Below are 118,802 nucleotides of genomic sequence, written 5' to 3'. Positions count from 1 at the left end.
GACAACCCTAATTTAAATATAACTGGAATGTTCTGTGTTATCTTTCCTTAGGTTTATCTGGCAGAATGGAGAGGTCATAAGGTGGCTCTGTCTGAGCTGGCCTCCCTGGAATACCGAGAAGATTTTCTCCATGGACTGTCGATGTTACTGGACCTTCAGGGCCCACATGTGGTGCAGTTGGTGGGGTTTTGCCTTGAAGACGACATCATAGTTACCCAGCACCATCCACACGGCTCGCTGCTAAACCTAGAAGATGTTCTAGCACAGCAGAAATACCAGCATCTAAATACTTGGCACCTCCGACTGAGACTGGCCACAGACTACGTCTCCATCCTCCACTACCTCCACAACAGCCCGGCTGGGCGGCGGGTGATGTGTGACTCCAACAGCCTGGAGAAAACCCTTTCCCAGGTCCTGCTGACAAATGACTTCCACCTGGTAGTGAACGACCTGGACGCTCTGCCTGAAGTAGACGCATCTAAGGGCGCCCTGGTGAAATGCGGCAGCCGAGAGCTCACTGGAGACTTCGTGGCCCCAGAGCAGCTTTGGCCTTTCAGAGACAGTGGGCAGCCATTTTCAGACGATCTAATGCCATCATACAATGAAAAGACCGATATCTGGAAGATTCCAGATTTGACACAGTTCATAATGGGAAGGACTCCAAGTGGAGATTTAGTTCATTTTCATCTTTTTCAGATCCATAAGCAATGCAAAGATGTGGACCCTAAACTCCGGCCTTCTGCTCTTGATGTTTTGAAGGCATACAAATCGGTCTACAGTGCAATCGTACGAGAAACATCTGGACACAGAGATATGCTGTAGGATCACTCTCTGAAATTGATGGTTACAAAGACTTCAGAACTGTGGTTGAAAGGTGTCTGTTTAGACCAGTGTTTCTCAACCCTGGTCCTCACCGCCCCCCTGCTCTGCATGTTTTAGATGTGCCTCTATTCCAGAACAGCTGATTCAAATGATTGCATGACCATCAAGTACTGCAGAAGCCTGTTAATCACCAGAGATACAATTCAGGTGAGTGAAAGGGAAATACCTAAAACATGCAGGACAGGGGGGCGGTGAGGACCAGGGTTGAGAAACACTGGTTTAGACTAAAGGTGTTTTCACAACTTATAGATTGCTTTTAGATTGAAAAACGTGTTCACCTCCTCGCCTGTGGGGGCGCTGCGCCAAGAACCACTGAAGAAGAACATGAGCGCAACTTCCTTCTTTACAAATTATAAACAAAAAGGGAGTGGCATCAAATTTTAGCAGTTTTTTTCTCTTCTTTTGTGTCGTTGCTTCAGTGGTTCTTGGTGCAGCAGAAAGGTGAGGGAGGAACAGGCTGAAACAAGTTGGAACAGGTTGCTGGATCATTTGGTACAATGCAGTGAGAAAGAGAACCACAGCAGCTGGAAATTTAACAAATGTTGCAATTTTTGTCCCGAACTGAACTGAGTCTATCGAACTATCAGGTCTGAAAACACTCTAAATTCAGATTGGGCCTGTGAGTTCAAAAAGTTCATTTTTCAATGTATTTTTATAGCCTGATTAAAGGCATCTGGTAAAAGATGTTCATGAATGTTCAGTGTTTGGGGGGGGAAGACGGTTCCAGACAGACCATCATTATAAAAATACTCAAGTCAGAGGATGTAGGAAACTGATTTGCTATTAAATGTAATGTTTGTATGTTTACTAAAATAAACTTAAGTAAAAATTATTTCATCTGGGTAGTCATTTTTAACATTCAGCAAGTCTCTGCCACTAAATGGGGCCTTATCTGATGTGGACAGAAGTGAGTTTGCAGAAATAGACATCAGTATGCATAACGGAGGAAGTTTCATAATTAGGCTGATTAGAGCTTCCAACAAAACTGCTTTAAGCTAAAAGAAAAAGAAAATTCAAACTTTCTTCTTACTTTGAAAACATCATATAGGCTGTGAATCTCTACATGTTTATTCCATTGCTTACTTTATTGCAGTTGTCTGAGCCAAAGAACCAAGTAATTTTATCAGCCTCATCAACTAAGAGTTATCATTCTATTATTTCAGACAACTAAAATTCAGTAATAGTTGTTGATTATTACTTCGTACACTACTTCATATGCTTCAGAAAAATCTGAATTAACACCAACTGTGCATTGTCAAATTGAAGATAAAATTAAAAGTATTTGAGAGCAAAACTGTTGTGAGTTCTAATGATGGAGACTACTGTCTCACTGACAGTTATCATTTCATTTCAAGGTCATTAAACCTGCAGTATGTAACTTTTAAAAAATATATTTGTTTTACATGTTTGTTGAAACTGTCACTATGTCGTGACAGTATTGCATGAGATAGATAATCTGTGGAAAAATCAAGGTCCTCTGTGTTCTCCTAGTGCTCCCAGCGGTAGCTGGAAATAACCAATCAGAGCCAGGAGGCGGGTCTTAGTGCTGCTCAGCATCACCACACCCTGCTCTCTACCACGCTACATCACCTTCCCGACAGCAGAGCCTGTCGTGAATGCAAAGATGTTTCTTCAACATTAGCACATTTAGCTAATACATGATTGACAACACTAGGACCCTCCTCCTGGCTCAGATTGGTTGTTTCTGACCAACAGCAATAGAAGCAGGGAGGAGATTATTTCACAGATTACTTGTTTCATACCACGCTATCACAACATGATGACAGTTTTAACAAATATTAAGAAAACATTTTATTTTGTAAACGTTACGTACTGCAGCTTTAAGTTTGTTTCACATTTGAAAAAAAAGCTTTAGATTCATGGCAAGAGATTCTTGCACTATGATCCAACGTACTAAACAAAACAGACATTTACGTGATAATGCTTTATTTTAAACATGGATTTAAAATAAGACCTTGGATAAAATTATCAGAGAATGAAAAGTTGGTCCTAAATGTTTAAAAGCTATAGACTATTTTTGAAATATCTTTATACATTTATTGTAAATGATTTAAAAATGTTGTAGTTATAACATTTTCATTTAATTAAGGCTACCAAGTATTTCCCCATGCAGAAAAGTTTACAGTAACATGAAATAATCAGGTCTACTAAATAATGCTAGTTTGTTCATTGTTTTTCTTTTTCTCTCAGCACTTCTATAGTATATTTACTTTCACCTCTTTTTAATTTTTTTTATTTTTTTCCTTAGATCATATATGTAGTTTTCACCCATATATTTACTGTGTAGTTATTATAAAACCAGCATATTTTTTCAGCATATTTTTCACTCCCAGGAGTCAGGAGGAAAATAAAAGAAGATACCTGACTTGGGCCCTTACATAACAAACTAAACTGGAAGCCAAAGATTGGAAATCTCTTCCAACACTATTAATTCCTTTACTTTCTTCATTCTTTTACCATTGCCAGACCACAGCAATGCCTCTGGAAGCCCATTACTGTTGTCCTGCTTTCTGTGAGCACAAAGGAACTAAACAGAGGCACTGAAGTGTTTTTCTTCAGGTCTGAGCTGCTCAGTGCTGCATGCTTGTGTCCGGAAGGGGATTGAAAAAACCCCAGAAGATGACCTCATTAGGAAATGTGTTTGGATTTTAACTGCAACAAAAAAGAAACAAACAAACATATGACCTTGCCTTTAATTGTACCTAGATAACATCAAACACCTGCATATGGAAAGTGTGAAGCATCAGTTTAGATTTTACTTGAAGATAACCAAAATGCATACTTTTCCATCTTATTTTCCCTCAGATGAAATTGCATTTGTACTGACTCTTGGAAAAGTACAGTTTGCATAAATATACAAGCAAAAATTAATTAGGAAATAGTGGAGTTATTTATTTTCCTTAACCATCATCTTAAAGTTCTAAGAATTTAAAAGCCTCTGCAATGGATAATTAAGAATGATGTATTCACTAATCTGTAAATCATTTAAAACTGTTGAACTTACATTGGGTTACACTAAAATAGATCAGTTAAAACATGTAAGCATGTATTAAAATCAGATTTTAGTTTGTCATTTTGCAGTATTGTTATTATTCTATTAATTTCAAATTGAAGGAGGACAGCATTTTTTGCTGTAATTCATAATAACAGATAAAAAGAAAGAGACTACTGGGTTGTATTTAAATATGTTTGAGAAGTGAACACGTGGTTCATGTTTTAGGATGTTGCTGACTGGCAGCGCGGCCGGGCAAAGTCTCTCTGTAAACATGTGGAGTGATGCTGAGGAACTGGCTTCGAGAGTGGTACGCCTGCTTCTGGCACAGCCCCATCCGACTGAACAGCATCAGGATGTCTCTGTGAAACGCCTTGGTCAAGATGGCGTAAAAAAACGGGTGTGCACAAGAGTTCAGCGGGTAGAAGAACACGAGCAGCACCTGCGGAGAAAATACAAATCGGTTATTATTTTAAAAAAGAAAAAAAATATATCTGAATTGAAACTATAGTAGATCCCCGTATTTAAGTGGGCTAGGAAACTCAAGTGTGCACAAATAGCTGTAGTCCATGAATGAACACTTGATACTTGAGATCTCCTCTAAAATCGTTCAAATATTGCATATATGGAGTGTGAGTATTCACCTCCTTGGGTGTTTTGTCCTTTTTATTGCTTTTACAAATCAATAATGAGTAATAGTGATGGGTCATGTTCAAGAGCATCTGCTCTGAAGGGGGTAAATACTTTTTATTAGCACTGTCTCTGCTTATTATAATTGTTCAAGCACCAAATATACCTCAACATACATTAACACACACCATAACACAAAAGTCTGTGGCAAGGTGGTTGACACTAGCCTGGCGCAAGCTAGGACTGTATAAATAAATCGATTCCGCGATATATTTTCCGCCCTCGGAAAGTATCGATTTTTCATCCGCGAGTATCGATCCATTAAACCATAACCATATAGCTCTTTTTAACATCTAGTTTGTTACGGCGTAGCAGCAAGACTCCGCCTCCCTCAGTCTCACTTTCAACTTGAGCTTAAAGTGCACATTATAAACTACACACCAGTTTTTAAATTGTGTTAATGGGCCAAGTATAACCGGAGTTATGCTAAAATTAGTAAACCATATTTTTCCGAATGTCAGAGAAATGTCAAAAGCGCCGCCATTCCCCGGCTTTTCCGATTATGTGAGAGGGAATGAGCTTCCAAACGTACAAAACGAAACGAAACATTAGATTCCTGTGTTTGGAAATGTAAAATCTTCAATAAATAACGATGGGCTGTATTTTGTTGCTGAGAAACGAAGTAAAGTTGCGCAAGTAACCGTGAAAGAGAAGCGGAAAGGAGTAGCGGCGCGAACGGAGGAGCTGCAAAATCAGTGAGATCGCGAAATTAATGCAAATTTTGACTGGTAGCATTCACTTCGTAATTAGTTTTTAGCTTAGGGGTTTCTGTTCTGTATATAAAGGATTACCTGAAGAATGAACATGGGTTGATAACATCCGAAGCGGGCGCGCAACGGCGCTGAGTTTTGAGCAGGAAGACGAAGAGGAAAACCCCCCAGCCGGAATCCGCGGCGCAGTGAGGATTTCCATGATAACAATGGCTGATCGATCATTCTTATTATCAACAGACAAAGAGTATCAGAGACTGAGAGTACTATGAGATCCTGGCAGTCTGAGAGGCAGCTACTCAGAGATCCAAGCAGGGTAATAGCGGCGCTGCGTAGCTGCAGGGAGTCGATCACTACGGGGTGAGGCGGAGCCACGACTTTAGCAGTTAGAAGAAAGCAGCTTACAGCCACGGCTAACTCCGGGAGCCAAGGTAGAAAAGCCTTTTTCCCCATAGTCCAAAAGACTGCATTTGTGGCTGCATTTTTACTCCAAAATGCAGCCACAGTGTCCAAAAGAAAAAACATAAGTGCAATCATTTGCATATTGAGAGTCTACAGAGGCTGATAATTTCCCCACTCTGCTCCTGGATTACCGTTTAAGCTTTTGAGTTTTATGTCAAATCCACATGAATTAAATGATAGAAACTAATTCTCTCACTCCATCTTTGATTCATTTTGTCCAGCTGCAGACTGTTAGACTGTCCAATCAGAGTCAGGTATTGTGTTGATGCTTTTAATCAGTTTTCAGTTAACTAAATTCAAGTCTATGGAACACAAAATGTCACTAAAATCACTCTGTCCTTCTAAAATCTTTCATAAAATTGTAAAAATGCACTGAATCGTAGTGAATTGTATCGCCCAACAATTATCATGATACATATCGTATGGTGACCAGAATATCGCATCGTATCGTGAAATTATTGTATCGCTACACCCCTAGCGCAAGCTAGTGTCAACCATTAGCTAGTGCTAGCAGAACTCCCAAGCTGCTCTTGGGGGTTCAGCCAATCAGTACTAATGAAAATAAATGGGTTTTTTGGATTGGATCCTTTGCAAAAGCCAGACAATAGCAGCATTGCTTCTATGTATTTCAGCTTCCCAAACTGCATTTTCTTTAGAATATTGCAGATATGATCTGTGGAAACATAATCAGTTGATATTTTCTGAATAGCTTGGAGTCACATTCCAGAGAAAAATGTGCAAATAAGTTGATCCATGAATACTGAACAGCCAACAGACAGGGGTCCACTGTCCAGAGAAAAATGCAAACCTTAGAATCTGTGATGGTCATCAGTGGCTGGTGGAACACTGCCACCAAACCATAGAAACAAATAGGAGCCAGACACAGGAAGTTGGTAAAGATAAGAACAGCCATTCGCTTGGCCATGCTGGTGTCATATCGGCTGGAATCATGCTGGGGATTGTGCACCATACAGTAGATGTGCAGGTAACACAGGCATACTACTATAAAAGCCATTATGTTTAGAATTAGAACAGAAACAATATAAAACTGGGCAACGAATGTCTCGGTGTCCATGGGCAGACAAATGCTCACTCTCTGGTAAGTGTTCACACCAAGCACTGGCAAAAAGGCTACTGTCCCACAAAGTAGCCATCCAATGAGCATCAGCATGGCCGCATGCCGCAGCCTCATCTGTCTGTCCGGCCTCATGGCGTTGAAGATCGCATGCCAGCGCTGGAAGCTGATTGCAGTCAACGTATACACAGATAATTCACTGGCAAACAGTGATAAAATCCCTGCCATCTGACAGCCAATTCCTGTTTGCCACGAAATAGCATAATGGTAGTAGTTAGAATGCGTGTAGTAATCGACTGTTGCTATCAGCAGCAAGTACATCCCCATACAGCCATCGGCAAAAGCCAGGTGACCCAAAAGGAAACGGGTGACAGACAGCTTCTGTTGAGATGTCAACAGGATGAAGAGCACCAACGAGTTAGCTGAAATGGCTAACAAGCTAACGACCCAGACCAACACCCGTAGGAAGCCCTGGCTCATTACGTCCTCACAGGGGTTCAGTGCATCAGGCAGAGGCGTGCACAACGGTCCGGTATCTTGGTGAAGATCATCACATAGAGCAAAGTCCAACTCTTCCCCTAGCTCCTCTGAAGATAAATCCACAACAGACAAGCCCTCATCCTTAGCCTGTTTGTCCAGACACCTAATGCCAGGGTTGTTTCGATGGTAAGTTGGGGTCTGGAAGTTGTTTTTCAGATGGTGGGGCAGATTGTTTCCCAGAACCGTAAAGGATTCCTGCAGTTGTGTGACAGCAGCCCTGGTTTGGTTGCAGAAATGTTCTTCTCTGTGTTTGGAGAGAAAAAACACAAGAATGTTTTAATTGTTGCAAACCAGCCCCAAGGTGTCACGATATGGTTCACTTTTAGTCACATCTTATGAAAATGTCTGTCTGTCGACATTCCTGGACACTTCAGGTCAGTCACTAGCTACGTTTCCATTAACTGTAAACTTACACAAATTGAAGTTATGAAAATAAATTAGCTTCATAGAAACGAGGCAATTTTGAAAAAACATGTTTTTAATTAGTATTTTTGCGCTAGAATGAGGTGGTTTTTCGGTCGTAACGAATCACAAGTCACGTTATAAACAACCGGATGTTGCTACTGGTGAAAATGACAAAGAAGACGACAGGAAGTAGTCGGAGGATGATGGTTTGTTTCAGCTTGTTTTTTTTTTTTTGGACAATGTGCAGCTGGCTCCACCAGAGCTCTCATAGCATCACAGTTCATAAAAAACTGAGTCATTCCAACGATCTGAATCCATAACTCTTCTGCAAAATGGCCGACTACAATTTATCCAAAATGCTGCATACAAAGCTGCTCCCAAGTAAGCAGGGCTTGTCATGCCAACCCCTGAATGAGACGCCAACTTCTCCTCTGATTGGCTGATAGATGATGAGTGCTAGCGCTAGCACCATGGATGAATTATGAATATATCTCATGCAACTGTTTGCATCTGTCATTGCCATTATTTTCAACGACTTATCATGTGAACAAGCTTTAATCTCAACTCTTATTTAATAGAAACACTGCAATGGTTTCATCAACACTGGCAAAATATAAACACAGATTTGTGCATATTTGTAATGGAAATGCAGCAATTGTTCCTATAAAATTTGATAATCATTAAAACATTTTACATCCTCAACTTAGCAAATAGGTCCTCAAACTCAAAAATCAGGGTTGGTTGGCCAATTTGATCAACCCTCACATCTCTTCAACCAATTTTAAACATCACTGTACCGTTTGCTTTTTAAACAGAAGGTAAAGTCATAAAGTATTTATCTATAACAAATAATATTCTAACGTTGCAGCCTGTGTCTTCACATGAACTTGTTGCATTGTGAGGACTGGAGTTGGTTGGAATGTGAGGAACGTGGGAACCATTTCCAGCACTTTTGTTTTCTTACTCACCTTCTCCATCTTTTGAGCATTTTAAGGCCACAGCAATGGCTTGCGAAGGTCATGTGAGCACTCTGCAAATGAAGAAAAGCACTTAAAGGAGGCAGAGCTTTGAGTGCCCATGTTTTACGAACTTGAAGGATCTCAATGCTGTTCATGCCTATTGAAGGCAGAGAGTGTACTTTGGTTTCTGAAAGGTCTCTGGAATGATAGAAGAAGAGATAAGAGTAAGGAATTCACTCACATTGGTATTTTGTATTTAACTTAGACTTAAAGCAGGTGCAGCCTGCAGCGCTTCAGATGTCACTCTTTAAATGACCTCAGTGAAAGTTCACCAGTGTTCCATGTTTTCTCTGTTTGTGGATAATGAGACTCGTTGTGGTTGGCTGGACTCACAAAGTTTTAGAAATTACTTTTCCAGATTAATAGATGTTTTCAACCTTGTAGCAATTTTATCATCTGTTATAATTCTTTACATCAGGACTTGATGATTTCCTATTTTAAGTATTTTATTTCTGTTTCAATGTTTTTTTTTAATCGGGCAGTAATCAAGCCTGAGTGTGGCTAAAGAAACCAAACCTTAAAATGTGGATAATCACATCAGTTCAACCAAATTAAAACTATTTTTAATTCATGATTGATCAAGGGTGCTTATGGTTCCAGCCTATTTTCAATTAATAAGTTAAATCATCGTTTGAAAATTACATTTTTAATTTACTCCATTGATCATGTGTTTGATTAAGGGGGCAAATGCTTTTTCACATAAAGATTCTGACAGCAAATCACTGCATGGTTTTAATAAAGCTCAGTGTTTATGATTCAACACAAAAAAGAGTGCCTGATGAAAAATCACACCCAAGGGAAAGTTCCAGGATAAAAAAAACTGTTGAACAAAAAAGAAAACAAATATTGACTTCACACCTGACTGACCCAAAACAGAGGCCTGCTTACAGTCTGGACTCAAACGCCATTGACATTCTGTGACATGACTGTAAACAGGTCAATGATCCCAGAAGAGACATCCAACCAGAAGCAGTTCTGGGTTGAATGAAATCATTTCAAATCTAAATCTGCTGGGGGAATTAATAATTTTGCCCTTGACTGTTATTTAAAAATGTTGGTACAATTTAAGGGTAAACACACATACTGTATGTTCTATAAGTAAGTTGTGACCACATGAATCAATGCACATTGAGTTAATAGACTTACAAGTGAGTGGGGCCATGAATCACCCCATAAAATGCATATTCGGCTATATGTTCCAAATCCATATTCCTGTGAAGGTATCTGGAATTACAAGGAGAGGATTTTTAAAAAGTGATCAATCTTTTTTTTTCTTTTTGAAACAATAATGCCAACAATTCAGAAAATATGTTTTTAGCAGAAAAAACAGGGAGCTAATTTTTAAGCATGTAACATGGGCTCCCTACCCCACGGACCCCCCCCAAAAAACTAAAATAGTGTGCTAATGTAACAGTAATGACTTCTTATTCTTTTGAGTTCTCAATATTTTTATATTTTTATATTATTAATTCAAAAGGCCTCACACTTCTTCCAGCTGGCTGCCATTGAAGGCGTAGTCCTGGATCTCCGTCAAACCATTTCCATTAAGCATGCTACGAGACAAAGAAGACAAGAATGCTGTAGACATGGTGTGACACGAAAACATCTCATAACTCTATGGTGTTACAGATAAATTATGAAGTGTTCAAAGTCTCATTTATAGGGCCAGCATGATGTAAACTTCACAGACAATGACTTCCAAGCTGTCCTATTTATGTCAATATGTGCTAAAAAGCAGCGCTAGCTGACAGCAAGCTGCAGCTAATTGGTTGGAGGAGATTGATTTCTTCACAGATTATTTGTCTCGGATTGCGCTGTCACAGCAGGGTGACAGTTTTGAGAAATATGAAGAAAATATAAATTTTTAGGAAAATTATATACTGTAGCTTCAATCTGTGTCATGTTTTTCACTTACTGAATGGAATCACTGAAATAAATGAACTTTTTCTAAAATACCCAAATTAATTGAATGTGACCGTTATGTTTGATGCTTAAAAGGGTCTGCTGTGCTCAAAGTGCCTAATTAGTTCAGGAAAATGATTACAAATTACTAATTTGCTATTTCTCAATTGGATTGCCTTAGCTTACTTCAACTAACTCCAACTTACACTGTCAAAGCGTTCTCAGATACTCCAGTGAAGGAGTTGGCAGGGATCACTTGTAGGAAGACATTTTCCACTATTTCCCTGAATAAACAGACAAAATGACTAAAATTATCCACACCAGTTAAAACACGCTGAGGTTTCTGTTGACTAGCAAAGTTTGCTTACACCTCTAGAATACATACAAAATGAAATCTTCCTGTCTTGACTGAATGTATTGTAAAACAGGAAATGATGTCAGACCCGTGTTGGTTATCCCACTGCAATGAGACAATCCAGGTCAGTAACTGCTGAATGAGAAAGTAATAAAACGTTTACAGTGGACCCTCACCTATTATAGGTTAAAATTTACAGATTTTTCTGTGGAACATTAACTCTAAATTGTTTTTGCCTATTGGTGAGTTTTTTTCAGAGGGCATATCTAAAGTATCTGAGAAAATGCAGCGAATCTGAAGTATGTTGCGTCTAAATCTACTTGACACTCTATTGGCTGGTGTTTTCAAAGCAGTCTAAAAAGGAGCATCATTAATTTTCCTTGCAACTGATTGGCTGTACCTCCAAGAGCAGAGATAAGTCTGTGGATGTTAGCTTCTGTGCTAATGCTAAAATGGTTTCCACTGTGTGTATTAGTGCATATTTAGTCTATTAGAGGAGATCCCAAGTGCTCAAGGATTCTAGTTATTTGCAGGAGGTTCTCGTCCCTAATCCTTTGAATTCCAGGGGTCCACTGTATTCACAGGATTGTCATTTACTCTCTTAAAAGAACAAAATACTCTTAAACACTAAACATATAAACAGAGACTTACAGATATTTTAAGTTTGGAAGTTCCTTGAATGCCTCTGGATCAATGTATGACAGTGTTTTGATGCTGTGCAGCTCTCTGTGGACACACAGACACAACCATCATGTGTACACACATCACATGCACACAAACAGATCTGACACACACTAAGAACAAATGCTGTTTTTGGTTTTCATGCATTTTATTTCTTGAAAACAATCATCTAATGTAGCTTATTTAACTGAATCCTGGTGCGATATATTAGGGTCCAATGAGAAATTATTAGTATTCAAACTAATTAACATTTATGCCCCAGAATGTGACAATAAAGGAAGACATCTCAAGCTGTTTAAAGTCGACAGCTCACCTACATGTGCATGACGCTGGACAGATTGTAAAAAGAATATCTCTCAAGAGATCTTATGGCACTGTCATCAGAGATGTATCTGTAAAAAAATACAATAAAATAAATAACACAAAACACAGAATCTTTATTATCCACACAGTATTTTAACTGACTGGAAAAACAATGCATTTATTTTTGCTTCTTGAAATAATAACTTGAGTGAACCAGAGCGGTGTCTTGAGTAAATCCTGGTACCAGAAGTTATTCACCAAAACACTCATGTATTGTTACTCTTGTTATTAACAGAAGTTAACTTTTGGTTCAGTGTCCTTCTGTCCAAGCTATATTAATTTTATCCTCTCATTTTTGCTCATATATGGTAAGGTAAACTTAACTTAAATGGCTCCTTCCACAGGATAAAACCACCAGGTGATTATGAAACACAATTATCACCGAAAAATAAAACATCCAAACATCAAATATATAATATCACCCATTTAATCCTGCCTCAAGATTTTCCAGGGAGGCATTAGCTGTTGCATCTGGCTCAGACACTGGATTGACATGGATGCTCTCTTTAGAATTCAGAACCAAATTAGTAACCATGAAAAGATGTAATCCTGTCTGATAGTCAGAGGTCTTGACAGTGTGGCAGACGCACAAAGGCAAAGCAAAACAAGATTAGATGGGGAACAAAATAAAATGTTCAACCAGAGGGTTCTCAAACTTTTCCATGCCATGGCCTCTCAAACGGTATTACCCTATTTGCAAATGCAAAGACAATGCTACAAAATATGGAAAAAACATTGAATTTTACTTTTTTTCCTTCAATTTCATTTACTTTTCCATAATTATTACATTCATTTGACATAAATGCTACTTCATACCTTATGATTTTAGCTGGCCATGAGTTCTATGATGGAAACTTTCTATCAGGCAACATGACTTTCTGAAGGCGCCCCCTGGTGGCCCCCACTTTCAAAAACACTGTTCAACTGTTCTCTTTCTTTAATGCTTTTGTCTTTACTTTTGTCTCTCCATCATTTTGTTGGTCAGACTGTCTTCACGCTGACTCACCACTGCAGCACACACACACCATCCCATCTTTGATGGCATCAGGCGTCCAGAAATCTTATTCTGTCAAATCTTTATATGTTTGTTTCACAGCAATGTTGGCCCTCAGGGTTACCAACATGCACTGAAACAATCCATGCCATGAACAGATAACATGTGCATTCAGTTTAACATTTCTAAATGTAAGAAAAAGATTTAGTTTAAAGAGCATGTATCTAACTCACACATCATAGTTTCACAGACATAAACACAGCATTTTTTAAAGGGTCAGGACAAATTTTGTGAGATAAAAGATTATTTTTAGCTCAACATAATGTCAGAATAAAGGCTGTTTAATCAGTCAAGGTCATGAAAAAATATGTGTGCAGCTGTGTTTGCAAATAAAAAGCCAGTTTTGCTGAACAGCTACACTGCAACTATAATAGAAAAACATAACAAACAGTTGTGTTTTAATTTAAATAGTTTATCTAATAAATAGGATCATTTACAGTTTCCTCAATGACATTAAAAGTTGCCTTGAGTTGTCTCACTGTAGTTACATTTTGCAGGCTAGTTTTACATATTTCACAGAAACATTAATGTTGATTAAAATAAAAATCTTACATGTGAGAAATGTTGGGCAAACTGGCAAAAGTATTTTGAGGAATAGAAGCAAGCTTTGTCCTCACGAGCCACCTGAAACACAAGTAAGAAATGCATCAGCCATCACCTCTTGCTAACTAACATTTGAGTCAAAAACGTAATTACTTACACCTCCTGCAAGGACAAGTGGAAAACAGGCACAAGTTCAACTCCAGTGCATGACACATGTTTGGTTTTCCAATCGCACTTGCAGCAGGGAGGACAAGCGTCCACAGGGACAGACAGTCCAACCAGGAGGAGGATCACAGACGGAGGCTTCAGGTTGGGCTTCATTGCGAATGTTGTGATGCAGCCAGAAGGCTTCAAACCACTGAACTCAGAGTCTTTACAAAACACAAGACTGCACTTCTAGTCAAGACCTTCAAAATAATATTTTCAAATCAGACCTTCAAAATAAAAACCATTATGTAATTTTAGTTCAATGTATTTGTCTCTAGAAAAGTTTTGCAAATACTTCTAGCACGTTATTTGAAGGGGTATGCATAGGACTGACATGACACTGTCATAAATATGACACAACAACATGAAGGAGTCTTCATGAATGTTTATGTCATTAAATGTCATTCTGCAAATTATGACACTTTTAATGCGAAATTGATTCTTTTAATGGACTTTTAATGCAAGTTTTAGTGCATTAAAAGTTCAGCTTTGCATTAAAATGTCTTTATTTACCGAATGACACTTTGTGATAACAGTCATAACTCCTCTGTGTTTATGACAGTGTCATGTCGGTCTCATGCACACCCTTCAAATAAAGTGTTACCCAAATACTCCATGAGAAATTAGAGGAAAACAAAAGACGGAGTTGGTCAGCTTTTATTTACATTTCTTAAATCTCATTTGACATCCTGTTGGATTAAGGACATATTTAATGGTTTGAACATTTACAAGCAATATTATTTTCATAACAGCAGCACAGTAGGAGCGGTGAAACCGTCATCATACTGGAAACTCGTCTCGGTCCTCAGGCTGCTAACATCTGAGTCCAGCTGTTCCTCACATCCTGGTTTCTTCTGGTGGGAGGCTCATGTAGTCCTGAAGGACCTGGTGAAATGGCCGCCACTTCTTTATGGAGGCTTTGATGGCTAAAATCCATCTGATAGAGCACAAACAAAACCGCCATAAAATCACTGAGGTTGCATGTCGAACATCGAAGCTGATCAGATACATTAATTCCTGTTTTGAAAACTTCTGGTTGGTTCTGTCAACACGGGTCAAGTTTTTCATCTTGAAATAAAATTATAAGATAAAACTACACCTTAGGACGTTTTGTGAGGAGATTTCTCATTCAGTTTGTTCTTCTGCAGAAGAGATCTGGCCTAAACAGCAGCAGCTCTACCGGTTTATCACAGACTGAGTTAATCTGACTGTCAGACTTGAGTCCTGCTGTTGTGATGCTTGCTGATGAAGCCTATGAAGTGCCTCAAAGAGCCAACTCCTTACCGTTTATTTTCAGCTGAATTGTCGGCACAGAAGTAAAACGTCTTGAACTCATCAGACGGAGGTTTCAGTTCAATTGTGGACTTTTTGGATCCATAGGCCTGCTCCCGCACCGCATAGCCCTGAAGGTAAATCCCACCTGAAGGCAGAGACAACATGGTGTTCTGATAAATGTATTAATAAATCATTTCAGAAATGAAAAAATTTAATCTTTCTGAGGAAACAAGTACTAACAACTGACTGCATATATCTTTATCAGATGTTTTGAGTTTTGTAGCTAGTCAGATGACTCAGTCAGTCACACACTGATCGGTTACTCCAGGAAGTTGTGATGCTGCAATTGCACCTAGTAACACAGATTCACTCACCATTCACAAAGTTTGCATGGACAGGCAACTTTCAGCAGTCATTTTCCACATCTGGTCACCTGGGTCAGATTATCTCATATCTCTGAAATAATCTTATCTGTGATACGTTTTCCTTCTTTTCTGACCAATCGCTGCAACTCAGATGCAACTTCTAATTAAAATTCCTGTTGTACAAACCTGCATGATGGAAGCATGAGTGAAACTGAAAAGTACATTTTTTTTTTTTTTTTTTAGCAAAAGTCATTCTGAGATGTTCTGTAGGATTTGCTTCTGGTGTGTCTACAGTTCATATTAACTTGAATGACCAATAAGGAATTCTTATTTTGCACTTTGACCCCTCCTGATTTGATTTGTATTATAGCTTACAAAAAAATGCAACTTTGACTGAAATGTTTTTGAAAAATGTGATCAGTCAAAATAATTAATTTTGAGCTGCAACAATCACAAAAAGAAAAAAAAACAAACATTGTAACATCCTGGAGAGACTGACTGAGGCTAATTCATGACAGCCCCAGACTTGGTGTAATGCACATTAATACATTAATTCTGCTTAAAGATATAGGAAACAAATGATAATGTATATGTATAATAAAACAATGAAAGATATGACCGCATTTATTAACACCAACACTACATCTGCTGACAAGGCTTCAACAGCTTCATCTTGCAGATTCCTACCATGTGCGTGGGTGGAGCGGATGCCGCTGTACAAGTAGAGACACGCGTCTTTCAGAATGCAGTAGTGTTGGACCCACGTGTCTTTACTCCTGTCCAGTTTGTTGAGCAGACCCAGACAGTCCGGGTTTTTCACAGCCAGCGGCGGCATGTTGGAGTTATGTCTTGTAGCGTCAACCCACACATGGTTCTGCAACAGAAAATAATCTGAGTTTATGTAAAATATGATATTGTGATAAGTATAAAAGTCAGAGAAATGTGTGGTTCAAAGGCTTTAATAATAAAAACCAGGTGATTTTTTGACAGATTTGGCTACCTGTGTAATGGGATGAACAGCTCTTTCCATAGCTTCACACCATCTGCAGTCACAAAGGGATCACAAAAAATTATTCATTAAAATATTGATGGAATATGAATGAAACTGAAATACGTCATCAACTTAAGTTCATGCTGCTTTAAATCAGAGTCTGAAGAACAGACTTTATAAAACTATTTGATTTATCTGGTCCTACGTTACCTTTTCATTTCCTGGTTGGAAGTGGCGCAGAGGGAGTACACCCGACTGCCAAACTGAGGGCGACACTTGAAAACAAACGGCTTTCCCAGGGAATCATCTGGCCCCACCTCAGCGCCTTCCAGCTTCACTGAGGATAATGGCTGCCGCTTGCCTTCATCCTGGATTACAAATGAAGTCATGTTCATTAGAGGCATAGACGTTTATTTTCAGAGCAAGCATCCCTCTGCCTATACTCACTCGTTTGTTTTTGAAGTAGTACAGGCAGCTGTCATGTGTGAGAACAAACCACCTCTTCCTCCAGCCTTTGATTAGACCAGACTGGGTGCGCTTATGGAGGTAACCACGGCATGGTGGTCTGGGTGTGTTAGGACCCCGAGCAATGTCTGATCCAATGGTCAATGTTAGAATATCTGGACCTACAATAAATATTATAACTTTGATCAGTGTCAAACTTCAGCTTAACAGCTGTGACTAAATAATAACTTTACTAGAGACACTGCAGATCAAGCAGATCAAGCATCTGTTTTGCCTTGCAGATGCTTGATCTGCATCTGCAAGCAGCCTTGCAGATGATACATAGATATTTAGACAGATATTTATTTTTCGGTCATTTTTGACCTGTTTATACACAAGTAAAAAAAAAAGAAAAAAACACATACTGCTGAATAAAAGTAAAACATAAGACAAAACAAAGACATTTCCTGTCAATGGCAAGAACACCAAGAGTAGTCTGAAAAAGTGTAAGTAGAAGCACAAGCTTATTACACCTTCACCTTCATCATCAAGCTCAAAGCAGCAGAATATTTTCAGAATGTCTCAAATGTTTAGTTTTGTTTCTGGTGTTTAACCTGACAGAACTTCATACCTTGTCTGGCTAAGTTAGCTGCCTCCGAATGAGGAATGCTGGTAACGTCAATTCCGTTAACAGCAAGAACGTAGTCGCCCACTATTAGTCCCGCTTCCTCCGCTGCTCCATCTGAAAGCAAACAGATCACATGTATGATCCTACAAAGAAAAATAAACACAGCCACCCTCTGGACAAGAAAACTACTATTCTGTCAATTGGTAAGTTTTTGATTTAGGAAATGAATGAGCCAATTTAATAACATTGATTTGGTTTAATTATCTCAAAACAAAACAACATGTTTGTTCATTTTTCCGCAGAAGAAATACACTCAACATTAGACTACCCAAAATCTGGCAAAGATTCAGTTTACATTTGACTAATCACTTCTCTATGAGTTGTTCTGCTGACTAAAAATAACTAAATCACTTTGAATTACTCATCACTTACTTGTGTCAACTTCAGTTACAACAATGGGTTTGGAAAACTGTATTCGAAAGCCCCAGGGATATTCTCCTGTCCCCTTGCTGATTTGAACAGTCCTCTCTCGAACTGGGGAGAGAATTTAGAGAAAACATTCAAACCCGTCCTGCATTTATGATACTCAGAGCATTTTGTTTCAACAAAGATCAATGTAAAAACTCCAGAATAAATAAGCTTTCTTATAGAGTTTCAACATTAGCTTACTTGAGACAGCTCGCGCTCTGACTGTGAGATTGGGACCGATGGCGCCTGAGTTTATGTCGTCTCCTTGGTAAATCCACGCTGAAGAGTGGAATGTCTCTACGTAAAACCCCCTGTCTTCGTTGTCTTGAACTGTCACATTTGTAGAAAGTGTATCCTCCGACACTAGAAAAAGACGTGTGAAATGTCAGCACTAAATACGGTAAGGAACACCTAGGAACAAACGATGATGGGCCTTTCTGCCCAACGGCCTCCTTCCTTGGGAACATGAACATAAAAACCTCAAAAATGAGGACCTTAGGAAGATCCTGATTAAATATATGAACCAGGTAAACGGTCAACTTTCAAAGTGGAGGAGAAGCTGCTTTACTCCAGGCTCTTCCTGGATGATGGAGGCCCTCACCCAGTTTCCATCCGCCTACATCTTGGATCTTGTTCTTTTCATCATGATCCATTTCTTTTTACCACAGGTGACAGTGAAACATCAATTGTTTGAAGACGTTAAATACTACACAAGAACATAGTTATGTGTGTTTTTACTAAGGTTGAAGGAGCATGAACAAAATTCCTTCCAGCCAAGACAGAAGAAACTGGTAAAGTTACTACACAAAACCTGCAGAAGTTTCCCTATAGGACCCTATAGGTCCCTTCTATTGCAGCATTTGTGTAGCGTAATGAGACCACAAGAAAAACCTTTTGCTTGGAAGATATTTCAAAAACATGCTGTATGAAATCCCAAACCAGCTCGCACTTGTAGAAGAGAAAACAAATGTCTCCATTCTTGCACAGTAAGTACAGACTTTTGACTTTTTAGCCCAACTCTTTCTTGAACATGACAGACCAAATGACTGCAGATGGAGTTTCAAACTACCTGTCCATCTCCCGTTTCATACTACTATCATGCGGGAACAAAATTCTTGAATTCCTCCATGTGATTCAAAGACTAATGCCCACTATGAAAGGAGCATGTTACCATTTTCTATTAGAAATCTACAACTTCAGACTTTGACACCCAGTTTAATCCAATGATAACTAATAGTTACCTGATTCCTCTGTGATGTCGCTGGTAATTGAACTTCCACCAGCAGAGCTCCACTGCTTGCTCTCCTTGAAGAGTTTTCTCTTCCTGGCCCAGTGGTCTGTGCTGTCTCTGTCTTTGTGAGATCCAGGCTTCAGATGCTCTCTAGCCTCAGAGTTAGCTGGAAATAGTCATAATGGGTCAGACCAGATCAGTTATATTCTGGACAGTTTTAGTCGACTGATAAAAAGAAATGAAATTACAACTTACATCTGTACACAGTGGGTTTCTCTGCCTTGCCGACTTTAACAGGCAGCTCCTTTGCATGGAGTACTACATCTGTAGATGGTTTTACAACACATAATAAACTGTTTGCTGCTTTGTTGCTGTCTTCTGAATGACTTTCTTTAGGCACCTCTTTATCATTCAGCTCATCAGTAACAAACAGAAGTGGAGGGCTACTAACTGACTTTTCAGTCAGGCTGGACTCGATTTCCATGGCAACATTGTGTTTTTTTAGGGAATCCATGTCTGTCTCCTCAGATGTTGACCTGGACAGGATGTTGTTTTGAACAACATCAACAGGTGCTGTCATGACTGAGCGTTCTGGTAAAGCGGAATCAGAATTACTTTGTGTGAAACTTCTGTCATCTTTGTCCTTGGCAAATAAAGTGGGAATCGTCTGCAGGATTTGTTCCTCTGAACCACTGCAGGATGGAGGGATGACTTGGATAGCCAGGCCTCCCTGAATAATCTCTTCCACATAAAGTTTTGGGCTCATTTCTCTGTCAGGCTCCATGCCTGTAAGTTCTCTGGTAGTTTCTGAACTGTCTGTTTTAGAAATCTCTCTACTTTGTGAAGAAACACATTTTTTTCTCACATATGTAGAAAATATGTCATCCAACTGCTTGTTTTTTTCCAGCCTCTCAGTTTGGAAAGGAAGAGAACACATGATGAACGAAGAGACTGATTCTTTGTAGGGGAGCAAAACATCCTCGTGAATCAGTTCTGAATCAAGCGACGTTCCAGGAAACGTCTGGCGTCTTTTCTTCATTAGCAGACACTCCTTGTGCTCCACCGTGGCGATGCTGTTGTTTCTGATCCAGGACTTCCTCTTCTGGCAGTAGATGAAATCTTTGACAAAGCTGGACCTATTGGTAGACATGGAGGGCCGAATGAACATAGGCTCGTAGTTATTCGATTCTGACAGCTGATCAAAGGAACGGGTCGTATCTTCTCTTTCCTTCTCCAGTGCAGAAAATGGGAATGCTAATTCTGCTGGACCTCCTATCCTAAAGGAAGCTAGGTTATTTGTCAGGTCTTCTAAAGTGCTGCTGCACTTAATGTCATCAAAGACTCTGGGTGTTGGGGTGTGGAAGAACCGATCCCTGTTCAAGGCGCCTGGCTCCTTCCCCTGAATATTACCATCTAACAGTAATGGTGGACCCAATAAATGTTTAGCCAGGTTTTGTTGGATGTAATCACTGCAACAACGACAGTAACTCGGATCATCACGTACGTTTGATGAGCAGACTGATCTTGACTCACTCTGTTCCTTTGTTTGTTCATTTATGCTGCCAAACTTAAACTTATAATTTATCTCCTGGTTGTGACTGGTCACACTTTTTGAGAGCTGCTCCAACGGCTGATGGTCAGGGATCTGCATCCCCTCATATTCCTGGTTAATAATGACCTCAGAAGCCTTGTTTTCATTCATAAAAACACAAGTGGTCTTAATGCCATAAGGATTCCCCTGTCGAATTTCTTGGATTTCCACTTTCACATGTGACCCAGTGCAGCTGACATTGAAGATGTTTGTTACGGGTGTAGGTGAGTTGGTTGGATCGTCATTTAAGGACTCATGTGACTGTTGGATTTGGACAGTTTGGGACTTTTCCATGTCATTTTTGGACACTGATGTTATTATCTTCACTCCTTGCTCTTCAAGCTCCATTGTTTTTGTGTACGCACTCCTTTGTTCCTGAAATGCAGCCATATTAAAGTCTTGTTTACATCTTTTTTGGCTGGGTGGAGCGTGCCCATGTTGTTGATCTTCAAATCCGGTCAGAACGTTTTCTTTTTGAAAAGAGTTTTCTTCATGCTTTCTAGGTAGGTCCTTCTTATAGCTGACAGTTGTACTGCTGCTCTGGTTTTGAAAGAGAACGGCAGAGGAACTTTCTGAAATAAAAGAAAAAATATGTTTGCTCATTTTATAAATTCCTCTGCCCGCTCCCATTGCTGACTAGAAACAACCAATCAGAGCCAGGAGGCAGGTCTCAACACTGTGAATCACAATCTCAAGTGGCACTGCTCTTAACACCTCCATCTCCCCCACTTGCTGTCTAATACGCTGCAGCAGGTCCTGTAGTGAATGTTAAAGCTAGTTGGAGGTGGATAAATGGTTTTCCTGTACCTGCAAGTCATTTTCTGCTATTAACACATCTAGCAGCAAGTACATGATCTTGATTAACAGCACTAAGCCCCTCCTCCTGGTTCTGAATGGTTATTTTTAGTTGGGAACTGTGCATTTCTTCAGACACCAATAGCAGCTCAGGAGGAGGAAGAGGAAGAGGATGAGGTCCATCTGCTCACAGATCTGTCTCATAACATACTGTCATGACACAGTGACAGTTTATATGTAAAAAACATATTCTTCATAGGAGTTACATACTGCAGCTTTAAACACTCAGACTAGCATGAACAGCTTCTTCAGAACAATGGGACGGACTACCTGCAGGAAATACAGATAATATGTAGGAAAATTCAATTCAGTTCAAAAATTCTAAATTACTTTACTGATCCCAAAGGGAAATTAGTAACTGACAAAAAAATATTTTCAAATAATTGTTGCAAAGGATCTCATATAGTGGTCTGTCTTACACCGAATTTGAAAAAGCCTCTGACTGAAGACAATGTTTTTTATGGCAGTATCATGAAGATGATGCTCAGGAATCGGATTGTCCATAATTTTCTTGATTTTATTTAAAATTCTTCTTGGAATCATCATCTCCAGAGGTTCCAGTTGATGTGTGAAGACATCGCCCAAAGTAAGCTACTGAAAACCTCTTATAGAGCTGTCACTGATTCAATGTTGGCTGAATAACCACTATGTTGGTCTCTGACGAAAAATTCTCATCTAATACATTGATACATTGCATTTAAATACAATGTATCTTCAAATACATTGACTAGAATCACAAGATTGGGGTTGTAACATAATAACATGTTAGAAAAGTTTAAGGGGTGTGAATACTTTTCCACTGTAAGTACATGACTTTTAAGTGTAAATGTACTTATTATTGTATTCTAAAAATCATTAAACTTTAAAAAATGTAAAGAGAAAATAGATTTGTGATCACATAGAGTCATTTCTAGAGAGTTGAGTTCATTGAATATGTATCAACATTATGAGGTTAATAGATGATAACTTTTCAATTTATGTCAATTTTATGGGTTTTATAACTGGGAATTTGGGAGTTAAAATGTCAAAAATTTGATCAATGTTTCATTATGCTACTATGAAATTGAACTGTGAATTTTCTTTGTTCAGAATTTGTTTGGTTAACATTCATTTAACACAGAAGAACCTTTGTATTTCTACAATGTCAGAAAATGTGTGTCTAAAGCATCTGGTTCATGATCTCACACATTTGCCTTAGTGTCTCTTTTTCTGTTCAGATTCACCTCAGAAAAACATTTAAATAAACGATTGGAACTACAGGCAAATTACAGCAAAACTCTGAACCTGCTGCTGAGCAGGATGTCCTGAGAGCCAATAAGAGCTTGTGTTACTCCTTTCCAAAATGGAGGAAGGCCAGGTATGAGACTTTTCTGCTCAATTCAAAGCTTGCAGGTGCACAGAAAACGTGAGCGAGTTAAGCACATGATTAATCTGATGGAGCTGCTCCCACTCACGTTTGCTGCTGCTGGAGCTCTTCCTCCTCCTGCTGCTCCGTCTCCTCCCCCTTTTGCTCATTCTTAAATCCAACAGCAACACGTCAGCTGGAAGATGAATCACAGAAAGCATCAAATTTTTCTATTTTCCCTAGGCTGTACATGTCTAAAATCCAAACACAAGTATTTTGTTGTGATTTGGCACAAAAATAAAAAGATAGAAATACAGTTTAGGCATGTTACAAAAGTTCTTGGATGTATTTTGTGCTGTGCTACAAGTTCTACTATCCTTGTGTTCCTCCCACAATATAAAGACATTTCCAGATTTTAAATGTCTTTCGAATAAAGGCTGAATCATTACAGTTCAAGAATAATTATATCTGAAGGACCTTGAATGTGTATGGAGATAATTAATATTCTGTCAAATGATTACAGCATTACTAGTAAAATGCTAAAAATGTATCGGCAACTGCATATTTTCTTCAACAGAAGTTAAAACATATAAAGTGAGTCTAATGCTGGGGAACCGATAGCAACCCAGCAGATAGGACACAGTGTTTCTAATAACGGCACTTTTAAATGTACGACATAAAGAAAAGAAAGACTTACATGTTGCTGTGAAGTCCTGCAGGAGTGAATTAACTGAGAAGGTAGGAGACGGTTCCAGACAGCATGGCAGCAGCCTCTCTGTCTGCAGCTCTCAGACTGCTCCACTTCTTATTGTTGCTATTCTCAACATAAAGCAGCTTACTACGTTTAATCTCATCAGTTGTGTGCGGGTGATGCTGCTGTGAACCTTGTTTATTCAGCCATTTTCCACTGGCCACTGGCCACTGAGGATGTGCACTTAATGCTCTCTCTCCTCCTCTGATGTGTATTTACTTGAACTCCTGTTCATGATGGGTAAATGGAGGTAGAGCCTTTGTTAGTTGTTGGGTTTTATGTGTCAGGACAAATCAACAACGGTCTGGTCACCATCTGTCAAGTGATCTGAATTTAAACTTTAATGTACGAAACCAAAGAACATTTTCAATACTGTTAGTGTTTTCATGTAAAATAGCAAAAAGCAAAAATAGGAACATTGTCTCAAAATTATATGTTCCAATCTCTTCTAAAACCAATTTTATTAACAATATCAAATTGATTTGAGTTTCTAGATGTTTCTGAACAACTCCCTGAAGGTCCAACCTCACATTCAGTTGGGTTGGGGTCTGTACTTTGTCTGGGCAGCTTATCTTTGTTCTTCGTTAGTCATTCTGTCACAGTAGATACAGCTCGTATGTTTGGGAACATCGTCCAATTGCCTGACCCATTTTGGCCCAGCTTCAGCTGTCGAACAGATGGCCTCATGTCTTCAAATATTTGTGCCAAGAGAATGAGATAAACCTAACACTCCCACAGAGACATAGCAAACCAAAGAAAGTAACATTCTGCCTACATCTAGGCACAAAAAACTCATGATACTTGTCAGGTGTTGCACTAAACTGTTTGACTCCAGACAAAAGAGAGTAGCCTAGAGTCAGACTATGCTCCTGTTACCATACAATGTAAAAAATAGTATTTATGTCTATACCTATACCTGAACAAAACTTTTTATCTTATTTTTTTTAGTATCCTTAAGTATGTAAGGAACAATGAAAAAAGACACGAGGAACTTTTGAACATATGGAAAGCTAACTGAGTCTGATGTATGTTCTGTTCATCATGCAAAAAAAAAAAAAAAAATCTATGTAATATTTTAATAGGTTATCATCTGTTGATGCAACAAACACTCATATGAATGGTTTAAATGGTACTAAGGACACATGGCCTCTCTCTGTCTGTAATACTATATATGTATACATCTATCTATCTATCTATCTATCTATCTATCTATCTATCTATCTATCTATCTATCTATCTATCTATCTATCTATCTATCTATCTATCTATCTATCTATCTATCTATCTATCTATCTATCTATCTATCTATCTATCTATCTATCTATCTATCTATCTATCTATCTATCTATCTATCTATCTATCATCTATATATATATATATATATATATATATTTGTGTGTGTGTATATACATATAAAGGAGTGGCTTCTAGGGGGAGTGAAAAGGAGAAGCTCACTGCGCCCCCCAGTGACTATAAAGAGTTCTACAAGAGAGATGAAAGGAAATGGAAATAATGGGGAATAATAATACAAAAAAGAATAATAATTTGCTCTCTTTTAAAAATTTTACTTTGCTAACATTTTCGGGACCTAATGTCCTGAGTTGCCACTTACTTCAGTGAGTTCACATTCATCTGAGTTGAACAACCTTACAACGGAAATATGATCAAACACATTGGTTTTAAGGCAGCATCACTGCTGACAAGTTTATTTGAGATTCCAGCACACATCTTTGCAAATGAGGAAGAAAAGGTTAAGAACTGATACAGTTCTGGACTTTTTCTGTGGAAAATTTGGGGAGTTTTACATTTTTACCTTAAAAAAATAATCAGTAAACTCTGTAGCAGCTAAAATCCTGTATCTTAGGCTACTGGTTGCTGTTGTTCCTGGTAGGCATTAGTTTTACATGCTCTCAATCAAGATTTGTTATGCCGATCTTCAATTTGACTTATAATCATAAAGGTTATAAAGTAATTTATTTTATGTACAATGTCCATTGTCTTGCCATTTCCATTTAGAGCCACATAAATCAGCCACAAATCCAAACCAAGCACAATAGAAAACTGTTTGCCGTTTCCCATTAGCAACACTTGACCTTAAATAACCCCATCCCCCTTCAGACATATCAGAGCACAAAATGAAATATGCCCACTTGTGGCGAGGAAAAGATAAATGGCTCCTACAAACACAAGAGGTGCTTCTGTGAAATCTGAGACTAAATAACGACTGAAACCATAAAATGTTTTTGGTAAAAAGTTGGTTGGATGGATGGATGGATGGATGATCCACGATTTGGATATGAATGTAGCCGACTGTGTTGTTCTGTATTAGAATAGTTTTGGTTGAATCAAACGGATTAGATTACTATAGGACGTGTTTGTCTTCTTTAGTGCATTAAAATGTATTTATTGTAAGTGAAAACTTTTAATTTGAAGGGCCAGGCCGGAGGCAGGTGTGTGATGAAACGCACAGGCCCGTCCCCGTCGCTGCGGCTCGGGCTGAGTTGGGTTACAGGGGTGTGGCGCCACCATCAGCCATCATTTCCTAATTCATCCGCATCGCTGAAGGAGGAAGCGCAGCCATGGCGCAGGGTCTCAAGGAGAGATTTGAGAAGTTCCTTCATGAGAAGAACCTCATGACAGATGCTCTAGCGAAAGTCGAAACCAGAACTGGAGTAAGCCGGACGTATATCGCTGCCGGTGAGTAATTTTAGGAGATGCAAGAGTGGAGGAAAAAGACAAAACGGAAACGGGACGTCATCGTGGTTTTGTTACATATTTCATGTCTTCTCGTGTATTTAGTACGATACAGTCGTTACAGTCGCGATACTTCTGTCCAATAGCGTTAATTTTATGAAGAAGAGTGTTCGTGGTGTGATGTCTTCTTTCTCCTCTTCCTCCCCTATAGGAGTCATAGCCGTGGTCGCAGTTTACCTCGTCATTGGTTACGGAGCCTCCCTGCTGTGTAACCTCATCGGCTTTCTTTATCCAGCCTACATATCGTAAGGGTTTGACTTTCTAACTACCGTTCTGGCCAGCAGCCCCTCCCAGTATAAACACACCCTGTAAACCCTGAATAAATAGTAGCACCATACGTCATCATATTTCCAGCGCGTTTCGAGACTTCTGGCTCCTCTTTGAGCCCGTTATTCTGAGCGTGACTCCACAAAAACAAAACAACGTATGTACGACGGATTATTCTGGCCATAATGGATAGAAAATGACAGAGCAAATTTCCGCCAATAAAATCTCGAAAATTACCGTAGATGGATATCTAGAGCATTTCTTTTATTAATCTCGTTTTTGTTGTTGTTTTTCAAGTATATTTTTGACTTTTCAAGCTCAGAAACGTCCTTGTTTCTAGAAAATGTCAGAGATTATTCTCAAAAGTTTTGAGTTTATTGGTGGAAAGTAACTCTTTTTTGTCCTGCTTAAAATCAGGCCGATATATTGGCCAGATTTTTATCACAAATATCCCACTATATGGGGTGTATCACACTACTTGTCTATTTGGCTGTTCTAAGAGGAGCAGAGATGGAGTGAAATTTGTGCAAAAAGTTATATTTCTTAGCATCTCCAATGCTACACCTGACAAAATGTTCAAACTCCAATGTATGTATGTAAGTTTTCTAAAAGTTGCCATACTTTTCAAGAAAGTATGTTATGTGCAACCTCATGTTGCAAAGTCTCCTAAACATGAAAAGTAGTGATGTCCAAACTTTGAATTTTTCACAATATTTCATTTTTTTTCTATACCACTATAAACAGAAAATATACAAACACAAAAGTCAAATTTCTATAGAAAAGAGAGCTGTGAGACACATTTCACATATACATGTGAAACATACAATATAAGATATTTTAATATATATCCTAAATGTTGATGGTTTTTCTATAGATTTTTTTTCTGTATTATCAGCAATGAAAACAGGATATGGGTCACACGTTCTGCAGAAACCTTTGTTTTATCTAGCTGAGTTTACTAAACGCATTCAACAAAGTCGGCCTTTTATGTAAAAGTCACCGAATATTTGTGGTCCCCTATAATATGAAGCTGAATTAAAGGGGCAGTATTATGTAAAATTGACTTTTTTTAGATATACGTCATGTTATGATATTATTCTCTCATCAAAACCATGCCTGGTCTGTTGCCTTAATTCTTTCATGCATGTTTGAGAAATCCTTTAATCTCTATGGCAACTGCATCAGTCTCTAACCTTGAGCAGGAAAATCAAGTTTGTGCCATTTTTGTGTTGCGGTCAAAGCTTGCACATCATTCTTTTTAGCGTCGCAAATGGTCCTCGGGTCACACTTTGGAGACCCCTGTTTTAAAATATTCCAAACAAAGTATCCTTTATTTTGAAATAGTGTAAGAAACAACAAAAAATCTGAAGAAAAGCATTGTGGCCAAGTATAGTCTTGAAAACACAAAAGGACCAAAAAATCTAAACAAGTTTCCTTTTGGTAGCTATTGCAAAAATTAGCTGAAGTGTTTCTTTTTTAAAGGCTGTGTAGCTTTTGTGTCTTTTTTGATTTGTTGGACTGAAGGAATAAACAAGATTGTAAAGGTCAAATCTATTTGTATAGAACATTTCAAAGAGATGTGCATCATATCAAAATTATACAGACATTAATTATGCAACAAGCAATTGCATTTTGTCAAATGCCATCATCAAAGTAATCAAGCAAATACACATAAAATATATTGATCAGTGTTTCACTTACCACTAATCAAAGGCAACTCTAAACAGGTGGGTTTTCAGCCCTGATTTACATGAACAGTGTTTCAGCTGAGAGGTCTGGAAGGTTGATGCAACAACAGCAAATCTTTAAGCCGTTCAGTGATTTATAAACTAACAGTATTTTAAAGTCTATTCTCTCGGTGAAGGACTGTAGAAATGGGTGATGTTCTCAATCTTCCTAGTTTTAGTCAGAACTCCAGCAGCAGCGTTCTGGATCAGCTGCAGCTGGAGGATTGATTTGTTAGTCAGACCTGTGAAGACACTGTTGCAATAATCAATTTAAGTAAAGATAAACGCCTAGATTGTTATTTATAATTATAATTATAGCTATAATTATAATTGTTTAATATTATTATTTGATTAATAAATTAATGAGTTTCTCTAGATCTTGCTGACACATTAGTCCTTTAATCCTAGAAATGCTCTTCGGGTGATAGGAGGCTGACTTTGTAATTGTCTTTATGTGACTCTGAAGGTTAAGGTCACTGACCTCTGTACTACATTGACCACAACTCTGTTATGAACAGAACGACTATCAAAAGGCTGCAGTTGAGGTGCAACTGACTGAGAGGTGTTAATATTATTAACATTAAAAGTTGTTCCCAATTTTTATCTGAGCTTTTCAGTATAATAATTGCTTCATCTAGCCGTAAAGATTCCAATAAATTCTTAGACGCATATATTTATGCTCATGAAATCTAGTAAATGTAGTCTCAGTTCTGTGATGTGGAAATACTACAAAGATTTAGCTTCTGTTTGTTAAGCCAAACACATTTCCAGTGACCTTTACCTGAAATATCAGGTGAATATGGATGTGTCAGGACTTGTTTCTGAGACATTCAGGTTCAATGTAGCAATGTCGTTTTTTTGAGGAAGGGCACAGGCCCTACTGGTCATACGAGTTCCTCAGTCCATGCTAGAACCAAATCACACTTGTTATCCTCATCCTATTTTAGTCACTTCAGTTCACTTCAGTTTTTATTCATATCCCAAGGGGAAATTGGTTTGCATCAAGCATTAGAAATACAAAAGACAGAGAAAAAAAACATCCACAAAAGACACCAAATTCATCCTGTTAGTACCTCACAACTACACATATTAGGAGCATTAACTCATGCCCTTGTGCATAAAAGTACATTGAGCTCTCAAGATAACATGAATATAAAATATGTATTTCCGAAACCTAATAAGTTGTCTGGGTATTGCATTCTAAACCAGGGAGATTAAGCTCAGTAATGGCTGCAGGAATGAAAGAAACCAGAGCGAGCCGGGTTCTGATCTTAGGCGTCCTAACGCGGTGGCCAGATGGAACAAGGTCAAACTCTCTGCAGAGTGTATGTTCAGAACGTTTGACAGTCAGTTTGGTCTAGGTCTGACATGCTTGAAGTTTATATTTTGGAGTTGGACTTGCTTCACTCCAACTACGTTGCTTGCCACATTAGCGAACCTCATTAACCTCTTTTAGCTTTACAAGATAAGGAAAGGGAACCAAACCACACAATTCCCTGGGATAATAAAAAGGCCTTACTGATGCTGTCAGCAGCTCAGTGCCTGGTAGACAGATCCTCTCACCAACCATCACGTTGTTTCACCACTGGGGATTGATGCACAAGCAGACGATCCTCTCCTGTAGTTTATGCAAACATTCACTTTCTGTTATGCAAACGTATAAACTCACCCTCCTAAACTGATAGACCAGGCAAGGAGAGCATTCATTCAGCATAGTGGCATACTAAAGTAGCCATGGAGGAACTGCAGAGATCCACTGCTGTCAGTTAATCTGGTTGTTATGGAAGAGTGTCGAGATTAAATCCATAAGTATTGCTCTTTGAGGTTTACAATGAGCCATGCAGGAGACACTGCAAGCAGGCTGAAGGAGTCCAATGTGTGGCCCAGTTAAAGTGCGGACCTGAATCCAAAGGACACTTGAAGATGAAATTTGAAAAATGATTATCACAGATGTTCTTTATCCAATCTTATGCAGGTTGAGCAATTTTGCAAAGAGGAATTGGGGTAAAAAATAAAAATAAAAAAAAATCCTGAATGTCCAAAACTGATAAAGAAATGTTCTGAAAGACGTCTAGCCGTAATTCCCACAATAAATTTCCCCATGAAGAGCTGACTCAACTGATGTTTTGTATAAATTTGTGCCACATTTTCCAAATTTTTATTTATTAAAAGAAAAATACAAATCACTTTCTGGCTGCTTTTATGTACAATTATGCACCATTTACTCTTGGTCTATCATTTAAAATCCTAAGAAAATTAAAGTTTGTGGTTGCACACTGAAAAAGTGTATAAAAGTTCAGTAGATCTGAATTATTTTTCAAGTCACTGCACCTATAGCATTTATATTTATATTTGTATATATATGCACATGTAGCAATTGCAGACACTGTGCTAAACAAACCTTGTTCAGGTTTCTTGTAAGTGATGCAGAACATGATGCTCCTGTGTAAAAAAGTAGTAAGAAAACAGAGTAATATGTTTTGATATGTAATGGAGGTTAACTGACCACAAATATCACTGGAGAGAAAGTACTAGAAGAATGTAGTCACAAGTTGTTGATCAGGCTTCCCACTGTAGCTAATGAACATTTCAAATGGAGCTCTAACAAATATAATACCAGGAATACTTTATTATTCAACATAATTATGCATGTAAGCATTTTGACAAATGACCGTCAGTTAGTTTGAAATGAAATGAAATGAAATTTTATTCGAACATGATACAAATATAAAAATAAAATAGTGTAGTTTAATATACACCAAAGGCTCTTTCAGATCATAGTTCTGCAGTAAGCATAAAACCATGAACCTCTCTTCACATGATACGAGATCCAGACCACTGTGTTCTTTCAGAGGGCGATGTCGACATTACGGAAGCAAAAAGGCGTGGCTTTACCAGAGCAGGGGTGGGAAATGTTAGGTACTAATTTCACCAAGGGTTTTTAAAGGTTTTTGTCAAAAACATTTCAAATAATTTCTTCTGTTCTACCTTGTTTCCTTGTTTCTTTTAAAATGTTGTGGATGAAAAGAAACAAAGTAATAATCAAACTGCACTTTAAAAAATGTGACTGTCCTCTTTGGACACAGCTGGTGTTTGTTATATTTGCGTAGTTGAAACTGTTTTAATAATGCAGGTTTTCAAATCCACTCAGTGCTTGAAATTGTAATTTTATGCAAGTCTGTTTACTGATCTAAAATCCAAAAAATAAATAAGGAGAATCAAACAGATGAGAGAACATTTTGATCTCAGGAATTGCTTGTTGACATCTCTTGGCAGGATCAAGGCGATTGAAAGTGCGACAAAAGAGGATGACACGAAGTGGCTGACCTACTGGGTGGTCTACGGACTCTTCAGTGTGGCAGAGTTCTTTGCTGATATCTTCCTCTCCTGGTTCCCTTTCTACTATATTGGAAAGGTCATTGAATGCCTCCCGTTCTTTTGTCTTTTTAGTTACCATCAATACATCCCGTCTACTGGTTGATAAGGCAGCCTCTGTCTCTGTTCACAGTGTGCCTTCCTGGTGTGGTGCATGGCTCCCACTCCTTCTAACGGCTCAATCCTGATCTACCAACGGGTCATTCGACCGCTCTTCCTCAAGAATGAGGCTAAGATTGACGACGCAGTGAAAAACATCAAGGACAAGGCATCAGAGGCAGCTGACAAATTCAGAGACGAGGGTAAGTATGGAATACTGTTGGTGCTTATTACACCCTAGATAACTCAATTGGCTTTTTACTTGTTCCTTCTGTTTTTTGCCATTCCTAATTCATGTTTGGCATAGAATTTTCTTAATTGCAGTATAAAAACACCATCTTCTCCAACACATATCAAACACTTAGATCTTATGCTATAGCTGACTGACCATAGTAACATCTGATAAACAGAGTTTTATGTACCTGGATGCTAATGTCACTAGGTGTTTGTTTGCTTGATGATCATGAGAACCAGCAGTACTTTAACTTCATTTTCTAAGATATTTATACAGTTCTCTGAAGTGTCTTAATACCCATTGAACTTTTGTGACGTTACAACCACACACTGAAATGTATTTGACTGGGACTCTATAGCTGCATTTCCATTACAAATGTATGAAAATCTTTGTCAATCTGCTAATGTGGGAAAAAAATTGCAATTGGAGTGTTTCAATTAAATAAGAAATAACATTAAAATTACATGTGAATAAGCTTGTTCACATAAGTAATTAAAATGTACACAGATGTAAACAGTTACATGAAATGTATTCATAATTCAGCCATGCTAGCATTTTTACAGATTATCTGTCTCATTCTGTCAGCATGGTGACAGTTTAACACATATGTAAAAAAAATTTATATATTTTTATTATTTAATTGAGCTGAAAATCATTATCAATATGAACTCCCTTGATAAGAACTGTGTTGCTTAAATAATTATATTTCCAATTCCTCCACAGCTAAGAAAGCCACAGCAAACCTCATCTTCGAGGAGAAGAAAAACTTCTAAGACTGATGCCTTCTCACACCGCCGGCTCCGGACCCGACCGTGGTACAGAAGCTAAATGTTTTTAGGTCATCACAACTTTTAGCTCGAGCTTCATGCTGGATGTCTCATTTAAATCAGTCTTGCATTTATTAAAGTTGTTTCACATATCTGTTGGCCTGTATATGTATTCATTGGCGTGTGCTTCATGACCCAAATAAAAGAGATAAAATGAAGTTGTTTTCTCATTCTTCAACCTTTTGGCTGATTTGTTGCGTAAAGCAGCAATAGATTAACAATAAACAGGCAGGTGTGTGTCTCCAGTCGTTACTGGATTCAGGTACACACTGGACAGACCACCAGTCTGTCACAGAGCAACACACACCTAATGAGTAATTTTAGAATGGCCATGCTTTTGATTATGGGAGGAAGTAAAAACCCAGAGAGAACACATGTATGTACTAGGAGAACACACCCTGCAGGGTGCAGGAGAACGTCTGCTCCACTCTGAATCCCCATCACTGCTTGATACATTATAGGATTATAAAGAGCATACTATAGCAAGCTTAAGACAGGCTGACGTTGCTGAAAAGTGATGTTGCCAAATTAAATACAACTAAAATTTTGGCATGATTTAGGTAGATGTAGTTTTGTTGCTGGTAACGAAACATTTACTCTGCTCACAAAAATGAGGAAGCTTACTGATGAGTCATGCTGTGTTTAGCAGTAGTAAATGGAAGCAGCTGAACGTTTCACTTTCCAGCCTATAACCGCCACGTATCTACACCACAGGACTGGAGCTGTCTAAGCGCTGAGGTAGAGATGCTTTAAAGAGACAGTGTTATGCAGAATCAGCTCTTTTTAAGCTTTACATCATGTTATAATATCATTCCTTCATCACAAACACACCTATTAGAGTGTTGCCTTTATTCTTTAATGCAAGTTTGAAAAAATAAAACATTTAATCTCCATGGCAACCATTCAACTGTGCAAAACACCTAAGTGGACGTATTTCCTCCTCAAAGCTGCAGTTTCCAAGCTTCCTCCTCACAGAGCAGACCTCACACACACAGCTCCTTCAGACTAGCCAGCAGCAATTAGCACCTGATAGAACTGCATCAGCTGAGCTCATATTTTACTAGAGCATCGCTGCTAAAGACGTTGCTAAAGGGTTAATAGAGGAGCCATGTGGTGATAACTTCCTGAAGGTGGAGTTTCAGAAAGAGCAGGAGTTTTTAAAGAGACAGAGGCCCAATTTCAAGTTGTTAAATAAGAAAGTAAAATTTCTTTTAGGTCATGTTTGATAGATATAGCATTTTTATCAAAACTGAAGTTAACATGGTTACTTGATTGTGCTATAAAACGGCTGTATGTGCATGGAAAACACATAATGCTGCCCTTTTAACGTGATAAAATGTTGCTCATATTTTATTGCAAAGTAGTGACAGTCTAACTTCTCTACACTTACAGACTGTGATGAAATGAGACTTAATGTTTGTACATAAGCCTTGTTGTTCCAATGTTTTCTATCTGGGTTCAGGTGAATGTACGATAAACAGTATTAATGTAAAAAGTATTCACCCTCCTTAGTTGTTTTGTCCTTCTGTTACTTTTATAAATGATCAACAAGATTGGGCCTTTTTGATAACAAACCAAAGTTCACAAAAAAACCTCTTAATGTTAAAATGAAAATTGATTTCTACAAAATAATAACAAATAATAATGAAACACAGAATAAGTGATTGCGTAATAAACCGTAAATTACCCTTGTGACTGACCTCATTCAACAGATCTGTTGACCCTAACCCATAACCTCTAGAGGTCTGGCCAGTTGGTGCTAGTTGAAGTTGGACTGTTGCTTTTACCAACATGAGATCTCACGTGTTTTACTTCAGGATAGCATGTTGATATTGTTAGCAGTTAAGAATGTAGTCATTCTAGTATAAACTTGATTTGGTCTCCTAAAGGAAGAAACTTCCTCTTCACTACTTCTATCCGGGTTGTGTGCCATCTCTCTGAGCTAATGGACTCTCACTGCTGTGAAAAAAACCATGTGATCGCTCTCCCTCATAGGGGAGCAGCTTTTATTTTTCCTCCTGAGGGAAGTGATCCTGTCTCATGACCCAGAATGATGGGATAAGAAAAGCTTGCAGCATTAAACCACCATATCAAAGGCTGAGTGGTGGGGCAGCATGCAGGCATGGAGCTGGATAAAACCTCTGCTTACTGTTAGTTTCTGTTTGGAAAATTTATTTCAACTGCATGTTTCTCAGAAGAAAATGACAAAATGTAAGGAATAAATCAAATTATTCAAAACACCAAACCTCAAAGCCTTCCTAACTCATAGCAAAACCGCAATAGCAATCTCCAACTAAAAGCTAATTTTCATTATAACAGTAGTAATATAATAGTATAATAGTATTATTATTATTATTATTATTATTATTATTATTATTATTATTATTATTATTATTATTTACAATTAAAGCCAACACAATTTTCTTTTTTATTCCTTTATTTAACCAGGTAAACCCCATTGAGATCCAGATCTCATTTTCAAGGGGGACCTGTCTGCCCAGGTCCCCTGGACAGACAGACAATTATAAACAGTAATGTTGCACAAGATTGTTCTTACATGAGCCAAAATCTTTAACTTAAAAAGGATTTGGGAGTCAAAATAAAACATATTTTTAAGAAACTGAAAAAAAACCCCCTGTATTTTAGTTTTGATAAACTAAAAATTAATAAGTCTTGTCTATTCCCCAACAACAGACAAGATTTATTATTTTTTATTAAACAAATACAGTAGTCCTTCGTTTTTATTATTATTGGAAGTGGATGTTGCAAATCCAAAGTTGAAAAGGGGTTTTGCACATTTGCAAACTGTTACATATACAAAATAATTTGCACCCAGTTCGCAAATTCTGCAGAAAACAAAACAAAAGTGGTTTTAAAAGACAAAAACTATATGTCGTACCTAAAGATGATCAACAACACATGTAAAGTTGCTCATGCTAATTTTGCACTAATTAAATGTAAAAAGCCTCCATTTGCATCACCTTGGTGTGCTGGTTGGCATTGGTGTGTTCCAAACAGGTGAGTTTGAGTTTGGATTTAAAGAAAGAGAGGGAGTCAGTGTTACAGAAAATAAAATGGTGAGACGTTCCAGATTTGGAGATCAGATCAGCTAAAAGTTTGGTTTCCATAGTGCTGAGGTATGAGGAAGATACAGTGACATGGGTGGAGGAGGAAGACCTGAGAGAGTGGGAGGAGGTGGTGATGTAGAGTTTGATACTGTAGATTTGGTGCCAACAAAGAGAACTTCAGTTTATCATCTTTAATTGAAGTGTGAGGTGAACCAGGATTTTAGAGAGACGGGGGTGGGAGAGAAGAGCTAGCTTTACTAGAGAGGCAGAGCTCGGTGTCATCGGCAAGACAGTGGAAAGGGATGTTAAAGTTAGGGAAAATACTGTCGAGGGTGTTGTAAGATGTAAGTGATAAAGAGGTGGAGCCCCAGGACAGATCCCTGGGGAACACCAGAGGCGATGGGAACGTTGAGATCTGAACGACTTGAATGAGAGATAAAACTGGAACCAGGTTACCGTGTTTCCCCGAAAGGAAGACAGTGTCTTACTTTCTTTTTATCCCCAAAAGCCCCACTATGTCTTACTTTCGGGGTATGTCTTATATTGGAAAAAATCTTTCGAATTTTTTGTTTTAACCATAAAATTAACATTTATTAACAACCTGAACAGTATTGTATTCACCACAAAACAGTTTTATAAAAGGCAGACGCGGCGACGTATGGAGAGGGGGACGGTGCGGACGTGGGCAGGAGGCGGCGCGCAGCTAGATGAGAGGTGTTTCCCCGAAAGTAAGACATATGTCTTACTTTCGGGGTACGGCTTATATTAGCCGACCCCCCTGAAGCCCCCAATACGTCTTACAATCGGGGACGTATTAGCACCACCTACCATTAGTAGGTGGTGCTAATGGAGATCAATAGAGGAGAATGGAGTGAGAAATATGTCAAAGGCTGCACTTAGATCGAGGAAGAAGAGAATAGAATAAACCGGAATCAGCTGCCAGGAGGTCATCTGTGATTTTTAGTAGAAGTTATTATGACGAGGACGAAAACGGGACTGGAACCTTTCATACATACTATTGTAACAGCAACTTCTTGTACACAGCGCCATCTGCTGGCCTTCCACCTTACCACAAGCACAAGACAAAAAGATATTTTTCACTATCTCTCTGTTTTTCTGAATCAAGTTTTTGCTTTTTACAGTAAAATTTGAAGGATTCAACAAAGAATAAAAAGAAACCAACAGATGGATAAAAATAGATGTTGAATCAGTTTTTTAAATTGACTTCAAGTCACTTTGATTAAACATTATTGCTTTATATTTATTATCTGTAATGTTACCATGACTCAGCGCAGAATTTCCAATTTATGATCCAAAAAAGAAAAAGTTCAGTTTTAAAACTCACATATGAGACAAATCCCCAGAAGGTTTAACCAGACCAGCAGATCTGGGTGTGAGATTTCCCAGCTCACTAATCTGAGGTCTGCTAACCTTCGTTCGCTATTCCTAGTATAAAAGTGATCTGTTCTAGCTTCCAATCTCTAAATGATAGGTTGGTTCAGATATAACTTCTGAACATTAAATTGGTTCTAAATGGGTACAGATGGTGAAATAAGAAATGAAACCCTGATAGAACTTTTCCATCTTTAATATAATTGCTGCATGCTTTTCATGTGATGCTTTGTTCCTCTCTGTTTAACCAGGAGTTACTGAGAGATGTAACTGAGTCAGAGACAAAGTATTAGTTTAATATTAGAGTTATTACACCTCTATTGCAGTTTTATCTGTAGTGAAGTCATTTTTATCAGAGGAGTGTACTCTTTTGGACGATGCACTAACTCCCCTCAGAGCGCTGCCATTACAACATTCTAAGAGTCACTTTTAGATTTTATTTAGAATCCACAAAATAGAAAATGATTTTATTTATTTTTTTTACAAAGTTGACAATATACAACAGCACAGGAAGTCTGACCTTTACAAGAAAATAATTCAAGTGAAAAACAAATATTCTCAGGTTCCTGCAGTGTTTTCTTGTTAAAAGACACTTGAAAATAAATACTCCCGAAAGACTGGGGAACGGTGGAAATTGAAAAACCAGAAGTCAGATCATACAGTTTGTTCTCCTCATATCTAAAAGTTCCAACAGCGCCATCTTGGGTTTGTGTTGTATCTATTTGTTCCAGAGCCCTGAGTGCTGTGTATCAAAGGTCGACAGGTGGACCGAAGAGTTCCATGGTCTCCACAACCAGCGACAGGTGGTCCAGAAAGGAATTGACGGACACTCTGAGGATCCGAGCTTCGTCTGCGCTCCACCTCCTGAAACACAGCCACAGATGGTCAGAGAGGCGGCGGCAGGCCGACCGGCAGCCGAATGCAGACACAAATGCTCTGATCGCTCACACAGACAGCGTGCTGCCAGACACACTCAGTTGCTTGCTGATACCGCCTCTTCTTGGCTCCCGGTCTGGGGACAGGGACCTCAGGGCCATGGTGGCCTCACGAGACGATGGGAAGGGGACGTCCAGAAAGCTGCAGGGCGGTCAAGGAAGACTGGCCAACTATGTCTGCATTGCTATTTGATAAAATTTAGAGCAAGTACTACAACATTTTTTGCACCCAGTCCTTACTTCTTCCTTCCACTCAACTTTCCATGAACACGCTCGGATACCACACTCTGTAACCAACCAACCTTCTTTAGCAAATACCGTTTGCAGGTTATTGCGGTATGTGATTAAAATGTGTCCAATATTTTACTTTTTTAGAAATATTTTTAAGAGAATATTTTTGTTATTCATTTCATATGAATAACAAAATTTTCATATGAATAACATTTATTTTTGTTATTCATTTCACTTTCTGAAATGAATAACAAAAATATATATTTTTAGATGTACCTCATCCCAGGTGTGTGTGCCTCGTGCCAACTAAAATGTTGTGAACTAACCAATCAGAAACCTACAAAGCAAAGACCGTGTCATGTCGGATTCCCCAGACAGTAATCACTGTATGTAAATAATACATACTGTCCACTCTATCATTGGGACATTTCGAAAATATAAATAACTTCGACAGTCCCAGACTCCTAACCGACCGAAACCAGGCATAGTTTAATGTCAGGCAGTGAGAAAAAGCTCCTCCACCCCTAAAAATGTCCAAAGAACCACCAACACCAGAACAGAACTCTAATAGAAACAGAACCGAACCAGAACCGAGCTACAAGCAAGCAGACCGGAAATCTAAATCCTGACATTTCAGTTGAAGTGCACCTCCACTATAGTCCACATGTGAAGTAAAAGGATACAACTCCAGCTTGCCTGTTTCTTGGTTTGTTTCAGTCGCCATTGCTGTTGTGTTGAAGGGACTGTACTGGAAGAAGAAGAAGAAGAAAAAGAAGAAGAAGAAGAAAAAGAAGAAGAAGAAGAAGAAGAAGAAGAAGAAGAAGAAGAAGAAGAAGAAGAAGAAGAAGAAGAAGAAGAAGAAGAAGAAGAAGAAGAAGAAGCGTTTTCCACGTGAATGGTGGTGTGCTCCTGCTCCCCAGCGGCGAGGCGCAGTAGCACAACAGCAAATGAAGAAAGAAAACCAATTTACAGCCGAAATATTTAAGCTGAAAACGTTTAAATTTATCCTTTGTGGGAAAAACTGTCAGATTAATAAAAAGCAGCTGTACCTGAAACCAATATTTCAGTCGATCCTTCATCCAGTCAGGGTACAGATATCACGACAAACTGTTAAATGCACCTATAAATACAGCTTGGCATTAAATTAATCCAGTTTTTAAATTTCTGGTGTGCACAAAACTACATATCGTGATCTATATATAAAATAAAATTTCAAATTTTCAGTTTAATATTAGCATTTGTATAAAAAATATATTATGTAAGTTTTTGTGTACAGCTCTGGATATCGGACTGGTCCTCCGCCACCCTCTAATAAATCAGAGTATCCTCTGATGGCTGATCGATGATGACTTTTTAATGACTTCACGTAAACATACTTACTCACATGTGATTTTAATTTTATTTATTAAGTTTTATTTAATTTAATGGAAACACGCGAAATTGCGTTTTTTCGGAATTATAGAATACAGACAAAGATTTGCGGACATTTGTAATGAAGACTCAGCTATTGTTATGCAAGTTGAACACTGACAACTTTACACAAAGTGTCACAATTCAGTACTTCCTATGAAAAGATTAAAAAATATATTTACAAAAATGTGATATATGCATGTCACACTTGTGAGATACTCTATGTAGTTAATCATAATTCATTATTCAACAAGGAAGGATTAATTTTTAAATTAAATTTACATATAAGATGAAGTTAGTTGGGACAGCTGTCATCCCTTAATAACTAAATTTATACTTTGAAAAATTGATTTTGTATTTACTCAGATCATCTGTGATGATACATCAAAGGTAACAAAAAGTGAAAACAACAGAACTTTTCCCAGCACTGAAAACTGGATTTATCTTGATTAAAAACAGAGCCAGTCTGAGGAAACGTAGTAGGCTCTGAACACGGGGGTGTTTTTCCATGGATCTGGCTGAGGAGATGGGAGCAGAGGGGGTGGATGTGGGTGATGCTTATCAGCGCCCGCTGACCTCCGGGCTCCCTAAGGCTCAGAACTTCCTGTGGTCAAACCAGGCTGCATGTGGAAACGTCAGCTCCTCTGCCAAATCTCACACTTCACTGATACCCGACCCTCAGATAAGACACACACTATTTTCCACATCTCACACACAAAAACAACAGTCCTGCATCAGTTCCTGAAGCAGATTACAGAAGAAGTCAGGGGGTCAAATACTGCCTGAGGGGTCCTGATCCTCACTTCCAAAATAAAAAAAAAGAAACTTTAGTAGTCTGAAAAACAGCAATTAAATATGAACCATTTTACAGACATGCAGGATTCATAAAGGTGAAAAACGTTCATAAAGATAAAGAACAGTCCTTCTACCATCATTAGATCTCTTTTACTGAGGATATGAATCAGGATGTCAAATTCCAGTTCACATTGCAGAAACCTGTGGACTCATTCAACACATAAAATCATTCAACTGATGAGGAAAATGTTTGTCTGTTTGTCCAAATGTCTCATGGATTTACATGTTTCTAAGTCAAGCCTGTGCTGATGAGGCTGGTGTCATGTTATGGATTCATGATTGTGTAAACTTCAAACAGACTGGTGAAGCCTATTCTATTACACCGTCTCAGCAAGAAAAAACATGGACTAAAAACAGCCAAAAAATAATTCACAATTTCTAAAATAAAAAAGCAAAATAAATGTCATATCAAGTGTTGTATGATGTTATATCAAACTTAAATATGTATTTACTTATCATTCATTCATTCAATGTCACACACCTCTAGTTTGCAGTGATATATATATTTTTTGGAGATTTATCTTTGTTAAAATGAACCAAACCATCATAAATAGTTCATATATAGCAAACTCAAAAAAATTCAGTAAGAGAACCATTGCAGTTTTGACCAAAAGAAAACTCCACCTCATTCTATGCCAAAACTTTCTTAGCAAAAAACTAGGGATTTTTTTGAAATCAGCGTTTCCTTTAAGAAAATTTATTTTTGCTTTGTGGTCCAAATGAAAACCTTTTCTGATTCCATCTTATATCTTACTATCTATTTTTTGATTGGGCAGCATTTGACAGTTATTGAGCGCAATAAACTATTATAACTAAATATCCCCATAAAAGCTGCAATGATGGAGTTTTCTATGAGTTGTGGCTCCTATAGTGCTGCTTCGAGAGTTGGGTACTACAGTTAGTTGAGTAACTTTTTGGAAAAAAAATACGTTTAGGTTTTTTACTCTGCTGTACTTTTTACTTTAACTTACATATGTATTATGAAGTATTCCTGATCTTATGTGAGAACATTTTCTGGATACCTTATCCACCTTATCCACTCTGAAACTTCACCAAATTACCAAAAAGGTACACTGTAAAAATTATTAGGGTGGTTAAACTTAAAAACTTGAGTTCAATTGCTGCCTTAAAAACATAAGTTAACACAACTTCAAATAATGTACTTTTCCAACTTAGGATGGCAAGCTGGAAAAGTCCCCCAATTCATGATAAGTTATTGTTTAAATATGATACCATAAGTTGAAATGACTAACTATAGAACATTATGCATTCTCAAAAACTTGAGTACTCTTGTCAAGTAAAATTACAATCATGTTCTATTTGAACTCAAATAAGTAAGTTATACCACTTGTCTAATTAATGACTACGTGTTGTATGAACTTCATACTCTGAGTTTAAACAACTTGCAAAGTTACATTATCCATTCATAAAAACTTGTTTTCTTTTGTTAAAGTAACAAACAATTATATATACTTTCAACTCTCATTTTAAAGTTAAACTGACCAACTTTATTCATACCAATTCCATTTTTGAGTCAAGTTAACTCAAGATTTTAAGGCAGCAAATGAACTTAAAATTGCAATTTAAGTAAACTAACATTTCCAAATACTGTTCACTTTCTCCACTAATAATGTCAAGTTCAGTTTCCTAAAAATAATTACACCAAATATGCTTCCATTTCAAATATCAAACATTTATTTTTATCTTTCTATCAAATACAGATGAGACAAGTCTTAAATCAAGTATAAATGAAAACATTTGTCCAAGAAGCAGAAGTGTTGACATTTATTGGAGGACCGAAACCAACAAAAACATAAATAATTTTTTTAGCAAATAACAGAAATAATTTATATACATCTCAATAAATAAATGCAATTAAAAGGCACCAATTAAGAACCTTACCTAATGTTTTATAAATTTAATTGACCATATTCATTTTTCCACCTTGGTTCCAACAAATTATAGATTTTAGCACAATTTAGTTTGTTTTAAAAAAATTTGTTTTATTTAGTGTATTTATTTATTGGTCAGTTTCAGTCCTCCATGGAAATTAGACCATTATTTTTAAAAATATTCTAACCACGTTCAAGAGTGGCAGTGTAAAGTCCATACAACTAGCTACCATATTTCAAAAACAGTCCAAAAAGTGCTAAACAATCAATCAGTGTTTAAAACTCAGGACAACCCTGTGAGGTTTTTCCACAAATTCAGCACAATGCTAAATGTTTTAGTGCAAAACCATTAGTATTAACATTTAGTGCATAGAACAAACTAAACAAATTTTTACAGGAACTCTTATGTAAGAAAATAAAACTAAAAACATACCAGATGTTACAGTTTGTACCTCAGGATTTTGTTTCTCAAACCATGTAGTCGAGCTGAGGCCTGGTCTGGTTTGATCTTCATCACCACTCTGAAGAAACTCAAACGAATACTTCATGTCCTCTGGATACTTCAGATTGACACAGTAGATGACAACCATAAGCGTAACAAATCCAAGTGTCACATCTTTAATGTTGTGAAGCACAATGGTCTCCTCCACATCGAAGACCTGGTGTGGGATGGCCCCCTGTTCACCACCTTCACAGGCAATCAGGAGATCAACCTGCATCCCCTTCATGGCATCATCCAGAAAATCAGCATGGGCCTTAAAAAGAAGAAATAATAATTAATGCAAAGAATTCAAACACTCTGGTATCTTTATACTGGAAGTTTTTATGCTATTGTGAGGATTAACAATCTGCATGTTTTGACACTTGTGGGGTTGTATGATGCACTTCTGTTCAGTCAGTGAATAACCTGACACACACTCCCAGTTTGTCAAAGCATAGAGTATAATGCCAATGAAACAGGCCACTGTTGTGGATGAGGCCAACATCAAGAAGTTTTAGACACTGAAAATAAGCCCCACCTGAAAAAAAAGCCAGTTTATGTATACACCATATTCAAAGTATTTTCAGCACTTTACTTTGTCAGATAGTCCTATTTGACAAACTTTTTTCATCCACAAAACTTATATTTTCATGCACATGAAAACATGCACACGTGTGTGGCAGATTAAAAACCACTATGGTGAAGCACCGAAATTATTCTAAAAATGTAGAACACTAGCAGTGTTTTCATTTTAATGCTTTTTTTTTTTAAATCAGCAAATTTTTAAAATGTCAAAAGAAATTTAAAAAGAAAATGCAAATCAGGCATGTTTCCATCAACTAGCTTTCAGCAAAATCAATCAGGATACACAAAGTAATTACATCAGAATTTGATGTTATGCATGGCTGTAGTAAACGGGAAGTAATGTCTCTTAACAAGGACTAGAAATAAGTTTTTGCACACACAAATGCTACAAAAAGATTTTTTTTAAAAATGATTGCAAGAAAGAGGAATAGGCAAATATGTAAACAGTTTTGTAATATTTGTTAGTCTTACATCACACATCCTGATGACAGTTGATGGATCTTCAGCCAGATATGTAGAGTGGCAAACCAAGCAGAGCAGCAGCCCTTCTCCTGTCATTTGTGTCCTGCAAGAGATGAGACATTCAGTAAGATGAATATATTTTAACAAAAATAACAAATTATGCCTTGTTTTCTAGCCATCTTCAGCTCCGCTTACATCTTTTGCAAGGCAGTCCAAAGTGTCTTTGAGTGGCTGCTTCTTTCCAGATTTGGTTGCTGCTTTGTAGACCTCCAGCAGTCTCGGGAACCAGGCCATCAAGTCCGTCAAGAAAAGATTCCAGAAGGTCTTTGGTGACGATTCTTGTAAATTCAGCCCTAATTTGAGGTGACTGAATATAAAACTTGTCTCAATAGGACACAGTTAACTCAGTCTTAAATCACTAAATCTCCTGGTGGAACTAATTCAGTTGTGCGATTACCTGTCTCTCATGGAACAGACCTGGCCATCGGGAGATGAGCTCTGTGATGTGTGGTTGAGCTCCTACAATCTCAAAACAAAAAAGTATTTTAATATTTAAGATAATCAGTAACAGCAGTGTGGGGCAAGGATACATGAAAAAAAGGACACGGCTAATTACTGACAAGGAACAAGACTAATTACTTGTTTACTTTACTGAAGCCGCTAACTCACCTGCAGTCAGCACGTCGATGCAAAACTTTGACCAAGCGCCACATATGTGCTTCTGGGGAAGTGTACAATACAAAAATCGTGGTAGCTGCTTGTATTTTCTCTTAAGAAAAGTTCTATAAGCGCAACCGAGTAGCATACTGCGTTTAGCTAGCTGCATTAACTAGCTCCTGCCCTCGACAGTTAGCAAGCTGTTGTTTTATGTCCTGTGTTTAAACATGTAACAGAGACACGAACTTTTAGCTCTTAACATATTTTAAAAATGGATGGCATTACCAAAAAACGACAAATGCAGCTTACCTTACTTCTATGGCTCCAGCTCACTTCGCGTTTAGAAAAAATGCACCGCCAAATTTGAACAGCCTTTGCGACAGATCCAGGTCTTGGAAGAAATGGTATTCATCCGCGACTTTGCTTTCGACGTCCTTAATCTGGTCAGGTGGTGTTCTTCTTCTTCATTTAATGTGCAATTCTAACTGGGATGGAGAACTTTATAAAGTCTTACTAAATCTTACATCATATTTAGTCCCTTATCAGATAAAGAGCGAATTTCCGGCACTATTTGGATCTCGCATTAATATTGCCAGTGGTGATCAGTTTTTATAAGATCCGGTTACCATTTTAAAACTGAGATTGTCGAGTTATGTTCACAAATTTAAATTTATGTTTCATTGAACTGACTCACATTCTTGAGTTGAAATGCCAATAACTCATGAAATTAAGTTGAAATTACATAACTCATTATGTTAATTGGAAGTAACTTATATAAAAACGTTATGTCAACTAATGGAGGGGATGACTTTTAACAGTGTATGCAGTTTTTCTTTAAAGTTTCAAATATAAATAAATTGCTTTAGAAAACTTATTTTGCCTGATTTTGTTTTGTAATTATGTCATCTATATGAATTATTTTCATGTTGGTCCTTAAAACACCTAAATTTCCACATTCATCTGATGTTGTTTTTAAATATTAAATGATTGATGTTTGGACCAGTTACTCAGTTCTTCCGTAACTTTTTACCAAAGCCTTGTTCAAGTAAGAATATGTCTAAGTAAAGTAATTCTTATTGGGTAAGAATTACTTTACCCAATAAAGTAAAAACCTCCGCCTGCTTCCATTCCTCAGAACGTCACGTCTTCTTGTGACGCACCTCACAGGAAAACGCGGAGAACGTGACAGGAATCAGATCCACCAACTTAAGTGAAAACACTGGTTTATGTGAATTAAGCTCCATGGCTCCTCAGGTGAGATTTATCTGTTTTAATTACTTCCTCATAGTGGATTTTTTTTAATGTTGAGAACATGTTTAAGTACTTTATGAAGCGCAAAGACCGAAGAAAGTTTACCGTAACTCGTGTGTAGCGGAAATATCCAATTAACCGCGGGGGTTAATTACACACATGAATAAACCACAAGCTGACCGCGGCGTGGAAACGGCGCGCTGTGATTGGTTCCCTCAGAACGGGCTCTGTATAAATACCCGCTGTGGAGTTAGAGGAGTCACGAAGACCGAGCATCTGGAATCAGCTGTGAACAACACACCGCCTCCTCATCCTCACCGTCATCACCAGCGTAGAAGAAGAAGAAGATGCTGCGCCGCTCCGCTCCGCTCCTCCTCCTCTGCTCCCTCTGCCTCGCTTCCGGCTTCCAGATGCCGCCGGAGGAGGCCGCTCCCCGCCGGGCACGCTTCTCCTCCAACAGCCCGAGTGAGTGTCTGCTCTGCCCGCTGCCTCTGGTTGTTCTTCCCGTTCTCCTATAGTTCACTCATAGTTTGACATTTGTGTTAAAGTTTATATCACAGCCTGGAGAAGTCCACCTTTTACTTGTAAAAAACATTAAGAGCATTATTTTCTAATTAGGAGGACGTCTCGGGTATGGGTCTAATAAGATATATCATAATATATCTTGTCTTATGATATTATAAGAAATCCACTGCATTATCTCTCTGTTATGCAGTGGAAATAATTTCAAGGTCTTATAAGATAAATAAAGACAAAATAGTTGTAACAACCATAATGTGCACTTTCAGAGTTTCTTGCACCTTTTGTTCATCCATCGCTTATTTTTAAACACTTCAGTGGTACTGAAATGAGCAAACTTTGAGTGTTCTGCTCAGTATTAACTTCCACATTGGATGATTTTGCAGTGTATCTTTACACAATTAAACATAAAAACACTGTTTTACTTTGCTTAATATTTAAGCTCATATGAAAAAAATTGTCATTTTGAGAATGTAACTCAAAGAAAAATATTGAATTTCAGTCATAACGTAATGTCTTGCTCATCTTGTCTTGTAATAAATGTAGCAGCAGTTGAAACAAAACATGAAGCCTGAAGTTCATCTATGTCTGGAAATGTTTTTCATTAAGTCCACCTTTACTTGATTAGCCTGCTTATTTAGAATATCCATAGTCGCTGTGGGACTACAAAGCAACCCACACATTTAAAGTGGAGTGTGTTTGTCATGTGGTTCTCCTGTAAAACGTCTCCTCTGAATGTGTCGCTGCAGCCGATGTGGCCAGATGTTTGAACGATGCCGTGGCAGTGGGCTGTGGATTCTTCTCCTGCCTTGAAAACTCCACCTGCGACACAGACGGGATGCACGAGATCTGCGAGCTGTTCCTTCATGCTGCGGCCACCTTCAACACGGAAGTGAGTCCCTCCACTCAGCCCCTGCCTGGGTTGGACCCCCATTCACCTGGCCGGGTCTCAGTCTGAATTCTGTTGCCGTTCTTCAGGGTAAGACCTTTGTGAAGAAGAGTCTGCAGTGCATTTCCCAGGGCATCTCTAACAAAGTCTTCCAGACCATCCGCCGCTGTAACATCTTCCAGACCATGATTGCTGAGGTTCGTAGGCCCAGAAATGTTAATGTAGATGTGAGATTGTCCTCTGAAGCATGACTCTGGTTTTTATCATCATGGGTAAATCACTGACAGTCATACAAAAGCTTATGTTTCTTTTCATTATGTTCCTTTTTTAATTAACTTTGCTTGTAAGCCACAGGCTGCTGGCTTTGCCACATTTGCAAGATATGTTGCCTGTTTGCTCGGCATGTTAGATTTAAACTAGATTTAAAGTTTGAGTGACATTGTGGTCAATTATGCAAACTAATGAAACTCTGTTGGTGTTGCGACTTCAGTCATGGAATCAGGCCCATTTTTATACTTCTGTACTACAGTGTTTTTTAATTTGTTTTTTTTTTTTCAATAACTCTGTTCCCACCTTGTCAAAGGTTCAAGAGGAGTGCTACACCAGTCTGGACATCTGCACTGTGGCTCGGACAAACCCTGATGCCATTGGAGAGGTGGTGCAGGTTCCCACTCACTTCCCCAACAGGTGAGCTCTGACATCGTCAGTAAGACGTAATGAAGCCACAACTGTAACTATACTGAGCAAAACTTAGTTATCTGATATCTTACCTCAGACTCATGAAGGTCAAACAGATTCCACGTGTTCATTTTTTAAAATCTTTTTTTTGTTTCATGACTGTCAGTTTTATTTACATTAAGAGTTAAAGGAGTTTACATAAGCAGACAGTTCTCTGACTATTCAAATGTGTGCCTGACAACAGAAAAAACTAAATCACAACAACACAAATCTTAGGAGCTCCATTTTGGTTTTAGCCAGTTGGGGTCACAGTTTGTATGAGCATCATAAACAACAGACAACAGAACAACTCAGAGAAATGTGGCAGGAGGGAATTAAAGTGTGCAAAATGTGATACAATGAACATGTTTTCTACTTGACATATTTACAAAGTACTTTCTGCTGTGTTTTGCTAGTGAAGCTCAACTACACAACATTTCAATCTTGTTAAAGACAACATTTAAAGTATAAAGCTTTTACAAAAAATATATTTTTACTGTATTTGTCAAAACAAGTACGGTGTGAGAGAGACATGTAAAAACATTGAGCTTCTAATTAGAAACAACCAATCAGAGCTAGGAGGCAGGTCTTAGCGCTGTCAATCATTATCTTGTATGGCGCTGCTCATCCCTCACCCCCTTGCTCTCTGCTATCCTGAAGCTAGCAGACAATGTTGTGAACAGTTAGGCTAGTTAGCATTACCAACGGTGATGGAAGATAAATGGTTTACCTTTAAGTTGTTTCTCTGTCATTACCACACTGAACAGCGAGTACACAAGGATGATTGACAGTGCTAAGCCTCTCATCAGGTCTAAATCCAGTTGAGTATTTTGGCGAGTGACGAAAGCTGATGTCTACAGATGCTTCTCTGTTCTACCAACTGAGCTTCTGCTGTTTTGTAAGGAACTTTGCGCAGAATTGTTGATCTTTAGATGAGCAAACACCAAAACACTTGCTACTGTATTTGTAGCAAACAGTGGCTCTGCAAAAATATTCATATTTTTAGTTCATTCAAAAAAAATTTAAAACCATGCATCGTTTTAGTTTCACTTCACAATTTTGCTCTACTTAATGTCGGTGTGACTAATAAAACGCTTGATAAACACAGTAAATTTGCAACCTGACAAACTGGAAGAGTTGAAGGGGCATGAAGATTTTTTGCAAACCACCTCATGACCCTGAGTCTGCATTTTCTGCTGAAACCACAGGTACTACAGTACGCTGCTGCAGACGCTGCAGGCCTGCGACGAGCAGACTGTGTCAACGGTGAGGACCGGGGTCATGACCCGCCTGGGGCCCGACATGGAGAGCTTCCTGCAGCTCGTCCAGAACAAGCCCTGCACCCCCAGCTCTGACTCCACAGCATTCAGCAACCCGGCCAGCTGGAGGAACATGCCCGTGTTCAACATCCAACCCGGCTTCAGGGGTCGCGACCCCACCCACTTGTTTGCCAAGAGATCTGTGGACACCCAGGGGAACAAGGGAGGGGCCCAAGCTGATGAGTAGATGACAAAGATCAGAAGTAAAAAGATTGTTGTGTTGTAAATTGGGGGATTTTTTAAATTCTTAGTTCATCCACCAGGTAACTGATGTGATCTTGTTACATCAGTATACTCTTATTACAATTTATATTTATTGTCCTAAATTAATTTCTTAGGCTGCATTGGTGGTATGTTTAAATTAGCCAGAGGATAAGAAGCAGGGTGAGGCGTTCATGCTGGTCATGGAGTGTTTCACTGCCTCGTTTTACTGCTCTACAAATCACTTTATAAGCTGTTATGTTGAAAAAATGTTTAAATGTCTGTCAAAATGTGGGATTCAAGTTGGTTTGTTGGGACATTAGAAATAAATGCGCTGATATAAACTCTTAAATTTGACTGGATTATTTCCACTGAATGTTTTTCGTAACATCCACACTGGCAAAAAAAGAAACTTATGTTTATAAGAGGTTTATTATTTTTCCATGTCAGCCATGTTTGGGCTAAAGCAGGTCAATAAGAGCACAGCTTCCACACATTTACCTGCATTTTCTAATCATACAGAATTCAAACTTAAAAACATTGCAACTCAGTTTTACCAGAGACTGTGCAGAAATATTTCAGAATCCAGTTTATTCTGTTACAGATAAAGATGCAGCTTTATGCTCCAACAACATTCTCAGTTATTGTTTAAACACTTTTCTTTTACTGTCAAAGAAGCTGAGGCGAGGCGGATATCTGCCACCAGATGGCGTACAAACTGTTTCACTGTCAATCACTGCACATCCTAACACTGTTTTCTCCTTTAAAATGAGGTTTTAACGGACGTGCTGAGTTTGCAGATCTTAGTATTCCCCGAAAAAGAAGAAAAAATCCCAGGGTTTAAGGCCCTGGTTGTTGAGTATAAATTATCTCTAACATCTAGAACAATATTAGCCTCTTGTATTAATAAAGCAAAAGTTGTCAAACAATTTCCATCTTCAGGAAGGACTGATGTACAAACACATCATATCTCTTCTGATTTTATGCTTTTAACATTGAGTCAACTTCCTCTGTAGAAAATTCTAAAAAGATTTAATTAGAAATCACTATATAAAAAAAGATATAGGACAAAGATTAAGCCAAAGAAAAAATTGATTCACTGCTGGAATCCCTTTACGTAGAAATGCCTCAGCAACTTTTTGCTGTCTGACTTTATCAGTCACATCACTGCACATGAATTTTTGCTCAGACTTTTAATTTTCATCTCTGTTAAAACCTGTGGAGGTTCTTATGTAAGGACATCTGTACATCACAGACTCTGTTAGCCTTTTATTTAAACAGAACTGCTTTAGAAGTGTCTCTCCAGCCTGCTGGGAACACCAGAACATCGAAAAGAAATGAAAATATTTTCTAAAAGTGCAACATTTTTTGCCAGTCATTTCAGATAGTGAAAATGTCATTTAATAGAGATTCATTAAAGAGTAAAATATTCCTTTTTTTCCATGTTAGTGATTATGGCCTACAGGTAAAGAAAACCCAAAATTCAGTGTCTCTGAAACTAAGAATATCGCATCAGACACAGAAAAAAATATATTTAGATGAACATTTATAACATTTCTCACAAATTAATTTAACTGAATCTATGAAGAAATGCAGCTGCCCTGACAGTGACATGTGTAAAGAAGAAATATGTGACACCTCTGTCTGGGCAGGTTTGGTGGCTCACACCTGAAGGTGCAAAGAGGCCTCACGCCGGTGCTCACTCAGCCATGGGTCGCCATAGGCAACAACTGACCCATGATGTTATGGCCCATTACCCTCTGCTCTTCCCTGGGGGGGCGTCCATCTTTTCTTCCATCCCTTAGGCCAGGGCTTGCTGACAGGAAGGTGGGCAGCCGCGTTTCCAGGAATCCCATCAGTGTAACAGCAGGCTGCTCTGCGTGTTCACTGAAGTGATGGGAGCCACAGCATCACTAATGAAGCAGAGTTCAGGCTGTGGGGACGCTGAGCTGTTCCAGTTAAAGTGTAACTCAGCTCAGTAGCATCATGGAGCCAGTCAAAGCTTCCTGATTTCACTGGAAACATAGTCCGGATGAGACATCTCCCATTTTACTCTGACGTCCTCAGGGCAGCAGGCAGGTACAGCAACTTTAAACCTGCAGTATGTAACTTTCATAAAAATATGTTGTTTTTTTCACATACTGTATCTGTCAAATGTGTCACCACGTCCTCAGCATTTGATAAGAGATGAACAATCTGTGAAAAGATCAATGTCCTCCACCTCCTCCCTGAGCTGCTACTGCTACTACAAAAGCCACCAATCGGAGCCAGGAGGAGGGTCTTAGTGTTGTCAATCAATCTCATGTAGTTGCTGCTAAATGTGCTAATAGTGGAGAAACAACTTAGTGTTACAGAAAAACTGTGGGTCTCCAAGCTAACTAGCCTGACCTCTGGGGGAAGGCAGAGGAGCTTTATTGTTAGCTTTAGTCCTCATCTTTGTTCAGGTACCACTTGGGCTCTGCCATACATGGAAACTTCATTGCTGTGAAACGTATTTGCCCACTACTGATTTTTTTGGTTTTGTTTTCGGGTTTTTTGTCACTGACTGTGTTTCCATTCACCATAAAATTGCGCAAAGTCTAGACCTGAATTCAGTTGACAAGTGCCAGTGAAATGTTGAAAAACCAAACAACAAAATCTACTCAGCTTGCAATGTGATGAAATGTGAAAAAGTTCAAAACTTTTTCAAGGGACAAAACTATAAAACACTGTGATATTTAACAAAAATGAAATATTTATCTTGTAGAGATAAAACTAACTAGAAGTTCCCATGAATAAACATGATCTTCCAAGTTAATTCTAAGACACCTTGCTGTTGCTGTCCTAGTATTAAAACACATGAACACTGCACAAACTTCAGTTGTTAATTTTGCTATTTTTACTATTTTACTTCGGACGTTTTTTACTCTGAATTCCTCAAAACACGTCTCAGTTTTATAGTTTGCTGAGGTTCCTGCCACAGCACTTCCTCTGGTAGTAAGTCAGCCTTTCATGGCAGTCTGAGAGCTCTAAGGGATGAAATGGATGCCAGGACTGCAGCAAACAGGAAGAAGAGCTCAGCATGAGGCTGCAGCTTAATACACACAGCAGTGGACTGTCAGGCTGGGAGCTGGAGCACATGATGGACGATCTCCCACGTTCCTCTTTATGGGAGAAAAGAAAGTATGGAGCTACAAAAAGGCTACTTAACAATCTTCAGGGAGAAGACGCAGAGCAGTTAGATGAAAAACGGACTGTGTGACACGAGTCCTAAGTGGAACTCTGCTTCTTGCAATTCACCTTCTTGGGGCCGACACACACATTGAGAGAGTTTCTGCTGAAGGTAAAAAGTCCTCAAAGTTTATTCCACATCCACACCACAAACAGCAGCTTGTACAACAATCATCAGTGTTTCCATCACAAACGTACCGTCTATGTTCTTACAAAACACACACACACACACACACATGCACGTACACGCGCACACACGCGCACACACACACACACCCACACACACACACACACACACACACACACACAACTGCCAATTCTCTATTAAATAGGAAATGAAATTAAAATCTTAAATGAATAAGCTTTTACACGTCACTAAAACTCATAGCAGCAATGGATGTAAACAGTTACTTGAAGTATCTTCATTATTCATCTATGGTGCCAGCACTGGAGCGACAAGGCCAGGCTCCTTGGGAGCTGCTACGTATGCGGCACTTTGGGGAAATTGTGGACTGTGATTTTACAGAAGAATTATGGATCCAACAAGGTTAGAGTGACACATAACTTTTTATAAACAATGAGATGCTGTGAGAGCTCTGGTGGAACCAGCTGCACATTATCTGAATAAATAAATAAACTATCACTTTCCTGCCATTCCTTTTTATAGTTTTCGCCAGTAGTAACATCCGGCTGTTGATCACATAACTCCTATAATGCAAAAAAAAAAAGTTCCCTAAGTACATCTACTTTAATAAGGCTACAAAAACCATCTCCTCCTACTATAAAATCTGTTATGAAAAAATGTGAGTTCTTTTTAAATTGTTCTGTTTTCATTAAGGAAACTGATTTTTGTAAAGTCAATTTGTGCAATTCTATGTTTGCTTTCTGCTTGCAGGAGACACTATAATCATGGAAACTGGCAAGATGATAAAGTTGGTCCAAGAAGAAGACAAAACTTCTTTTGTCCTCTTTTATTTCCTTTTATCAATTTCCTTTTACTGATAAAAGAAAATTTAAGCCACAACTTACAAAAATATTCAGATGATATTCAGTCCTTATGAAAGATGGACAAGAGGCAGAGATCTGGTGGAACGCTTTGTGTCATAGTGTGGGATCAATTATCTCATCCTCAATGTGAAGACATCAAGAGATGCTTGTAGACTTCAAGAGAAATATAAGGAATATAAATACTGCGGTGTTCATCTGGACAACAGACTGGACTGGATAACTTTGAAGCATCAATAAGAAGGACAGAGTAGGTTGTACTTCTGGGGAAACTTTAGGTGCTTCAGTGTTTGCAGCAGTTTGTGTAGCATTATCAAGCAGGGATGTTAGGTGTATCAACACCAGCTCTGCTTGAATCCAACTCCAGTCCGTTTGTCTAGATTCTACACACCACCCTGAACTCTGGTGTGGTTCGAATGCGTATGTGAACACCGTGTGGTTGATAGAGGTGGGCAAATTGATCCAAAATATCGACAATACCGATACCAAGTTGGTATGAGTATCGGATCGATACTTGCGAGGTGAGATTGATACTTCAGTTCCAGGTTACTAATTTGACATTTACTTCACTTTTAGTACTTTTTATCAACTTGACCTAACAAAAAAAAAAAAGTTTTGTTTTGATTTATTCTCACATTATACTTTTTTTTACTTTGTTTATTCCAGAAAAGACACACACACATATGTTTATTATTGTTTCTTGTTGTTTATTGTTATCATTAATAAAAGTATTTTGTGGATGCCTGTAAATATTGTCCAAATTCTGTCCCAGGATTTTACAAAGCATTTTAAAAGCAAAAACCACTAAAACACCTAACGGTCAGAAGTTTGCTTTTATACCAAACTTAACAAAAAGTATCGATATTCATGTTATTGGTGAATGGTGGCTCTGTATTTACTTGGTATCAGATCGATACCAAACTATGAAGAACCGCCCCCCCGCGCCCCCTCCCCCGCCTAGTGATCGGAGACCGCTCAAAAGGCGGGGAGACGAGCAGGGCATTCCGGGTAAAAACAACCAAAACAAACAAACAGCCTAGCACTGACACGAGAAATGGCTCATGATCTTTTATCAAAGACAAAAGAGAAATCCTACAACCGCTAAAGTCTGACACCACTCCATTGTTGTTTACATTTTGCGATGGAAGTTGGGGTGAGGGTCTTCTTCAGATTGTTCTTTTGTGTTGTTTCCTTCGGTGGTGTTGGTGCAGCGCCACCACAGCCTGGGAGGGGGGTAACATATTTTCAAAGGTTTTGGTTTGTTTCATACAGGAAAGAGAACCAGAGCTGGAAATGGAACAAATGTTGCACATTTAGTCTCCAGTTGAGCACAGTCTACATAAACCAGCTCAATAGAAAGAAATTAAATGAAATTAAAGAAAAATGTTTTTTGGTATTTGAAAGGAAATGACTCCAATGACTCTTATTTAGCTTTAGGTTAAACGAAGAAAAATGAAAACAAGACATGCTTTTCAACATCAGTTTGAAGTCTTTTTAATATTGTTTTTAATACTGTTCTTTAGTTATTTTACATTAAACTTAAAGCTCATTGTCTAACAGTAGCAGCCCATGGAGAATAAGTGCAATATGTATTTTTTTTTTACAGATAAACAGAATAAATCAAAAAGTATGTTTCTGAGAGTATTTTATGTGTGATGAGTTATTCTGCTGAGGAGCAGGAATCCAACTGTACAAATAAAGAATAATAACTACACAGATTTATCAAAACATGTTGCTGTCCCATTTTCTATCCATTCCACTTCATGTCACTGTAACACAACCAGACAGATACTCAACATGAAACAGACTAATGTGTACAATATTAACACGGAGTACATTATTATAGACACACGAGACACATGTCCTCCTTCAGTGTCTGAGGTACGTCTTGTCCTTCTGTCCTAGCAAGACACTGCGTTTCCTGTCCGAGGGAGTCCAGTTCAGTCCAGCTGGTCTTTACATCACACAGCAGTGAAACAGTTAATCTGAGCTCAGTCTGTTGCTCTGCCTGGCGGCCTCATCTGAGGCTGCACCGGGTTGTACAGGAAACAGGAAGTAAACATTCCCAGGATGATGCCGTCGAGGTACGGTGAGCCTAGGCAGAGCCACAGACCGATGTGTACTGGACCAGAGGGACGGCCAGGTCCAGGTACTCCTGCGAGGGTACGGACAAAGAGTTAGAGCTGATTTTCAACTTTAATAAGGTGACACATTAAAACGCATTAGCATCATGCAAGAGGCTGGTTTAAAAACCTTTAAACTGAAACAAAATGAGCTGCATTACATTCTGCCTTGTCTGACAGATAAACTGGCCAATCAGAACAGGCTGCGTTGTAATGGATGAAGTAAAGGTGAAGAAACTGAAAGTAAATATTTTAAGTTATTGTCACCACTTTGTGACAATAAAGTCACAAAGTGAAAAGTGTTCTTCTGTAAGTTTTCTATAATACCTACAGAAAAACAGTCCCACAGCATCATGCTAACACCACCATATGCAACAGTTGGTAAAGAGTTCTTATGTTTGAAAGCTTAATCTTGATTCCAGAACTGTCCACCTGACTCTGGAGTTTTCTCCCAACTTTTGTTGTCACCATTTTGTGGACTAACATCAGCGCCACCATGAGGAGGATGGAGAACTGTGATTTATCGACAGATGATGTAAACTGCTTGTATGGGGAAAAAAATCTATCAGTTCAAAAAGCTAACAAATAGATTCATAAACACAAAAACACAGGACATTATAAATATCATTTCAGTTTGTTTTTGTTTGCTTTATAAATGCACAATATAATTCCAGTTATTATTTAATTAATTATATAATAATAATAATAATAATAATAATATTATTATTATTATTATTATTATTATTATTATTATTATTATTATTAATTAATTAATTAATTAATTAATTAATAGTTTTTCCCCCATTAATTACTGTTCTTACTTAGTTCACTTATTGAAAATGTTTTTTCAATTTTAGTTGTTATTTTGTTAGCTACGATCAACTTTTCTAATTCTAAAAAAATCTACAGATCTTTGATCTTTGACAAGTTATTATAACATTCCTATCTATGGGCCATTGGTCGACCTGGTGACCAATGGCCAGACAGCTCCTGTTGTGTTTGTGAAGAGAAACGACCAGTCGCATCCGATCATGATTATCAACCCCAAAGTTAAAATATCTTTTCCCTCATTAAATACACCCTAAAACCTTCAGTGCACTTCACAAAACAATCTAGGTGAATATGTGTTTGTATTTGAGGCTGCATATGTAATTTTGACCAAGTGTGGATTCAATAAAGAAAACTTTTACACCCAAGTGTTACATTTAGAAATCATTGAAACTATATGCTGTGTAATCATTCTCATCCCGGAAAAAAAACATTCAGATAAATCCGACTGGTTCTGGTCTGCTCTGCATGCCCAGAACCAGAACCAAACGAGGAGAAGCAGCATTCAGTTTCTATGCACCACAGATTTGGAATAAACTTCCAGAAAACTGTAAAACAGCTGAAACACTGGGTGCCTTTAAATCTCAACTTAAAACCCACCTGTTTAGAGTTGCTTATGGCTAAATTAGGATTAGAGTGTGGGCTTTGATGTCTTCAATGTTTTTGATGTTTTTAATGTTTTTATCTTTACTTTTTATCTTTTTTTAAAATCTCTTTATGTAAAGAAGTTTAAAAGGTTTGAGTCCTTGTCAAATGGTGGTTTGACTAAGGTCCTACAGAAGGAAAGGCTTGTAGAGCCTCTTATTTTCGAGGAGACCCCATAAGGGCAAGTCCTCATGTGGATAATGTTTTTATTTATTCATTTATTTATTTTTGTATTTTTAAAAAAATCTCTTCATCTTTACTTTAATTTCTTTTTATTTATCTTTCTCACTGTTTCTTTTTCTTAAAATCTCTCTCTTTCTCATTGTTTATTCACTGTCACATGCTGTTTTTATTTTAATTATGTAAAGCACATTGAAATGCCTTGCTGCTGAAATGTGCTATACAAATAAAATTTGATTGATTGATTGATTGATTGATTGATTGATTGATTGATTGATTGATTGATTGATTGATTGATTGATTGATTGATTGACTGCAGATGAATATAAACAACAATTCCTCCAAAGTTGTAAGTTTGTTACCTGGTTGGCCATATTGGAAAGCGTTCGATCCAAGTCTTCTACAAGCTGCTGGAAGGTGGGCCTCCGTGCTGGAACAGCATGCCAGCATTCCCTCATCATCAGATACCTGAAATATTAAAAATTATAAAGACAGCTGTTTTAGGACATCTGCAGATGGAGTTAAGGAGGAGGAAAGCCAATGTGTGCATGCACTCACAGCTCCTGAGTGCATGCGGAGGGTTTTTCCATGCGGTGTCCCTCCTTCAGCAGCTTAAAGAGCTCCTCTACGGGGACCCCGGGGTAAGGAGAGCCTCCCAGGGTAAAAATCTCCCACAGCAGGACGCCAAAGGACCACCTGCAGCAGCAGCAACAGCAGCACATAGGATCAATGCGTGGAATGTGGTGGAGATTGAACTGCAAACTGAAGTTCAGGTTTAGAAAAGTGTAACTCTGCAGAGAAATTATCTGATGGAAAAGTAATGCTGGGCAAACATAGATGACTGAATGCAATTTTAGGCATTAACTGATAAAATAAGCTAAATTTTAAATTCAAAAACTCTTTATAGTGCAAAATTATTGAATAAACATATGAACTGAACAACAAAGATATTTATTGTGTTATTCATTCAGTTTTCCAGAGTTTCAGGAAGCTCTGATCATTCATGGAGCTTCTTTAGAAATGTAGACTGTGGTCACTGACATCACCATTAGCTGCTACATGTTTAGCATCAATATGCTGTTTTAGGCTTGAATAGCTTTGCTGATAAGCTAGCTTTTTTTTTTTACCAAAACTTGAACACAGCAATATTCTTTTCCAGCTTCCAATCAGATCGTTTTTCGAAGAAAAAAATTAACCCCTAGTGGCCCAAGAGCAGCGGCTTTGCTTGTCCATCACTGCTGTTTGCGGATGTCGCTTGTGTAGCAGATTTATGGCGTACCAGAAACAAGTATACAAAGGTTCCAGCTCTGGATGTTTGTAGGTATTTATTTATTTTTTTAAGTGATTATTTGTGTTCAGTTTTTAATGGGTTACAATCCAAGTAATGAATTAACTTAAGTTCCAACCCCAACTTTCACACAACAATCATGCCTTGCATAGATTTGCGTCAGTCTCCTGCTCCAATTTTTGAGCTTTAAAAAGCTTGAAAGCACTGATACTTAAGAGAAATTTCAAAGATGGTATAAAATAGAAAAACTACTGTACGTAGTAGATAACTCACACATCACTTTGGTGTGTGTATATCCGATCGAACAGCGCTTCAGGAGCCATCCATTTCACGGGTAGCCGGCCCTGCAGGCACATTAGCACATTAACATCTGGTCATACTGTTAATAAATCTACAACAAGCTTCCTTTAAACAGTCAGGCTTACATTAGTGGTCTTCTTGTAGTAGTCAATGTGATGGATGTCTCGAGCCAGGCCGAAGTCAGCAATCTTCATCACATTGTCCTCAGTGACCAGCACATTCCTGGCAGCTAAGTCTCTGTGAATACACTAAAACAAAACAGAACCAGTGAGTGACTGCTGAAATCACAAGTTTTTTTTTATTATTTAAAACAATCATTCCAGAATATGACTGGAGGGAAGGAGAGTCATCCTTCAAAACCCGGCTTTATAGGCTAAGCTCACAGGTTTGTTAGCCAGATAAGCTAACTGAAGTACAAAAAACCAGACAACTGACAGGAAGTCGGTTCTGTCTGACTCTAGGTTGATGCCATTGTCGATGCTCCATTTTATTCTTTACTTTATCTCACCAGGTTGGATGTTTTTTATGTAATGCAATTGTAAAAACTTGTAGGACAAAACCAAATGATAAAATATAACAGCCTACAGATTAAAGCAAAAACTGAACTGAGGTTATTTTATTTGTTTGTTTGTCAAATTTTATACAAATAAAATTGTATAATTTGCCAGTATAGCTTTTTAGAGGTTAGACATGTACAATATGTAACACTGTTTTTTTTTTCAGACCTTTTTTGAAGCAAGGTAAGACATTCCTCGAGCCACTTGGTAAGCAGCAGACACCAGCTCCCTGATCTCCAGACTGCCCAGGCTAGCCTGCCGCAGGCCGCTCCAGTACTCCAGCCCGACGGGCCGACGAGCGCGCAGATACTCCCTCAGATTCCCCTGAGACGCGTACTCCACCACCACATACAGAGGGCCTGATCCAGGGAACAGTGACACATCCGGGGGAGAACACGCTGGTTAATGAGCAGAACTCTCCCCACACAACCCAGCCGTTTAAAGACTTCAGCACTTACCGCCCTGAGTGCAGGCGCCCAGGAGGTTGATGATGTTTTTGTGTTTCCCGATCATCTTCATCATCTCCATTTCAGAGATAAGGTCAGACAAGTCCTTCTCCGTGGCGTCCGCTGAACACAACAACATGTCAAAGATTAGAAGATCTGCAGCAGCAGGGAGCAGAACAGATCAGCTGCAGGACATAACTTTTATTAAAAAAAGTTTTTTTTGTTTTTACATATTTGTTAAAATTATAATTATGTTTTGACGATATATGACAGACAATCTGTGGAAGAAAAAAAATCGATCTCCTCTGCCTTTTCCCAGTGCTCCCAGTACTAACTACACCAGTAACTACTGCAGTAACGACCAATCAGAGCCAGGAGGAGGGTCTTACAGCTGTCAATCACTCCCATTCTCACCCCCATCCACTTTGCTCTCTGATAGGCTACATCTGCTTCACTACAGCATACTCTGTCATAAATGCTAAGGCTAGTTAGCATGGCCAACGATGAAGGTGGCCATGCTAACTCCTTTAACAGTGAGCACTGATTGGTTGTTTTTGGTCGGGAGCGGTGCATTTCTTCAGACAACAAATGGAGCTCAGGGAGAAGGTGGAGGAGATTACAGATTATCTGTCTCATATCATATTGTCACCACACTGTGACAATTTTAATAAATATAAAAAAAACATATTTTCGTAAAAAATATGAACAAAAAATTAAAAAAGAATAGCTTCTGTCATCTCTCACCTTTGAGCATCTTTACAGCCACTTTGGTTAGACGTGTGGGTTTGTTCTTGTCGATCCCGATAGCTTCAGCCAGCACCACCTGACCAAAGCAGCCCTCTCCCAACGGCTTCCCCAGGGTAAGCCTGAAACAAATGCAGAGGTGTAAAATTATGCTGGACTAAAACACAAAACACAACCTAGAAATGAAAGCATAAATCAGACACTCAACCCTCTGTAGACAACGGGATGTACACCAATAAGACCAGTTAACACTGCAGTGACTTTAGACTTTTCACCATAGAGGATCAATGATGAATCTTCTCTAAGGTGGAGGATGTTTCTTAAGGTTTAGGGTTTTAAGGTCTAGTTCTTAAGGACATTGGCTTTATTAATTACATCATGTTCCTCCTCCATAAGTGGCTCTCCAGCCCATGTCAGTACAAGACTGGATAATGGTCACTAAACAACCACATTTTCCAACCACAAAACCTCAATATATTTATAGTTTTTTGTTTTTAACAGACCGTCAGGAAGCAGAGCATAACTGTGAGTGGGAGGAAGATGATATAATAATTTTGAATTTGGTTTTGTAAGATTGCTCAGATTCAGGTTGGAACACCTGGACATCAAATTTTCCAAGTCTTGCCAAAGATCCTCAAATAGATTTATGTCTGGACCAGCAGCAGATCACCTCCTTCCACCTTTTTGCTTGGTCGCATAAATGTGACATGGTAAACTGCCAATGCTCTTTGTAAAATGAAACTTTTGTGGGGTATGACTACTTTTGAAGACATTGGGTAAAGACATACCGTTCACGTGGCAGCTCCCATCCAGGATCGTATGGAAGTTCGTATTCCGACACTCCAGCCAGGATGGTGGTGGCAGCACTGGAGAGACGCGACGGATGCATCAAACACATCCCTGACTGCTGGGAGGTCGAGGATTCAACTGAAACCTACAGATATAGACTTAGTATCAAAACAGGAAGACAATGAAGAGGTGATCTGAACGCTCACTGCCAGCCAGCCTCACCTGTCTCCTCAGAGGAATGCTCTTGGCTAACTTCTGCACTGCCAGCTGGCTGTTAAAGTCCCTTTTCTTCTGGGCGCAGCAGAGCCTACACATGACTGCGGAGACCGTCAGAATGATGATGACGAAAAACCCCAGGCAGTAGATGAAGATCTCCAAGTATGTCTGCGAGGGCACCGGTGAGGGCAGTAACTCTGAGGAGAGGGAAGTCATGGTGAACATAGAGGAGAGAGTCTGAATTATGGTGTGCATGGGTTCCATGTAAACATACCATCGACCACAGTGAGCCACGCCGAGTGGTAAGACACTCCGATGGAGTTCTCTGCCAGGCAGGTGTACTCTCCAGCATCATCCAGGGAGACATTCTTCAGAGTCAAAACCTCCATGTCTTTTTCTGTGGTATTCAAACCTGCAGTCTGACAGCAACATAGATATTAACTCCAGATCAGAAACAAACAGAGAACGTTCACAGCTGGAACCTGAAACAGACATACAAACAGCAGCATTCACAGGGAACGCAGGTGGATGTAAAGTCTTTAAATAAAAACCTACAGTTTACTCAGTAACACAGAAACATTTCTCAGAGTTGGTATAGTTAACACTACTATACTAAAAGAATAGTACAAATCTCAATTTTCAACTTGAATGGTAAATAAATCTTCTGTAATTGAGAAAGAGGCTGAAGTGTTTCTCCTCATTATCCCACCACTTCCTACAAACCCAATCTGACTGTCTGCTGACCAGAGAAAGAAAAATGAGACCAGTGCCATGCAGCAGAAACCAGCTCAGCCACCACTATAGTAAATCATTACAGCCCACTGGCATGCATCAGCCACAGGGCCTAAAGATCCTCTTCTGCATACTGACTGTAACAACTGTGTTATGCTCAGCTTCCACAGAGCGGTACGTCATGGGCCGGTGCAGTTCGGTGCTCTATTTTATGGTCCAGAGTATTCAGGAGAGCGGCTCCAGCAGCAGTTGGACTCTCACTGGACAGGCGGGGTCAAACCCAAACCCTTTAATTTGGCGTCATTCTAATGCAACGACAAACGTGATGCATTTGTATGCCTCATGTCTGTCGAAAGCTGTAACATTTTTCCATCCCCCAGTCGATAGAATGTGTTGTGTGACATCAGTGGCTCCACCTTAACCATACAATTATCTTATAGACCTGTAGTCAGTGCTGCCAAGTCTTCTTATCATCAGCGACTGTGGGCTTGTTTTTTTTTTTTTCTAAAGTCATTTGCAAATTTAATGAGGTTGCTGGTTTTTATTTTTTGAGGACTAGAATGTTGCAGTTAATTGAGGGACCCGGGGGGCAGTGGGGCCATATCACTCAATGTAGACTCAATGGAAGACTGAAAGCTCCATCTAACGGCTCGATTCTGTCTTTACCTCAAGAGACCAGTACACCAAATCCAACAAACACTTTCATTGATACAGTTAGGGTATCAATGTCTTTGCTAAGCTACAGATAAAGCTCAGACTGATATTTGCTTAATTTCAATGCATTGAAACTAAATTTACAAAGAACACCACCTGTGTGCTTTGCGTACCTTGAGAATCATGACGAATGGGTGTCCGTCTGGTCCCTGTTTGCTGCCATTGACGGTTATATGTTTGAACCACCGGATGTGAGGCTGTGGGTCACTGAACACTTTGCATACAAACTCCACATCGGTTCCAACAACAGCCGTCTGATTGGCCGGCAGGCCCGCCTGCAGTATGGGTCTGTGAGGAGAACGCTCTGCAGCAGAGATGTTTGGACAAACGTCAGATGAAGGTCAAAAGCTGCATTTAGTAACACATTTCAAAACGTCCAGTACACTAAAGCGTAAAAACTCTATTTGATATACAGTAAATATACTAGGATCAGGAATGTCCTGTGTTGTGTTTCCCAAAACTTTTGGAAAGGAAGGCTATTTTCAACCCTAAGGTTGAAACCCTAAGGTGTTGGAGGAAGAAAAGTGGAAGATCAGAAGAGATTGGACGAAGGACAATCTCTTCTGATGCAGAAAATTGGTGAGACACAGGAGGGCGCTCGGTACAGAAGGGTCATTCTGATGCCCAGAACATCAACATTTCTCACCGATTACGTCCAGAAGGAAGGTGTGTTTCAGGCTGCCATGTACATTCTCCACCACACAGGTGTAGTTCCCTCTATCAGAAGGAACCACTGACTCCATTATGAGCGTCCCCATGTGTTCTCTGAACTGATAAAGAGCAGAAGATTTAATACATCTCTTTAAAACCAGATATACTGTTCCTACTCTAGTTGCGTTTCCATTGACCGTATAATTGCACAATTTGACATTTTGCAAATAGGTTTGCTTAGTTTTTTTGAAACATGCCAATTTAAAAAAAAATTATATATATATATATATATATATATATGAAGGTTGAACGCCCCTTCACAACACACGAGTCACATGATTAACAACCGGATGTTGGGACTGACTCAAAAAGAAGAAGACAGGAAGTAGTTGGTGGGATAATGGCACGGCATGTTTTTTTAATGACTTACCACATGAATAAACTTATATTGACAAAGTTTTGCGCACATTTGTAATGGAAACGCAGCAACTGATGTCAGACAGACCTTGAACCCTCCGATTCGTTGGTCTTTCCTGAACTCCATCCCGTTCTTGTACCAGCGCAGGCTGGGTAGTGGATTCCCGGTTGCTTGACAGCGGAACTTGACGGTCCTGCTGGCAGGCACAGCATGGAGCTGCTTTTCCATCTTCTCTGGCATCACCCACTGCGGCGCCAGCGCTAACGAGGAGGCACCACAACATAAACACGATAAAATCAGCCATTCACAGCTCAACTGCTTTCAGGCAAAACCTAACAGGATTGAGGGAATTACGTTGGAGCTTTTCGTTGCTTGTTGACATTTCATTGGACAGTTTATTTTCCTCTGAGGATGACTCTTCATCTTCTTCGTCTTCAGAAGACTTTGCTGCATCTGTTTTAAAAGAGATTTAGAATAGATTTCTTTAATAGGAGAAACAGCCATAAAGGTGTTTTAAGAGAAATAAAAACAGCTTGAGGATCCACCTCTGACCTCAGTGCAAAGAAGCTTTCAGTGTTTCTGCTCAGGCTGCTGCAGCAGACGTACGGGCGCTATTGCCAAGCACAGTTACACCCCAACCACTTCACAGACATCCTCCCCATTAATCTGGACCATAACCAACAAGCTTAAAACACACACATCCTTTCAGCCGGGGGAGATGGGCGATGTTTTATGTTTAAGATGGTGTCAGTACTCCTTTAAATCACCTAGATGATGTTGCATATCAGAAGAAAAAGCAAAAATTGAAGATGGAAGAAGTGTGCAAGTTGATTGGTTACCAAGCAGACTGGAGAACATTACTGCCGAGTTCTGTTTTTATTCATTACAGCAATGTCTTCATCATTCATGGTATATTTTTAATACAAATTAAGCATAATATTATGATGTGCATGGAGTCCCTTACACAACAGACTGTGCTGTGTGTATCCTGACACCTTTCAGTTACCTTTTCAGTCATTTGGGCTGCAGCTATGTTAGGTTGAACGCCCCTGTTTTCCTCAAGACACCTCGGCTCCCATCCTGCAACTGGTTGTTCCTTACGTGGGACATTTCTGAATCACTTCTGATAGGTAACTGCAGCAGTAGTAACTGCTGTAATTAGGTTATAATGTATGGTCTGCAGTCATACTGGATCGTTAGGTCTGAGTAGAAACTGACTTTTTCAATTGCTTTGCCATTGATTTTCTTCAAAGGGGGAAGCTTTATGTATTTTCTAGACACATAGTAAAGGTTTTTGTAAAGGTGTATAGCACATCTTCAGCAACAAGGTAATACAAAGTGCTTTACAAGAATTAAAAGGAAACACAAACAAAATAACAAACCAAAGAAAAGAGCAAAAGAAGAAAACTAATCTAATGTTGATCTAAAGTATGTAAACTAGGTGCTCCTGTTCAGGGTTGCTAAGTATTCTCTGGTCTAATTCCATTTCTGGGTTAGGAGAGCAGAAGTCTGAAAAATAGTCTGACAACGTTGATCCAAAAGTTTCCTCTTGGCTTCTGGTCGCTGCATCTAAATAGTGAGTACTTTACAGTTTCTAATAAAATAGACTAAAGAGTGACTAATGTAATTCATTTTCTGGATTAAAAGTGAGTCTGTATAATATTGATCTAAATAGTGCGTACTAAACAGTTTCTGATATTATTAATAGACTAAAATAATCCTTTTCTGGGTTAAATAGGGAATACTCCACAGTTTCTAACAGGTAAACTAACAAAAAAGAGGAAAGGACACATTAGGGCAGATGGAAGCATTCAGACGAAACAAAGGGAAAAACAAAGACATGAGTGAAGGTGGTGACGTCACAGGGCCATGAAACCACGTTGCTCAGCCTCCCGGCAGAAGTCCAATAAAGGTGTTGTTATCAAGGAATGTCCTTGGGAGCACTCAGGTCCACAGCTGCTTGGATAACAGAAGGTGGTGAGGTGGGAAGGAGCATTATGTTTAAATATCTTCAAGAAGATTGGAAATATGCAGCCCTTGTAAGGCAACATGGGGAAAGCCAATTCATAAACAGATTGTCTTAGGTCGGGTAGATTATAAATTTCAATCTTCCCTAAAGTCTCTCCGATACATCTCAGTTCCCAATTATTCAAATTAGTTTGGTTGTTCCACTGAGCCGAAACTGGCAACTTCTCTAAGATCGATTCCATCCCATTAGAGAGTTTTAGAGTCCTCAGCTGGCCTGAGAGTCTCAGCAAGACTCACATCCAACTTGCGTCTCTGTCCACACCAACAGTCTGAGTGTTTGCTAGTTCAGCCAAGTCTTTCATAGATTTGTCGATAAGCCAGGAATCCACAAGCTCCAAACAGCAGAAATCCTGTTATCATGAATAAATCCAGGGTGAATCCCGCCGGGTGTGTCCCCGCAGAACGAGAGGGACAAGATTGTGCCATTTTATAGCACAATCAAGTAACTTTGTTACCTTCAGTTGTAATAAAAATCTTATTTATATCAAATATGACTTAAAAGAAAATTGTCTTTGCAATTTAACGCCTTGAAATTGTGTCTATTTAAAAACTCCTTCTCTTTCTGAAACTCCGCCTCCAGAAACATGGCTCCTCTATTAATCTTTAACAACGTTTTTACCAGCGTTTATACTTCTCAGAGTGTTGCTCTGAGAAGTAGCTCCTATAATGAGCTCAGCAGAGGCTCAGTTCCACCAGGTGTTTGCTAATTGCTGCTGGCTAGTCTGAAGGAGCTCTGTGAGGCAGAAACTTGGAAGCTCCAGCTCCTGAGGAGGAGCTTTGACCTTGAAGGCAGGGCTAGGTTAACACAGATGTTTGGACAGCTGAATGGTTGCCATGGGAGATTCAGGGATTTCGTAAACACTCATGAAAGAATCAAAGCAACACTCCAGGTGTGTTTTTGATGAGGGCTATCATTATAACATGATGTAAAGCTCCAAAAAGTATATTTTCCACAATACTGCCCTTATAATAGAAACTCTCTTTCTGAGGCCAATGTGGTCAATCTGACTCTGAAAGTTTGTCCAAAGTCAGTGACTATGGTCACCAACACTGACCACAGTCACAAATGTGCAGCTATGGTTCAAACACTGACCACTTTCTAGGCATGATCAGAACTTCTGTTTCCCTCTGAATTCGGAGGAGTGGTGTGATTTCAGAAAGCACGCAGCAGAGCGGAGGGAGCAGGGAAATTGAAAGCAGGCTTTGTTTATAAAAGGGGGCTGGAGCAGAGAGACGAGATCTGATGGATTCTTGACTGAGATGAAAACAAGAGTTTACAATGGTGCTACAGACAGTCAGCTGGAGCCCAGATGGTTGGTGAAACACAACCAAATACACACAGGCATGCTAGATGTATACATGCATATTCATAAACAGACGGAGAGAGGAAGGAGCATAAATGGTGCCTGAAAGTGCAGCTTTATGCTGAGCCGGTTGGCTCAGTGAGCCCATAACAGAGAGCGACAGGGTGCATGTGTTCCTGTGTTCCTGTGTCTGGACGGAATCTACAGACCATAGCCAGCACCCACAGAGCCAAACCATGGTTACACCACAAAAAAAAGAGAAGAAAAAAAAAAGAAAGAAAAAATCCCTTTAACCGTTTTCAGACGCCTCTGAGCCAAAATCAGCCGAACCTAGAAAAAATCGCCATCCTGTTAAAGAATTCATTCTTTTGGAAAGTTTTATAGCCCTTTATATAAGAGCACAAACTGAAAAACACACAACCACAGCTGAGATCAGAGACGAAAACAAAGGAGAGCAGGAGGGACCTATGAATGAGAACCAAACAGTTCAAAAAGAGCTGACTTCATTGAGCATTGCTGCAAAGGAGCATGGGAAATCAGTTTGAATGATGTGAATCCAGAACATGAGGAGATGATTACATTCAATTTGAATTTTATTTTGTCAGACAGCAGAAAGCCGATTCAGATTTTGTCTCAGATTAATTTAATTAATTACTGTCTGTCTCTTCCTACATACAGTTTGAGCGGTCAGGAATGTAGCTGAGTAGTTGGTCCCTGAAATGATTATATGTACTGGTAAGTTTTGAAAATCATTTATCTTGTGACACTAATCAGTTCCTTCAGGCAGCTGTGATGTCAACTATTAATCCAAATTCACTCATCATTCGCAAATTTTGCGCAAACTTGCAATTTTCATCTGTCATGACAACTTTTTTGTAAATCTGACCAATCACTGTAACATTTTCTGTATTTCCCTATTTTCTGACCAATCACAGAAACTCAGCTGAATTTTGACCAATCCCCTTCACCCCCTTCTAATTTAACTTCCTGTTTCACAACATCTCTTGAAAACCTGTGAGATGAAAGCATGAGTGACGCTAAAGAGCAAATTAATCTTAATCTAATTAATCTGAGATGTTCTGAAGGATTTGCTTCTACTGTGTCTACAGTTCATATTAACCTGAATGAGACAATATGGAATTATTCTTTTGCACTTTGACCTCTCCTCAAGACAGCATTTGATTTGTATCAAGCTGCTATTTCAAGAAGAATTCTGAAAATGTTCACTGTAAACATGAACCATGCTTAAATTCTGTCTTTTTTGGGAAGGTTATGTGCAGCAATTTCACCTTTTTTGAAAGACGGCGAAAATAAGACTTTAAAAGAATTCATAACTTTGACAAATCTGTAGTTTTAGGCAACAACAATCACAAAAAACCATCATGACATCCTGGAGGGACTGAGTAAGCCTAACTGTTACTCAGCTCTGAGCCTTTATGGAGAACAGTGAAGCCAAGCAAAACAACTCAATTGGGACTGAATGGTTCATAAAAAACACCAACCATGAATGGTTTACTGGTCAAGGTTTGGGACACAGTGAGCTCTGTAATGTTATGCATTTCGGCACCATAGTGAGAGCAGAGCAGCAGGCAGGCCGGTCATGGGAATGCTGAGCAGTAAACACAAAGTGACCTCAGCAGCAGCCTGCTTCAGTATGCTGTCTGCCAGCGTTCCAGATGCTCTAGTACCGATGTGTGTCTTCAAACAGATTTCCTCTCCTGTTGCTTTTTATGTTGCGCTGAAATGTCTCAGAGCTTTAAACACGTGTTAAATCAGACAAAGATAACCTGAGTAAATGCAAAATTTAGTTCAAAAATGCTGAATTCTCTTAAGAAGAACTGAAGCTATCCCAGCCAGCTTAGCCCTGTGCTTCTAGCTGAACAGTTTTAATTCATTCACACTGTGCAGAACAGCATGTCCGAGGTCATGGGAGAGCATTTATACCAGATTTAATTCCAGACTTTGACTAGGCCAATCCATAACCTCCATTTTAGCTTTTGAGCCATTCACAGGTTTATTTGGGATTCAGGTTGCTGATGTCCTTTTTCTGAAATGCTGTGTTGGTTTTGCACCGTCTATGCATATAACAGGATGCACAACTGAAAAGAGTTCCTCTTTTGTCTCGCCAGTTAACAGAATATTTTCCTAACATATAATTTTTTGGAGAATATGAAATAAGCATTTTTGTTCTTTTTGGTCTGCAGAAATCTTCAGCCTTGGAACCCTTCTATGACTCATAAACATGAACCTTAGCAGAAGCAGTGAGGCCTGCAGAGCTGTAGTTATTCTGAGTTTCTTTGTGTAGAATCATACCTTCAATATGAGACTCCTGTCTGTGCTTGGGTCCATTTTTTACACAAAGTATCACACAGACAGAGTGTGATTTTTTCTTTTTCACAGAGGTTCTAGTTGGATAGCTTTGTTTCTTTAATAAACGAGGTCATCATTTGAAAACAGCTTTTGTTTGTTGCCATGGTTATCTTTATCTTTTTATCTGACATAAATGTTGAAGATTTCAAAACTAACTTTTCTGTGTGAAGTAGAAGAAATCTGTTAGGGGAAAGCTGCAATAGGTAACATTTCTAAAAGTATTTATTTATTTTATATATTTGTTCAAACTGTCCCTGTATGTCCTGACAGAACGGAGCTCCTCTGCCTCCTCCCTGTGGTCCTCCGGCTCAGAAACAACCAGAAACAATCAGAAGGTCACGGCACAGTGACAGTTTGAACAAATATGTAAAACAAATATATATATTTCTGTAAAAGTGACCTACTGTGGCTGTAACAATAGTAAGAAAGAGCTGAATGAGACTGTGACCATGTGCAAACACATGTGGTACACATGTGGTTTATGCTAGCAGCAACGCATCCAACGTGTTGTCTCATCTATCAAAACATCCCTGCAAAACTGTTCAACAGCCTGTTAGAAAAATAAGCAGGACCTCCCAGTTACTGTTGTTTACAGAGCAGAACAAAACCAAAAACCACAAGCCTGGAACTAGGAACCAAACAGAACTGTGTTTTTTATGGCCAACTTTGCATTTCTATGAGTTTTACCCTCAATCTTTAACTAAACTCGATCACATGGCAGACAGCTGAATTACTTTATCAGTTGTTGTTTCTGTGCGATAAAACACACGAAGGCTCTGACCTGTGTCTGTGTCTTCTGTGGCTGGTCTGGACTGGACCTGAACCAGCAGCAGCACCAGGACGCACGGAAGCAGGAAGCAGCGCCGGGAATCCATCACATTTGACTGCATCAACTCACTGGGACTTTTGCGCTGCAGAGAGAAGAAAAAGACAATGAAATTAGACTCACAATGTGATTAAATGTTCCTACTTCCTTTAGATTTTTCCAATCTTGAGGCGCATTGGAGTTTTGAAAAACATTAGGAACTCCCTTCGTTTTATGGAACAATGAAAATCTCATTTAGGTTGAGCAACACATGGAGTTCTTCTGATTCTTTCAAGAAATGTACAGATGCACAGAGTCAATTCCCAGTAAAGCCATTAAAACCAGAAGGTCTGGTTTCCCTTGACCAGCTGGTTCTGGTCAAGTATAAACTAATTCTGCATCAGCTGGTCATTTAATTTAAGTGTGAATGTTTAATGTCATTATTTATCTGGAGGAACTGTGACCACAGTCAGTGGTTTTTGTCACTATGGAGAAAATGTTAGTTATAATTTAGTCAGTTAGAGTTTATCTGTTTGGTGTCAGTCAACGTAAAAGCTGCCCAGACCCAGTGGACTTATGGGACACAAACACATCAATAACATCCTTCACATATAAAGTGTCCTCTGTGGAAGAGCTTCTGAAAAATACTGATCTAACTGAAACACACAATCCTTAAATAAACACTGCAGTTTGACTTCATCACCAAAATAAAAGAATCTGAATAAACATCAATAACTTTACCAAGCAATTATTTCACTAAATATCTCTGTTATGGAAGTCCCAACAGAAAATGTATGTGAATCTGTGATCCGACATTTTAATAAACCTGTTCCATAATCCCATCATATCTCCAATATATCTGACGGTTACATCAATATATGGCCGGTTTAGAATGTTTCTGGTCAGACTTAGGAAATAGCTCAGGACCCTATACTGGACTTTCTCCCTACAGGGTTGGTGACAATAGCCCCAGACTCTAGAACTGGACAGACAAGATCTGTCCAGGTTTATAATCCAGGTCACAACAGAATTTTACTTCATTTATAATCTAATTCTTCACCCGCTGAATCTAACTGGATTTTTACTCATTCTTCAAATTTAAGATGTTCATCTACAATAAATCCCAAATATTGATGTTTTTAAAATCAATAAGCAAAATAATAGGCCCAAATCAAAAGGTAAATGTCAGTGTGTGACTCAGCTTTCAAAAATGAACTTCAGTTTTATCACAATTTGTCTTTAGCCTCATTTTGTTACACCAAAAATAAACAGCACTTAGCACTTTCTGAAGATCAGGTTCATTCTCAGTACTCAGCACATTGTCATCTGCATGCAGTCACATACAGACCTTCATATCACCCACAATGTAAAAGATACATCTCTAATTTATGGTGAAATATCAGAAGCTGTGGTTGCCAGAATTTACCATATTTTGTCATATTTAGTGAGATTTACTCTCACTCCCACATCCACTTCTTTACCGTTACCAGATAATTTATGTATAATGCAAATAGTAGGAGACAGGACATCACATTGTTTAACACCTTATGTGAGCCAGCCTGTCCTGAAGTCATTCACATGAACACAAAACCCATACATGTATTAATAATTAACTAAACTGAATGAAAATGAAATGGAGTTGAATATTTGAAAATTTGACAGGTAGAAATGGATTATTACTGGATTTTTTTGGGCTCTCTTAGTCAAAATGACAGACAATAAAAAGTCCAGATCAACCTGAGTTCTCAGCATACATCTGAACCAACAGCAGAATGATTTGATAAGAAAAAAATGCATCCTGGGATGTCCAGAGTCCAGAACTAAATCTAACAGGAAACTCTGTTGAGGCCACCTCTTCAGATGACCTTCATAATCTAAAAGATTATGAGACCCGGGAGTTTCTGTTCTGGCTGGCAAGTGGAGAGTCCTACAGGATATATTGAGACAAGACGTCATGATGCTCAGCTCTCCACGATGTTTTTTAAGGAGCCACTTTTCCTCAGGATGTCATTCTGGCATTTATGTTTTCAAAATAAATTGTGAAAAATTCTAAAAACATCCAAACAGATATGTGTTTTTTTTTACTTTATTACTTTGACAGATGTCATTTCAGCGTCATGAAACAAATCCCAGCCTTCACAGATTTTGTTCAGACCTGAAGAAATCCCAGCAGGAAACAGACAGAGTGAAGAAAGCTGTTTACGCCGTGAACAGAGCTGGTAGAGGCTGCAGAAGGGGGACAGTAAATGACATTCATCATCTTATGAGGCTCATAAACAAAATGAGGACTGTTTGGCCGCCCTCGCCCGAGCGTCTCATTACAGCGTCTGCGCCCGGCGCACTGCTGCGTGCATGCAGAGCACATGCATGTGGTTGAGGGTGGAGTGTGATGAGCAGAGCAGCGGAGGATGCCAGCTTCATGCAGACATAATTAATGCGCTCAACACACACATACACACAGACAGACGCCTGTTTAATTACTGTTGAGTCTTTGTTGTTTTATACAGAAGATTCACAAGTGATCAGGCACCACAGCAGACGCCTTCATTCACATATTCAGTAAATGCAACTTGCTGCACCCAAATGAAAGCTGGAGCTGTTTGGATCAAACTCCATGCTAACTAGAACACTACTGTTGTTGTCGTCTGTTTTACATCCCTTGTTAGTTACTTAGTTAATGTCAGGAATAAACCCAATTATTTTTCACTTCTGTACAGAACTTGTGCTCACTGTTGCTTTCCACATGGTTAAAAGAAATCTTTATTGCCATAGCAGAAAGAGCAAAGAGTCAGGGAGAAGACATTATACAACCACACTATAAAAAACAAAACAACTGGTAAACGTACTGTAGAAATGCAAAGGAATTTTCCGTTATGATTTTAACAGGGTTATTTTCTATAATTTGTCCTTTACACTTTGCATCATGGGAACAAGAACCTTTAGACAACGTTAGCAGCTCTTGCTAACCAAAACCAGGAGCATCGACCATTTGGAGCTAGATTTAAGAGTTGGATTAACCTTTTTGGCACATTTTTGGTAATATAAAATAAATTAAAAATTTGTTTCTGAGTAAAATATTTTGAAATACTAGTAGTTAGTTGACTTTGGGAGACTCATGCCAGGAAGAATATTATAGAAAACCTATTTTCTAATCTTATTCTAACAGAGGTTTATGGCTCTAGTTTTGGTCTTTACTTCATGGGTCACTCACTTTTCCACAGAACCCATTTTTTTGTTTTTAGTTTCAGTTTTACTCAAAAAACAGAAGAGCTCAACATATCATTTTAAAATGCTATGTATGCTCGTGGTTATAAAAGTAAGACGCGGTAACCGCAGGATTTGTTTTTCAAACTCCAAACACCATCCACCGTCGTCTCATGATGAGTTACACTTGCTAGCTAGACTTTACTTGTTCACCTTAAGAACAATATTTGCCACGTAACTCTCAAAAATAAGAGGACTGTGTTATGGCAAAAATAAATAAATAAATAAATAAAAGTGTTAAACTGTGACCACAACTTTTTGGAAAAGCTGCTGCAAAATCAGTAATTTTATGCCACAAAAATCATAAAGAAACATTGAAGCATCCTGGAGGGACCGATTAGCTATACCAGCAGAAGAAGATTAAATAAAAGGTCCTGTTAAAAATGCCGGATCTTGGTAGTGTATTAAAACCTAGACGATGATAAATCATTTCATTCTTTTTTTGCACCTTTTCCATCACCAATAACCTGAACATCCCAGCTTAAAACAAGCTTCAGTGTTTTATAGAAACATTTAAAAAACCCAGTCCAAATAAAAGCCAGCAGATCTAGTTGATATTTTTCAAGCTCCACCTTTGACCAAAAAGCCACGGTCCTCCGCATTCTACAGCATCAGAGGGATTTAAATTTAAAGCAACACACATATTACCAGAACTGGATGTCCTTCCAAAACTGACAAAAAGGTATAGGAAGTGTGTAACACACACACACACACACACACACACACACACACACACACACACACACACACACACACACACACACACACACACACACACACACACCCTACCCCACATCATGTTTGGGATGTGGAGCAGAGTGGCAAGATGGAGGCGTTTCCTCACGATAAAAACATCCAAACCCCATTAAGCTTGACAGACTGTTATTTTGAAGTAAAAAGGGAAGTATCTCCCACATTATACTGATGTTGTATGTATGGCAATCTTGGAGGAAAACGTGTTAGGAGCTGAAATATTCTGAAGACTGGGGTTGGGTTCTGTTTATAGAACAATGGTTTCTACATGCGTTCCAGTTCAGACTTCTATAGCTTTCAAGTCTCTAATGGGATTTTCTGCTGGTTTTATTGACATTCTAGTACCTAACATTTGCCTTGTTGAGTTTTATTGTTCTTTATAAAGCAACAACTGAAACACTGATAGAGATGGCTTGTGGTTTTGGTATTGGACATCTGAACCAATGTGGATTAATTCAAAACTTGGACTGCCTTCTCCTGGATTACATAGAGATCATTCAAATCCTAGTTTATGAACAGAGATGATTAGATGCTTTTTGGTAATCTAAATCAAATTCAGTTCATGAACCTTTGGTCCAATAGTTCAAATCTAAACATATATGTATTTGTGGGTAAAAACAAGCTCATTAAAATGGATGTGATCTTTAAGTGTGTTAACTGAAAAAGCCTAATTGATTGATGAGCTGGACAGAAACTCGAGCCTAGATGAGGCAAACTAAAGATAGTCATAATATACTTTTAAATCAATGTAAAAAGTTCATATTTCACATTATGGAAAAGTTTGATAAGCATGTATGCTGCACAGCGCAACACTTCACAATAAGACATTACGTTGTGTTTGTATTATACAGGACTGCAAATCTCCAGGAGAATGAATACCTTTGCACTGTATTAACGCTTCGATTTCCTGTGTGTCAGACCAAGCACAGTGACACAGCTGTCAGAGCTGCTGCCTCAGAGCCAGAAGGTCCTGGGTTGAAATGTGGGCCGGGCCGAGGCCGTTCTGGTGGACCTGATCCAACTCTCCAGACAAGCACATGAAAAGATCTGGAGCGGAACGAAGCAATTGGACTGAAAAGAACTTCCCCGGCTGCACAGCGCAACAAAAACCTGCATGGAAAACCTTCTGAGGACTCAGGAGCATTACACAGGCCTAAAAATCTGACGGAGGTAAACAGAAGTCTGACCCAGTTGGTGTGTGTAGGTCCTTGTGTTTTCTCATCTGGGTCTTAAAAGTCTATGTCCTGGTCTAACTCAGTCTGAGCTGGAGCCCTCACCTACACACCAGATTCTGCAGCCGGCTGGCAGCTCCTCATAGCTCTCATACATACCAGCTGCTCATGGCTCCCATCCATCCAGGCTGGAAAATATACACACAAGTGCCAAACAGGAAGTGAGGCAGAAGGCTGTAAACCTTCCACAGACTTTGTTTAAACCATCACAGAGAAGAGAGCAAGTCAAGTTTAAAGGGGAAAATGGTCCAGGTTTGTTTTGCTTCAGACCCAAAATTCTTGAGGGTTTTAGAGGAAAAGTGACTCACCTGTATCATACAAACTCCACATATTACAGTTCAGCATGAAAAGTGATGATTTACCATCCTGAAATATGGTGTTGGCTTTAAAAAAATCAGTTATATTTATCTATGTTTAGGAACAAAGCCAGTGTTATAAATAATCAGCTGCAGTTCTGAAGCAGTAAAGCAGGACTGTTCAAAATGTTGGAACATGCACCAAAAAAAAAAAAAAAACTTTTAAAAATTTTTTTTCCTGCTCAACAATAAACTAAGCATGAAATATTTTGATTAAACAAATAAAGTAGATTTCTCTTTGTAGGAAAGGAATTTGTAAAACATTGTAGATCCAAAATTCAAAAGGTTTTCACGTTTTCCTTAAAGAAGAAAAGGCAAAACTTACATTCATTTATTTTAAGATTTAGTCCTCTCAGCAACAAAAGCAATATTTAGATCAGCCTTTATTTAGAAAGTTTTAACATAATTAAAACCAGATTTTGGAGCTCTAAAGTCTGCTTCAGTGTAGAAATCAATGAATAGATGTGATCCAGTCTACCAAGAAATTAAAGGGATAGCAGAATGTTTGGCTATTAAAGGGGAAGTATTATGTAAAATCTGCTTTTTTGAGTTTTACACAATATTATAATGTTATTTCATCATCAAAAATTTACCTGGAGCATTGTCTTGATACTTTCATGCATATTTAAGAAATCCTTTAATCTCCATGGCAACCATTCAGCTGTGCAAAACACCTGGGTGAACCTAACCCCGCCTTCGAGATGCAGCTCCTCCTTTGTGTTGCAGCTATAAGCTTCTGAGCTTCTGCCTCACAGAGCACCCCTTCCCAGTGACTGCCCCACTCAGCTCCTTCAGACTAGCCAGCAGTAATTAGCAAACACCTGCTGGAACTGTGGATCTGCTGAGTTCATTATAGGAGCAACGCAGCTAAAAATGTTACTAAAGGGTTAATAGAGGAGCCATTTTGTGATGACTTCCTGAAGGCAGAGCTTCAGAAAGAGCAGGAGTTTTTAAAGAGACCCAATTTAAAGACGTTAAATTATAAAGTCCATTTTTAAAGTAATATTTGATAAATACAGCATCTTACCTTCAGCAGAAACTGAAGGTAAGATAATTACTTGATTGTGCTATAAAATTGCACAAGATGCCTGCAGAATACATGATACTGCTCCTGTAAAAGACAAATACTTTGTGTTGCATCTAACATTTTTGTAAGAACATTTTAATTTCTGGGTCATTGTTTTGTTCTAATTGGAAAAAAAACATTTCCATGTGCATCAACCACCTTCACTGCTGGGATAAATTTAAGTCATTCAGGGGCCGCACAAAATCAGTCATGGAACGACAAATGGCCCCTGGCCTGCACTTTGGACACCTCTGTTCTAGAGTCAAATATAACATATCAAAATATTCATGTTAAATAAGAAGAACACGACAGTAACATTACCACAATGCTTCACATGTTTAACAGATTGACACAAAGTAGCAGAGCAGGGAAGTGGAAGAGCTTAATAATAAACAAAAATAAAAACCTAAAGAGTGTGGAAGACATTTGTAGCCATCTCCCTTTACTCTGATGCTAGAAAAAAAAATCCAGTGCAACTCAATACCTGGCCAAGGCATGGCTGACCAAGTAGAGCATTTCCATACAGAAGCAGCTGTGGTAACCATGGAGGAGCTGCAGAGATTCACAGCTCTTTGAAGCCAGCTCACAGACACAGATCTGAGCTTTATGGGACAAACTTCAGCAGAATAAGAGCAACAAGGAAGATATGGTTGAAAAAACAAGCAAGAATACAGCTAAGGAAATGCAGAAGAAATATAATGGAGGCAGCATCATGCTGCGGGTGGGATTTTCTGATTTTCTGATTGGAGGTGATGAGACGGATGATACCAGAAGAAAAGCTGCTGGAGGAAGCCAAAGAACAGAGCCTGGGGCAGATCTGTCACTTCCAGCAGGACAACACAAACACAGAGCCAGGGCTGCAGTGGAAGAGTTCAGATCAAAACATAAACAACTGCTGAAATGGCATAATCAAAGTCCAGACATAAACCCAACTGAGTCTGTCACAATACAGGTCTCCATCCAATCTGACTGAGCTGCTCTGAAAAGAGGACTGACCAACTGTCAGTTTGATGTGTGAAGCTGATGGAGTCATTCCAGGGAAGACTTGAGCTGCAGTGGAGCTGGGTTTTATCCTGATTTATAAAAATATATTTATATACATGGAAAAGCAAAGCATGCACACTTTGCACTTCAGGATTCTGCACTACTTTGTTGATCTGTAAGATAAAATCCAAGAGAGCACACAAAGGTCTCTGTATATGACTAGAGATGATTATTTCATATGTAATACAGCTTCATTACCGCCTCTTCCATTTATACTGCGGGACGTTTACTGAAACGAATCTGTCGGTTTTGAGCTGATAAAGTTATTCCCTGAACATCTGGACACTTTTCTGCTCCAGTGGCTCAGATCCATCCGCTCCACCGCGGCCCGCCTGCAGCTGACAGTCAGAACCCACTGAGGTCCAAAGATCTCCGGACTGACAGAGGAAGTGATCCGGTCCGGCGAGGCAGACCTACCTGTACGACACGGTCCAGTTGGCAGGATCCGGAGCCCAACACCGAGTTCGTCCGTCCGTACAACCATGAAGTATGAACTTTCCAGAACTACTGCGAAAGTCCTGCGGCGGTCCGGACGGGCTTTATGACCTCCAGCTGGCGGTAAATCCCGGCGGGGTGAGTCCGAGCCAGCCGCTCTTCTTCCTCTGGAGAAAAACGTGGGAAAGGCGCCACTGGTAGACAGAGTTGTCTCAATAAATAATGGAACCCAGAAGAGACGCCCACAGTGGGAGTTTCCTCTGGTCAGAGCCCCCCACCCCGCCTCCCAACACACACACACACACACACACACACACACACACATACACACACACACACACACACACACATCTCCATTATTTTTACCGGGGCCTCCCTACCAGGAGCCCCTCGCTTCGGGTTTCCTGCTGTTGTGGGGACACACACTGTGTGTTTCTTCAGCGACTTCATAAGATTTAGCGACATGAGGACAGCGACTCCCATTCCACCCAACACACACAAACACACAATACTGAGGTACACAGAGCAGAGTGTAAGAACTGAGACTAAATTACTAAAATATTTCAACATTTGTTCCAATTTCAATGACTTGTTGAAGAACAAAAAGAAAAAAAAACCTGAAATAATAACCTAGATTATAGATTCTTCTTCTTCTTATTATTATTATTATTATTATTCTTATTATTACATCTGTGGCTCACTTTGAATTTGATCATTTGTAAAAACAAATCATCTGTAACTTTTTGCTACTAAACCAGAGCTAAATCTACAGGGTCACCTGAAGAGAACTGTGCACCAGATCCTCACATTGTCAGATCTGGAGATTTTTGTTCTTTGCAAGACAAAGTGAGCAAGGCATTGTGCTGCAGTGCTGAAATAAGCAGGAGGCAAAGACAATTTAAAGCTAAAATCGAGTCAAATGTGTCAACAAAGTTTTAGTTTAACTAAGATCCAACTTCCTGATGGTTGTGTTGTCTTGCAATCGATTCCAGATTCCTCCTGTCAGATGTCAACGTGCCCTTGAGCAAAGCACTTGAACCCAAGGTTATGATGGATCTGCAGATCGGTGTATTAACATGTCCATGAATGGATGAATATGGCTGTAGTGTCACATGCTTTGAGCAGGCTGGAACAACTCCATTTAAAATTCTCAGATTAAACTTATGCTCTTAAAGATTTATTTAAACCTTTTTTGTTTTCAAAATAAATCAACAAAAAACTTAAATAAAAAAAAAAAAACAATCCAAAAAACTTTTTATATATAAATTACATGAACTAGATTTTAGCTTTTATTTAAGAAAAAGCTGCAGAACTACTGCATTAATAGTTTTTTGTGATGGATTGTTTTGGATTGGAAAAAAAAGAAAAAAGCTCATTTAAATTATTTATTCTTCTCATTTTCCTCAAAGTTGAAACAAAAAGTCTAGATGTATAATGATGCTGATGTTTGGAGGAGACGAGGTTTAACCCAGAGAGCAGATCCAGCCTGGTGGAGGCTGCATGATGCTGTGGGTCACTAGGAAATAGAATAAAAAAATTCAGACTTCCACAGCATTAGGTGTTTCCAAACACACATCCAAACATAACACACCCCAATCGAACATGAAGCCAAGTTAAAGCTCCTCACACAGGCTCTGATCAGATGACCTCTGCTGGACATTTCTAATGTTTAGCTTCAACAGAAGCATTTTTCTCTGGAATCTGAAGATGCAGAGCTAAACCAAATAATCGTCAACATACTATATCTGATTTCTCACACTTATATCAGAACATATTACATAAAAACATCTTTGCTCAGTCTAACCAAACAGCAGTCCTTTGTTTCCCACAATGTTATCAACAAAAATGTTAAATGAAAGCCATATAAGAAAGAAGCTATCTTTTGTCCTTTTGTTCAACACTACCCCAGCCTTTCTGACAGAGGGTGCTAGTTAAAGTGTTGGAGAAGTGAGTAAAATTTACTCATATGTGCCAAAAATCAATTCCTCTTTGTTAGACTTTTTTACTATTTTGCAGACAGGTAAAAACCATTTTTCATGTCTGAAAGTTGTTGCTATCAGTTTCATTGAGAAATTAAATTTAATAAAAAAAAGTGTCTGCTCTGTAGCGTTGAGCATTAGCACCCTCAGAAACATTGTGCATTTGTGTGTGTGTGTGTGTGTGTGTGTGTGTGTGTGTGTGTTTTGGTTTAGTTGAGAGAGACTGCCACACCTCTTATTCTTGAAAGCAGCAGGGAGGGAAAGGATTTCCTCCTCTTTAGATTCCTGCTGTTTCTTTTATGAGCTTGATCTGAGAACGTTTCCAGAGCGTATTGGATCATTTCATGAAGTCAGTTTTCACTGTTATCATTTCGGTTGCAAAAAGAAATTAGCCTCCAAAAAATCCTGAGCACAACATTCAGGTCATCACATGCGTGACTGTGTTCACAGGCTAATTCCTGACTATGCCTAAACTTGCCTTGAACAAGATCCATGAATCCAGATGCCTCCTCTGGTTAACATCGTGTGGATCTAAGGGATTCCAGGCAGATAAACTCATGTGTTTTCTGTATCTACTGAGTTTGGAACGTAATGATACATAAAACTCACAAAACCAGATGAGACTTGATATTTAGCTCACAAAATGTGACGGGATAAGATTTTAATATTAATTTAATAATTTAAAGAAGACTTCAAAGATCAAACTTATCCTGCAAAAAGACCTCTACTGTACATTTTAATATATTTTCTATAAAAACTCAAACAAATGTCCTTTTCTGATTTCCCAAAGCTCTTCGAACTTAAGGACAATGCTTCTACTGCAGATCATTTCCAATTCCCAGTTATTATTGCTAACATGTGCTGTGATTGTGCTAGTAGTTGTGTTAGATGCAGCTCCACTAAGTTTTTGAATAACTTTTTTGTCACTGTGCTGCCATGTATCATTCCCACTAGAAACCCAAAACACTGGAAAACAATTAATTTAACAGTAGTTGGGACATCTTCAGTTACAGCTTCATCAGGCACAACCACAGCCTGACTATTGCATTCATATGCTCTTCTGCTCGATTCAAATCTTACTTGTAGCTCAGTCTGAAATTTCTTCCATTCACTTGGATTCCTCCAGTAGACTTTCTACTGAGTCTATCAGCAAACAGAAGGAGAAGTTCTCCCTTTTTTTTAAATCAAAACTCCTGCTGGCACAATTATTTTAACATGAATGTAACTCAAAATCTTTTACATTTCTCCTTTTCTTATAAGTTTCTATAAAGTTTTCTGTTATTGTAATCAATGACTTTGAGGTTCCTTGGTGTCAGTTCTTCCTCCCAAGAAACATTAAAAATGTCATTGTCCATATAGATCAGGAGATCTATATGGTTCAAACAAATATGGCAGCAGTAGAACCAGCTCCCTCTTCATCATTACTCCATATTGATTATTCCTCCAAAACTGCAAATAAATTGCTCAAATCATTCTCTTCTGTGTATTCAGCATTAGTTGTTTGCAGTTTGACTGACCCTCATTGTGTCACAAGATGGCGCCGGCATTTGACCATGTTACTAAAGACGTAAACATCGACACTCTGCAACGCCATAGAATTTATAGCAGACCTTTATCATTACACAGATGGAAACACAGTAGCTCATATTTTAAAATGAACTAGAAATATATATAGTTCATTTTAAAATTAACTTTATATATATATATATATATATATATATATATATATATATATATATATATATATATATATATATATATATATATATATATAATATCAGTGACACTTTTAGCAGAGTTTTCCCACATATCCATCTATGTGTGAACTCGACCTAAATGTGGAGATCAGCAGAGGACTCCTGAGATGCTTAATGAGTAACTCCAGCATGTGATCTGTGGATTTCAGACGTGCCTGACTCATTTATAACACACTGTGTGCGGTTTGCGGTATGTTCCAGGTCACACACTGGAACTGAAGAGCTGCAGATTTTAGCATTAATAAGAAGCCTGTGATGACTCAACTGATATATTAATGAAAATGAACTTGTGTGTGATTTGCTAATCTGATGTTGCAGGTTGTTTAAATGATGAGGGAAACTGGAATTCTCTCATCAGGTTATAAAATGTAAAAATAATGGTTATTCTGGTTTATAAGAGTTGTAGAGAAAACCTTTGTGGAATCATGAATCAGTTCATATTCTGGCCAGAGTGAGACATGCACAGGAAGTTTCTGTTTGAGTTTTCTGTATGACTTTCCTGTGATCGCAATCAGCTGTTTAGACTGCCATCTTTTAGCGCTCCATGCAGCTCACACACAGCCCACACACACAGTCCACACACAGAACACACACAATCCCTTTTCATTATCATAGGACAAAAATCACATTGGCTTCCACTTTGCAGATCCTGACCTGCATCAACCTTCAACCAGTCAACTGTCTGTTTTGGCTTAGCTTGTCATGATTAAATGTTTCAGTTAATCAAACAAGTTTTAATATCACCCAGAGATAAATCCAAATAACAAAAAGCTGTTTTCAAAGGACAGCTACATTTATTAGTGCAACAAGCTATCCATGTTACGATGTGTGGGTTTAAAGTGGACCCAAATTCAAAATCCTCACTTTTGCATTTGTGGATGTCTCTAGACTGATCTACTGGAGGCATTGAGTAGATTAGTCAGAACTCTAGCAGCAGCGTTCTGGATCAGCTGCAGCTGGAGGATTGATTTGTTAGTCAGACCTGTAGAGACACTGTTGCAGTAATCAATGCAACTAAACATGGATGAGTTTCTCTAGATCATGCTGAAACATTCGTCCTTTAATCCTGGAAATGTTCTTCAGGTGATAGAAAGCCGACTTGGTAACTGTCTCTATGTGACTCTGAAGGTTCAGGTCAGAGTTCATCATTGCTGCCAAGTTTTAGAACAATCTATAATTTCCAGCTGTAATAACTGAATGTTTTTTTCTGCTCTGCTGGAGAAAGTTATGGCACATTCACACATGGATTTGTTTTAAGCTTCTGTTCAGTGATTGAATGGGTTCTTAGGAGCACTGGCCTGAGAAGTAGTGTGTGGGGGGAAGATGAGAACAGATAAGAAACAAAGTAATTGAAATCTATCAGTCATGAAAGACATTTCCAAAGCCTTATTCATGCCCCCATGTCTACTTGACCTCAAGGGCCGTGTGACTTCATTTTCATTACCTACACACTCATTACCATCCACTACCAGCCTCCTGAAGACATCCAACAGATATTTTTACTATGGTTGTTCATCTGAGCTCACCAGCATGAAAAGGTGATTATCTGTGAAGTCCAAGGTGGTCAAATAGAGAGATGGCTAGAGCAATGTCAAGGCCTTAAGGCTTTTGGACTCTACAGAATCACAGTGATCTACAAATGGAGAAAATTAACAAATGAGGGGACACTGACAGCTCATAACCAACATAACCAGAACATCTAAAGAACTGAAGAGCTCAAGCTCTTGATTCATCAATCACAAAGAGAGACTGGATAAAATTGCCTTAAAAAGCCACAAACCCTGCTGACCAGAAAGAACACAACATGTCTTCTGTTTGACAAAAACACACAAACAAAGAAACATATTAATCATCCCTCCGGCTGCTTTGCTTCTGATTAATCTGATCAGTTTGATGGATCAAGTAGATTGTGCAGCAGGAGACTGGCTCAAAACATATGGTCAATTTAAACCGAAATTATGGTTGTCGAGTGGCCTAGTTAAAGTTCAAACTTCAAATTTATTGGAAAAAAATTTAATTTGCGTTTGAAAATCCAACCATGAAGTGGGATTAAAACAATTCCAGAAAGAAGACAGGTGCAAAATTGCTCCACATTGATGTAAAAGACTCGCTGCAAAAGACCAGTTGTGTGAACACTTGTTGTTGTCAAAGGGAGCAAAACTAGTTATTAGATTATTAGATGTACTGTATTCCCTCAGGTCATCTCATATTAAAATTAGTTTTTATCTTCTGGGGCATTTAGGCAGAACATTAAAGTAAAATCTCTGAGGGACAAATGGTGTTTTGTGATGCTGCGTACTGCTCAGTTAGGTGAGTCTCCATTGACTCATCGCAGATGACCCTGCAGCATTAATAACACCAGCTCACACACACAAATGTGTGTGAGCATGGTACATCTGCTGAACACAACATATGTACCCTGTTGTGAATTCATCTGCAGACTGGAATAATGTGTGTTTGAGTGTGTCAGGCTGTGAACAATGCATGTGAGTGTTTCCCTCCGGCTGAGTGTTAGTGTACAACAGAGTACAAAGACCATATTGTGAGAGACATCCCACCAAACAAAGGAAGAGCAGCGTCTTCTGTCAGACATTCATGCGAGTGGGTGAGATGGGCGCAGGCCCCACATCATTTTCAGGAAGGGGATCGTCATCGACTGAAATTACAAAGTCAGCTACAGTAGAAAAGAGATTTCACAAATTGAGGAGAAACAATTCAAGGTAAAATGATGAAGACCTGGATTTAATACCACACGGCCATTTTCCAGTGTGTCTTACCTTTGGACTGCCATTATCAGCTGGGTTTCCATCATAAATGTGCACAAAACTTTGTCAATGTTAAGCTAATGTCAAAACAACACAATTTCGCAAGTGCAGTGTTTCCATTAAATAAGAGGCGCAATAAAAATCATATGTGAAAAGTTTGTTCATGCAATAAGTCATTACAAAATGTGGCACACCATCATCCTCCAGCTACTTCCTGTTGTCTTCTTCTTCATAGGTTTGTGCCATGAAGAAACCCACACAGCTGTTGATCATGTGACTCATGTGATGTTTTGCAAAATAACAAAAAGTTTTATGCAGCCAAAAAAAACCACCTCAGCCTAACGCAAAGGGTTTTTCAAAATGACCTTGTTTCCATTAAATGAATTTATTTTGGAAATGTCAAATTACATGATTACATGATGAATGCAAACCCATCTACATTCATCAGACACATTGTACAGACATCGCTGCCCTGGAAGTCCCAACAAAAGTGAATGTTATCATATCTTGTCATGTTATCATCACAAATTTCCATTTATTTTAGCATAATTTCCATCACATTTTAAGATGAAAAAACAAAAACAATCTTCAAGATATCTAACTAAAGAAACTGCATATCTCTTATTGACAAGACGCATCTATTCATCCATCTGCCTTCTCCCTTGCACTGAGATTGGGTCTCAGATTTAACAGACCCAAATAAATTAGATCTGTCCAGCCCTTCCTGGACGTCCCCCACATATTCCCAGGTAAGGAGTGATGGATGCTCCTTCCCATGGGATGTTTCTGCCCGGAAACCTTGAAAGATGAGTTTGCTGGAAAGTCTCCTTATCAGCTTCCTCCTCCTCCAACCTTCCTATCTTCACCTTTCAGGTCAACTCCTTCTTCACTGCAACATTCTCATATCTGCAGATTAAACCCTGATCCCTTTATGCACTCTTAAAGGAGCATTATTATGTGAAATCCACTTTTTTGAGCTTTACATCATGTTATAATGTTATACCCTCATCACAACCATGCATGGAATGTTGCTTTGATTCTTTCATGCATGTTTGAGAAATTCTTTAATCTCCCATGGCAACCGTCTGGGGATTCCTAAAGGCTTGGTCTCATTGAGTGCTGCCTTTTCCTCACAGCTCCTCCTCTGAGCTGCAGTCTCCAGACTGAGCCCCCGCCTCACAGAGCAGCCCTTCCCCACAACTCCCCCCCTCAGCTCCTTCAGACTAGCCAGCAGTGATTAGCAAGCAAGTGGTTAGAACTACACATCTCATCACAGGAACTACTTGTTAGTGAAACACTGGTACAAACGTTGTTAAAGGGATAACAGAGAGATGTTTATGTGATGACTTCCTGCAGGCAGTGTCTCAGAAAGATCAGGTGCATCTTAAAGAGACAGAAGCCCAATTACAATGCATTAAATTACAAAGTCAAATTTCTTTTAAGTCATGTTTGATATGTACAGCATTTTATGAGAACTGAAGGTAACATAGTTACTTGTTTGTTCTATAAAATGACACCATGTGCCGGGAAAGACCATAATACTGAAGAGGCACTTCCAGTGAATTTATCAGGGGAAAGAAGCAAAACAAACAGGATACCTAATGGCTCTTATGTCTGTCATTGTCTCATTCTTATTTTTGAGATTTTATGGCAATTCATAAATTGCCATAATTTATGAATTGCCATAAATTATGAATTGCCATAAATTATGGCAATTTGCTTAACTAACTAACATGGTGTGGGTATCTGGTCAGCCAAAGACTGAGTCAGGGATCCATCTGTTACCCAGTCAGGATTGTTTGGATCCTTCTCAGTCCAACCAGAGGATAGTTCTGAAAGCTGGTGAGGAAAACCCACATAAGTGCTATTCCCAGTCCAGCTCATACTTCTGATCCAGTTCTACCACACATTTAGACCATTTAATGGGCCCACCCAGTCCTGGGGGCAGAGCCAAAGTCCCAGACTCTGGAGAACCAGAGCATTTCCCGGGAATGCCAAGAGAATTTTAAAAACAGATCTGGTCACAAAACTCTGCTCCAACAAACAGGCAAAGAGTTATTGACGATTAAATCTTTCATGTCCCCATTCAGCTTTAGATGATGTTATTTAAAAAGTCTGGCTTTGGCTATAATCAACCTACTCTGATTGGTAAAAGTTGGCCATTTCTTTGGGAGCCAAGAAACAAGGAAACCTCAGAGAATCTGAAATATGTCAAAACACTGAACTAAACAATACAGACACGTGTCTGTGCCAAGAGAAAAAAAACAACATATTTTTAAAATTCAGTCTAATTTCCAGGAAGATTTATTGACAAACTGTACTGTTACAATTTTATAGATAACTTTGGGTAAATTAATAAGTATCACTTGCCTTACCCAGTTTGTCAAAATTAATTTTACAGCGTCTTAACCCAACCTGACAGAATCTGTGGGAAGAGGCATTCTGTTAAAACCAGCAGCTTGTTCTGCTCTTCACTTTGTCCAGAGAGTTTAGAAGAATCAGCTGTTAAGAAATGAATGCCTCTTGAGGCGTGGGCTCTGCTTAAGTTTTAGAGTTTACTCTAAATATCTAACATTTTTAGAGTAAAAATTTTTAGAGTTTTTAGTAACTGCCACTCAAGTGCAGTTACTAACATTCAGACATGACAAATGTAAATCACCAGTTCGACATTGTGACGCTTATCGGAAGTTGCCTGTGCTGTAAACAACCATCTGCCACTGTGAAGAGAGAGGAGCTGACTGAAGGAGGCTGCTGATGTTAGCTCGTTTTTTAAAAGTGTGGTCAGCATGGACTGAACAGCTTCATTCACTTCCTCTGCTGCCATCGCTAAAACTACAGAGCAGAAAATCAACGTCATCGTTCACAACTTCTCCTTCTGTTCACTGGTTGGCCCGGTCGAAATCCTACCGGAGAAATCCAAGTCAATGGGAGAAAGCCCAGACTGAGCACTGAAGAGTGATGAGAACCAAGCAGAATGGTAATGCCCTGGCCACGCATGCTGTAGTTTAAACAGAACTTATTTAACTCACCAGCTACTCTAATCCATTCACCTTAAAGCAAATATTTTTGCTTCCTATTCTGGAAATAATCTGTCAACATTTTATCTGGGCTTCAAATCAAAAATGTTGGGATAACAATGTTGCTACAATGTTGGGGTTCAGCTTCCTGACCCAAAGCAGAATCACACTCAGGAGACGAGTCACTAAAGGTGATGAATTTATTACCATGTTCATCACAGAATGTGGAAAATGCAATCATGAGACACTTTTCCTTTCAGTCTGTGGTTGAGATCACGTCTGGGGGAGAAGAACGTTACTACACTTTAGTTTCCCATTTTGTCAATGGAAGTCCACCATCATGCCTCAGTCATAAGCGCGTTAAGTCCCTGCCGGGTCAGACCGTCTGTCTGGTCCGACCAATACCAGTGATGTCATCAGAACAATTCAGGGAATTGACAGCCAAGACAAGAGGAGTGGAGAGGGAACACAACTCTGAGGGGCACCAGATGCTGCTGCCTCTTGTTTAAGAGAAGAAGCTCCCCACCCCCACCTGTTGCTGCCGGTCAGTCAGGAAGCTGGGGTCCACTGCTGGGAGCTGAGGGCCACCGCTGGGGGCCACTGCTAGGAGATGGCGGGTTAGCTTCTGGTATATGCTTAATTAATTTATTTATTCTTTGTTCTGGCATGTTCCTTGTTGTGTTTTCTCTCTTTTTCCCACTCCTACCCAAAATATCTCTGTGACCATAGATTAATTAAAACAAGCAATATTAGAGAAAATTAAAAATAATAATAACAAATGATCAAAAGAAAAATATCATAACCCACATAAACAATTCCTTTTTTGCTGTGACGGCACTTGGTTGTGTTCTGTGTTTTGTCTTTGTCCAAAATGTATCCATTTAATGTGTACATACCTCCTTTTTTGTTAATTTCCATTTATTTTTTGTTCATTCTTTTATCTAAATGGTTATTTCTTGTTTTGTAGTTCTATACCTCTGTTTGTTAGTCTGTAATGTTAAAGGTCGAGTTCAAGTCCACAAACAACATCTTGAATTAAGTGGTGCAGGAGGAAGTATCTTAGGTCTACGTCTTTGGTTTGCATGACTGTTACCTTTTATCCCTACAGATGCATGCGTTTCTGTCTGTGTGTTTTATTTTTAATACTTAACATGCAGTCCTTTTTTATGAACAGAGGCAATGGATCATTTAGCAACTTTCTCTCTTGTGTTAAGCTAAGAGTGTGTGAAACTCAGTGCCACTCAAGTGCAGATCTCTCAATGTCTTTCAGCCAAAAAACACACAAACACATGCAGTCTCCTCCCTTCATAAAAGCAGAACTTTGAGACAGTCACACCGCAAAGTCAGGAATGTGGAGTTTACATGGGCAGCTTTATTTGGCCTGACGAAAATGTTCCCTCTTTGAGTTCAGAAAGCCACATCACCTTCTCTCTCTCTTTGAGAGAGAGAGAGAAAAAGACTTTAGCTGCAAAAACAGACACACATGAAGTAGATGTCCAAAAAAAGCTCCATATGTTATTAACATTTAATACTGTTGGTTCTGTCTGTGGTGGGTCAGAGCTGAACACAGGATCTGTGACTAACAGAACCAACAGATTGACTAGAACAGAAATAGTGTATTTTAGCTAATATGGCTCAATCAAACAGTGGAGTCAAATCCAACAAGGAAGAAAACACAACTACGAACAACCAGTAGGTTAAAGCTAGAGATAAATGAATGGAAGTGATTGTTTTTTTGGAAAGTGAGTTGACATGTTGTGAATTGTTTCAATACAAATAAAGTGAATTGAATTGAATTCTGTTACTGGAGCGAATAAAAGGAACTGGGAGTTACACATGGTTCCAGTTCAGAAGTACAGAAAGAAAATACAAGAGTGAGACGCTGGTCTAGTCTGAGCAGCTTTGAGCTTATTGCTGGACCAGCTGATGTTTATGCAGGTGGGATTTCTGGAACATGAACAGTTGTGTGTCTTGACTTAAAAGGATAAATCTTCACTAAACAGATCACCAGACTAATGCAGTGGGATATCAAATATTCAAGCCTTATCTATAAAGCACTTTAAAACTGCACATAGAACCAACGTGTTAATTTTCCTCTGGGATTAGTAAAGTGCATTAATTCATTCATTCATTCAAGGTGTCATCCATACTTAAGATACTTTTTAATGTGTCTTAAGTAATTTAAGTCATTTTTATTTGTAAATAATGTCTGAAAATAATGAGACACACATGATACTGAAGTATTATGTCACAGTGTAAGGAGCAGGAAGGTGCAGTAATACTGGAGTTATTAAGACCTAATTGCCACCAAGATACAGGAGAGAAAAAAAGGTTCATTTTTTTTGTTTGTTTTTGTTTTTTAAAACACAGATAGGAGAGATTTATGTGGATAATTTAACTGTTAGGAACAAGAAAAACTGGATTAATATTCTAGTGAGAAATCAAAATAATTCTATGTTTTCAAGAGTTTTATTCTTTAAAATCCCCCTATGAGTATAAAAAGAAGCGTTTCATTCCCTGTTAAAGGTTCATATCTCTGAGTGGGAGGCGGTTGTTCAGCTGAGCTAAAAACACTAAAAATAGTGTGCATATGTGTGTGTGTGTGTGCGTGTGTGTGTGTGCGCGCGCATCACGGCCTCCTGAGTCAATGGAGCATAAAGCAGGCAATTGACAGAGTTTGAAATTGTGACATTGCACCAAATATAACTCAACAAAAAAACAGCCACACACTTAAAACCCAAGGATAAAGAGACAAACCAGCACACAAAAATCACTGTGATGAATTCAATAAATCAGCTCTAACAGACTAAAGAATCCGATTTTTTCGATGGTCACTGTGTAAAAGAGCTGCTGCTCATGATTCTGTGTGGCAGACGGACTTTGTTCCATGACTGTGACCCACTTCTGCATGTGACCTCACATATGAAAGGGCAGCTGTCATTACAGCACCAGTTAACTTTTAATCCTGTTAAAGTATAATTAAAGCATAAATCCGTTCTGTGTGAGGATGAACCAGAGAACAACAAACACAGAAGCTCGTCTAACTGCAGTCAAAACATCTGAGAACAACTCATACATCACTGGCTGCGTTTCCATTACTAATGTGCAAAACCCTTTGTCAGTATTCCACTAATGTTAAAAAAATACAATAACGCAATCGCAGTGTTTCCATTAAATAAGAAACAATTAAATAATGAATAAGTTTGTTCAAGTGATAAACCATTAAATAAATATGCACCAAGATCATCCAGCTACTTCCTGTCATCTTCTCCGTTGTTTGAGCTCATGTTTCTGAGCTCAACATCATGAGTCGTTTGATGCAAAAGAAGAATTTTTGTTGCAGTTTTACAAGATAAGCCAATTTTGACATAATCAAAAACAAAAAACACACAGACCTTGTCCTTGTCCCATGGAGATTACAGGGTTTCTCTAACATTTATTTGTATCTATTTATTTATTTTGGACAAAAGTAAAAGCAAGAAAGAAGAAAAAAAATTAAAACAAATTATCATGCCCAAGTGACATGAAATTTTATATTATCTGTTCAAAAAGGAGCAGGTAGAAGATAGAAGATCTTATGATTTCCTGCCCCTTTCATACTCATCAGCTTATAAACAATTAAATGTCCAAACACCAGATAAACATAAATTATTTCCATCTTATTTAAATATCATATTCTTTAGCTGTTCAACTATTTAAACACTTTTTATATCAACAGCATTTATGGTCTTTGAAACACTCAACTTATATAACATATTTTCCAGTAAGCTCCTTTTTAAACAGTTTTTAAAGTTGGTTTATATTTGTACTCTTTTTGAACTCATCATTCGATCCATTACATACATCTACTCCACACACCGATAAGCAAAACTCTTCTTGGTTGTTCTTATAACCACGCCTCTCTCAAAACATTTTTTGTATGTTGTGTGGAAGTTGGTTTCTGTGTCTGTTTTTCAGTACCAAATAAGTTCAGTTCCTCAAGAAGCATGTGCAGCTACTGGAACCCCATTCATGCAGAGTCAGGCCCAGTTTGTAAATGACCATTTTCAAATAAACAGAGCTGGTCCTTTGATTTAAACAAGCCATGTATACAGTGGAGCGTTTACATCGCCTCTGACAGTCTGCCCACCAGCTTCCTATAGCGCTCAGCCTGCCAAGCCAGATCAGTGTTGGTGTTGGCAGGAAGCACTGCGCTCAGCTGACTGTTTGGCTCCATGTGACACCAGCCAGCTGCTCAAATGTTCTGCTAGCAAAGAACAGAACTCAGCAAAAACCGTTTAGTTTGGATTTTTGTTTCCAGTTTCAAATTTTTTGGTTCCACAGTTGCACTGCAAAAACACAAAGTCTGTTTGGTCCAGTTTTTTGTTCACTTTTAGTAGACTTGAAATAAAACTAACAAGTAACTTTTCAACATATAGGAGCTTAATTCCTTAAAATTGATGGAAAAGTACTTTTTCTACTTGAAGATTATTTCACTTACAACATTGGGAGATGTTTTCTTATAAGTGAAATGATCATACAGTAGAACTAGTACTTTTTCATCAATATTAAGGAATTAAGTTCCTATGTCTGGCTGAAAAGTTATGTGGCGTTCAGTGGTTTGGACTATACAATGTGGTTTGTTACCAACAACGCCACCTGGGGTTTTCACCCAGGAATTAATGAAAGGACACAGGTCCGGTTTTGCAAAAAGCGAGAGACAGGCTTCAAGACAATAATAATTTATTATGACAGAATAAAAATACCTGTGTCTGAACAAAAAGAAAATTCACAAAATAAATCCAACTAGGCTTACCGGTGGATACGGCCAGGTCCTGGATGGTAGGCTCCAAAGCAAAGAAATCAAAACAAACACCCGTGAGGTCACTCACTCCTTGTAATTCCCTCCACCTATTGGTATTAATCACTGCACAGTGACACCAAAAAGGGACGCCGCATCCAGGCCCGAGCGTACCACCGGTGGTCTAGAAAATAAAAATAAGAAAAGACAATTTGTTAAAAATACAATTTTTTTGTATTTTGTAAAAATACAAAAAAAATTTTGTTAAAATCTTTTTAACAAAAATATTTGTTAAAAATATTTTTATTTCTATTATTTAGAAATAAAAATATTTCTAAATATTTTTATTTAGAAATAAAAATATCTAAATAAAACCATAAAAATCCCTGTGCTCAACAGGCACAGCAACATGAGCAACCCAGTCCAATCCAATCCGAAATGAATGCGATCAGCCGCTCCTTGTTTCGATTTCGGAAGCTGGGAGGGCGTGTCCCAGGCAGCCGGTCTCTCTCTCGCAACCGCTAAGTAAGCAGTGACTTGGTGCAGGCAAAGCAGCAGCGTTATGTGTGGCAATCAGTCGAGATTCCTAAATAATAAAACAGTTTAAAATAAAGGAATAAAAAACAAGATTTGTCACTCATTCCACCTACCGATTAGGCCAAGCTCTCCACACTTGCACCCAAATAGGAAATGCTCAAATGTTGGCACTTTTTACAGGAACCACCTCACCCACGATCAACGTGGAGGTAAATACGCCCGTCTGTTTCTGTACATAAAAGGCTCTACATGACTACAATGTAAGCAGCTGTAAATACGCAGGTAGCCAACCTCACCTGTACTCGGCGCACAGACAGCTCAACCGGAAGCGCGGTGCGCGATGTGTCAACAGCAAACAACGTCAGACTGGAGCTCACCTCTGCTTTTATACTGAGCGCCCTCTGGCGCTATTGGCCCACTTGCAATCACCCTGCCAGCAGGTGCAGTCTCCACCTCTTCCTGCCACAGTTACTTCTTAGTTAGTTAGTTAGTTCTTATTTCAAGTGTACTAAGAAATTAGACCACAAATACTTGATAAGATTTTGGATGTTTGCAGTGTGCTATCCAGAGTCTGGGTTGAGTTTTTGCTAGGCTAACTTATTCTAATCTTAGGTAAATGTTCATAGTTTATGCATTATTATTATTCTGTACTGAACTTTCACTTTCAGACAAACTGTAGCCTAATATCAGCCCACATAGGTATGGTGTGTAATGTGGTTCATATGATGAGGACGTAAACCAAAAATCCTCTGAGGAAGTCAAGTGAATTTGAGAACTTTAGATATCGTTAACCTGTATCTTGGAGTAACTTCAGTTCAGACATTTTGGTTTTAAAATACTTTGAACTGTCTTGTTGCTGAAATGTTCTATAGTTTATTTGTATGATACAAATAAACTTGATTGAATAAATGATGTTCTGTCAAACAGTGAACATGGCAAGTTTGACTGACAGAAAAGCAAAATGCAATAAAACTGTAAAACTGGCAACAGAAAAACAACTCAATTAAATAAAAACAGAAAAAAAACATCATTTAATATTGTAGTAATCATTATTATTTGGAGAGCATAGTGGTCTGATACATAACGGCATGTTTGCTTATGCGTCTGTAAAAATGAAACCCAGCATAGTAATTACACCTTGACCTTGTTGCAGGCCTCTCTGGTGTTGCATCTTCACCACAAACCACCAATCAGGGCCTTCCACCTCCAGCCTTGTAAACACAGAGCCACAACAGGACGCTGTGGTTTCCTAGGAGAGAACAGAAACAGCGGAACTAGTGGTGCGTCCCTCCACCATGTTTCTGTTATGGTGTACTCGGGCTAACTGTTGAATCCTGGTTCTGTTTATGAAGGGGCAACCTGTTTACCAGTTCCTGGGGTTACTCTCCAATAATGAACCTGAATGCACCACAGATGTAAACAGTGGCTGGGGCCAAATCACCTCTTGCAAACATGGAACTGGAGGCTTTGACACAAAACAGGAAGGTCCTTTTTTTTTTTTTTACTAATTTTAAACAAACACCACAGAAGGAACTGATTATAGCATCTTTGTTGCCAATAACACACAAAACCTAAACCAGTTAAATCAATATTGTTTTCAACAGACACAGGAGTTTCTCTTGTGGAAGTAATATTTTTATAACCTTCTTTCTAAACCTTGTTTAAGAATTTGAATTTAAAATATTGTGTATAATCCATAAATTAGATACATTAAGTTCACAGTTGATTTTGTCAGGTGCAGGATGGTTTTGATTTATTGATTCTAGTTTCATTATCATTCTGTGTTCCCTCGTCTCTTCCTTTGATCAGATAGCTTTGTTTCTGTTCAGTTTCTGAACAGTTTCTGTTTCTTAGTGATTCTAATTTACTATGTTTCTGTCTGTCTTGTGTCTCATTATTCTTTGTTAGTCTTAGATTCATTCAGCCTACAACCCGTTAGCTAATCAGCCCTGGTCTTTAGTTCCAGCATTCACCGTCACAGTGTTTAAACACAGGTCCCTCTCTCAGTCCTCGCTGGTTCCTCCTGCTTCTTCCCCAAGTCATCCTGTTGTTGTTTTTTTTTCTTCCTCTGTTTTTATTCTGCTCTGGCTCCTTGTGTTCTCTGTGATATTTGTAAGTTTTTGTTCATCGTTTCTATTAAACGTTTATCATCTGCTTGCTGCCTCTGTCTCTCTGCATTTGGGTTACCATTAAAAACCAACAAACCATGACTGATTTCAAGTCAAGTTTATTTACATGTTATATTTTCAGCAACAAGCCAGTTCAAAGTGTTTTACACAAAGAAGACATATTGCTGTAATCGATAATGAAACAGTAAACATTACATTTTGTCAAATGCCATAATCAAAATCATCAATGAGAGATACATCTTTTAATTCTTGCTCTTGGTTTATAGGAAGTCAGTGTTTCAAATGTTTTGCTGTATTTTAAAGTCTATTCTCTCAGTGAAGAACTGTAAAACTGGCTGATGGTCTCTATCTTCCTGGTTTTAGTCAGAACTCCAGCAGCAGTGTTCTGGGTCAGCTGCGATAAATTCCAGTCCTTTTTAACTAGTTGAAATGTTTGACAAACCAGTAAATGACCCAGCCTCTAGGGATGGACTAACAGGTTTTTGTAGAGCTGTGGAGAGTCAAAACAAGTTGTTAAAGAAATATGAGAGATCATTCCTGCAGCAAACAGACTCTGCAGCCTTTATGCCCACATTGTTTCTTCATCATGGGATTGTACTTAGAGGACAAAGGTTTGAAGCAAAGTCTCATTAGCGCTAATTATTAACCAGCATGAAGCATCTAAATGGTTTGTCACTTCCTCCTCTCAGAGAAACTAGTTCTGGTTCCAAAGCCCACCAGCTCCCTGGATCCCAGAGGAAAACATCATCAGTCAAAGCCAGAACACGTCACATTGCTGCCTCCTTGTGGTTCTTTGTCATCTCATATGGGTTTAGTAGCTCACGTGAATCTTTTATTTGATAAATTTAATCATCTTAAATAAGCAGCAATACATAGTAGAAAATTCTTGTTTACCCTTTAAAGATAAGATTGATGGTGCAGTCAGTCTTTCTTATCTGCTCCAAAGTTTAAACTGTTTAGTTTGAACTTTCCTATAAATAAACTGTAACCTTTTCTATAACGTGAAGATTTTCCAGAGCTTTATAGAGAAGGTTCCAGATTATAATCCTTCTACAGAAGGGTAACAGTGGAATAAACCAACAAAATTAATAGGTTACTCGAAGCATTATAATAATTTATCATTTGAAAAAAATAGGAAATTTACATCAACCATTTATTTCAATATATTTTAAAGCTACAGTTCGATCACCGTTTCTACTGTAGTGCTAAAACAACATCAAAGTTTTAACTGCTGGTTGCACTAAGTTTTATTTCAGGCTGCTGCTTATAAGTTGAAATTTAAAGGGGTGTATGTGTATTGCAGTCACACAGTATCATTGTAAAACTGACTTTATGAGACGATTAACTGGTCGTCGGATCCTCAGTTAGCAGCCGACAGAAACATTTGATTTGAGCAAACCAAGTTTAACCAACGCCAACAAGGGAAGGCTGAGCCAATCAGCAGCTTTCATACCGCACCGCACTGTCTGGCACAACGTTGTGAAACGTTTGGAAGATGAAATGATGAGAGACAGATTCACTCTCGTAGTGGAAGACAAAAGATGTTACAACAATTACAAATGGAACCCAAACGACGCATAAAGCTTACCGAAAACTCACCTGACAAAGTGAGATTGAAAAGAAGCAACCAGAGATGCTAAACACTGACCATGGGGACAGACATGGGGGTGCATGTCCTGGACATCTAACAACAACCACACAAACTAACCGCTGCACAAAAACCACTAGACAAAAAGAACATGAAGATGTGGAGGCATCAAAAGGGCATTGTCTGCAACAATGCTCAGCGGAGGAGGCTGCATGGCATTACTGGAATAAAACGGGACAGTTTGTCAGAAATAAAAAGCTGCGTAAAGTCATTCACTACTGCAACAGACTCCGATAACAAAGATGCAGATCAGGACAGTTCATGGGTGACAGACATAAATGTTGAATCTAACTCAGTTAATCACATCAGAACATCTACAGGTGGCAACAATTTGGCAGATTGGATTCATGTTTCTTGATCTTGTAATATAAGGTATTGTGGGTAAAATAACTTATTTTAGTATATTTTTGAAATAACTGGATAGCATTTTATTGCTTTTGATTCATTCAGATTTCAACACGTGTTTATGAAAATGTACTTCACAGGTGCATGCGCCCATTCTCTCTAATCCAGAATTTTCATGTGAGTTCCTGCTTTTCACTGATGCTTCAAATGTGGTCATTGGTTTTACACTATAGCAGATGAATGATACAAATTTTGAAAATGTCATTGTCATTGCCATGTCCTCAAAAAAAGAGAAAAATGTTGGTCCATGACAATAACCATGACAGGGAGTCATGGTTATTGTCTGGTCTATAAAGTGGTTTTGTCAGTATTTTACTGGACACTGTTTTCAGATCATCACTGACCTCAGTGGCTTCAAAGCCTGTGGACATTACCGCATCTGTCCAGCAGGTGGCTCAAGGTCAAACTATTGACCTCTCGTTCCTGAACACAGTCACTGATTACCTTAGACAGGCCCAGAACAACGATCCATGTTAAAAACTGTTTTGAAATGGCTGCTCACAAGTAACAGGCCTCACTTTGCACAGTAAAGAAGTGATTCTCTGAGCAGAGGAACGTTTGGAGGGAGTTTCCAAAACTCGTTGTTGGTGACTCTCGTCTCTGTCAGCAGGTGATCCTGTTATACAGACTTTCCCAAGTGATCTGAAAAAGGAACTGCATGGCCATTCTGTTGCTGGACATTCTGATGCAGTAAAGACAATGAACTGAAGACAAGACCTGACTATAATAGTCCTCAGGCCAGATGCTACTGGCCATACATGTCTCCAGATATAACTGAATGGTGTTTACAATATGGTGTGTGCACCTGTTGGTTCTGATACCTGACTACTCACGATGGGCTCCATTTCCAGGGACTCCTCAGACTGTTTAACACCAGGCTCTGGTTTAACACCAGGCCCTGGTTTAACACCAGGCCCTGGTTTAACACCAGGCCCTGGTTTAACACCAGGCCCTGGTTTAACACCAGGCCCTGACAGAACATGAATTCCCTGAATGGATCTTAGAAACTTGTGTCCTTAAAATAGTTTTTTTTTTTTTTTTTTTTTTTTTACAGGATATAAGTCAGTGATTCTTGAGAATAGGGACAAAATGGGTTTTAATTTTGCCATTTTTTTATTTTTTATTTCTCAATGTATGCAAATATGACAAATAGTGTTTTGGACATGTAAAGATGCTAAGGTGCAGGCTCCCAGTTGCAACATTTTTTTAAAAATTACATTTTTAATCAACCTGACCCAGAACTTTGTCATCACCATCTGACAAAAATAAATATAAAATTATTTTTGAAATATCCTATTAGTGATATTCTTATTTGTATAGCACATTTCAGCAGCAAGGCATTTCAAAGTGCTTTACATAATTAAAATAAAAACTGCATGTGAGAAAGAGATTTAAAAAACATAATTAAAACGTAAACAGTGAGAAAGAGAAATAAAAAGCTGTAGAACTTTAGTTGAGACGCCGTCAACTGGGACTCCAACCTTTTGGACTTTAGTCAAAACGCCGTTTGACAAGGACTCTAACCTCTCGGATTTTTTTTTTTTAAGTTAAAAACATTAAACAGTGAGAGAAAGACATTTTGAAAAAGATTTAAAAAAGATAAAAACAGTAAAACCCGCACCCCTTTGAGGACCTCAGTTAAAAGTCGTTTTTCATTTTACTAGTGTGTAAAATGAAAAACTTGACAAATGTGAAGTAATGCAATGTATGTAAAATACATTAAAATGAATTAATTGCACATTTAAGTGAGATTTGACAAAACATTTCACTGAAAGAGTCACAAAAACTCTGATGGAGTTGACATCTCACAGTTGACAAAAAGCCAAACTACCTCAATTTATATGATGTTATTCTGAAGGAGGCCATATTGTAGCTCATCACTTCCATGAAATCTTTACATTATACCAAAATTAAGCTTTTATTTCACAAAATTTCATCAAAGTTTTGAAAATTGTCAGTTATGGAGTTGACACATCATGGTTGTGACAAGCAACTTAGGAATAAAACAGAAGAAAAAAACTAAAGAATAACTTAAGCTAACTGGAGCTAACTAGCCCTCTTAGCAAAGGAAAAGAAAAGACAACGTCATGGGGTCCTCAGAAGTTCGGGTGCCCCCCAATAATGCCTGATTTTTTTTTTTTTTTACATTGTTTTCATGTCTGACGGTGTTGACAAAAACTAGGGACAAATTTCAACGGTGTTGGAAAATATCTAAACATTATTTTTAATTCAATTTATCGATACTTTTATAATTATTTATATGACTACTTATACTTAATTGTCATAATATATAATTTTAGTATTTCTTTAATTGTTTTAAACCATTATAATGTATTGAGTTCTGCTCCGGGACAAGGGATTTTACAGGCACCATCCACCTACTACAATGTTTAAAATAAAAAAATATTCCGCAAACACAAGGAAAATATACATTGTTGTGCTCACATGACCCAGGTTAATTTAGTCAGATATTTGAAAAAATTATATTTTGTGTATATTTTATTCAGATTTTGTGCTTTATCCATAGGACCTGTTTTGTCCCTATTCTCAAGAATCACTGAAATACAGACCAGCCCATAGGGTAAAGACATTGAGCATAGTAAACATTAAAACTGCTGCAGTACAGTAGTTCATTAATCATTAACCTGCATGTGTCTGTGTAATAGATACCAGCAAAGAATACACGTTTCACATTTTTAAATACAAAAAAGTGTGGCGTGCATTTGTATTCCTATTCAGTATTCTCAATGGATATTTTGTAGAACCACCATTTGCTGCTGCAGTTGTTTGTGCTTCTGGAGTGAAATGTTTGAAACGTTGAAATGAATGGATTTATTCAGAGACTTATAAACAACAAAAAACACACTACATGTACAGGTAAGCTCTTCAGCATCTTTATTTGGCAAAAATTAAATAGTATTTAAAGCATCTGGGATAAAAACAATGAGGTGGGAATATAGCAGGCAGTGCTTTTTGTTTTCCTCATTTACAGCTATTTGAATCCAGCAATAAACACATTCAAATGCATGACTGCCTCTGTGATCAAACATGAATGACACAAAAAGAGGAGGCATGATGAGAACCAGGAGAATAGAGGTCAGCATAAAATCCATTGATCATGTTAACATTGTGTATATTATATTCAATCAGGAAAAAAACGAATGACTTTCCCTTTGTGGCCTCAGGGCCGTGTAGGCATTGGTTTTATCATCAGAAATAAAGGTATTTTGAATTTATTGCAGATCTACTGTAGACAGGTTTAAATGTATTCTTTTTTCCCCTTAATCTGGGAAAAAAAACAAGAACAAAAGAATGTGATGGTAGTAATTATTTATGGGCAACAATGTAAAAGAATGCAGAACTGTTTTCAAGTTTATCATCTTCAGAGTGGCAACAGCATATGAGCCTCATCTGGAGACAGACCAATCAGAACGAAGGAGGGTAGGACGTCGTTTATTGGCAAAGTTCAATAAGCACCAATGGAAACAAGGTCAGGGGAACAAAAATAGTTCGTTTTGCATAGAACATGTCATTCAGCTGGTTCTAGACAAGGGAAAATAATACAACTACAGAAGTTCATCATCTACAGCTTTTCATTGTCATGACAACAGATCAGGTCAGAGCTGATCTGTTCAGGCACTGCTTCAGTTCATTATGGAGAATTTAAGGCAACAAAGAATCACCTGTGATTATGATTCAGTCCAGGACCCACACCCTGCATCTCTCTGTCCTCATCCTCCAGGGGACAGGAGGTCAGTTGTTCCCGCCGACCTCTAAGGGGACAGGCGGTCACTCGTTCCCGCTGTCCTCTGTGTTGACCTCTCCCTCGTCCCCCTGTCGGTTTGTGTAACTCTCCGGATAGTTCACGATGTGTCTGTTGGCCTGCATGACGTACTGCTGCTGTTTGAAATACACTTTCAGTACGCCTTTGATCAGTACGAACGCAATGCCCCCCTGTGGAGACAGATGGCAGGACATGTAGAAAACACAAACCTTGAGAGAAAATTTCATATGAGGGCTGAAACACAACCAGGTGTTAGGGCCATACTGAGAAAAAATAAAATTACAAATATAAAGTCATAATATCATGAGAATAAAGTTGTAGTTATGGCAACAAAGTCAATATTACAAGAACAAAGTTGTACAAAAATAAAGTAACCAATCTGACTGAGGTTGAATTAATTTGCAAAGATGGCAAATTGAAACATTTTTAATGTCTAGATGTTCTAAAAGTTTTTATTCTTTTTTATTCTTTTCAAATTCCCATTTTTCCTTCTAAATTTTTTCTGAATTCCATTTTAACCATACCGATTAACCCACAAAGTGGGTAATAATGGTGTAAATGACAAATATTTAACAAATCAATATCCAGAAGTCAACATTTACTTCTGCTCTATTTCACAAATGAAGCAACCAGCTGTGGTTCAGTAGAACATTGCTGACTGGCTGCAGCTAACTACCTTCATCTCTGTTTAGTAGTCTTATCTTCGTCCCTCCTGTCAACCATGTGCTGACAAAACATACTGAATTTTTCTCCTGTTTCATAAAACTCACTGACCCTGAACCTTGTGCTAGACTTTGAATTATTTTTTAACAGTGTTTTAGAGATGTTTCTTTTCCATGGCTGGCTGGTTTATTCTGTCTGTGTGGAGAGCAGAGCTGCTCCTCACCGGGTAACAGCGAGTACAGGAGAATAAACCAAAATGACAGAAATTACTGCATGTCCTTCCCTTCTTGCAGATATCAGCTAATTCTGTAAAATTCTGAATTTTATTGTGGATTTCATTTTGTTTATTGAATTCCGCGATTCTATCCTTGCTCTAACATCCCATGCTGCATTAAGATGAAACGCAATGCGCTGGGAATTCCCCAGCTTCCAGGCAGACTCACCAGTATGGTGCGCTGCAGGTTGGAGGTAACCCGTCTGAACAGCAGCTGTCCCACTAGACTGGCAATGGAGGGAAAGATGAGCGCCCCACACAGAGTCCTGGACACAGACAGGTGGTCTCCAGCGCCGGGCCCCTCGGCACGCAGGGGCGGCAGATAACCACCACCCCCTGACGAGAAGCGCACACGCACACTATGTTAACTGAGAATGTGCTGTTAAAGAGCTAACCAGTAGAACTGAGGCTCCCACTGAGTGAAATGCCATTTAGGAAGCTGCTATTGAATCAAAGAATGATTTTAAAAGGGGAAGTATTATGTACAATTTTTTTTTTAGCTTTACATCATGTTAGAATTTTATTCCTTATTCAAAAATACACCAAGAGTGTTGCCTTGATTCTTTCACACATGTTTGAGAAATCTTTGAATCTCGAAGCTGCAGCTTCCAAGCTTCTGCCTCACAGAGCAGAAAGCAGTCCTCTCCCACTCAGCTCCTTCAGACTAGCCAACAGCAACTAGCAAACACCTGGTGGAACTGTGGATCTGCTAGTTCATTATAGAAGCTACCTCTCAGAGCACTGCTGTTAAAAATGATGTTAAAGGGTTAATAGAGGAGCCATGTTGTGAGTTTCAGAAAGAGCAGAGCCCAATTTCAAGGCATTAAATTGCAAATTATAATTTATTTTATGTCATTTTCTGGCATTTTCTAACAACTGAAGGTAGCAATTACTTGATTATGCTATAAAATGACACTATATGCCTGGAAAATACATAATACTGCCTTTTAAGTAGGACCTTCAAAACAAAGCCAGGGTCAGCATGTCACAGGGGGCTGAGTGAGGAAGATGATGTGTTACACACCTGATGAAGGGCCGTGTTTATAGGAGTATCTCAGCCACAGCCTCACTAAGTAATCCTCCCAGCGGATCATCTTCCCCAGGACCAGCAGAACGGGGATGGTCGGCAGGCCCATGAGCAGGAACAGAGGGTCAGCCCGCTCCATCACAAACAGACCCTTCTTATGCCCCACCACCTGCAGGGGGAGCCAGAAAGGTAAGGCTACTGCAGAAGGCTCAGTGGTTCCTCCATGCACCTGACAGCACCTGCATGACGGTCACGGCTCCGTAGGTGACTGCTGACCAGTACACCGTCCCAACAACCACTCCGACTGCAGCGAAGGGGCTGGCACGGGACAGGGCTCTGTCCGCCTGCTGCAGGAAGTACACCAGGGGGCCTGGGGGACCAGAACAGAACCGGATCAGTCACGTCAGCACGACACAAAGGATAAATTGTTGTCTTCTCTTATTTTCATGTCGGTGTCTAAAAACTGAGAAATGTGCATCATAGCTGAGTGATTTGAACAACAGTCATTTACATGTAGGGTTATGGCTAACGTCAGAATTATTCTGAATAATCGTCAGAATAATTCTGACGATTATTCTGAGAAAAAAAATTAGCACATTCTGCAGATTTTTCATTTAACCCAGGGGTGTCGAAAGTGTGGCGGGGGGCCAACTGCTGTCTTTGGACAGATTTATTTTTACCATTTTGGCTTAATTACGTCTCTAAATGTGTTGTTAACTGGAGTCTGTACTCCAGTTAGCAATTATTCAATTACGAAATTAGTTGACAATTATTTCAATAATCAATTCATCAAGATTAAGGTAATCTTTTCAACACTAGTTTTACATAATAATGAGTCAAACAGAATGAATATTTTTTTAAAATAAAGTGTGAGATACAAATTCTAAAACTTTCTTCAGCTCTTGTAGTTGCATTTCTCTGCCTGTAGGGGGCTAGAGGAAACAGCTGGGCTGCTTAGAGTAAAGCTCTGCTAGGCCTGCATATAGTTTCTGACTCTCTTTAGATAAAAGCCACAAGAGAGAATCCTGGTATGTGGTACGGTCCAGTCAAAGGTTGCTCCAGTCCTCACCCATCTTGGGGAAAATGATGCAGTACTCGGTGCCACACTGCGGACAGTTAACGGCGCCGCCGCCGTTTCCTTTCTGTTTCTCGTCCAGCCAACGCTGCAGACACGACTGGTGGATCCATTTGGTGCAGCCTTTACACCTGCAGGGGCTCACCCACTCTGCACCATGGTCGTCCCGCTCAGTGGCGAAACACACCCAGCAGTGTCTACAAACACACACACACACACACACACACACACACACACACACACACACACACACACACACACACACACACACACACACACACACACACACACCACAGTTTCATACAGAGGTCAGCTGTGTTCAAAGGATTGTAGGGAGAACATTTGTAAATTTATAAGCATGATAAACACATTAAGCTGAGCAACCTGAACATGAGCTGACCAACTGAAGATGAAAGAAAAAAACTAATTCTGCATGTGGGCATTTTAACACACAAAGTCAGATCAATACCCGTTAAATACTTTGGAAATATCCCACAAAGATTCTTAAAACTACTGAGAAAGTATAAAAAATATTTTACATATCTGACAACATTTTAACTACCCACTGACAACATTTATATTTCAGAGTATGTTTACGTATTAGTACAATAATTTAGTCATGGATAATCCGTTTACAGCTAATAAAGAGGCAGTATTATTATTATGCATTTTCCAGGCCCATAGTGCCAATTATACAACAATCAGGCAAATATGTTACCTTCAGCTGTAATAAAAATGCCGTTTATGTTAAACGTTACTTAAAAGAAATTTCACTTTGTAATTTAACACTTTGAGATTGGGCCTCTGTCTCTTTAAGAAGCTCCTGCTCTTTCACACAATCCACCTTCAGCAATGTTACGTTTCTCCTGTACAAGCGTTCATAGGACCATGGGAAAAATAAAAAATAAAAAAATCACAGAATCACTCCAGATATGGATTTTAATGAGGAAATAACATTATATAAAGCTCGCATAATACTCCCTTTTAAAGTGTCAAGAGTCTTTCAAATGCTTTAAGTAAGTAAAAAAACATCAACAATGTTCAAATATTCACTTAGAAAACATTTTTAAATAATCAAAAATATGCTAAGAGAGAATGGCTGATCAGTTCGGAGGAAATTGATTAAAAGGCAGGGATGTTTTTAAGCACAAGATAAAGAAGTGGTATATGCATTTTCAAGATACAAGTAAAACAACTTTCTCAAAGTGGGATGATAAAATTTAACATTAGAAATGATTTAAATAAACTAGAAGTCTGTAGATATATAATGTATTGTGAGGGTTTGCTCAGATTTTACAAAATATTCAAATGAAGAATGAAAAGTAACATTACTTCTCAGACTGCTCCTCTGTCAGGGCCATGACGTTACTGAACAGGTTCTGATGGACCCATCTGACTCCAGCAAGAACCTGGGAAACAAAAGTGGAACAACTTCCACTAGCTGTTCAACTTAAAGCTGCTCCACTAGCTTTAAGTTGATCTTAAAGCTAGTGGAACAGGGCAGGTCAGATTTTTAGATTTAAATTTACTGCATAAAATGAATCTTTTCTTCATGAAGGAAAGAAAAAAATTAAAATCAACATTAGTGACGGACAATAGCTGAATTATCTCAGTCGCTGGGAATGGTAATTCTGGCTCTTCCACACACAGTAATCTGAACGTCAAAACCTGAAATATTGCTCCAAAAATAACTTGTAATTTATTTTTTATAGTCTCCTTTCGTTTGTCTTGTTTTTTTTATTCTGTTTGTTGAAGCAGATTGTAATTTTCATCTCGAAACGTGCTAAATAAATAAAGTTTTACATCCGTACTTTGGAGCATTGGCATTTGTTGTGCTTTCTACAGCATAAAAAGTTCTCAGATCTTGCTATGATTTAACAAGTCTGTCACCAACATAGGATCATTTCTCGAAGGTTTAACCATTTCAAGTCTTTTAAATTTTGATTTCGAGTTAATCAAAGGTACTCCAGAATTCCTAGAAACAGTGAACAGCCCTTTTTAATCAAGTGACAGATCGGAAGCTAACTTCAGCGCTGTCATGCTACAGCTAAGAATGTTAGCAACGTAGGCTACTACAACTTTACCCAATTATAATTAACAAACCGCGAACGTCACAAGGAGAGAATACAGTAAACAAATATCTCTAAAAATGACCCATCGAACCATTTTTCCGACACTGTTAAACCGCTGCCTACCTGACATACAGAAAACCTTTCCACTGTTACAGCCGACGTGATATGTTTTGCTGCTTCTCTGGTTTCACCTTTAGCTGCTGCCTGATTGGTCATGGGTATGTGACGTTTGTTGATGCGTTCACGTTAGTTATAAAACGTAGAAAAAATTGGCGTAAAGAGTAGCGTCATAATCTATTTGCAGAGGCGAATTTAGTGTGGACCTAGTGGAGTCAAGACGTGTTTTGACTCCTTAGCTATTTTACAGCCAAATTTTACCTAAAACCTAGTTGTCTGCAATTGATCCTGAAAATTTCGAAAACATCTTTGATTTGTCTCAAGAGTAAGTTAACTTAATTCAAAGGAGTTCAAGTTTTCTCGTTGTTTTGGTCTAGGTACCGATAATATTTTGTGATGATGAGTTATAACAACCTATTTCCAAAAAATATTTTATTTTTAATTTCCCGTTTTTGAGGTAATGAAGATATTTCGAATATCTTAATTGAGAACGAAGAGGAAAGAAAGTCAAATTTGAAGGCAAAAAGTTGGTAAATAAAGCTAATTCTGATTTACTATGGAAAAAAACTTTCCCTAAAAAGCTGGGTTTCAGATGGCTTTCTTCCTATCAACTTCACAAAACTTTGCTTCTTGCATTTAAAAACTTATGTCCTTCAGTGTCTGCAACAAAATGCTGCAGACCTTCGGTAAGTCTGATGTGGAGTGTAATATTTTCATCAGCATAATTAGAGCCAATAACTTAATCAGGCTGAACGACCTGATAAAGAAGGCTGGTTCTTGATTTTATTTTTCATAAAATCAAGAACATTATAGACAATCCAGGGGATCATCTTACTGACACACAATCACAGAATATCTTCAGTCAGAGGCTTATTCAGGACCACTGTTACTCAGACCCATTAGCATCTCCAAAAATTCAAGAAGATTCAATATGAGTTACAACATTTGATTTCCTTTTGGGAATAAAATAAAAATTTGGATTTAATTGGAACATATAAGATGTAAAAAGGTCCCTGTTCACTAACTTTCCTCATTCACGTTCCTATCCACAAGTACATTTTCACCTAGAATATATATATCCACGGACAGGCAACAGTAGCAGTAATACAACACTAGATTCCACTGGTTCATAAAAGCCACTGCTCCGCTGATGGACAGCCGTCAAATTAAGCATTGTTATTGGCTACATTTGCTGTCAGTCAAAGGCTTTCGCCAACCTGATTGGCTGTCTTCACGGTCAGTCACGCGGACGCCGTGGTGTTGCATTTGTTGTTGTGGGGAAGCAGCAGGCAGAAACAGCGGCGGCGGTGGTGGACTGCACAGTGACAGGGCGTTATTTTTTACATGCTTACAACACTAAACGAAGACGGTGACACTCGCGGATCGCTAGGAACGTGTCTGAAAAACCCTGTCTGTCATGGAGTCCTATGACATTTTAGCTAACCAGCCGGTGGTTATTGATAATGTAAGTATGATGATGTCATTCATCCACACCCAAACCAAGGCCGCTTGGTAATGGCCGTTAGCCTACATTACCTTTGTGTTACAGCTGCGAATATACAGGGGAAAATCCACGGGCGGACGTTTTTTCCTGAGCACCAGTTCCATTCACAACTTCCCAATGTTCCTATGGGAATGCTACCAGTAGAAGCTTCAGTTAAGAGTAACTGGAGATTCATGTAGCAGCGACGGGAGCTAAAGCTGCTAACCGGTTAGCTGTAGCGGTGTGTTAGACTCATTGTAAAAGGCTTCATTCAGCTCTGCAAGATACAGGAACATATGAATAACTTAATGAGGAACTCAGTGATCCAGAGGTTTCAACGGTAGCAAAAATCTAACGCTGTTTTAGGAAACACCCTGTGTACACATATTAGACCAACAATAGTCAGATTTTACTGGGTGGGAATGAAAATGAGACATTTCATCAAACCCTTAGGTGTTTTCTTTTAACAGTATTGGAATATTAAAGATTTCATAGAAAATATTCTTCAAAACAATAAAAGTTTATTATCCAGACTTTTTACTCATACATCTGTGAAGACTAGAACGTTTCTAATAGAGTGTCAGGACTCTGCTGCAGTGCATGGTCTGAGCTGTTCCTGCTGTTTCCCCACCAGGAACAGGGGCATCCTGAGGACACGCTGCGTTTATGATAATTAGGACCTGATTCCATACTGTCATCCAGTCAGAAGCAGATGTGTTTGATTCAGCATCAGACAGTATTTCTGAATGCTAGAGTTACCTGTACAGAGCTGGACCCAGACAACAATGCTCACACACTGAGACTGTTGAGATGATTTACTTCATAAGCCCAGTTCAACCTCCTTGATCAGTAGTAGCATATAATTGTCAAAATTATTTTCTTTTCAAAGCAGTTAATTTATCAGTCATTTTATTGATGTATAGCCTGTACTTTTATTTGCATTTTTTTGGTAACCAGCTGCCTTTTTTGTAGAACTTATTTAGTAGTCACTGTCTTTTGTTTTACAGACTTTGTTGTAGTTCAATTCTTGAAAAATAAATCACTTTGCTGCAGAATCGTTTTACTCCTAACAGACTGCATGTTTTACATTTTAGTTTAGAGACATAAGAAGATGATCATTTATACTTGGTTTATCTCAAATCACAAATGAGTCCAACTGAAGCAGTCGGTAAAGGACAAAGTGTTTCCTGTAAAGCTCAGTGTTTCTTCAGGCTGAGTGTGTGACTGTTGGTGGCTGAGTCTCATGATCTCTCTCTTTCTGAAGCGTAGAGGAGTGCAGAACTGTGGTGAAATATCCCTTTTCTTCTCTTTAGGGGTCGGGGGTCATCAAGGCTGGTTTTGCTGGTGACCAGATCCCCAAATACTGCTTCCCTAACTAGTAAGTGTCCTCCTGTGGATCTCCTCACAGATTTCGTTTCCAGAGTTGAGCTTGAACACGGTGTTGTATGTTCAGCTGACAGATTTGGGCATGTAGATGTAGAATCACACCACCAACTTATTTTGTAATTTCATGTGCTCTCAGGCCTTTTTGTATCTGGTTGGCATGCGCAGTATTTTTAATAGCGTTACTGTGTGTGTTCAGTGTGGGACGTCCCAAGCATGTGCGCGTGATGGCTGGAGCCTTGGAGGGAGATCTGTTCATCGGACCCAAGGCAGAGGTACGGCACACAGGGCAGGAACGACGGGAACCAGCAGAGAAAAAGAAATCTGGAGTGTGGAGAGATTCAGTATTTCCAGACTGTGTTCCATATCCACTGTCTAAACATCGTCTATCCATCTGTCTGCTCTTTCTGTCTTTTCATCTTTTCCTTTCTTTCTTGCTGACTTTCTGCCTTTCTTTCTTTTCTTCTATCTTTGTCTTTTTTCCCCCTTCTTTTACTATTCTGTTGTCTAAACATTATGTGTCCATCCGTCTGCTTTTTCTTTTTCATCCATCTCTTTTCCTTCTTTCCTTCATTTGTTCTTTCATTCTTCATTTCTTTCCTTCTTTCTGCCTTTCTTTCTTTCTTTCTCATGTTGTTTTTCTTCCTTTTTTTGGAGAGCTCTTTTGGTAACACTTTATTTGAAGGGGTGTGGCTAAGACTGACACACCACCTGTCATGAACATGAATGTTTATGACTGTTGTCATAAAGTGTCATTTGGCAAATAGTGTCATTTTTAATGTAAAGTTGTATTTAAAGTTGCATTAAAAGTCCATTAAAGTGGCCAACTTTACAGTATTCGGTAAGTAATAACACGTTTAATGTAAAGTTGTACTAAAACTTCCATTAAAAGTGCGTTAAAGGAGTCAGCTTTGCAAAAATGAAGACTGTTTGGTTCATCCCGTCACCTGTGTTGTGTGTGTGTGTGTGTGTGTGTGTGTGTGTGTGTGTGTGTGTGTGTGTGTGTGTGTGTGTGTGTGTGTGTGTGTGTGTGTGTGTGTGTGTGTGTGTGTGTGTGTGTGTGTGTGTGTGTGTGTCCCTCTTGATGCGTCAGGAGCACAGGGGTCTGCTGTCGGTGCGCTACCCGATGGAGCATGGGATAGTGAACGACTGGAACGACATGGAGAGGATCTGGCAGTACGTTTACTCCAAGGAGCAGCTGCAGACCTTCTCAGAGGAGGTGAGCTTCACTCTGGGGTGTGTGTGTTTTCACACAGCGTGCTTCCTGAGCAGCAGCTGATCCTGTTGTGTTTGGTTTGTTTGCCAGCATCCTGTGCTGCTGACTGAGGCTCCTCTAAACCCCAGTAAGAACAGAGAGAAGGCCGCAGAGATCTTCTTTGAGACCTTCAACGTTCCTGCTCTCTTCATCTCCATGCAGGCCGTGTTGAGCTTGTAAGAACTGCTGCGTCTCCAGTCCATTTTGTTTCATGTCTTACCGTTCAGTAATCTACAGTGGAGTATTAAGGCCAGAATAAGAGATTATTTATTTATTTACTTATTTATTTTAAATGACCAGAATAAAGTTATAAAAATTAATAGAATAAAACACGATATTACCAGAGGAAAGTTGTAAAATTACTGGAAAAAAGTGGATTTACTGGCAGCAGGTGTTTGATGGTTATCCAGATCTGACGTGATTGGCTCATCTGGTTCGTGGTTCTTCCTTCTAAATGGACTCAGTCGTTTCCACAGTCACTTCAGAGTCCTGAAGTTTAAGTTCACAAGATGCTCAACATTTCTCATTTTAGTTTTTTTTCTTTCTCGTGAGGCAGGGATCATAAAATTACTACTTCATTCTATCAATATTACAACTTTTTTCTAGTAATATTACTTTATTCTTGTATCATAATAATGTTTGTGCCATATTATGACTTTTGTTTTTGTATCATTTCAATTTATTTTTTCTCATATTTTTATTAATTAATTAACATAATGGTATGACTTTTTTTCATAAGACTTTTTTTCTGATATAATTATGACTATTATTATAACTTTATTCTTATTATATGACTACTTTATTGTCATATTACAGCATTTTATTGTACGACTATTGTATTATTTCATTTTTGTATGACTTTTTTTTCTCGCAATTTTTTTTTCTTAGCCTGGCTGTAATAATCCCTCCTGATAAATTTGTGTTTTGACTTTTAAAGTTCCCATCCATACAGTTGATGTACAGTGGATGGTGATTTATCAGTTTAGCCATATACAGTCAGCTGGGGCACTGATACTAATACTTGTCATATCCAATCTTTTTTATCTTTATTTTTGAAGGAAGTAGAAGCTTGACAGAATAAATTTACTTTAGCATAAAAGTTACTGAACAATAACATCTTTACTGTTAATATGTTTAGATCCTCAGACTGTGAGGTCCAAGGTTCCCTGTCCTTTAATTTAATGTAACATTTACCTGCCATACTCAGCCCTGCATGTAGAGGGCAGTGTAACCAGCTGCTGTCTGTCGCGACAGATTCACATTGTATCCGTGTTTAATGACGTAGATATGCCACCGGCCGCACCACTGGGGTGGTGTTGGACTCTGGTGACGGTGTGACCCATGTGGTGCCCATCTACGAGGGCTTCGCCATCCCACACTCAATCATGCGTGTGGACATCGCTGGCAGAGACGTCTCCCGATACCTCCGTCTGCTGCTGCGCAAGGAAGGCTACAACTTCAACACATCAGCCGAGTTCGAGGTGGTGCGCACCATAAAAGAGGTGGGGGACGGCTGCCGAGACGCTCCGTTACACAAACACTTCTCCTCTAGGCTGAAAAAGCGTCTAATCTGGTGTTTCTCCTGCTGCTCAGAGAGCCTGCTACCTGTCCCTGAACCCGCAGAAGGATGAGACTTTAGAAACGGAGAAGGCTCAGTATGTCCTTCCTGATGGAAGCACTTTAAATGTAAGTCCAGCAGACTCTGTGATGGTTCTGAGGGATGTTGAAGGAGCGGTTCTGAAATCAGCCGTCCCGTCCTCAGATCGGACCGGCCAGATTCCGGGCCCCAGAGCTGCTGTTCAGACCCGACCTGATCGGAGACGAGAGCTCGGGAATCCATGAGGTCCTGGCCTACGCCATCCAGAAGTCTGACATGGACCTGCGGCGCACGCTCTTTTCCACCATCGTACTATGCGGCGGGTCAACACTGATCAAAGGTTAGTAAAGCTCTCATTATCACTGGGAAAACAAACATGGAAGCACATGTACATTAATGCTGCACAATATATCATACATATGATAAAATCCACAGATCTACTGGCTTTTGAACAAAGACATTGTGAGACTGAGTTTCTTCCAAACTTCTGGACTGTTGTCTGATTCACTGGCTCTGTGGCTCTTCTCAGGGTTTGGAGAGAGGCTACTAACTGAGGTCAAAAAACTCGCACCAAAAGACGTGAAGATCAAGGTAGGTCCACCTCCTGCTGTCCTGAATGAGCTCATCCTTCATTCTCTTTGCTGAAACACCAAGCTGCCCCTAAATGGGTCATGCATTGAGTAAAGCAGCAGCTCTGTCTTGAAAAGACTCCTCCAGACCAGATGGGGGCAGAGGACCCACAAATTGTACTCATGTAAGAGTAGCAGTACTTCAACATATTTTTACTCAAGTAAAAGTAGAAAGTAGCCGTCCAAGAAACGAGTCAAGGAAGAGTAAAAAAGCATTTAGTAAAAGCTCAGCTCAAAAATACTGAGTAACTGATCAAATTATTTAATATTTTAAAATGACACCATCAGATGGTCCAAAATATAAGTGGAAATTTTGGTATTTTAAGAAAATGACAATAATTCATACAAGTAACCAAATGTAACAAAAGTAAAACTTTAACAGAAACTGCAGGTCTGTGTTTGTGTCTGCTGAATTTTATTTTAACATGTTTGTTCTTCATTTAGTGGGTGAAGACTCCAGAAATTTTTCTTTAGTAATAGTAGTGATAATAATAAAATTACTCAAGTAAAAGTAAAAAGTACAATGTAGTAAAAATACTCCTAAAAGTGGACTTCTTCTTTTTTCTTTCAAAAACAGTTACTCAAGTAAATGTAATTGAGTAAATGTAACTAGTTACTGTCCAACTCTGCTTCAGGCTGTTATTGATGTATGTTACATCATGGAGTAACTGAATGACTCCCAGCTCTATACAGGCTGTTTCCTCCCTGGGAGAGAATGAGATCGTTCAGTGTAGACCCCAAAATGACCAGTATGTCCTTCTGAATCAAAGAAGGATTTGTGAGAGCCAACAGGGAGTTGGTTGTTCCTCATTATCCATACCAGGCCACTTAACCGGGTCCAGTGGAAATGTGAATTTTATTTCTGTTTTTTTCTGATTGTTTTTTCTTCTTCTGCCTTGTAGATCTCCGCTCCCCAGGAACGGCTGTACTCCACATGGATCGGGTAAGACCTCTGACGTTATTGCATCCTCTAACCCTTCCCAGATTAATGGGCAGAAATGAATCTGCCCATTAATCTCGGGCCATATGAAATCCATTTTATTATTGTCCAAATTCCGTTTTTTTTTTTTTTTTTTTACACTTTTTCCTTTTAAATTTTTGTTAATTTCTTTTTTTTTATTTATTTATTTATTTCATTTTAACCATGTCTATTAACCTAAACAGTGGGTAGTAAGATGAAGTCAACATTTACTTCTGCTCTGTTTCACAAATGAAGCAACCAGCTGTGGTTCAGTAGAACATTGCTGACTGGCTGCAGCTAACTACCTTCATCTCTGTTTAGTAGTCTTATCTTCGTCCCTCCTGTCAACCATGTGCTGACAAAACATACTGAATTTTTCTCCTGTTTCATAAAACTCACTGACCCTGAACCTTGTGCTAGACTTTGACTTATTTATTTTATTGGGATGTCATCGGTGTTTCAGAGTTTTTTTCCATGGCTGGCTGGTTTATTCTGTCTGTGTGGAGAGCAGAGCTGCTCCTCACCGGGTAACAGCGAGTACAGGAGAATAAACCAAAACACTACAGAAACTGCTGAATGTCCTTCCTTCTGACAGATATCAGCTAATTGTGTAAAATTCACTCTAAAGCTGAAAAATCACTCTAAAGCTCAATCTCCTGCTTTTCTTAAAGTGCTTGCACTGACTCCTCTGTGGGACAATAAGGGCTATTTCTATTCTATTCCTCTAAATGCTATTTAGATGGCTGATAGGATGGACTTTTTTCACACTGTTTTACCATTTAGCTTCATTTTGTATCAGAAATAATGACTGTTTGGAATAATTAGTGTGTATTTTAAGTCAGACCCTGGTAAAGATGGTGGATGGTTTTGTTGCTGACTCTGCCACCCCCCCCTCTCTCTCTCTCCTCTGGCAGCGGCTCCATCTTGGCATCATTGGACACCTTTAAGAAGATGTGGGTGTCCAAGCGGGAATATGAAGAAGACAGAGCGCGTGCCATCCACAGGAAGACCTTCTAGATTTGGATCGGCGCCATGCGTACGCCAGCCCCTCCCCATCAGAACTGCCCTCAGAACCCCTCCTTGCCCACACCCCCCCCCCACCAATCACCCTGCAGCTGAACATCCCCTGACATCCTGCAGCAATTTGTCCATCATCCTTTCTGAACCCCGCCCCAGATCTGAACCACTGCGGGCCCCCAGAATCAAGGCTTTTGTGTATGCTGGGGGCCCCATGTTGACCCCAGGGTTGCTCCTGCTGTTGGGTGGCGGTGGCAGCACCCTCCACACTTACCAAACAGTCACACCTGGAGGGCCGTCAGGGACCCTCAAAGGACACCTCAGAGGGCGGAAGGGTCAACACTGTGGACTCCTGTTGCCGAGTTTCCATTGAAGTATTGGGGTGCTCTCTTGCCTCCGCAGCCCTGTGAGGTGTAAGATATCATCAAATCTAAATCAACTTAAATATTATTTACTGTTGAAGTTTCCATTCCAGACCGAAGATTAGATTTTTTTTATTTGTCTGTTTGTTTAGACTTTTTCTCTCTGACAGTTAGCTTTTACACAGCAAACATCTGAAATACTGCAGCAGCGCTTTATCATTTTATATATATATATACACAGTTGTAGTCAGTTAAAGATCACCACTGTATTATAGATCAGAACTGCAGTCCAAATGACTTGTTTCTGTCATTATGACATGTTTCTGTTTATGGAAAGGTTCTTATCCGAGCTGACGGATTAAAAACTTGTGGGAAATGCCTTGATTTATTTATTGCTTGTTGTTTTTTATAACCCAATTGAAAAGGTGTTTTCAGCCTGAGTGTCACATTCAGGGCTGTTCTGTTTTCTGCTAACTTGGAGAAGCTGATTTTTGTGGCTAGATAAGCACAAAGTTTATTCCGACATCATCATATTCAGTCAGATAATTATTTGGGAAAGATCTTAAGCTGGATATCAGTGCTTTTGTGAACTTGTGCATGCACCTATACTTCTAAAATCAACCCCAGGACTTAGTCAAGATGGAGATATTAGCTGGAAGCATTGATGTTTCATGTAAATGTTGGATTTAACCTTCCATCCATCTCATGTGACCATAAGAAAATGTTTGGATTTTGAATTTGTTAATCAAGCTGCAGAAACCCCAACGATTGGCTGATATTCCCTCTCCTCCACCCCTCAGTATATCCCAGTAAAACCACTGCTCCCACCATTTCCCTGAACCTACATGGCAGTGAAGGGGTCGTCCACCATCATGTCCGCCTTACTTCGGTGTGTTTGTGCCGGAGCGTCCACGTCGTCTGCTTTTGGGTGTTTTTAAAAACAAGTCAAAAGGTGGGAATTTAAAGAGGTTGTAATGTCATCAGCCTTGTGTACAGTGGAGTACTTTTTCAAAAACCACCAACCATCTGGTTACAGACTAAACATGTACAATACTGTTTACTTTTACTTTTCGTAAATTCAGTATAATAAATAAGTTAATGGCTGCTGCTTGGATGTCTCGCCATTTTTTTTCTCTCTTTTCAGATCCTGTAGTTTCCATCATAGTTTTTCCACACTTGATCGAACATCATTCCCTTATAGATATGACGTAAAACTATTCCTCATAAAAGTACTTCATAATTACGATTGAAAGCTGTCTAGACAGAGATGTTGCCAATGGGAACAGGTGTCAGGCAGAGACGCGCTGCTTCACCAGAGCGTCTGCACACCCTTAAAAAGTCTTAAATTCATGCATCTAAAATTAAGGCCCTCAGATGTCTTATAAAGTAAGTTGGTCTTCAATTTGCTAACCACAGGACTTAAATTTTGTCGTGGAGGAAGTATTTGATCTTAGTATTTTTATTTTTTTTGTTCACGGACGGACATCGCTGCACGTGACGACTCGACTTTGCTGTTACCCACCGAATGCTATTGCTGCCACGGAGGAAAATACATTTTTAATATCACGTTACAGAGTTACACTGTACTAATGTTATATTGTACAAACATTATTTTGTTTAAACATAATTTCATCCAGAAGGTGGCAGTAGTATGCTTGCATGTACGGTGTCTGTGTGGAACAAAGTCAAAAGAGGTGGCTGAAGCGACGTGTTTCCTGGACCTCATTTCATGTGGCACGTTGAGACTTCCTGTCTGTGTTTAGGAGGTTTTTTGTTTTTGTTTTTGTTTTTGCACCAATGCGACCAGAGATTTTTTTTTTCAGGTGCACTATTGAGAAATCTGGTCATATTTGTAACTAAATAGGTCGCACTCTAGAGGCCTGTGTGCAGACATCTCAAAAGGCAAGATGTCATTCAATATTAAAATAACACAGAACAGATTACCTTTTTCATATAAATGGAGACAACATTTAAGTGTGCGAATCTTCCCATAGGTGACCAACCTACCAAATCTACTCACACAAGAACTCCCCATCTGACCTAATTTGAAGCTGATCTTAAAGGGAGTGTAAGTCTGAAGGCCAGTAGGTGGCAGTCTAACATCACTGATGAGCTGAATTGCAGTCAGTTTGCTGCCTTCACAGCAGCAGCAGTAATCACCATTATAAACATAACTCCTGCTGCATCTATTCCACATCCTCCCTGAGGTTTTGGCTGCAGTTATTTCCATCTCACCCTGGAAGATGTTTTGACAGCTGCTCCCTCTGCTGCGCACCTCCTGTTTATTAGTAACACAATTCATTTCTTGGCATTGGTTTTTGTACCTCAGTTCAGGATTAAAAAATGTTACTGTTCTAATGAGATTACTTTGCATGTAGATGTCTTAATTCGGTCATTTTCACAAACTCCAGTCCATGACTGTTGGATCCTGCAGCTCGTAGTCAGGACAGAAGTTCTACACAGTATTCCAAAACCTTAGTTATGGTGTTTCATGTACGTACTCTTTCCCTGCCACCATCGTCTCTGTGGTATTATGGTATTAGTCCAGTGTTTCCCAACTCTGATCCTCAAGGCTCACTGCCCCATTTTA

General features: G+C 38.9%; 9 protein-coding genes, 1 long non-coding RNA gene and 1 pseudogene across 12 annotated transcripts in view; 4 read left to right on the top strand and 7 right to left on the bottom strand.

Annotated features, from left to right (window-relative positions):
- Positions 1 to 1,714, top strand: part of pomk (protein O-mannose kinase) — a 3,664-nt gene extending 1,950 nt beyond the window's left edge. The window contains exon 3 of the mRNA XM_014994955.2: positions 52 to 1,714. Coding sequence (XP_014850441.1) covers positions 52 to 822 — 771 coding nt within the window. The 3' untranslated portion in view covers positions 823 to 1,714. The remainder of the gene's footprint in view (positions 1 to 51) is intronic.
- Positions 1,715 to 3,578: 1,864 nt separating this feature from the next.
- On the bottom strand, positions 3,579 to 14,038 carry LOC106922491 (thyrotropin receptor-like). The gene is made up of 11 exons (XM_014994953.2): positions 13,852 to 14,038; positions 13,704 to 13,775; positions 12,052 to 12,126; positions 11,705 to 11,779; positions 11,084 to 11,158; positions 10,905 to 10,982; positions 10,281 to 10,349; positions 9,943 to 10,020; positions 8,746 to 8,934; positions 6,566 to 7,616; positions 3,579 to 4,337 (listed from the first exon to the last, which is right to left on the bottom strand). The coding sequence occupies exons 1-11, from the start codon at positions 14,013 to 14,015 to the stop codon at positions 4,113 to 4,115; spliced, it is 2,151 nt and encodes a 716-aa protein (XP_014850439.2). The 5' UTR covers positions 14,016 to 14,038; the 3' UTR covers positions 3,579 to 4,112.
- Positions 14,039 to 14,542: 504 nt separating this feature from the next.
- pdzph1 (PDZ and pleckstrin homology domains 1) lies at positions 14,543 to 23,315 on the bottom strand. Its single transcript, XM_014994952.2, has 12 exons — positions 23,204 to 23,315; positions 19,559 to 21,466; positions 19,314 to 19,469; positions 18,274 to 18,435; positions 18,037 to 18,138; positions 17,608 to 17,718; positions 16,980 to 17,158; positions 16,743 to 16,900; positions 16,542 to 16,584; positions 16,229 to 16,415; positions 15,186 to 15,321; positions 14,543 to 14,838 (listed from the first exon to the last, which is right to left on the bottom strand). The coding sequence occupies exons 1-12, from the start codon at positions 23,313 to 23,315 to the stop codon at positions 14,739 to 14,741; spliced, it is 3,354 nt and encodes a 1,117-aa protein (XP_014850438.2). The 3' UTR covers positions 14,543 to 14,738.
- Positions 23,316 to 26,351: 3,036 nt separating this feature from the next.
- On the top strand, positions 26,352 to 33,287 carry reep5 (receptor accessory protein 5). Its single transcript, XM_014994956.2, has 5 exons — positions 26,352 to 26,542; positions 26,751 to 26,844; positions 31,870 to 32,008; positions 32,102 to 32,270; positions 33,026 to 33,287. Exons 1-5 carry the CDS (start codon positions 26,425 to 26,427, stop codon positions 33,073 to 33,075), a joined length of 570 nt encoding a protein of 189 aa, XP_014850442.2. The 5' UTR covers positions 26,352 to 26,424; the 3' UTR covers positions 33,076 to 33,287.
- Positions 33,288 to 38,016: 4,729 nt separating this feature from the next.
- lage3 (L antigen family member 3) lies at positions 38,017 to 39,555 on the bottom strand. The gene is made up of 3 exons (XM_014994957.2): positions 39,439 to 39,555; positions 38,538 to 38,666; positions 38,017 to 38,453 (listed from the first exon to the last, which is right to left on the bottom strand). Exons 1-3 carry the CDS (start codon positions 39,477 to 39,479, stop codon positions 38,339 to 38,341), a joined length of 285 nt encoding a protein of 94 aa, XP_014850443.1. The 5' UTR covers positions 39,480 to 39,555; the 3' UTR covers positions 38,017 to 38,338.
- Positions 39,556 to 42,820: 3,265 nt separating this feature from the next.
- On the bottom strand, positions 42,821 to 44,925 carry LOC148155935 (uncharacterized; annotated as a pseudogene). The gene is made up of 4 exons (XR_015764951.1): positions 44,918 to 44,925; positions 44,636 to 44,793; positions 44,450 to 44,543; positions 42,821 to 43,667 (listed from the first exon to the last, which is right to left on the bottom strand). The product of XR_015764951.1 is annotated as an uncharacterized LOC148155935 (transcript).
- A 1,644-nt stretch (positions 44,926 to 46,569) lies between these two features.
- stc1l (stanniocalcin 1, like) lies at positions 46,570 to 50,345 on the top strand. The gene is made up of 5 exons (XM_014994958.2): positions 46,570 to 46,813; positions 47,617 to 47,759; positions 47,846 to 47,953; positions 48,340 to 48,443; positions 49,682 to 50,345. Exons 1-5 carry the CDS (start codon positions 46,696 to 46,698, stop codon positions 49,977 to 49,979), a joined length of 771 nt encoding a protein of 256 aa, XP_014850444.1. The 5' UTR covers positions 46,570 to 46,695; the 3' UTR covers positions 49,980 to 50,345.
- Positions 50,346 to 55,686: 5,341 nt separating this feature from the next.
- fgfr1b (fibroblast growth factor receptor 1b) lies at positions 55,687 to 79,708 on the bottom strand. Its single transcript, XM_014994959.2, has 17 exons — positions 79,479 to 79,708; positions 71,323 to 71,452; positions 65,194 to 65,292; positions 64,927 to 65,099; positions 64,417 to 64,540; positions 63,884 to 64,074; positions 62,599 to 62,743; positions 62,331 to 62,521; positions 62,108 to 62,253; positions 61,320 to 61,441; positions 60,588 to 60,698; positions 60,298 to 60,488; positions 59,698 to 59,820; positions 59,546 to 59,616; positions 58,543 to 58,680; positions 58,347 to 58,452; positions 55,687 to 56,363 (listed from the first exon to the last, which is right to left on the bottom strand). Exons 2-17 carry the CDS (start codon positions 71,429 to 71,431, stop codon positions 56,304 to 56,306), a joined length of 2,100 nt encoding a protein of 699 aa, XP_014850445.2. The 5' UTR covers positions 71,432 to 71,452; positions 79,479 to 79,708; the 3' UTR covers positions 55,687 to 56,303.
- Positions 79,709 to 93,719: 14,011 nt separating this feature from the next.
- LOC148155934 (uncharacterized) lies at positions 93,720 to 94,741 on the bottom strand. The gene is made up of 2 exons (XR_015764774.1): positions 94,445 to 94,741; positions 93,720 to 94,380 (listed from the first exon to the last, which is right to left on the bottom strand). It is a non-coding gene; the product is annotated as an uncharacterized LOC148155934 (long non-coding RNA).
- Positions 94,742 to 101,391: 6,650 nt separating this feature from the next.
- On the bottom strand, positions 101,392 to 107,638 carry marchf5l (membrane-associated ring finger (C3HC4) 5, like). Of its 2 annotated transcripts, none has more exons than XM_014994963.2 (7): positions 107,532 to 107,638; positions 106,669 to 106,745; positions 105,331 to 105,533; positions 104,501 to 104,631; positions 104,259 to 104,430; positions 103,404 to 103,570; positions 101,392 to 102,467 (listed from the first exon to the last, which is right to left on the bottom strand). In XM_014994963.2, exons 1-7 carry the CDS (start codon positions 107,622 to 107,624, stop codon positions 102,303 to 102,305), a joined length of 1,008 nt encoding a protein of 335 aa, XP_014850449.1. In that variant the 5' UTR covers positions 107,625 to 107,638; the 3' UTR covers positions 101,392 to 102,302. The 2 variants fall into 2 exon arrangements, with proteins under 2 accessions (XP_014850449.1, XP_087866849.1); XM_088010723.1 differs by having other exon boundaries at positions 106,669 to 106,823; positions 107,532 to 107,611.
- Positions 107,639 to 108,793: 1,155 nt separating this feature from the next.
- On the top strand, positions 108,794 to 117,319 carry actr1b (actin related protein 1B). Its single transcript, XM_014994961.2, has 11 exons — positions 108,794 to 108,990; positions 110,322 to 110,386; positions 110,591 to 110,666; positions 111,485 to 111,610; positions 111,698 to 111,822; positions 112,932 to 113,148; positions 113,240 to 113,332; positions 113,409 to 113,583; positions 113,773 to 113,834; positions 114,775 to 114,815; positions 115,748 to 117,319. Exons 1-11 carry the CDS (start codon positions 108,943 to 108,945, stop codon positions 115,848 to 115,850), a joined length of 1,131 nt encoding a protein of 376 aa, XP_014850447.1. The 5' UTR covers positions 108,794 to 108,942; the 3' UTR covers positions 115,851 to 117,319.
- Positions 117,320 to 118,802: the final 1,483 nt, after the last annotated feature.

This window comes from Poecilia mexicana, unplaced genomic scaffold (assembly GCF_051168715.1).
Source record: "Poecilia mexicana isolate PSO_F unplaced genomic scaffold, ASM5116871v1 scaffold_12, whole genome shotgun sequence".
NCBI lineage: Eukaryota > Metazoa > Chordata > Actinopteri > Cyprinodontiformes > Poeciliidae > Poecilia > Poecilia mexicana.
This window is presented reverse-complemented; position numbering and strand designations above follow the sequence as displayed.

Bases quoted from the DNA above. Each gene is read 5' to 3' on its own strand.
- LOC106922491 (XM_014994953.2), bottom strand. From the start codon at position 14,015: ATGAAGCCCAACCTGAAGCCTCCGTCTGTGATCCTCCTCCTGGTTGGA. The intron at 12,127-13,703 runs GTAAGATTTTTA...ATTTTTTTACAG, and splicing joins TTGCCCAACATTTCTCACAT to ATACATCTCTGATGACAGTG. The intron at 10,983-11,083 runs GTATGTATTCTA...CTGTTTATTCAG, and splicing joins AGACAGGAAGATTTCATTTT to GGAAATAGTGGAAAATGTCT.
- pdzph1 (XM_014994952.2), bottom strand. From the start codon at position 23,315: ATGCTTTCTGTGATTCATCTTCCAGCTGACGTGTTGCTGTTGGATTTA. The intron at 17,159-17,607 runs GTATGAAGTTCT...TATTTATTGTAG, and splicing joins AGCTAACTTAGCCAGACAAG to GTCCAGATATTCTAACATTG. The intron at 14,839-15,185 runs GTAAGGAGTTGG...GTGCTCTATCAG, and splicing joins AATTCAGCTGAAAATAAACG to ATGGATTTTAGCCATCAAAG.
- reep5 (XM_014994956.2), top strand. From the start codon at position 26,425: ATGGCGCAGGGTCTCAAGGAGAGATTTGAGAAGTTCCTTCATGAGAAG. The intron at 26,543-26,750 runs GTGAGTAATTTT...CCTCCCCTATAG, and splicing joins CCGGACGTATATCGCTGCCG to GAGTCATAGCCGTGGTCGCA. The intron at 32,009-32,101 runs GTCATTGAATGC...CTCTGTTCACAG, and splicing joins CTTTCTACTATATTGGAAAG to TGTGCCTTCCTGGTGTGGTG.
- lage3 (XM_014994957.2), bottom strand. From the start codon at position 39,479: ATGGCGACTGAAACAAACCAAGAAACAGGCAAGCTGGAGTT. The intron at 38,667-39,438 runs GTATCCTTTTAC...ACCGCCCTGCAG, and splicing joins GAAACAGGCAAGCTGGAGTT to CTTTCTGGACGTCCCCTTCC. The intron at 38,454-38,537 runs GTGAGCGATCAG...GCTGTGTTTCAG, and splicing joins TCTGGCAGCACGCTGTCTGT to GAGGTGGAGCGCAGACGAAG.
- stc1l (XM_014994958.2), top strand. From the start codon at position 46,696: ATGCTGCGCCGCTCCGCTCCGCTCCTCCTCCTCTGCTCCCTCTGCCTC. The intron at 46,814-47,616 runs GTGAGTGTCTGC...GTGTCGCTGCAG, and splicing joins CTTCTCCTCCAACAGCCCGA to CCGATGTGGCCAGATGTTTG. The intron at 48,444-49,681 runs GTGAGCTCTGAC...CTGAAACCACAG, and splicing joins CCCACTCACTTCCCCAACAG to GTACTACAGTACGCTGCTGC.
- fgfr1b (XM_014994959.2), bottom strand. From the start codon at position 71,431: ATGCAGTCAAATGTGATGGATTCCCGGCGCTGCTTCCTGCTTCCGTGC. The intron at 65,293-71,322 runs GTCAGAGCCTTC...CTTTTAAAACAG, and splicing joins CACAGAAGACACAGACACAG to ATGCAGCAAAGTCTTCTGAA. The intron at 56,364-58,346 runs GTAACAAACTTA...GTACCCTCGCAG, and splicing joins TTTCCAATATGGCCAACCAG to GAGTACCTGGACCTGGCCGT.
- marchf5l (XM_014994963.2), bottom strand. From the start codon at position 107,624: ATGACCAATCAGGCAGCAGCTAAAGGTGAAACCAGAGAAGCAGCAAAA. The intron at 104,632-105,330 runs GTGAGGACTGGA...CTGGTCCCCCAG, and splicing joins CATCATTTTCCCCAAGATGG to GCCCCCTGGTGTACTTCCTG. The intron at 102,468-103,403 runs GTGAGTCTGCCT...CTGTCTCCACAG, and splicing joins ACCTGCAGCGCACCATACTG to GGGGGCATTGCGTTCGTACT.
- actr1b (XM_014994961.2), top strand. From the start codon at position 108,943: ATGGAGTCCTATGACATTTTAGCTAACCAGCCGGTGGTTATTGATAAT. The intron at 111,611-111,697 runs GTGAGCTTCACT...TTTGTTTGCCAG, and splicing joins TGCAGACCTTCTCAGAGGAG to CATCCTGTGCTGCTGACTGA. The intron at 111,823-112,931 runs GTAAGAACTGCT...TTAATGACGTAG, and splicing joins ATGCAGGCCGTGTTGAGCTT to ATATGCCACCGGCCGCACCA.